The sequence below is a fragment of the Esox lucius genome, chromosome 7, assembly GCF_011004845.1.
Source record: "Esox lucius isolate fEsoLuc1 chromosome 7, fEsoLuc1.pri, whole genome shotgun sequence".
Taxonomy (NCBI): Eukaryota; Metazoa; Chordata; class Actinopteri; order Esociformes; family Esocidae; genus Esox; species Esox lucius.
Genome location: NC_047575.1, coordinates 2,662,377 through 2,806,555, shown reverse-complemented (window position 1 = coordinate 2,806,555; position 144,179 = coordinate 2,662,377). Strand labels below are relative to the sequence as shown.

The window sequence follows — 144,179 nt, the reverse complement described above, 5'->3', positions numbered from 1 at the left end:
AGAATTTACAAAACATGTCTCAAGAATACAACCAAGCGGTGATTGAAGAACCCAAGGCAGAGGACTGGCTGTGTGACACCTGGGATGACAACGCTGAAGCCTTCTACGGAACCCCTGACCCAGACAGCTCGATTCCACCGGCATACCCTACAAGAAACTACCACTGGATTGACCGGATTGGTGATCAGCTAGGTCCTCTTAATCTGTCATACATTTCAAATGCTAACAAGAGTTATCACAAAATGGACAAACACCTTGTACCAAAAGTTTTAAAGATCATCAAAGCAACAATGGGTATGATTCTGGAAAACGTTGTTGGGGCTATTCTACACAAAGCATGCATCGGATGTCAAGTGGACCACCCGAGCCAGACAAGACATTCATGTCTTGAACCGCCTGAGTATTTTTTTGAGGCCCATTATGATGACATTGTGGAGACAGTTTTAACACTGCGACTGAAACGTGTTGGTCAAGGCTTTGACCGCATCAGGTTTTCATGCACCGATGACTGATGTTCACGAGGTCGCTGAGAACTTTCTGCACGAGCTCAAGTTGGAGCCAAACATCACACAGAGACTGAGTGAGAACAGGGTTGAGTACATGGACAAATTTAATGAGGATGTTGTATGCGACGCAGCGGGGTCATGGTGTGATGAAAGCAAAGAGTCTGTTGTCTAAGGCCAGGGTAGCTTCAGTTCTCATGTTAACATGTATATAAACAAAAACAAAGACTATGAGAAATCTGAATGTTTGTGTAACTTTTCTGAATATCTTGGTTGTGTAATTTCGAAAACTCAAATAAAACGATGTTAAACATGTATTAATTCTCATTATTGCTCGAACACTCTGCGATGTCTGAACAGGTTGTGAAAAGTATTTACTACGACCCAGCAAACCCTGGTGCTTATGTGGGTAGAGAGGGTTTGAAAAGAGCATACTTGGAAAAAACCGGGGAGATCCTAAAAAATGGTGAGGCCGATGACTGGGTGCAGCCCAGGATGCATATACGGTACACAGGCCTGTAGCTTTACATTTTAAAAGAAATAGAGTTATTGTTCATGATATAATTTCACAATATCAGTTGGATTTGGTTGACATGAGTGCTTACAGTGTGGAAAACGATAACATGAAATTCATGTTAACATACTTAGATGTATTAAGCAAATACGCATGGATTCGCGTGCTGAGAAATAAAAGTGCTATCGAGGTAAAGCGAGCATTTGAAGACATATTAAAAGAAGGTTCTGTTTGTGATTTTTATGGACAGAATTTCTAGGCGCAGCCAGGGGCCGGAGGGTGTCAGGTTTGGGGACCACACAATTCCGTCTCTGCTCTTTGCGGATGATGTTGTCGTGTTGGCCCCTTCTAACCAGGACCTTCAGCATGCACTGGGACGGTTTGCAGCCGACTGTGAAGCGGTGGGGATGAAAATCAGTACCTCCAAATCCGAGGCCATGGTCCTCAGTCGGAAAAGGGTGGCTTGCCCACTTCAGGTTGGTGGAGAGTGCCTGCCTCAAGTGGAGGAGTTTAAGTATCTAGGGGTCTTGTTCACGAGTGAGGGAAGGATGGAACGGGAGATTGACAGACGGATCGGTGCAGCTTCTGCAGTAATGCAGTCGATGTATCGGTCTGTCGTGGTGAAGAAAGAGCTGAGCCGCAAGGCGAAGCTCTCAATTTACCAGTCAATCTACGTTCATACTCTCATCTATGGTCATGAGCTTTGGGTCATGACCGAAAGGACAAGATCCCGGAAACAGGCGGCCGAAATTAGCTTTCTCCGCAGGGTGGCCGGGCGTTCCCTTAGAGATAGGGTGAAAAGCTCGGTCACCCGGGAGGAGCTCAGAGTAGAGCCGCTGCTCCTCCACATCGAGAGGGGTCAGCTGAGGTGGCTTGGGCATCGGTTTCGGATGCCTCCGGAACACCTTCCTGGGAAGGTAGCTGTGAGATATAATACCGACCCTATCAGCAATATCAGACGCAGCCCCTCTGGAGTTCTTTATTGCTGGGAATGGCGAAGCCTACGTTGATCTAAACAATACTTTGTTGTACCTACGTGTAAAAGTCACTAAACCGGACGGAACTAACATTGATGCCGGAGCACGTGTTGGGGTTATCAACTATCCGATAGCCACCCTATTTTCACAAGTGGATGTCTACTTGGGTGATCGTTAAATTAGTCAGAGTAGCAACACATACCCCTACAGAGCCGTTATAGAGAGCATTCTGAATTATGGATGTGATACATTAAAGACACAGTTTTCAGCTGGTTTGTTTTACAAGGATGCCGAAGGTCACTTGGATGTTACGGACCCTGCAGGCGAGAACTATGGACTTACAAAAAGGGCTGCATATTCAGCGGATAGTACAACATTTGAAATGATCGGCCCTGTTCATAGCGATATCTTCTTTCAAGAGAAACTTATGTTAAACAGCGTTGATATAAAGGTTAGGATGGTACGCAGTAAAGATGACTTCTGCCTTATGGGGGTCGGGATGTGCGTTATCGTTTGCATATATTATCAGCGTCACTATTTGTCAAGTAAGTGTCTGTTTCGCCAGCCGTGAAACTTGGACATGCTCAAGCACTACTCTCAACCAATGCCAAGTACCCAATTGAAAGAGTGTGTATGAAGACATTTAGTTTACCGGTTGGGGGTCGTGTTTGTAACCAGGTAAACCTATTTTTAGGACCTCTACCAAAATGTATTGTAATCGGATTGGTGGACAATTACAGTTTTACCGGAAGTTACACAAAAAATCAATTTAATTTCAAACATTATAATTTGGAGTTTATGGCTATGTATGTAGATGGTCAGCAATTTCCTAGCAAACCATTCCAACCAAATTACACAACAGGGTCAGCAGTGCGTGAATTTTACCAATTGGCCTTAGCTTCTGGAAAACACCTAAAGGACCAAGCCTTGGCTATTGACAGGTCGCACTTCTTACACGGCTATGCTATGCCCTTTATGCATTCAACTGCGCACCCGACGAGGAGTGTGGTCAGCACCTATCCTTGATCAAGTCAGGGAATGTACGACTTGAGATGAGGTTAAGACAACCACTACCCCACACAATTAAATTTAGTTGTTTATTCAATCTTTGACTCCATTATCGAAGTGTCAAACCGGCGACAAGTCATGGTTGACTACTATTAGGAAAACGGTGTGGACATGAATACCGCAGATTTGACTAGTGTGGTGAACCAATTTTCATCTAGGACCCATTTTTATGGTGTGCTGGCAAACGACCAAATACCTAGAGGGCCAGTTCAAGATTTTGCATCAATGATGATTGTTAATACACACCCAAGCAATCAACCCGGGGAGCACGGGCTGGCTATTTACATAACGGACGATGGCATTGGAAGGTTTTATGACAGTTTTGGAAACCCCCCGGAGAAGGGAGCTCTGCAGCAGGAGTGGTTTAGAAAGGCGGTGTTAGAGGGACTTCTAGAGAAAATAAAAGAGGCAATGATGGCAAATCCTGTCTTGCCGGGGAGTGAATCACACGTATGGGAAAGACATGTAGTGCATCATTTACAGAGGGCTAAAGACGAGGAGTCAGAAAAAGATAAATAGATAGAGGAACTGAAAGAGAAACTGAGAAACTGGCAAAAGCGAGAGTGACTGAAGGGAGGAAGAGACACAGACAGATGGCAGCCCTAGGCTCGAGAGAACCTGACACACCCAATTCATACCCTGTTCCCACATGGGCACCCCAATCTCACGGTGGCCGGAGGGCATTCACCGCGCCCTATCGACCAGGGACTCCGAGGGGAGGTTACGGTAGGGGGAGGGGGCGGGGTAGAGGGGCTCCAGGAGTCCCATACGGAGCCTGTTTTACGTGTGGGGACCTGAACCACTGGTCCAGGGAGTGCCCACAGAATGCCGGAAGAGGCAGAGCATACCCAAACCAAGTGGCAGCTCCAGTCCCCAGCCCACACGCCGTCCCACCACCTAGTGCGCCTGGCCAGTACCCACTCTCTATGCTGTCCCTGAATGTAGACGGGAGGGACTTCTCCTTTCTGGTCGACACAGGTGCCACTTTTTCCACCATCACCGCCCCTCCCGCCAAAGGACTATTATTCTCAAAGACAGTGGAGGTTGTGGGGTTTGAAGGGGTGGGACAGACTTTGCCAGTGACGTTTCCTCTTAAAACGATACTGGGTAAACAGGCCCTCAGCCATCCGTATGTGGTGTCGGCAAACACACCAGTGAACTTATTGGGGAGAGACTTGTTGATAAAACCGGGGGCTAATATCTTGTGTTCTCCAGATGGACTAACTGTCACGTTACCAGACGGGACGTCGGCGGTGTGCGGACCTGAAACCACACGCAAAGGGCAGTACCTGGTACAACCGGTGAAGGGTGAAATAGCGGAGATATACTGGGGACTATTGATACCGGAAAAGCCGGACAAACAGGGCATTTTGTCACAGTACTTCAAGTGGAGGCCGTGGATCTCCCTCCTCGAGCCGTACTTTCCTCCGCCAGATCCCCCTCACATAACCCTATTTTAAGATCGGCAGGGTGACGAGGTGTATAGAGAGGGTTTGGGATGCAGTGTGTGGGGACATGTGGCAGATGGGTGTAAATTCATATATGTAGGCCCTGAAGGGGTTGCGGCAGATGTACAGTTGACAGACGAGCAGGAACAGTGCTACACGATGGCGGAGGAGTCCGTCCCGCATGTGTCACTGGCCCTGCATCCTAAACACCAAGCAAAAGACCTGGGGCCCATGGTTAAAAGGGTGGTCGAATGCAATGATTGGACAACCACTCAGGCGTCAAACGTATGGTACTCGCCCAGCTGTAAGACATATCGGTTAGAGGCACCAGGGACCGATTGTGTATATTTAGAAGCACTCACTAATTTGACCCCTGATCAAAAATGGTTCACCTGCATTGACCTGGCTAATGCTTTTTTCTGTCTCCCACTAGCAGAGGAACTCTGTGACATCTTTTCTTTCACACATAGGGGTCGACAATGGCGATACACGAGACTACCACAGGGGTTACTCAACCAGGTACTGAGAGAAGCACTGCAGGGATGCTGCCTGCTGACAGGGGTAACTTTGGTCCAGTACGTAGACGACCTGCTGTTGGCGGCCCCGACGGTGGCCGCCTGCATCCAAGCCACAATGACGGTCCTCACCAGACTGGCTGAGAAAGGGTTCAAGGTGTCGAAAGAAAAGCTACAGCTGGTAAGAACACAGGTCTCCTTTCTGGGCAGAGTAATCTCGCAGAAGGGAGCGGGGCTTTCACCGGCACACCGCACAACCATTCTCCACCATCCCAAACCTGCTACTGTCCAGGAAATGCTATCATTCCTGGGGCTCACGGGGTACAGCCGCAATTACATCCCAAACTACTCAGGGCTCACATGGTCACTTAGAGCGCTAGTTAAATAGAAGGGAATTCATGAACTTAAAGCCACACTCAATTGGACATAAAGCCGACCAGGCCTTCATTTTGCTGAAACAACAACTAGCCATCGCAGCTGATCTGGCCATTCCCGACTACACAAAACCCTTTTTTCTAGATGTTTCTGAAACAGTCATGGAACATCCTCATGTACATAAGCGTAGGATTTGACAAAACCGAAAAAAGTTACCCCACCTGTACATAGCACGCCGTGGGGGTGGCGAGACTCATTCAAAAATGCGCACACATAGTGATGGGACATCAACTTCAGATACTCACAACGCACAGTGTAGTGGCGTATGTAAATTCACAAATGTTCACTATGAATTCACTCAGGCAACAACACCTAAGCAAAATTCTCGGGGCTCCAAATTTGACTTTCACACACGAGGAGATAAATATGGCAGACCGAATGGGGACGGGACTGCCACATGAGTGCGCGCAAGAGGTAGTGAGGGAGAGTAAGACACGAACCGATCTGGAGGCAGAACCCCTCCCAGGGGCAGAGGACCTCTTCACTGATGGGTGCTGTTTCAGACACAAACAAGATGGGCTGAGGGCGGCCTTTGCGATGGTGAAACTAACACCAGAGGGTTTAGTCACAGTGAAAGCAGAGAGGCTCTAGGGCCTGCAGTCAGCTCAGAGAGCAGAAGTGAGAGCAGTGATAGAGGCACTCAGGCAGGCCAAGGGGAAGAGAGTTAACATTTACACAGATTCGGCATATGCAGTAGGCGCAGCGCACGTGGAGCTAGGACAGTGGTTAAAAGCTGGGTTTAGAACAGCAGGAGACAAACCGATTAAACACGAGGCGGAGATGAGAGAACTAGCCGAGGCCCTAGACCTGCCCGAAAAGGTAGCCATCATAAAATGCAAAGGACACGATAACTCAAATAGTGCAGTAGCTCAGGGAAATCAAGCGGCAGACACAGCAGCAAAACAGGCAGCAGGGTACACTTCACGAGTGATGGTGGTAAGAGCAGAAGAGGAAGTGTGGTGGGGACAAGGCCCTGAGAGAGACGAGCTAGTGAGACATCAAAAGGGGGCTTCCCCACAAGAGAAAACAATTTGGCGACAGAGAGGAGCAACAGAGATGCGAGGGCTCTGGAGAGGGCCAGACGGTAGAGTAATACCTCCACCAGCTATGCGAGGAGATAAATTTGCAGAAGCCCATGGGTTGGGCCATGTAGGGCCTGCTCAAATGTTAAGAAACTTGTGCCACTGGTATTTATGGTAGACATGGTACGCAACTACACTAGGACATGCACCATCTGCACTCACCACAATCCAAAAACGACAATTAAACTTGAGATGGGGGCGTTCCCCATGACGACGAGACCTGGACAAGAGATAGTGATAGACTACACGGACATGGGGGAAACGGTACGGGGGTGCCGTTACATGTTAGTGTGCGTGGACATGTTCACAGGGTGGCCAGAAGGGAGGACAGTCAGACAGTGATCAAGTGTTTAGTGAACCAGTACATTCCCAGACACGGCTTCCCAGAGAAAATCAGGTCAGACAACGGGACTCACTTTAAGAACCGTGATTTACAGAAGCTAGAGAGCTTATTGGACCTAAAACATGCGTTTGGCACAGTATACCACCCACAGTCTCAGGGAAGAGTAGAAAGGATGAACCAAAATTAAAAAAACAAGTTGGCTAAGATATGTGCACAGACCAAATTGAACTGGGTAGATGCACTGCCACTGGCACTCATGACTATTCGATGCTCGTTAAATCAGACCACTGGGTTTACCCCATACAAGCTGCTGACGGGGAGACAGTTTCCAGGAACAGCCGCAGGGCCTGCGGTCCCGGAAGGGGAGAAATGGCCCAAAGATCACAGAGTGTATTTTGATGAATTGCAAGCTCTCGTTTCAGAATTCACCAACAGAGTCGGAGAAAGGAAAAACCTGCACCCGTTGGACCAGAACCTGCCCCAGGCGGAGTGGGTGCTGCTGAAGGTCATCAAGCGAAAGTGGTCGGAGCCAAGGTGGACGGGTCCTCATCAGGTGGTGGAGAGAATGAGCCATGCGGTCCGCCTGAGGGACAAAGGAGAGACGTGGTACCATTGGAGCCAGTGTACACCAGCGCAGTCGCTGACGGACCTCATCCAAACCGGGAAGGAGGAGATTGCCCCAGTGTGGACGGAAGGAGGACCAAAACCAGCCGGAACGGTGCCAGGAGCGGACCCCAGGATACTGCGGGACTACGAGCAAGAGAAGGAGACAAAGGACGGCGCCAGGGGGATAGACTCTTAGGGGAAGGAACTGAAGAATACTGTAACAAAAGGGGGTATAGGACACAGTGTGGCTCCTACCACTCGTACCAAGGTGACAGGGTTACAGAGAAAGGTCCGGGGAGATGATAGTAGAATGAAATGGTATATGGACATTGGTGGAATAATGAAGTGTGTTGTATGTTGTTACAGGTTTCCCAGGTTGGCATCGGGTCTTCATTCCCCCAGCGAAGAGGTTCGCAACCCCACCTGAGGACACCTGCTTGAGGAAATTTGGACGCATTGAATTGGACTATGTCAAGGGGTCGCATACAAGCATTCTGGGACAGATAATCCGCTGGAGGAATGGATGATCTCGATGTTCGGCCAGTGGAAAGGTTTGATAATGTCTGTTCTTTTATCGCTTGCTACATTTTGTGCAATAATGGTGACTTGTGGGTGTTGTTGTATCCTATGCATAAGAGGGCTCGCCATGAGAGTGATCTCTACAGCCATTGAGAAGACTCCAGGACCACCACCAGGGATGCTGATGCCTCTACTGGAGCAGCATGACCCGGGAGAACTGGAGCTTGGCGAATAGGGGTGATCTCTGTGATGGCAATTTCTAAAATCCAAATAGTTCTATGAAAATGGTAGGTAAGACAGGAGAAATCAATTGCGCAATAAACGGTTTTAATCTTGCTTGCAAGGAGAAAGTATACAGGTTACAAAGTAACAGTGAATAGTTTCTGAATAAAAACATCATTTCGACAGTATTTATTACATAGGAAAAGGGGTGTGGTAAGATGCTGCCATCTGTCTCATGTCAATCAAACACCTTTCCCTTTGTTCTATCACACAAGTCAAATGCTATCTTCCCCCACCTTATCCTTCCTGCCATAATGTTTACTGTAGTGTTTACCCAAAGGGGCAAACTGACCTTACTCCCCCTGTTGTATATCTTCTCCTATCCTGTCCTAAAACCCATTGATCTGCATCTGGACAGACAATAGATGCCCCCTATGCAAATACCAGATCCCACACATTCCTCTACCTATCTTAACAGTGGGACTCAGTCCTTTACTCAGTGAGAATACATTGTATAAAGAAATTTCCACAACATCTCTCTGGGGAGAGATCAAAAGGGGGAATTGTGGATATATTGACTGTATAAGCTGTTAAACTGTTGTGAGCATTGAAGCAGAATATTAAATGTCTGTGGCATGCTGAAACTGAAAGTTGCAAGTAGAAGAACCGGAAATCTTATTTAGACTGTTGCTGGGGAGAGAGCCGATTTAGCTTGTGTGTCACAGGAAACAGGAAATAGATTGACAACGCAAACACATATTGGGGGAATTCAAGAAATAAAGCATAACGGTCAAAGATGACGCTTGTGCTGCACTTACACATATAAGGTATAGAACATAAATTGGACCAATGGCACACTGCTTGGCTAACTTAACGCCCCGACTTTTTAGGCGTGTTTGAGGTATAAATAATGCTGTTATGACTGTTCATGTTCAGACATTGTGAGGCGACACTCTGTCTCCAGAAGCTTCTGTAATAAACAGATGATACAGAATTGGTATTGACCTGTGTTACGTTCTCCCCTCGGGTGGTTCTCGTCTGAGGTGGAGACGTAGTTACCCGTGCTAGCGCGCAAGATGACAAGGTGTGGACCGCGCAGAGGTGTGGAGGTGCAACCAATTAAATAAGACACGACAGTCAGAAGTTAGGGGTATCCCCACCCTAGGGCAGGTTAGTTAATAAGTAAACAAACCCATAACATACCCATTTACAGGAACTACCATCCCACCAAAACACAATAGACACAATAGGGAAGGTAGGAGAAGGGAGTTAGGGAACGGGGTCCAATCAATGAAAACAATAAAAAGGTCCCTACGCTTCTACACCTCTAATCCTTCCTAACCCGGTCTAGTCCCTAACCAGCTTTCCTAGCTCGTAACAAAACACATGGGTGACTCCCGCCCAGCTAACCTAGGGTGATTAACAAAGGGTTATCTACGTGCAGGAGTAGACCCATGGGCAACACTATCTTTCCCTTCTCCAGGAACCAGGCAGGGTTGTAAATAAGAAAACGGGCTGGAACACAAAACAAAGCAAAATAGAACAGACATTTAAGAAATCACAATACCATCTACCCACAAATAGTTAAACAAGAAAAAGCCCTTCTCAAGCTCACAAGGCAAACACTACATATATACTATGGTCAATCAGGCCCACAATCATCTCCAGCTGCCAGGACCCCAGGCAAACCACGCCCCTGCTCATCAGCAGCAACTCCGCGCACCTGGGAATACCAGACAACTCACACACTGGGAACATCACTCACCCACATACACATCATTCACACAAGGAAGGCAGGAAGGAAAACATGGCACATGTAACACCTGACTCCTGGTGTGTTATTCTCCTTTCCATCAAACCAACTCGGGGAAGTGTTAGACTTCAACAAAAACCACATCAATGTTTACATAGTATTTTTCATACAACATTTATTCAAGGTAAAACATATACTTTGACAATGGATCACAAATGATAAACAAGCATGAAATAAAAACACATTAAAAAGGAAACCATTTTGTGGGGTCCGGGGTAGGGGGTTCAAAGAAAGCTTTGGTTGGTTGAAAACCAGTTGGTGGGTGTGTGGCTAAATCATCCATTATGTCACCAGACGTTTGTTCATACAAATACATTTTATGTCTTACAAGCGCATTTGGAATAGTTGTAAAAGGCATGTAAATGCCATGGCCTCTAAAAACACCCCCCACCCCAACGGTCTTCTATCATCAGCAATTTTATTGGTTGCTGTCACACTTTTAACAAGATCCAACAGGTGGGAGCTCCTGATTATCTCTCCTTTGAAAACGAATTCACCATTTGATTTCCATGAAGTCAAATCTTTAGACCGTTGCATTCTATTAAGAATATTTTCAACATTCTTTCTACGCCTCATAGGCACATTATCCAAAATGTCATCAACAAGGTCAACATTTCGGTCAACAGTTTGCTTAGTCTCAGTCACGTTTAATACATCAGACCCAGCCTCAGACCCGGGAAGACTTAAAGTCAGTGTGTTTGTATCAAGCTCCCCCTGGCGCACAACAGTCAAAAATCTTTGTAAAATGGCAGAGTATCTTTTAGCTTTCTTATGTAAATCCATATCAGGCTTCAACAGTATATTGCGAATCGATGAGTCCAAATCATTTTCAAAAGACTGACTTACATCGGTGCTAGTCGTTTTGGATTCTCGCAGTTTTTCTAACTGATGTGGTGGCACCAGAAACATTTTCTGAATATGATCCATGTTGTTTAACAGTGTCTCGATGCAATTAAACTGGTTAGGAAGGGAACGGCAACGCTTAGTAACGGCAGTAGAAAACCTCCAGATTGGTTGATGGTTTTTCTTTTCCTTGCGACTGATGTGTTCTTTCTAGACGTATATAATTTTGTCTTTTTGTATCTTTACTTTTCGTAGCTGTGATTCTGTTAAGGGTATATTTCTGCGCCTAGATTAAGCGCTATTTCACAGAGTGATAGAATGAGGTCGGTGGATGCTGATTCTAAAATAACTTTTCGTTGACTTGCCGGTGCCTTAAATATCATCTTCAAAAGTGGTACATTTCTACGGATGCGTTTAGACATGATCAAACTTTCTTAGGAACATACACGACAGGCCAATCCCCTGAAAATAGCCCTGTTCTCAAACGGTAGTCTTCTGGTGTTGTAGCTTTAAAATCAATAAGTAAATAACCAAAAGGCGGATGTGTTGCATCTTTAAAACTCTCCATGAAGAATCGAGAAGGTCCGGGGTATATCTGTCTGCCTAAAATGCCAATCTGCTGATTGTCGCGGGGGTTTTTAAACAAGATGAGGTAGTTTGTGTTCAAGTCAATAGTTCAACTAGATTTGCCTTTAACAAACATGTTTTGGACAAGGTAAATTGCACTCAGGTTACGGTGGTGTGAATATTGTGTGAAAACTCTCCATCTCCAAACTCTCTGATGCACTTTTCATTAAATTGTCAATAATTAAAAGGTTGTTTTTCTGAATAGGTAGCAGATTGTCATCACACAGTGATGTTGGTAGACCTTCTATAAAAGTAATCTCCCTCGCCTTCAACATTTCGTCATACAGCGGTTGCCAACATGAATAAACCCAGATGATATTTTGAATTTCTTTGGAGAAAACAACGTTAGCATTATCCAGCAACATCTTCAAAAATATGTTTTACTAGAGATACTGGGGCCACTAATGACACAGCTGACTGGGTTTTGTAGTCATGGGTCAAAACCGCTATCCAGCCTAGACTGTGGTTTAGTACCCGTAAGGCCTTGTGCTGTAATCAGGGAGCAGTACCCGCTTGTTGTACACAACTCTGAAACGCTTAGACACTACTCGGGTTTTCAACGTGAATGTTCTTTTATCTCTAGCAATTGTGTCTGCATTAGCAAGGACATGATCATCATAACCGCCCTCACCCCATACAAAGTTATCAACCAGTCGTGTCAGCGTCTCCAAATTAACAATGGTTGTGTTGTAGCTGTTGAGCGTAATGCCTTTTGCTTTGAGACAGGTCAGACCTTTAATGGTTTTGTAACCGTATGTCTTTGGCCCACCACTAACAAATTGAGCTATGCTGTCACCATCCGGTAACTCATCGGTCAAGTCACCCAAGAATGGCCCCAGTGGGGGCACCCAATCCCCAAGGCATGTGACAAAGATCACGGAATCAGTGTCTGTGTAGAGTACACCAAGGGTGAATACAACTCGAGTCTAGCATAAGCGGTTGTGAACGTGGCAATAAAAATGTTGCCGTTACGTGGTTTGATTGGTGTCTGTTTTGTGTAACGCTACTGTACCATCGCAACAGTTTCCGAGATGAACGAGAAATAACCAACATCTATTTCACTGGAAAAAAGGTAGTGGCTAAACTCCTCCGGATCTGTAATTAACATTGTGTTCAGAAGGTTAGTCCGCTCACCCATCTTACCCCAAAGACTATTCATTGCCAATTTAGCTAAAGATCACCTAGCACTGTTTACAACAATGTTTTCCTTGTCAAGCTGCACACCCTCCTTTTCATGATATTCACAGATATACTGGTCTTTAGCCTCATCGTCAACCACAGATGACGGGAAGCCGCTAGCTTCCTGCTTGTGCTTCAGGAATGTTCTCATATAATCTGCAAAAAGATCATCTGATGTCCTAGTGAAATCCCAGACTTTAAATATTTCCACAATGTGATAACCTTTCTCAACAGCCTTAACCAGCTCAATAGAAACCCAGGTACCAGTTAAAGATCTTTCTGAATCAGTATGTGAACAATCAGTTACCTGGTTTTTTAGACTCTGCACATAATCTACACAAGGGAAAGAACAGCTTACCGCCGACCGTGTGCGGTAAAATGGGGTGATAAAGGCCTTTCGATGGACACACTGTAGCCTTAGCAATACCAAAGTAGGTGTCTAGTGGTTTGAAATCTCGAAAGATTATGTCTGGATGCTCAATCGGATAAGTCTTTGTCTTGTTGCAGAATGGGTAAAGACTACAGACATCGTTATACTGAATAGTCTCCCCTTCTCGAGCCGTAAACTTCAGATGAATCGCATTAGTACGACCGCCAAAAAGAGCATCCCGAGGGTCAAGGCGCTCTGGAGCATCAAAGTCTTCAAGAAAGCTTTGACATCTGCGGATGTGTTTTTAAGCTGATTCCACTCACACCCCCATATGTATTGAACATGTACGTTGTGTTGTTCCTTCAAAGCCTCTAGCTTTGTCAACCATTACTGGTGCATCAACCCGTACTGAATCTTTGTCACTGGATTGATGCTTGTTGAACAATGACACTTTGGGTGACCGTGCCAGAAACAACAGAAATTCATAGACCTTGCTCAACCCATCGCGTTCTGCATATCCATCATCGCAGAATGTCTTCTGACAACGTTTGTAGTTGTCTGAGGGGACCAATGCAATAGTGTCCTTGGTGAGGAATCTGTTGCAAAAGACTTTCATGCAAGCCGAAGCAATCGTAATTGACCGGAATGGGTCAACACCACCACACTCCAGGAACTTGAGTCTGTAGCGCATACAACCCTCTCTCAGGATGACCACATCATTCACGCAGTAAGCCTTTATTTCATCCTGCATGACAAAGGGGTCTGCGGAAACAGTTGCATACCATTGCAAAAACTCATCTTTTTCTTTAGCCATCATGGTATTCACGCCATAGTAATGCGGTTCCGGATGGGGGCCAGCATAGTTCTCATTCTCCTTGATGTTAAACTTGTAAGGAAAGTAGCCTTTTTTCAAATCCTTAAAACCCATAGCACGTGGCAAGGCCGACAGCTTCATAGGTAGGAAGCAATGACTATCAATGTATCTCTGATTGAATGTGCTGTCTGTAAAAATCATGAGCTTGCTACCATTAGCAATAAGTGTTGTGCCAATACCATTGTTAGCAAGGTATTGCATCAAGATGTAACCATCGAAACCTTTAGAGTTGTGTGCTATAAATGTGTAGTCATATTTCGGTTGCCTAAATCTTTGGAAAAAAGCAGCGACACAACCATCTCCGGCTGAACACCACGTCTCGTTATCAAAGCCAATCGCGCACACAAAATGTGCAGTGTGTACACCATTCAACGGATTGGCAATTGTCTCGAAATCATATAATATGTAGCGCTCACTGGGGTCCTCGGGCTTGGGTTTTATAAAACACTGATGATTAATTTCAACCGTTAGATCCACATTACAATTGGGGCACATGTTAATCATGCACCTGTGTGCTTTATAGTTGGTAATACCAACATTGTAATAACGGCCGCAATCGACACAATATTTCTTTTGGTCAAACCTTCTAACCCAACGATCCACACTTTTGTGGTGCTTCAGGCGTTCAAGCTGGCTATAACAAAAATATGAATAACATATCCGTTTACAGTCAGGGCACTGCTTTGTGTTACGGGGTTGGGTATGACAATCTTCATGAAGACAGACACTACAGCTATGTTTACAACCATGCTTACCATGTGTGTTGAAACCGGTATAGCACCAGTCACAGACATAAGACACACCCAGAAAACCCTTCAGATTCATTATGCCATAGAAGTGGTTATCATGTAAGTACATAAAGACGGTTCTAGGGTGGGTGTCCTCATTGTTTTGAAACTTGGTAAAGTGACCATCCCGTGTTCGGTGAAAGACAACAATTTTACACCCTGTCATTTCTTCAAACCTAACAATATCTGTGAATGCCACACAATCATCTAAAGCTAAACCAGAGCCCGTATGTAACTCACGACCACTAACCAGGGCCTCAGGATATGTGTACTGCGGGTTCAACATACCCATCAAACAAACAGAAAAACATGTAGAATCATTATTCACAGCCACATGTAAATGCCTTCTTTTTTTACTGATAATTTGCTCTATCAACAGTGTTTGAGCTTTACGTCGTGGGGCACCACCCTCACGGTTTTTGACAATGTGTACCACCAGTTCTAGTGATACATCAATCATAATCTCGGCATTACTCTGCATAACACTTTCAAGTAAATTACCAAACGTGTGTTCATTATATTCATCCGCTCTCATGGTCACATGTACAGGGTCTATCAGAGATTCACCAATCAACTCAATCTGCAGACGATCACCAGGCCTGTGTACAAAGTCTGAAGCTCTAACAATCTAAGTATCCAAGCCTGCCATAATACTTGCGTACAATGTGCCAAAATCACCAACTTCACCATTATTTTGTAAATGTATCAACTGTCGTAATTCAACATTGTCAAACGCATTATGTTGTATAACTCTAACATCACCATCACTGCATTGAGTTTGCATCAGAGAGCTTGAAGGAGAGTCAACTAGATCGTGTGAAAAATGGGGGCTACTAAGCTCAGTTAACAAGCCTTGTATCTGAGGATTATTGTGCGCATCCCTGTGTAACAAAGTAATGGTTGGTTCATTTGTATTTTGGGGTGTGATCGATTGATTATGTGTAGAGGTTGTTGGCTGTTCCGTGTCTGGTCTGTTGTTAGCATTATCTTTCGCCATTTCTCTAGCTTAACGTGTAAACAACAATGCAATAGTCAGGTTAAAATATTCTAACTCAAACATAGATTTACATACAGCGCAGTTTTTGATGGGTTGACGGTATTACCTTCAGCTTTCAAGCCTGAAAAAAAACAATGAAACAAAAATCCCCTCATGTTGTGCAGCCACATGGTAGGGTGTCCGTACTCTGTATCATCACCGGGCTGTCCTCAATCTGTTGTACCAAGGTTCAAGAATGTTGTACCAAGGTTCAGCTGTATGCATAGTCAATTGTTAATAACACTAGAACAACCCTAAACATTTCTGTAAATATTACACAAAAACACAGATGCTGTTCACTTGGTCTAAATGCAAATAGGATTAACAAGCGTATACAGGTAATTAAAGCTGATTAACCAAAATTTGAAGGCCCAAAAATGTGTTTACCAAACACGGTGGGTGTTTAATTCCGCTCAACCTAAACAGGCAATATGAAAGACAGCTAAAAAAATCATGGATTGCGCAATCGTAAAATTTATTTACACATTCTTAAAAAGTTCATCTTGTTTGTTAACGTTTGTAATTGCAGCACAATTCAAATAAATTAATTTAAAAAAAATAACTTGTACTTACAACAGAAACAATATACTCCGCGCTTGAAACAACAGCTGACTTCTGTGGATGCTGCGGGTTTAATTACTGTCTTGACATCGCAGCCGGGGCGCCTCCAGCAAGTCACGCCTCTTAACTATGTCATTGGTTACATGTCATCGTTCTTCACGTTAGATTCAAATTGTGTTAGAACTATACAGGATAAAACGTAACTATTTAGTTCTGATTATTGTTGCTGTTTGACAACCAAATATATTGATACATCCTGTCTGGTAGAACCACCATTCTCGTTAGTTTTCGCGGCTCAGCCGTGACATCACGTCATATAATTTTATATATTAACGATAAACTAATCTGCTTACATATAAACGCTGGCGATTGTCACCATATCGCCATTAATCTGTTCAACATTTAACAAACACAAGACCGTAATACAGCAATCAAAAATCTGATTTCAAGAGTTGGTCATTACGAGAATGCAGATACTACAGTATTTTTTTTTAACCAACGTTGCCTATTATTAAAAATGTCTACCAATGTGTGGAAAACAATCTCGCGTTGACCCCCGTTGTACAATTTCAAAAGACGCCTTTACGAATGTTTTAATTACCTGAAATAACATATCCTGACATGTCAACGATTTGGTCATGCAAATTTATACGCTACCTGGTGGGTAACATTGTAATGTTTTGCCGTATAATGCAACTTAAAAGTTAATGCTTACTTAAAACAACCATTTTTATTACAAAACTCAGCATTGCTCATACATACACATGTGCCTAAATCCATGTTTTTATTTATAACAATATTTTAAAACCCAAACCGACACAATCACCCTTTGCGTAATGTGTGGTTGGCCCTGGCCATAACTATTCCTTCAAAATAATAGCATTACTCATGCAATGTTGGTTTGCTGTAATGCTGTGTTGGACTTCAAACCGTGAAACACGGGATGATTTTTGACCTGCATATATTACAGTTTATAATAGTGGTTATTAAGGGGCCATTACTTCTGGGCAGATATCATCTTAAGGCCCATCTCCTGTTAAAATGATAAATGGACTGAAACTCTCCAAAATCGTAAGTCCCTACACCCCTTCTTTATATCTTACACAAAAAGCATGTCTCTCACGTGTAACTCTGTGCTTGTGGAAAAACACCATGTTACACGAACATTGTAAAACATGGAACCCTGGCACCCTTTTGTTGTACACCAAACAACTTACCGCTGACACAACACTTATTTATTGTCTGGGGATTTAACATTCCAGAACCCTAAGCCCCATTTGTTAATTAACATTCCGGAACCCTAAGGCCCATTTGTTAATCATCAAACATAACCCACCTGTTATAACACTAGTCTGTTTTGCTCATCACACGTTGTAAAACATCAAACACGGACACATCAATGTAATCATAAATCACAAAGTCACCGGACATGCGTCCCGCCCGTACACACGTCATACAGGAAGTCCCACCCTAACATAAATCACCATTCTGACACATTATACCCTACGTTAACTACTCTTATGGTATGTGGAAAGATGAGACAGATAAGAGATTTAGGCAGTGTAGTGCTGGGTTTACTGACATTTGTGTTCTACCTCTTCCTTCTCAAGTTGTTCCTGACTGTCCCTCTGACCGACTCCCACCCTTCCGTGGTGTTCTGCCTCAAGCAGCTGCAGCCTTCCCAGCAGCACTGCCAGCTGTGTCGGTGGCTGCGGACCTGATCCCCGCATCAGCAGCCAGCCTCGATGGCTCTACATTGATTGCTATGAGACCTTGGAGCGCTGTATCGTCCCATCCAGCTCAGAGACGCAACCCCAGTAGAGAACACTTCCTCACAGTCGCTGTAGCCGACTCTGCTTGTGACCATGATCTCCATCGACCCATTTTCTGTGGCCCAGACCCTGTTGTAATGGATAAGCCACTTCGCCCCACTTCGGATGTATTGAGGAAGCCTACGTGGCTCAAGAAAAATAAACACCGAAACGGGGAATGGAGGGGTTGCGACAGCAACGTTTGTGGAAGACTGCCAGCCCAGGGTAGAGGGGGAGGCTATGCTCAGCGCCGCCGTTATGATAACGCCTGCCTCTGCTGTGGTTCCTCTGGACATTGGGTTTGTGACTGTCCTGTGGAGGACACAAGGGAGGTTGGCCAAAATAATTCCGGTGGCAGAAATGACCCTATGAGAACACACAGGAATGCTAACCGCCCGGGGGAGGGGAGACTGAAGAAGATGGAAAAGTTTAATTACGTGGATCCACGGGAACAAGCATCACGACAAAAATAATACAAGTATAGAGACCAACACAGAGTAAGTCATGACAGATTGTTCTGATTGTGCATTTCAAGTTTCAAGCTTATATTCTCTTCCAACGGTACAGATGAAGGAATTAGCATTTGCAGAATGTATATACAAGGAATAGTAGCCACTATGAGGTAGTCTAAGAATACAAGGTTGCACTCAGATAGCTCCAGGAGTCAAAGAAAATCATAGAATGTCAGTTGCTCAGACAACCCGGTCAAAGACTGAGATATAACAATCTGGACAGTTACTATATGGGGACTTAAGTTAACTATGCTCTTCCAAATAAGGAATAGAGCTCTGTTCACCTGTAGGATGTAATAATAACCCCCTGCTGTTCAAGAGCTTCCTCCTAGAGAACAGTTTCTTATGGCGGTTTTATGGCACAGGCAGAGGCCTGTTTCTGTTACTGCTAAAAGGAGCCAAGGCCTTGCTCAGCTGACATCACTGCCTGAACACAAAACACTGGCTTTATAAGTTGGAGACAGAGAGAGACATCATGAGTTGCTGACAGGGAGAAACATTAGCAGATATATAATTACTCGTTCTCCCTTCTGTCATTCATAAAATTCAACTTTTACTAAAGATAATAATTTATCACTGTTGTTTTATCTTCCTTTTGCAGTGATTGTAATAAACATATACACTGAGTAAATCCAATGAAGGAAGTCTAGATTGTCATCTATACATATTCTGTTACCCTGCAGTTGGCATAAAAATTTGATGTTATAAAAAATTACATTTTCACAAATCTTTAGTTGTTGTTGACTAATGTCAGTTAAAATGATATACGTTTCCCATTCAAGTTTTCCCCTTCTTCAATGAACCCAGTGTGTGTGTGTGTGTGTTTCAGCTTCTAGCAGGTGTTGTGAGTGCAGTTATTTATGATAATATCTGATAAGGCCCTCTGAGTTGGTGGGTCTTCTGATTCTCGTCCTTCCTTGAGCTGGCATGTCGTTGAGATCCTTAAAGTCTGTCCTCATAGGCTGGTAGTGTTGATCTGGTCGGCATTGGCTGGCCTGGATCTAGGTGTCCTTTCCTTGAGATGTAGATCTGTCATGTCATCCATTCAGGCCAACTGCACTGGCCTGTAGTCAGTCAGTGGTTGCTTCCTTTGCAGGAACCTAGATCAGTTATCTTTTCCCCTGTTTCTTGGTCAGCAGGTCTTGGTTGGGGCCAACCAACGGAATCCTTCCATTTCCTCCAGTAGATGTTTCTTTCAGGCACTCAATGTAACTTTACACCTCCCATCCCAATGCTAGCTTTAATATTAATTTAGCCAATATATTTTAGTTATACGTTTTGACCTCCCGCTCCATTTTGATCTAGTATAACACAACGTCTATACCAATGCATGTCAAAGTCTAAATTCAAGTGTGAAGTTACTCCCTAGTCCTCTCCCTTTACCTGGCACATTGTCCTTTTGTTGTCCTCGTCTGTATCGACCCAAAGGCCTCTCTCCCTTGATCATGAGGCTGTAGAAACTTTTACAGAAACACAGTCTCATCTTCTTCTGTAGCGAGCCTCTCTGTGCCCCAAGTCTGTTGCTGTTGGGCACAAGGCTCAAGGTTAAATTCCAAATTGTGTTGTTCTGTCTCACCATTGATTGGGGATGTGTTCCAGACTTAACAAAGAGGTCAGGCCTTTTGCCTTTTCCCCAGCAAAATGTCCATTATGCCATGAATCTGGTTCTGGAATTCAGTAGGTGCCAAAGGGAAAGTTTGCCGGAGGATTCACTTCACATGGTTGTTCCCAATTCGTCTCCATGCATTCAGCTAGAGGTCTGCCACACAGTCCTTAAAGGAGAAAAGAGAAGAAAAAACATTGCATCAGTTTACCTACAGTGTTCTCCTGGTCCCTAATTTAAAGGCTACTGCAATACTAAAAATGACACTCAGCCAATAATGAAATGGTAGGTTTGAATGTCAGAAATAAATACCTGAGTTGTGTTATCACAATTCTGAAAAAAATTATACATTTAGAAAAATAGAAAATGTGAAAACACAAAAATTAGTTTTGTAGTGTCATTAGCAAAGATTTTTAAAACCTCTCTCTTTATTGTTTATGGATACATTAGGGTAATGTTGCCAAAATGGATGAATTAGTATAACCATGGTCAAATTAATACATAGCTATTTTTGTTTCTCTAATGGCAGATCTTTTGGTGACATATCGGTAGTTTTTTTTCTATTCCACAGAAAAATGTACTGGCCGAAATACCAAAAATACCAAAATTTGCTACAAGAATAATAATAATGAACAAATAGCAAATAAACAAATGTAGTAGGGTTTTGCCGGTGATTTGCTAAGATCCCAATAAAAAATACAAACATAAAAAATTTAATTAAGAAATGAAAGTCCAACTCCCCTCTGCTCTCTGATATCTCTATGTCCTGACGACTGGCTCCTGGCTGGGGCAGTGGAGGATGTTGGAGTCTCTGCTGTGTTGCATGGTCCTCTCCATTCATCCAACCTTCCTACTCGTTACATGTGAAAACTGCAGTTCTTTTAAGTCTTATTGATGTTACTGCTTCCCTCTTGTTATGTTGTCAGCCATTCTGGTGTCCAACATTAGATGTGTGTCCACTACTGTATGTGCTGCACTTCTCTATGACCCCAAAGTCAAGTGTCCCTGTTCCTATGAGTCAGTCCAGATGGTTACCTCTCCTTCATATTCAGCTCCTGGCTGATGTCAGTGGCCCAGCCTTGGACACTCTGTTGTATGTGGCATACAACCTCTCCTTGGCTGTGGTGAATCTGGAATCATCAGTGTCCAATACTCTTACTCTGAACCCAAGGCAGTCTCTCATAGGTCTGGGCTTGGTTTGGCCCTGGAATGATCTGGACCAAATAAAAAAATGATCTATAACTCTGCACTCAAAACTCAAACTCAGGACTTCCGGTTTGAGGTAGTAGGTCGCAAACGGGGATCACTCAGTTCAAATCCTGGTAAAATCCTAGTCATATCCGTCTGATGTTACACAATTAGTTGTGCAAACCTATAACATGAAGAAAGCCACTAAAAAGCAAAATCAACTGGCGGACCAACAAATTACGAAAGTATTTCAAGATGACGCAGCTAAGCTAGCTGAACCAGCGGATCCTGATGCTAGCACTAGCCACGCCCCGCTAACACTTTGTGATATGGAGAGGCTGCTGACTTCTATGGAGGAATGCATAGTAGCCAAACTCTCTGCTCAACTGTCTGCTGACCGAGAGTTTATTGATCAACACCATGCAACCATTCAACACCTGGAAACCTCGCTCAATGACATGCAGACAAGGCTTGAAAGACTTGATGCTAAACTTGCAGCTCTTTCCACCGATAATGAAGCACTGAAACTTAAAGTGTAGGATCTGGAAAACCGATCCAGGTGTAATAACATCCGCATAATAGGTCTGCCTGAAAAAGTCGAGGGATCACAGCCCACCGCATTCATCGACACACTGCTGAGGGAGACCATTGGAACCGAGGCTTTTCCTACCACTACAATCGCCGACAGGGCTCATCGGACAGTCATGGCTAAGAAGAGTCCATCCGACCCGAGACCATGTCCATTCCTCGTACGGATTCATCATTCTCAGACCAGGGAACGCATTCTAAAATTGGCAAGAGACGCAAGCTCTCTGTCCTTTCGCGGATCGGAGATGCCGAAGTTTCTAGGAAGAGAGCTCCATTTGTTCCAGTTAAGTCTGGAACAAATGGAACAAAAAACGCTGGGCTCCCCTACAGGATGCTATTCCCTGCCAAGCTCCAGGTCACCGACAAGAACGGGCAGAGGCAGATTTTCCTCTCACCCGACGAGGCCTGCGTCTTTTAGTTGGACAGTATTCCCTTTTTCTTTTTTAAACTTGTTCTGTATGGAGATTTGGATCTCTAATGGGCTGATGGGCCAATATTATGTTCAGTTGTGCTCTTTGGGCTAGCCTGCCCAAAACGCCACATTTGTTTATGGTGTTGTTGTGCACGAACTATGTTTTTTATTAAGAAATGCTGTGCCATATCAACAGAGTGTAAAGTTTAAGTAACGTGAGCATGTGTTATTTGTGCTGTTTGCTGGAAAGGAGAATTCACCAGTCACCCTGCATATTTTTTCTTTTCTTTTTTCTTCTCCCCACCCTACCCCTTGTCATCATCTCACTTTACATTGGCCTCTCATGGCTGCCTATATGTTCACATGTCAGACAACTCATTTCAAGTGATAGGTAATGACAGCTCAAGTTAACCCCAGTCAGACTAGCTCTATCCAATGCGTCTCTCTTAATGCTAAGGGCCTGAATAACACAGTGAAAAGACAGAAAATATTGTCTTATCTTCAACAGTTACAGGCAGATATTGCTTTTATACAGGAAACTCATCTAAAAAACTATTCTGTCAATTATCTTAAACGAAGCTGGGTGGGACAGCTGTTTCACGGTTTAATGCTAAAGCCAGGGGGATCCTTATACACAAAAATTTTGCATTTCAGGCAGATGAGGTGATCGCTGATAGTAATGGGAGATTTATTATTGTAACTGGGCAGTTATTCTCCCTCCCTGTCATTCTTGTCAATATCTATGCCCCAAATTTTGATGATCACATTTTCTTTAAGAGACTATTTTCTTCTATACCTGACCATAATACATTCAACCAGATAATAGGAGGTGACTTTAATTGCGTACTCAACACTACATTGGATAGATCCTCCAATACATCCCAGTCTCTTCATAAATCTGCCAAAATGGTCAATGAATTCTGTACACAGACTGGTCTTTCAGACATCTGGGGGTTTAAATATCCTACCAAAAAAGGCTTCTCTTTTTTCTCCAGGGTCCATCATACTTACACCTGTATCGATTATTTTCTTTTAGATAAAATATTATTGGGAAATATAGAGTCATGTCAATATCACACTATTTCTGTCTCAGACCATAGTGCACTCTCCTTCCAAATGGCATTACTTAATTGTTTCAAACCTTCACGCCATTGGAGATTTAATCCACTCCTACTATCTGATGAGGAATCTCATCCCAGATTCAGTATTTTTTAGAAATGTCGCCCCAGAGATTTCCCATTCAATCTTATGGGAGACTCTTAAAGCTTTTCTCAGAGGACAAATAATTGGATATTCCTCCTGAATGAAAAAAATAAGAATGGCCAAACTTGGCAACATCTCTCAGGCTTTGGCTAGTATGGATGAACATTACTCGTCATTCCCATCTCCATCTCTTTATAAAGAAAGACTACGCTTACAAGCGGAATATGACTCACTCACCACAGACAAGGCTACATATCTACTCACAAGGGCCCGATACAATACTTATGAATCAGGTGACAAGGCCGGCAAACTTTTAGGCCAACAAGCCCGTCAAACTGCCTCTTCTTCTTCTTCACGAATTTGTGACTGATCACCTGGAGATTAATAGCACCTTTAACCTTACATAGTTGACATCCGCGGATCCGCGGACAGTGCTCATTTGCATAAATATTTATAAAAATAGAATCGCCATAATCGTCCGATTTCAATGGTATATTATTTGTAGCCACTTTCGTGAAGCGTTCCGTGTATAATTTGGGTTGTCTGTGTATTGTTTGGGTTGCTATGGGAACTTTTCACCAGGCAACGACATTGACCATGCATCTTAGAAAGGCTAATGTGTAGACAAGAATAGGGATTACAAGGGTGTACATCACTATATATGATGTTTTGAACCATAATACATAGTTTGTATTATAAATATGATATAAAAAAAATATTTTGTCAACATAGTATGGGGGTGTTCTTGAGTTTTTGGGAAGAAGTTGGTAATTTTTCTGAGTTTATAAATTATATAAATCCAAACGTAACTAGCGATCTAGACGCGTTCTGCGTCATTACATGCAAAAAGAAGCAATATAAAATAAATTATTTTCATTTTATTGTGTTTTATTTCTAGATAGAAGAATCAAATTTTTTGGGGGTGCCTATATTTTTTACCTTCTATTATTTAATTATTTAATTATTTTCAATTTAGTGTAATTTGATAGTAAAGGCATGAAAGTATGAGGAAATTGACACAATTCTTTATAATGCTTTCAAAAAAAAAATCTTTATGCTGAATGGCAGAAATGTTTTCCGAAAAATATTATTTTTGCCTTTCCAATAGATTAGTTTTTAAAATGGTGACCCAAAAGTCTGTTTTTATGTGTTTTTATTGAAGCCAAGGGGGTTGTGATTACCAGGATACATCATAATAGGTTGTATCTGTTACAGAAATGAATCTAGGACCCAAAATGTCCAAGTAGTGAAATCCGGCCGAAATCCCCACCGACTACTTAAGGTTAAACGATATTACAGTGACCTCTATACCTCTGAATGTGATGAAAACTTTCCCCAAATAAGCAGCTTCTTTAACAACCTTGCATTTCCCTCGATCCAATCTGAATACAGTTCTTCATTTGGAGGAGATATTTCTTCTGCTGAGATCTTAGATGCTATTAAATCCCTAAAAAGCAATAAAATGCCCGGACCAGATGGCTTCACCTCTGACTTTTATAAAAAAATTGCACCTGAACTTTCTCCACTGCTTCAAGCCATGTTCAATTAATCATTGTCATCTAGACGGCTTCCACCAACTCTACGCCAAGCTGCCATAACACTAATTCCAAAAAGGGTAAAGAACCCCTCCAATGTGCTTCATATCGTCCCATCTCCTTATTAAATGGTGATTATAAGATTCTGTCTAAAATTTTAGCTGGCCGATTGGAGAGGGTCTTACCTCGGATAATATCTACTGATCAAACTGGTTCCATTTTAAACAGACATTCTAGCTCGAACTTAAGAAGACTCCTGAACATTTTGTATTCCCCTTCAGCATCTGTTCCTGAAATGGTGATCTCACTCGATGCTGAAAAAGCATTTGACTGAGTTGAGTGGCGCTATCTTTTCTCTGTGCTGAAACAATTCGGATTTGACAATGCGTTTATATCTTGGGTTCAACTCCTGTATGCTCAACCCCTGGCTGCGGTGGTTACCAATGGACAGCAGTCCGAATACTTTTCCCTTGGTAGAGGTACCCGTCAGGGCTGTCCCCTATCCCCTCTCCTCTTCGCTATAGCCATAGAGACACTAGCCATCGCCCTGAGACAATCTGCAGAGTTTTCAGGCATAGTGCGAGGTGGGCTTACGCATAAATTATCTCTTTATGCTGATTACTTACTCCTGTATACATCTAACCCTATGACCTCTGTTCCACATATTGTTAATATTTTAAATCAGTTTGGGAAACTATCTGGTTACAAAATTAATCTCCAGAAAAGTGAGATGTTTCCCCTCAATCAGGCTGCAACCCAAATTCCCCCAACTACTTTTCCATTCAAAATAGTTAAAAAAGGATTTAAATATCTTGGGGTGGAGATCACGCCCACCTTTTCATCACTGTTTGTTAAAAACTTTGGTGCTCTTTTTGATAAATATAAACAAGATATGATGAGATGGTCGAATCTACCACTATCCGTAATTGGTCGCGTTAACCTCATTAAAATGATTGTATTACCAAAATGTCTTTATTTTTTCCAAAACATTCCCATTTTAATAAGGAAATGTTTTTCAAAACCTTGGACCAGAGCATAACATCATTCATTTGGAATGGTAAATCACACAGGATCAAAAGGCAGTCTCTTGAGAGACCCAAAGGACTTGCGGGCTTTGCACTACACAACTTTATTTATTATTACTGGGCTTGTAATATTCAGAAAATGTTGTTTTGGACAGAAAAATACCAACCTGATAGGAGTGAGCCCTGGGTACACCTGGAGTGCACAAGCAGCCCAGTTCACCTATGTTCTGTGCTGTGTGCCCCTTTTCCTCCTGCTCCACTAAGCAGAATTTGGTCACAATTTAAAAGACATTTTAATTTAACAACAATGTCAACACATTCTCCTATCGTGTACAATTATAATTTCCCACCCTCTACCCTGGACGCAGCCTTTGGGATATGGCTGGCGCAAAGCATTACATTGTTGAAGTCAACACTTCCCCGAGTTGGTTTGTTGGAAAGGAGAATAAAACACCAGGAGTCAGGTCAATTACCGTACCGCATATTCTGTTTATTACAAAAGCTTTTGGAGACAAGTGTCGCCGCATAATATCTAAGGATCAACAGTCAAAACATCAATTTATACTTCAACTACGCCCCAAAAGATAGAGGCGTTAAGTTAGCAAATCCAGTGTGCAATTGGCCCAATCCCAGTTCTATTCCTTATAAGGATAACTTCAAGTATCCCCTTGCCCCCCTTGTGGTTTCTGTGTTGTCTGTCCGACTATGTGTGTGTGTCTCTAACCTGTGTCCTGTTTCTCAAAGGACAGACATACTAAATCTTTCTCTCCCCGGCAACCGCTTGAACAGGGTTTCCTGTTCTCCTACTTGCACCTTCAGTTTTAGCTCATATTACAACAATTAATATTTTGCTTCATTGCTTACAGCAGTTCACTAACTTATACAATCAATACATCTACAACATCTATTTCCAATCTCTTTATTGAGGGTAGCTTTGGGTCATTTGCACAACTATCTGAGAAATTCGATCTGCCAAAGTCTCATTTCTTTAGATATCTCCAAGTACATTTTGTACAAAAAAACGTTGCCTCCTTCCCATACTTTCCAACAGATAATACAATTGACAATTTCCTCTCTTTATCTCCGCATCGGAAAGGCTTAATTTAAACTCTTTATAATGATATCTGCAACATTTCTCCCCTTTCACTGCATGGAATAAGACAGCTCTTGGAGGATGACTTTGGGGAAGCAATGAGAGAGGATCAATGGGAGGCTGCACTTGGCCTAGTACACACCTCCTCTCCTTGTGCCAGACACAGCCTAATTCAACTTAAAATCCTTCTTAGAGTACACTGGACCAGGGCTAAACTGGCCAAGATTTTCCCTAGTGGTGATCCTGCTTGTCCCCGTTGGAAAGGTCAGCCAGCTGACCACATACATATGTTCTGGTCTTGCCCCCATCTCAAGACATTTTGGGCTGACATATTTTAGCCCTACTCCAAAATGTTTGGTATAGACATCCCTCCAAACCCAATATGTGCCATGTTTGGCTAAATCACTTAAAGGCAGGGCTTATGCTGTTATAGCATTCACCTCTTTGCTCGCTAGACGCCAGATATTACTCCTGTGGAAGGAACAAACACCACCCACATTCAGTAGATGGATGAGAGACATTGTGTATTTCCTGAAACTGGAGAAAATTAGATATACACTGAAAGGCTCCATACAGAGCTTTGAAAGGACTTGGACCCCCTTCATGACATACTTTAAGAGCTTACAAAGACCCATACAGGAAACTGACTAGATGATGACCCCCCCATCCCCTCTTCTCCCCTTTTCTCACCACTGTGATTTTGCATTTATTTATTTCTTGGGTACTTTAATATTATTATTATTTTTTAACTGTGTTTATGCTTATAGGTATTTACTTTATAGTAACATGCTTTACTATACATATTAATGTGCCTATTTCTTAGGACAGACTGTAGGGTTTGGACTGGATGGGGTTGGGATTGGGATGGACGGATTGGATGAGGGTGGGGTGGGTGTTTTGATTATTGCTGTTCTACACTTTTGTACGGCCAAGATCTGAACTGCTTTTTGTTCAGAATTGTCTTTTTACTGGCAAAAATCAATAAAATGTGTTAAACAAAACAAAAAAACTCAAACTCACAATTCAGTACATCAAACCTTGTGTAATCGATTTATATTAAGATGCGGAAGTAGCTGTTGGCATTTGTGTGAGGTACCCCTTCATTGGACAAGATGTATCAGTGATTCAGGACTCCTACATTGTGAGAAACAAAGATGGAATCTCGCGCAACACAAAGTTAGAATCCCAACTACAGCAGAGAGTTGTGTATTAGCTAACTCCATTAAACCCCAATCTTGTTTCAGTTGTTTCTTAATCAATTAAATGTATTCCTCTCCCCAAATGTTTTATTTTTTTTTAAATTTTTTAACTTTGAGAGGAAAACCAAAAAAAAAAAATGTGAAATTGAAATGTAATTATCCCTTTGGTCATTTAACTGTAGATGTGTAATGTGAAATGTTATAAATGCAAAAAAGGCTAACTCCATTAAAACAAATTATAATCATGATTCAAACATGTGACTTCTATAAGATAGACTCCTAACCAAATAAACAACAACACTTTCTGAACTAGACTGGGTCATTTAGGAACAAAATAAAAGACAAAACAACAGTCTTCTGAGTAGCTCGCCAATTAAAATATTAGAAACTGCTAAATGAGTCACCTTATCATGCTTTATACATTATCCTATCACCCAAACAGATACCACAAAAGTGTTTCAGTTTATCATAGACCTGTAACTCCTACTCCACCTCATTCTTCTATATATTAGTTAACAAAGTTCTTCTCCCCCATTTTTTACCCACATACTGACCAATCAAACTTAAGTCATGTGGACACCCCTCTCTCGACAGTAAAGGGAGAAATACATTGTTACTACAACTCCAAGATCTAATTATGCTTTATGCCATGTCCCCAAATAATCGAACTTAAAAGCATTTGTGAGGACGTTGTGTTTAACATTGGGTCTAGAATTTGTAAACACATACAGAAAACCCTTCCTAATTAGTTTAAACCTATGTTTGTAATGCAGCATTTGAAATCATAGAATATGTCAAAAAACATTCAGCTCACTGTCAATATAGCCTACCATAACCATTTTTATTTATTCATTCATTATTCTTATAGAGAACATAGAGAATATTTAGCCTAAATTGGGAACAACTGTTTTACCAATGTCATCATGAATGTAGCACATATTTTCTTTCTCTATTTCTATCATTGATGTCATTAACTTGTAAATCACCTAACATCCAGACATACAGAACAAATAGCACAAATAAGCAGTTTTGCAGTTAGTTGTTAGTTTTGTTAAGCAGGCAGTTTGCAACATTTGGACATAAAACAAACACATAACATTTAAATGTACAAACACAAACGTACACAAAACACACACCAGCCAATATTTAACATTGGCCAGTTGATTCTAACTTAAACCAAGTCTTAGTCGTGTTTCATAATTTAGATGAGCTCATAATTTAGACATTGCCAGTCCTGCAATTTTGTGTACACAGAGTTTTCCAATTGGAATGGGAAATAGTTCTCTATTTCCTTCAGACTAAAATCTTTAATTATAACTGTCACACATTCAGGTATTAGCACATAGCAAAATATTAGCAAGTTAAAACTATTGACAATTTTGTGGCTTATGCCTTTATTTGAAAATATTGTATAGTACCAGATTGGGAATGACCCATAACCAATGCAGCTCGATAAATAAACATAACCCAGTCCTATTTTGTCTACACCTCTACAGGGAATGGAAATGCATTGTATAGATATATTCAGTTCATTTGTATTGCCTATATTAATACATAGTTTTGGTGAGTGCCTAGTGCTTGGCACAGATCTTCCTTTAGTTAATTTTTGAAATGTGTCCCTTGATCAGATATGAAACATTTCTAGTACACCAAACCTTGGCATGACCTCTCACATTAAACATTTCTTTGCATCATTGTTTCGTGTTGGAAAATCTTCTACCCAACATGGAAATATGTCTATCATTACCAAGAAATAGCATTTGTCTCCAGCCCTCTGTCATTTCAATAAAACCTATTTCTAAATGTATAAATGGACCATGTGTTGGGGGTGTTTTACCTTGTTTTACAGGGACCCTACAGTGCTTTTTGAAAAAGTCTGCCTATATTAGCTATAATTCCCCCTTTTTCCATGTGGCACACTTTATGAGCCACTTGGAAAGACTGGGCAGAAGTGAGACTGGTGCAACAGGTTTACAGGACAGGTGTCTAAAGATCCCGTCGGGTACCAGCTGCACAGCCGGCTGTCACCCAGGTTTGTTTGTCAGCCTTGGCGACAGAGGTCTGCAGGTGATGGATATGGTCAACAGTGTAACGTGGACACAGATTGGCATGTTTATTAGCAGGATGCGTTACAGCAGCAGTAAGAGGCATCATAATTGTCAAATACTTTTCTTGTCAATAATACTCAAAAGAAATGATACATTTCAAATACTATCACTCATTAAAAAGATCTAGATCTTTAAAATAAAGTAGTGGAAAATAACTGTCCAAATAACCACAAATAAAATAAATGTGTCCACAAGAGAATCTCATATTTGGCACATCATTTGCTATGGCAGTATCAGTGCTTGAAATGTCTTAAAAAATTTTCAATTTACTCCAAAACAATCTTTGGTATCTGCCTGTTGATATGTTTTCTAACAAAACACAAGAACAGTGGTGTATTTGCAATGGTTTCACACATGGATTTCCCCATGACAGTTAATTCTTCACCAATACACACACAATCCTAAGCCTCACTGTATTGAGCGCACACACATTTTTCTCACTCACTCATTCAAACACCCATTCAATGCCGGCCATTCATACTTCTGTTAATAGTGTAGAGATTTTAGCCTCCTCACCTAATTTTCTTGTGTATCCTCAAAATAGGGTTTCTTGGATAATCTTATTTGAATAATTTACCCTTACCCTTCCTTTTAGGACCAGCCTTGGCTTGGCACATAGGGATTCGTCAACCACTGCTATTGCAACCCACAAAGGGGAGTAATGTGACCCAAAACAGTTTGCATTACAAACCTTATCGCCTGCAAGGGGACTCTAACCACCTCAGCAGTAGTTGATAACCTGTTTTTCCCCTCACGTATAAGTTCTAGGGAGTGTTGAATTAGTTATTCCCTCACATACAACAGATTTTGTGAACTTCGTATTGTCTATACTATTTTATGTTTAGGAGTTCTCTTAATCATCATGCTTTGTTATCAAATATTCAGTTACAGTCCAATTATTCTCTTTTTTTGTTCTTTAACTTCTTATCGAAGGATTTTCTATATTTTGTCTTTTAGTACATAACATTATGACAATGAAACAACTATAAAACATGTATCATCAATAATCAACTGTTATTTTATATGTAATAAATCGGACTTCGTCACTCCCGGCTCCGGTGCAGACAATTCAACTCTCAAAACAGACTGATATGAACTTACTGTGAATTTTGTCAAGTAGGTTTCGCTTACCTATTATGATGCACACAGTTCAGTCAGCTGGAGAGAGCTGAAAAGCAGACACCGTTGTCGTGAAGATATTGAAGTCCCAGCTGTGGTGCCAAATTGTGGAAGATGGAAAATGTTCGCAATTTATTAAAATAAAGACTTCTCAATAAGGAATAGAGCTCTGTTCACCTGTAGGATGTAATAATAACCCCCTGCTTTTCAAGAGCTTCCTCCTAGAGAACAGTTTCTTAAGGCGGTTTTATGGCACAGGGATAAAGGCCTGTTTCTGTTACTGCTAAAAGGAGCCAAGGCCCTACTCAACCGACATTCCATTCATCACTGCCACTGAACACAAAACACTGGCTTTATAAGTTGGAAACAGAGAGAAATACATCATGAGTTGCTGACAGGGAGAGACAAGTTGTTGAGTATACATAATATTTAAAGCATACAGAATACAAAGACCCTCTAACAGAAATTTGAAAACATTTATAATAAATTAATTTTCAAAAATACGGATCAGAGAACATATTTATACATATCTCTGAAATATTTAGAAGATACAGGAGTTATAGCTTTTCATAAAGTAGGATTTAGTAAACTAGGTGGTTGGTTTCAATATGTCAGGTTTGATGGATTTGTGGGAGTACGGTTTGTAGGAGTAATTCTTTTTTTGAGTATTTCAGTTTTGGCAACTGTAGTTAGGAAAAGGCCATTGTTGTTCCGTGTCCTGACAACACTTGCATGCAGTCATCCTATTGCGGGGCGATTCGTGCAGGAATATAAGCAGTTAAACTGTTGGATAGTGTAGAGATTGCTCCTGTATATAATGGGTTTCGGTTATTGAACTGTCAATATTTTGTTGTGGTCGACCTAGTAAATGTAATTTGCTATCCTGTGTTGTGCTGTTAGCTGGCACACGTGGGGATATCCATCTGATAAATTAGGATTCTATACAATAATAATGTTCTAAATCTAATCCGAGTGATAAATTTGAAATGTGTACAATGATGATTTCCTAATTTAGTAAAATATAGTCTCATGGTTTTCTTACAAAAGGTTAAAATATTGTGTTTTCTCCCTCCTTGTATGAAGTAGTAGAATGAAGAATCCACATAGTGATAGTCTTTAATGTTAAGAAAACACGCTGTGTCCCATGAGGACTGAATTTGTGTCCAATATAGTCACGGTGTGACTGCTTCGGATGGAAAAGGAGGAGCAGGAGAACGAGGCGATACTTACTAGTGGTTTCTTTTAATAAAAGAAAGAACAATTGGCGAAGCGCAACAATGCTCTTCTTGACAGCGAGACAATAACACACAAAGACAGGGGAAGCAGAGGGAACATATATACTGGGGGAAATGATGAGGATGAGAACCAGGTGCGCTAAACAAGACACAGGTGAAATGCATAATGAGATGGAAGGTGGTGTCAGAAGGCCGGTGACGTCGAACGCTGGAGCCTGTCTGCTGCAGGGGGAGGTGAAGCAGCAGAGGGCGCAGTTTTCACACACGGCCTGTGAAAGCAGGTAAAATAGCCAAAGCACGTTTATTCCTCACGATAAAATTATATGTCCTATTTTAAATGTTAAATTGAGTTTGGTTACATAATGGTTTTTCAATGTTTGTGATTTACAATGATAATCGAGATGATTGTATTTTAACGAACCACTGCCTGATACTCATTAAGGGAGTTTAAATTCTGAAATGGTAAACTGGAAAATGGTGACATGGGGGTGAACGATGGGACAGTATATATGGCCTTTCTTTATGGCCTACCATAAATGGGTCAAGCCATGGGCTCCAGGAAGGGGGGCAGACCCCTGGGATAAAACCAAACATTATTTCCCATCGAACCAGTGTAGCTTATTCCTAAGGGTTACATTTGTGTTCAGACTTGTGTTCAGTCTCACTTATGGTACTGTCACCAGCACGAGCATGTTCGGTTTGAGTTAATCAAACATTGAGTAACAGCTAAATATATTTTCCTCTCAATAGCTTTATAAATTGAAATTCCTGGTTTGGTGACCACCTGAAATAGTAGGTGGAGACCTTAAGTCAAACCCATTGTTGGTGATAGGATAATCTTAATATCAATTGAACCACAGACGTGGTCAAAATATGCATGACAGTTGTGATTTCGAAAATAAATAATAAAAGTTGGTGAAATTCCTTACATTTTAGGATGTTAATCAAGACATTATATTTGTGTTGTCACAAAGTATTTTGCACATTGCCTGTGAAAATGCAACTTTTGGAACTGTTTAGCTATATACAGTGGGGAGAACAAGTATTTGATACACTGCCGATTTTGAAGGTTTTCCCACTTACAAAGCATGTAGAAGTCTGTAATTTGTTATTCCAAAAAAGTTGGGACACTGTACAAATTGTGAGTAAAAAAGGAATGGAATAATTTACAAATCTCATAAACTTATATTTAATTCACAATAAAATATAGATAACATATTGAATGTTGAAAGTGAGACATTTTGTAATGTCATGCCAAATATTGGCTCATTTTGGATTTCATGAGAGCTACACATTCCAAAAAAGTTGGGACAGGTAGCAATAAGAGGCCGGAAAAGTTAAATGTACAGATAAGCAACAGCTGGAGGACCAATTTGCAACTTATTATGTCAATTGGCAACATGATTGGGTATAAAAAGAGCCTCTCAGAGTGGCAGTGTCTCTCAGAAGTCAAGATGGGCAGAGGATCACCAATTCCCCCAATGCTGCGGTGAAAAATAATGGAGTAATATCAGAAAGGAGTTTCTCAGAGAAAAATTGCAAAGAGTTTGAAGTTATCATCATCTACAGTGCATAATATCATCCAAAGATTCAGAGAATCTGGAACAATCTGTGTGCGTAAGGGTCAAGGCCGGAAAATAATACTGGATGCCTGTGATCTTCGGGCCCTCAGACGGCACTGCATCACATGCAGGAATTCTACTGTAATGGAAATCACAACATGGGCTCAGGAATACTTCCAGAAAACATTGTCGGTGAACACAATCCACCATGCCATTCGCCGTTGCCGGTTAAAACTCTGTAGGTCAAAAAATAAGTCGTATCTAAACAGGATCCAGAAGTACAGGCGTTATCTCTGGGCCAAGGATCATTTAAAATGTGGCAAAGTGGAAAAGTGTTCTGTGGTCAGACGAATCAAAATTTGAAGTTCATTTTGGAAAACTGGGATGCCATGTCATCCGGAATAGGACAAGGACAACCCAAGTTGTTATCAGTGCTCAGTTCAGAAACCTGCATCTCTGATGGTTTGGGGTTGCATGAGTGCGGGTGGCATGGGCAGCCTACACATCTGGAAAGGCACCATCAATGCTGACAGTTATATTCAAGTTCTAGAACAACATATGCTCCCATCCAGACGTTGTCTCTTTCAGGGAAGACCTTGCATTTTCCAACATGACAATGCCGGACCACATACTGCATAAATTCCAATGTCATGGCTGCATAGAAGAAGGATCCGGGTACTGAAATGGCCAGCCTGCAGTCCAGATCTTTTACCCATAGAAAACATTTGGCGCATCATAAAGAGGAAGGTGCGACAAAGAAGAATGTTATAAAAAGAAGAGGGGATGCCACACAGTGGTGACCATGGCCTTGTCCCAACTTTTTTGAGATGTGTTGATGCCATGAAATTTAAAATCAACTTATTTTTCCCTTAAAGTGATACATTTTCTCAGTTTAAACATTTGATATGTCTTCTATGTTGTATTCTGAATAAAATATAAAAATTTGAAACTTCAACATCATTGCATTCTGTTTTTATTCACAATTGTACAGTGTCACAACTTTTTTGGAATCGGGTTCCAAAAAAGTGACCATGTTGTTTTTGATTTTGTTGTTGGATGTTGTGTTTTAAACATTTTCAATTTAGTTTTTGCTGTAAATTCTGTTTGTGACTCGTTCAAAAATACTCCATGTATAAACGAGGAAGAGGAGGAGTTACCTAGCCCGGTGCCCCCGTCTGGAGCCAGGCCTAGAGGGAGGGCTTGCCGGCAAGCGCCTGGTGGCCGGGTTTGCCACAGAGCCCGGACGGGCATAGCCTAAAAAAAGCAACGTGCCACCCCCCTCTCCATCCTATGGGCCCACCACTCATGGGAGGAACCGCTGGGGTCGGGTGCGCTGCCATATGGGTGGCAGTGAAGGCCAGGGGCCTCAACGGACCAGACCCGGGCGGCAGGGGCTGGCTCTGGGGACGTGGAACGTGGAACGTCACCTCTCTGTGGGGACTTTATTCTTCTCTGGAGTTGCCCAGGGTGTGAGGCACCGGGCGGGGGTTGGGATACTCACAAGCCCCCTGCTGAGTGCCGCTATATTGGAGTTTACCCCAGTGGATGAGAGGGTCGCCTCCCTACCCCTACGGGTTGTGGGGGGGGAATCTCTGACTGTTGTTTGTGCATATGCCCCGAACAGCAGTTCAGAGTATTTGGCCTTCTTGGAGACCTGTATGGGTCTCCAGTAGGGGACTCCATAATTCTGCTGGGGGAGTTCAACGCACACGTGGGCAATGATGGAGACACCTGGAGAGGCGTGATAGGGAGGAACGGCCTCTCTGATCTGAACTCGAGTGGTCGTTTGTTGTTAGAGTTCTGTGCTAGTCATGGATTATCTATAACGAACACCATGTTCTAACATAAGGATGCTCATAAGTGTACATGGTACCAGAGCACCCTAGGCTGATGGTCGATGATTGATTTTGTGATCGTGTCATTGGATCTGAGACCGCATATTTTGGACACTCAGGTAAAGAGAGGGGTGGAGCTGTCAACCGATCACCATCTGGTGGTGAGTTGGGTCAGGGGGTGTGGGAAGACTCTGGACAGACCGGGAAAACCCAAAAGGGTAGTGCGGGTGAACTGGGAACGTCTGGAGGAGGCCCCTGTCCAAAAGATCTTCAACTCATACCTCCGGCAAAGCTTTTCTGGCATCCCTGTGGAGGTTGGGGGCATTGAACCTGAGTGGTCGATGTTCAAAACATCCATTGCCGAAGCTGCGGCGGGGAGCTGTGGTCTAAAGGTCTTAGGTGCATCAAGGGGCGGTAACCCTCGAACACCCTGGTGGACACCGGTGGTCAGGGAAGCCGTCCGACTGAAGAAGGAGGCCTTCCGGGATTTGTTATCCCGGAGGACTCCGGAGACGTTTGCAGTGTACCAACAGACCAGAAGGGCTGCGACCTCTGCTGTGAAAGAGGCAAAACAGCGGGTGTGGGAGGAGTTTGGGGAAGCCATGGAGAAGGACTTTCGGTCGGCACCAAGGTATTTCTGGAAAACCGTCCACCACCTCAGGAGGGGAAAACAGGGAACTATCCAAGCTGTGTACAGTAAGGATGGGACACTGTTGACCTCAACTGAGGAGGTAATTGGGCGATGGAAAGAACACTTTGAGGAACTCCTAAATCCCACTAACACACCCTCTTTAGTGGAGGCAGTGCTGGATGCTGATTGGGAAGCATCGTCGATCTCCATGGCAGAAGTCACTGAGGTAGTCAAACAACTCCACAGTGGCAAAGCTCTGGGGATTGACGAGATCCGTCCAGAAATGTTGAAATTTTTGGGTGTGGAGGGGATGTATTGGATGACATGCTTCATCAACATTGCGTGGAAGTCAGGGGAAAGTGCCTAAGGAGTGGCGGACCAGGGTGGTGGTTCCCCTGTTCAAAAAGCTAATTACAGGGGTATCACACTTCTCAGCCTCCCTGGGAAAGTCTACTCAAAAGTACTGGAACGGAGGGTTCGGCAGATAGTCGAAACTCAGATTGAAGAGGAACAATGCGGATGTGGATCTGGAGAAGGCGTATGACCGGGTCCCCCGGGAGATACTGTGGGAGGTGCTGCAGGAGTATGGGGTGAGGAGGTCCCTTCTGAGGGCTATCCAATCCCTGTACATCCAAAGTGAGAGCTGTGTTCGGGTTCTCTGTAGTAAGTTGGACTCGTTCCAGGTGGGGGTTGGCCTCCGCCAGGGCTGCGCTTTGTCACCAATCCTGTTTGTAACTTTTATGGACAGGATATCGAGGCGTAGTCGGGGTGGGGAGGGGTTGCAGTTCGGTGTCCTGGGGATCTCATTGCTGCTTTTTGCGGATGAATTGGTCCTGATGGAATCAACGGTCTGTGACCTTCAGCACTCACTGGACCGGTTGATGAGGATTAGCACCTCTAAATCTGAGGCCATGGTTCTCAGCATGAATGTAGTGCCTCCTCTGGGTAGGGAATGAGGCGTTACCCCAAGTAAAGGAGTTAAAGTATCTCAGGGTTTTGTTCGCGAGTGAGGGGACAATGGAGCGGGAGATTGGCCGGAGAATCGGAGCAGCAGGGGCGGCATTGCATTCGCTTTACCGCACCGTTGTGACGAACAGAGAGCTGAGCCGGAAGGCAAAGCTCTCGATATACCGGTCAATATTCCTTCCTACCCTCATCTATGGTCATGAAGGCTGGGTCATGACCGAAAGAACAAGATTGCGAGTACAAGCGGCTGAAATGGGTTTTCTCAAAAAGGTGGCTGGCTTCCCCCTTAGCGATAGGGTGAGAAGCTCAGCCGTCCGTAAGGAACTCGGAGTAGAGCCACTGCTCCTTTGCGTCGAAAGGAGCCAGTTGAAGTGGTTTGGGCATCTGGTAAGGATGCCCCCAGGACGTGTTCCAGGCACGTCCAGCTGGGAGGAGACCTCGGGGTAGGCCCAGGACCAGGTGGAGAGATTATATTTCGACACTGGCCTGGGAATGCCTCGGGATCCCCCAGTCAGAGCTGGCAAATGTGGCTCGGGAAAGGGAAGTTTGGGGTCCCCTGCTGGAGCTGCTGCCCCAGCGACCCGATATGGATAAGCAGATGAAGATGAGATGAGACTCTTTATTGAATAGATACTAGATTCATCCCTACTATCGATTTTCTTTTTTCATGTCCATCCTGTGTTCTGCTTTCATTCATGGTGTCATTTTCCGATGACTTTGTGACGTGAAAGCAGTGGGGACCATATGATATGATTAATTATGATGGAAAAGAGCTGAACTGAGAGTTTAAAGTGAATCAAATTGGTACTTAAAGAGTTACATGAAGAATTGTGTTTTTGCATAGTTATAACAGAAAATTGGGATCTGTTATGGTCCTCAGTGTTTATTCACAGTATTTGTCTAATTTGTTTTTGGGGGAAATTGTTTGATGTAAAGTCTAACATGGTTATGGTTGAGTAGAATACATTTTACCATTTTGATTTGGTTTAGCAAAGAACTAATTTGTTGGGATGAATAGTGACTATGAGAATGTGACTGTTCAGTTTGTTTGTTTGATATTTCAATAGGTAATCATGTTAATCTCATGCATTATGAAATAAGTTTGTAAAAAGGTGCAGGGAGCACATTGTTGTTCTTCCATACATGGGTACTAAGTTTTGCTATATTTTAATTGAAACTGAGAAAAAAAATTTGCATCAAATTTTTTGCCTCACAATTGTAAAGATACAGACCCCAAAAGCCCACTCCTGGAGTGCACTACTTACTCATACAAACACCAGTGTGGGGGTTGTGTAAATTGGTTTTTAGACCCATTTGAATTCTTAAAAAATAAACTGATTTACTGGTGACATTATCAAAAATCATATTCTAATTCGGCTACACTAAATACTTTGCGTTCATTATTCTGGTTTTGACTGGTTACGACCATCAGTTAGCCCTCAAACATCAAATAGGTTGAAAGCCAAATTGACATCTAGTACAGACGGGAGTTGAAAAGAACAAAACAATTTTTTATTTCTCTGTATAAAAATATAGCATGTTTATAGATCAAGATTGGGTAACTCACTTCAAATAAGGACCCTCGCACCCTTTCACGACACGGTCTGGGGAGAAAGGAAATGGGGGGGGGGGGTCATGATTTATGATTGGATTACAGAGTGTCTTTGATGTGCTAGTATAAATAGGAAGAGGCTAGGAGAAATTCACACTGGGTTTCATCTTGCAGAGAAATTTGTTGATGGTGTGAAATGTTTTGATTTGCAATAAGTTACTTAATCATTTGTGTTAAACAAAAGTGAATTGGGCAATTCCAGCGTTATGGACGTGACATTTGCAGTCAAAACATAAAATATAAATTCTCAGAAAATGCATTTAATACCAATATATTTAAATGTCTATTTATATGTCCATGCTCCCTTAATAAAGGAGTACAGACATTCGAAAAATATCAATCTACACATGCGTTTTATATTTAATATGAGGGAAATACACATGCGTTATGGACGTGACACAAAAAAGACGCAAGTTTGTGGGAGACAATATACTTTGTTGAAATTCTGTGAATTAAAATGCACAAGCCAAAATAAATAATACCAGCCGAATGGATGAGTGTCGGCTCTCTATAGAACATACATTATTTATTTTATTTTAGTTTAAAAAAATCCATTTATGAGGAAAAACGGACGTTACGGATGTGACTTCTTTCCGTTATGGACGTGACCGTTCCGAAATCATCACTTGGCTGACGCTGGAAAACTTGAACAGAGACCTTTTTGTGTGTCTCTTTTTATTTGAAACAACAAACATCTGAGACATCAGTAAGGTAAGTCTGCACAATTAATCAAATTTAAACTGAAATCACTGTGTTATAGATTAGTTCACGCATATATCTCATGCTGCTAAACTGTAACCGGCATGTGAGCATGTTCAAAACTCAATTCGGGCATGATATTGCTTGCTTGATAATGTGTTTTTATCATCAAGGTGTTTACTTTAGACCCCGAAAGATATGGAATTGATAATGCTAAGATACATAATCATTATATATGCAGTTTATCATATCGATATTCTCCGGAGTTAAGAGCACCGGTTTCCCCTCAGTCCCATCAGTGAATTAAAACGCTGTCTGATTGTAACAGTGTGTTGGCCTGTGTCTATATAGAACAAACAGTCTGGAGAGCGTTTTTTTTTTTGCATGCAAAAAAGCAAACATGTCACAATGATCGCAATATTATGTTTTGTGTCAAACTAATCGCAATGTTTATACCCGTTTTGCGTTGTTGAATGCGCGATCGTGCTTTAAAATAGCCACATTATTGCAAAATTAGCCAATGCATTGAAATAATAATTGAAATGTTATTGTCTTAAGTCAAAATCACAATGATTACTTCATTTCATTAGGCCTGATGGGTTTTTGCCTTGTTTATATTGGTTTGGATGTCAGGAGGATCAAGACGATCTGTGTGAAAGAGACGCCCAAAATACTTACCAATTACTGCAAATAAAGTAGAGATTTTGCCCAGAAATCGCAGATCTACAATCACCACAGAAATAACTGCCTTTGACCACAGAGGGCGTGCGCTGGAAAGAAAGTGAGTCATCACAGAAGGCGCGTCTCATATTTCTCTCTCTCTCTCACACACGCGCACGCACACTCCATGGTACTAGTATTAATTGATTTCTAAAAAGTTCTGATGTACAGTAATAGAGATCAATTTAATATATGTGTGGGGTTTTTTTAACAGTAAAATGATGAAAGACCAAGGTGAAATTGAAATAAGTTTGACTTCTTTCCACTCCATTTCAAGCAATAGATCGATTTATATTGTAAAGTTGATGAATTTATCTTTGCGTATTGATTTAATCAGAATGCTTCTTGATTGCCTTTGTTATGTGTCATTATATTGCTTGAAATAAATATTTGTTAATTAAACAAATATGCGCTGGTCAAATCATGCATGATTTAATGTGAAGCATCCGTAACGGTCACGTCCGTAACGCATAATTAGGTTGTTTAGAGCAATTAAGGGAGATGATTTGTCAATCATAACTAGAATGGACATATTTTGGCTTTGTACATAAAGTTTCAAATTAATTGTAATAATAATGATTATACAATCTAAACGTATTCTTTAAATCGTTACGGACGTGACACAGCACTTAAGCGTCGTGACTTCCTAAATATAGCCTTTATAAATTTAAAGGGAAATGCAGTTATAACAAAGTGAGTGTATTTATATCTCAGTCATGCCCCCATCTTTCTGCAAAATCCTTACTATCAACATAAAGTATAATTTAAGGAGTCTTTGATCCCTCTTTTTAAAGCATGAAATAGGTTTGTATAAAAAAAGCAATTTTAGTATCTGTGCACACCTTATCTGAGGTGAATAAACAGAAATTTCCTTAAAATTTACATGACAGCACATCAATACAATAAAATACAGATCCAAATGGACAACTTAGAAAGGCTTTTGATTTTTTTATGATAACTTAAATTTTTCACAGCAAGGTTGACATTTGCGTGGAATTGCCCAATTTTATTGTAGTTCCAAGACAGGTATACACGTTTGTTAAGTGTTTGGTAGGAATGTGTTCTAATGCAATAACAAGAAGCAACCGACTAAAGTAATGGACATATTTCTGACAGAGCTTAGACACTCAGTTCTGCTTAAAGGACATGGCCACTGCAAGAGGATTGTACTCCCTGGGGTGCAGCGAGTCTCCTGTAATGCCGGTTCCTGAAACCTGGACAAATTGTGGTCCTGAGGATTCTGCCACGAGATATACTGGGATTCGAAAGACTAACTGCACGACATCATGCCATGCACTACAGGAGGGGTTCTGTGTTTTAAAATTAGGCATGGTGAATTTAATTCACAGAGGGCATAAGCAAGTTTTTGGTGCTAGTAACCGTCACCTCCGATCCAGCCTGCAGTCATAAAGCCCTCTGGTCATCTGCCCAAAACTGGTCATCTTGGCATTCACAAAGGAGAGCACACAGACTCTCCTGTCCTGGCTGATAAAGCAGCTAGAATGGAGACAACTAGAGCTCTGTCATCTTAACCTGCATTTGAACTACATCTGACTGTTACGGTCTGTTACATCGGCCTGCAAAGAAATGGTAAATAACTGACTGTCTGACATTTGGAGGAGCAGAACATTTGTGATGACTTTGGAAGTACATCTTATTGGAACCACGAGAGGGCTTTTCAGTGAATCAAACAATTGGCACCTGAGGGCCTTGTACCAGTAACAAATTTAAAGATGTATTCAGTGATTGGTGTTTACACATCCACGTGTCAATGCAACTTACCCCACACTGTCAGTATATATGTGCCACTTGAAATTACTTCCTTTGACCAGTGTTTTTATCATAAAACGTTTTGCTGTACTATGTTATAGTCCTGTGTTATGAAAACGTGTGTTCTTGAAGTTACAATGCAGGTAATGGTCCAGAAGCATGTAAATGAGGATCCGGTTATTTTCAGACTTGTTCCATTCTCTAATTATTAGGGTGATGATATCAACAAGATCATATTGTCAAAGAGTACTGTTTTGTTGTAGTCTAGATCCTAATGAGTAAATTAAGGATTGATACCGAGCGTTGCTTCGGTATCAAGAGGACGGACTGTTATGGAAATGCTTGAACTAATGTACATTTTAGAAATTTCTACTTTTCTATTACCTGGTATGTAACTCTGGTTTTTGTTTGTGACATCTCTGAATAATGTCAGCGGATACTTAGGTACTCTGACCATCTGTTCATCTGCCTAAACCAATCAGGGTATCTGTATGGGCTGAAATATGTGCCACCAGAAACTGAATTTGAATCATTTATATTTGAATTTGAATTGCTAAACTTGAATATTTGCATTGAAAAACTGAATTTGAATCACATAATTTGAAATTGTATTGTTTAATTTGAATAATTGCATTGAAAAACTGAATCTGAATTGTATAATTTGAAATTGAATTTATTCATTTGGATCCGAAGTCCAATAAAATGTGATCCTCACTGAAAATTAAACTCTCTATATATCTTCACATTCACTTCTCACAATTCAGATTCAGTTCTCAAATTAAATTTCAAGTTACTGAGACAGACATCCGGGTAGTTGGAGGATGAAGGAAGAGCAATCGAGCGCAGATCGATAGATAGCGTTCATTGGCGCACAGGACTCCTCTTGGGCCAATCAGCACCTACGTTTTGGAGCATAGTACATGAAACAAGGAAGAAGCTCTTGCCGTGCCAGTGGCCGGCCTTGACCCAGAACGCCCAGTCTGGCGTGACCACCATGGATTCGGCTGGGACAAATACGGTAATTACAATTTCACATATCTACGATCTAACGATCTTTTGTTTAAATGTTGTTAATGATATATCTGTTTTTATAGAAACAGGGGAAATTAAATCTTTCTCTCGACGTTGCAAACACAGTAGCTATTATCCCATGTTTTTATGGTAGCCTACTAGCTCTGGTAACATCTTTGCCTGGTGTTTATTATTTCTAAGCGTTTGCCTCTTCCTCCGGTGAAAATGTTGCTGCAAACGTAGCTAGTGCTAGCCGCCGCCAAGTAGACTGGTCATGTCTTCAGCATGATTATTTCCGATAACTACTCCATGTGATTGTCATTGACACCGTCAGGGTACTGCTTACTGAGAGGGAGGGAGAGTACGTAGTAAGCATGTCTGTGTCGCTGTGTTTGGCAGGTGTTAGGATAATGTAAGGCCATAAACTTACGGGCAATTACACCATAGCACTAGCCCTACTCATTTGAATTGAATGCATAGCTAATTCCGGTTGACTTGAACACAGAAATAGCACATTTACTCTTTGAAAGAAAGCTGGCTGTTCTCCGTATTTGCAGGGAAAATAAAAAGGGATGGTTTTTAAAACTAGCAATCCAGTAGTGCTTTCATTATTTTGTTGAGAGCATTATCTAGCTAGCGCTACATTAAATATGGGCTAGTAGCTATAAAACCGTGCTTGCCACTATATAATAACATCATACTTGGTCAACTTAGTGTAAAAACAGTCATGTTTACATTAAATGTAATAGTGCATATGGTATTGTGGTCTATAAATATAGTGCCTGTTGTATTAATGTTGTTTTGTATTGATATAGCTAGCCATTTACTTGAATAACTTTTTGCAATACATTTTCTTTAGAATATGGAAAACATCCCACTTTGTAATTTTTTATTTGGCAATTAAGTTTCCATGTAGATTTCATTATCATTGTAAGTACTTATGTACCTCTGTGCTGTTACAGGTAAACCAAATATTTAACATGATTGTTTGCTTTCTGTCTCTGAAAAGGTGAACATCCAGAGGCGGGTGACACAGTAGACTATCCAGGTCACCTGTCCCCCAGCACGTTTCTCCAGTGGCTCACAGGACAGGGCCACATTCCTGTCTTACCAGAAGAAAACTTCGGTCTTTGTGCAGTTCAATCACACCTGTGACATCCTGTATGGTTCACATACAGTTTGCCACCCAACAGTCGCTGCATGTAGTAATACAATCCTCCTGCCTGGTAAGCATATGCAAACTTCTGAGTTCAAACAAGTAATGACTGAGGCCTTCCATCTAGGGCAGGCATTTCATCAGGTTTAAGTGAAATGTTGCAGTTTCAAATATGCATATACAGGTGCTGGTCATAAAATTAGATTATCATCAAAAAGTTCATTTATTTCAGTAATTCCATTCAAAAAGTGAAACTTGCATAATGTATGCATTCATTCCACACAGACTATATTTCAAGTGTTTATTTATTTTAATTTTGATGATTATAACCGACAACTAATGAAAATCCCAAATTCAGTATCTCTGAAAATTAGAAGACCAATACAAAAAAAGGATTTTTAGAAATGTTGGCCAACTGAAAAGTATGAGCATGTACAGCATGGGGCTCCTTTTGCCTGAATTACTGCAGCAATGCGGCATGGCGTCGATCAGTCTGTGGCACTGCTCAGGTGTTATGAGAGCCCAGGTTGCTCTGATAGTGGCTTTCAGCTCTTCTGCATTGTTGGGTCTGGCGTATCGCATCTTTCTCTTCACAATACCCCATAGATTTTTTATAGGGTTAAGGTCAGGCGAGTTTGCTGGCCAATTAAGAACAGGGATACCATGGTCCTTAAACCAGGTACTGGTAACTTTGGCACTGTGTGCAGGTGCCAAGTCCTGTTGGAAAATGAAATCTGCATCTCCATAAAGTTGGTCAGCAGCAGGAAGCATGAGGTGCACTAAAACTTCCTAGTAGATGGCTGTGTTGACCTTGGACCTCAGAAAACACAGTGGACCAACACCAGCAGATGACATGGCACCCCAAACCATCACTGACTGTGGAAACTTTACACTGGACTTCAAGCAATGTGGATTCTGTGCCTCTCCTCTCTTCCTCCAGACTCTGGGACCTTGATTTCCAAAGGAAATGCAAAATTTACTTTCATCAGAGAACATAACTCAGCAGCAGTCCAGTCATTTTTGTCTTTAGCCCAGGCGAGACGCTTCTGACGCTGTGTCTTGTTAAAAAGTGGCTTGACACAAGGAATGCGACAGCTGAAACCCATGTCTTGCATACGTCTGTGCGTGGTGGTTCTTGAAGCACTGACTCCAGCTGCAGTCCACTCTTTGTGAGTCTCCCCCACATTTTTGAATGGGTTTTGTTTCACAATCCTCTCCAGGGTGCGGTTATCCCTATTGCTTGTACACTTTTCTTCTATCACATCTTTTCCTTCCCTTCGCCTCTCTATTAATGTGCTTGGACACAGCTCTGTGAACAGCCAGCCTCTTTAGCAATGACCTTTTGTGTCTTGCCCTCTTTGTGCAAGGTGTCAATGGTTGTCTTTTGGACAGCTGTCAAGTCAGCAGTCTTCCCCATGATAGTCTAGTTCTGTAGGCTACACAGCGAGACCATCTAAAGGCCTTTGCAGGTGTTTCGAGTTAATTAGCTGATTAGTGTGTGGCACCAGGTGTCTTCAATATTGAACCTTTACACAATATTCAAATTTTCTGAGATACTGAATTTGGGGTTTTCATAAGTTGTCAGTTATAATCATCAAAATTAAAAGAAATAAACACTTGAAATAGATCAGTCTGTGTGGAATGAATGTAAACATACAAGTTTCACTTTTGGAATGGAATTACTGAAATAAATCCAATTTTTGATTGTATTCTAATTTTATGACCAGCACCTGTACATTCAGACTCAAATAGTAATAGATAAGATATTTGTGCAGTCCTTTATTTCATTTTTTGTCAAATCCAGTTCGTATATGTTAACCCAATTCACTGTTCATGGGTGCATTAAATGACCCAGTGTGCATTAAATGACCCAGTGTGCATTAAATGACCCAGTGTGCATTAAATGACCCAGTGTGCATGGCTAATTGATTTGATATTTTAGAAAGTATAAATCATTGTTAGCCACATTGAATGTTACACTTCAAAAAGCATTTCCATATGTGCATCGCACCATTACAATGTTTGTCAGAGAAGATGTCCTTCACTACGTTCTTTCCCGCTTCCCTGTGGTTGTGTCAGCGAGACAGAAGTCCGATTTCAAAAAATTGCTGTGAATGGAAGGTGGACTATAAGGTGCCTGGATACATGGGGTCCTAGACTGGACTTAAGCAATCATGAATTATTAAAAGCCTTTAGTCCTCTGATTGGCACAGGCATGACTGTCAATGATGGTGAAGTAGGTACAATGCATGTGCAAGTGTGGTCAAATAAATGTATTTTCCAAAACTATTTGAATGAGAAAGGGGATCAATGGCAACGCGTAGAGATTCAATGTCCTCTGTCTTCAATGGACATTCCATTTCTGGCATGGTAACACCTGTGTTGGCAGAGTTATGAGAGAGTCCTGAGCTCTCCCAATCAAAATCCTCAATTTGGATTCCCTAAAACCAACAGAAGATAGTATTAATGTATTGTTAACATATATCATCTAGTAATGCAACCCATTTCATCAGCTGGAGCTATTCTTTTCGGATGTCACTGAGAATCACTGACATACTATGTATTAGATGACATTATTTCATACATTAATAGTAGGGTATTAATATCTATTGTGGAACTAATAATATTCCAAATAGGAGATGTGAGCTACAGAGAGGTAGCTGGTAACATAATCTAGAAGTGGTGAAGGTTGAAAGTAGTAGGTTTTCATTGCCAAGAAATTTAATTGTCATAAACAGATTCAATCATCACTGATTGCTATGGATTTCATGTCAAGTTAATATCAAATGTGATGGATGAGGAACCACCAAAATTAAGGAATAGTAGCAAACCAATTATATTTGTTATGTGACTACAAGCCAACTAGTTATGAATGTAACAATATTGCCAGATATGTTTCCTATACCATGTTAACAGTAAAAACTAATTTGTAACTGGTTGGATCATGCCCATAATCACTATAACGTTAAGTTTCACCTTGCTAAACATTGTGCAGATCACAGCATAAGTTGGTCAAAAATTAATCTCCAAAAGAACAGCTGGGTTGTTTTAAGTCACAGGTGGGACTGGCAAGTTAGCTAGCACGATACCTTCTATTTCTAGATCTTACTAAGTTTACCGGTACTTGTTTGAGCTAACGACATGATCACTCTCACTAGATATAAAGAAATCATTGACTTTCACTCAGTGCTATTCACTGACAGTGTAAAAAAAAAAAAAGGGGGTTGTTATTGTACGCACAGCTGTTTGTAGACTAGCTACAGTGCTCCTAGCTGCGTTGCTAAAATAATAGCAGAAACAATGCTAACGTGCTAGTCATAAATATAGAACAATGGTGCTAGCTAGTTGTCCAATGTAATTGTAAACATGATTTGTGTATGCTCGCGGACTAAACGAAACGTTTCTATAAAACAGCTATAACATTAACGACAGTTAAACAAAAGATCGTTAGATCGTAGATATGTGAAATTGTAATTACCGAATTTGTCCCAGCCGAATCCATGGTGGTCACGCATGACTGGGCGTTCTGGGTCAAGGCCGGCCACTGGCAAGGCAAGAGCTTCTTCCTTGTTTAATGTACTATGCTCCAAAACGTAGGTGCTGATTGGCCCAAGAGGAGTCCTGTGCGCCAATGAACGCTATCTATCGATCTGCGCTCGATTGCTCTTCCTTCATCCTCCAACTACCGGATGTCTGTCTCAGTAACTTGAAATTTAATTTGAGAACTGAATCTGAATTGTGAGAAGTGAATGTGAAGATATATAGAGAGTTTAATTTTCAGTGAGGATCACATTTTATTGGACTTTGGATCCAAATGAATAAATTCAATTTCAAATTATACAATTCAGATTCAGTTTTTCAATGCTATTATTCAAATTAAACAATACAATTTCAAATTATGTGATTCAAATTCAGTTTTTCAATGCAATTATTCAAGTTTAGCAATTCAAATTCAAATATAAATGATTCAAATTCAGTTTCTGGTGGCACATATTTCAGCCCATATATCTGTCCTTTGTTCTTCAGGAATGTTAGTTGTGCTGTAACTATGGGAAAGGAAGAATGGGGTGTTGAGGTAAATATAAACCTCCTCTCATGGGGGTAGATGTAGGTCAACGAGATTTAGGACAGGATAGAGGAAGACACAACACGGGGCAGGAAGGATAAGAAACAAATGGTGTCATTAGGGAATGAATACGTCGTTTCTTATCACACCCCTTTTAACTGTAATAAACATTGACTGTTCATTTATTTTCCTCAGAGATTTCTCACAGATTTCTCAATATTTGGTGGAATAACCCTGATTTTTTATCACAGCTTTCACGCATCTTAGCATGCTCTCCACCAGTCTTTCACATTGTTGGGTGACTTTATGCCACTCCTGGCACAACAATTCAAGTACCTCAGCTTTTTTTGTTGGCTTGTGACCATCCATCTTTCTCATGATCAAATTCCATAGGTTTTCAGTGGGGTTGGAGATTGGGCTGGCCATGACTGGGTCTTGATCTGGTGGTCCTCCAGCCACACTTCTATTGACCTGGCTGTGTAGCATTGAGCATTGTTCTGCTGGAAAAACCAATTCTCAGAGTTGGGGAACATTGTCAAAGCAGAAGGAAGCAGGTGTTCTTCCAGGATAACATTGTACTTGGCTTAATTCATGCATCCTTCACAAAGTCTAGCTTTGCATGACTTCAGCCCTGCCCCTAGGAGTCTGTTTTCGAACTGTGCTCGCAGTGCACTTCACCCCAGCTGCTGTTTGCCATTCTTTTTGTAGATCACTTGATGTCATCCTACGTTTGTTGAGTGACAATCGAAAGAGTTGATGGCATATCGATCAGTGGAAAGTAATTTTCGCCCTCTGCCAGTCTGTAGCTTTGTTGTCCCCAATGTCTGTTGCTTGACTGTGACGGTGAGGTGACAGACAGCTCCGTCAACTCCCGCTCTTCCCGTATTCCCGTTGTACATGGACTCACCCCGGACTTCTTCATTTGTCTTGTCTTGTATGTGTTTAAATGTTTCTCCTCTGCTTCCCTCACTTGTCGGTCATTGTTGCTCGTCTACGTTTATTACATCAGTGGTTCATATCGTTTTGCTGCATAGCCAGCCCTTTTGTTTTGTATAATGTGTTTTGGTGCTCAGTGTTTATTTAAAAAAAAAATACGACATCGACTGCCACTCTGCCTGTGCCTGGTTCCTTTCCTCTCCACCACTATGCCGTCCGTGACAGAATGACCGACGAAAGAGGAACCCGCAGGCAAATAACAAAAACCCGCCATGGCCGTGGGAGAAGCCGGAGATGCCAGCAAGATCCCCACCCTGGGTCCGGGGCCCCGGAGGAGACGACAATGGAGGCGGGGTCACCAACCTGCCGTGAGTTAGCACGGGGGGGGGGGGGGCTATGGGGGCAGGCAGAGGCCTCCAAGGCACGGCAGACACCCCCGGAGGGGTGGGATGACGAGCCCTTGCTGCCGCCTACATGGTGGGTGACGGAGGTGCCCCAGGTATGCCTGGTGCCGGCTCCAAGGCGTTGGGCAACGCCTCAAGCGGGGCCTTAAAAGGCCCTCCTGGACGTCGGAAGGTGCGAGGACTGGCCCGGTTTCTACGACCCACCGTATCAGTTCTCACCGGGGACTTGGGGAATACAATCTACCCAGATCCCCAAGGCACCAGTGGCGTCCATCACAGAGACAAAGCAGCCAGCTCCACGTCCAGTGCCAGCGCCAAGGAGCCGCAGCCAGCGCCCCCTGCTGCCCAGGAGCCGCAGCTAGCGCCCCCCGCTGCCCAGGAGTCGCTGCCGCCAGTGCCTTCCACTGCCCAGTGGTCGCCGCCGCCAGCACCTCCCGCTGCACAGTGGTCGACGCCATCAGCTCCGCCTGCTGCCCTGTTTTCGCTGCCGCCAACCGAGCCCACCGAGGACTGCCCGCCGCCTCCCGAGCCCGCCAAAGACTGGGCACCGCCTCCTCCCGCAGCGCTCTCTCCTTTCCCAGCCTCGGCGGCACCCTCTCCAGTCCCAGCCGCTCCGCAATATTGAAAATTGTAAATATATGTATGACATATATGGTGTACTGGTTAATACACCACAAGCTAATAGTTTCAGCTCCCAGAAAAAGACTTCTCAAGCAATTACCTGGGTAATGGTGTGTTAAGGAGTGGCAATTAGCATGGTGAGCAAAGCTTGGAAATCACTGTTCATAATGTCACTGGTAGATGATTTAGGTGGTGGCTTCACATTTTTAATATGGTGAATCCATTACAGGTTATTCAAGATAATCCGTCCTGTTGCTTCTTGATCTTAGTGCTGCTTTTGACACTATTGATCACTCCCTTCTCCTAGAGAGACTGGAAACCCATATTGGGCTACGTGGACATGTTCTAGCCTGGTTTAAATCTTATTTATCTGTTCCTTAAGGCTCGGTTCTGGGCCCATTATTGTTCTCACTATATATGCTCCCTCTGGGCGATGTAATCCGAAATCACAACGTAAACTTTCACTGTTATGCTGATGACACACAGTTATATATTTCAATGAAGCATGGAGAAGCCCCTAAATTAGCTACTTTGGAAGCATGCGTTTCAGATATTAGGAAGTGGATGACAGAATGTCTTGCTCTTAAACTCAAGGAAAACAGAAATGCTCATTTTAGGACCCAAGAAACAAAGAGCGTTGTTAGCAGATTTCACTGTGAACCTCGACGGCTGCATGGTCGTATCCCAAAAAACTGTAAAAATCCTTTGTTACCCTTGACCCTGACCTCTCCTTTGAAGAACATATAAAATATGTCTCAAGAGTTGCTTATTTTCATCTTCGAAACATTGCAAAAATTTGAAACTTTCTATCAAAAACTGATGCAGAAAGATTAATCCATGCTTTCGTTACTTCTAGACTAGATTATCTTTTCTCTGGTTATCCAGACAAATTAATAAATAAACTTCAATTAGTGCTGCACATGGCTGCTAGAATCCTAACTAGAATTTTTTTTTTAAACGCATTACTCCTGTACTAGGGTCCTTACACTGGCTGCCTGTTAGGGTTAGGGCTGATTTTAAGGTTATACTCTTAACTTATAAATCAATACAGGGACTTGCTCCTACTTACCTTGCTGAAATGATCCAGCCATACATACCTACATGTAACCTACGATCGCAAGATGTAGGCCTTTTAATTGTACCTAGAATTGTACCTAGAATCAGGTGTCCCTGGTTGATGCCTGGCAATGTGGGTGGATTGATTTCCTGCCTGTTGGGCCCTGTCCGGGCCCTCTCCCGGGTAGGGCCACAGTGTCGCTGGACCACCCCGTCTCAGTTCCAAGGTGTTACGCTGCTATATTATTGTGCTGGGGGATATGAGAAATGCACTTTCTAACTTTTCTCAGTCTCCTCCAGTTTTAAATTTTAGGAGGAGATGAGGTCCTGGTCCACACCTGCAGAGTACCTGGTTTGAGGGGCCCGTTGCTGTCCCTGTCCTTGTCCACCTGGTCATACTTTAGAAATTAGTCCAATTGGACTCTTAATATCTCACCCGGCACAGCCAGAAGAGGACTGGTCACTCCTCTGAGCCTGGGTCCTCTCTAGGTTTCTTCCTAGAATTCGGCTTTCTTAGGGAGTTTTTCCTAGCCACTGAAATCCAAAACTACTGTTGTTTGCTCCTTGGGGTTTAAGGCCGGGTGTCTCTGTAAAGCACTTTGTGACAACTGCTGTTGTAAAAAGGGCTTTATAAATAAATTTGAATTTATTTGAACTTATTGTGTATCTTATTCTATTTCTGAGTAGGTTTATGCTTGGGTCCACATTTTGGGTTAGTTAACATATATCAGAAAAGCCTAGAGAAGATACTGAATATCGCAGCCATTAAACTTCTCAGAATTAGAACCACCTTTAATTTGTACATTTACGACCATTATTTAGTAATTTTACATGGTGTAATGGTGCTGCCAGACAATATAAGAAAAATGACACACAAAAACATGGCAATATATGCAATTACATACTGACTCTAAAGTCCTGTTTTTTTATTATTTGTATCTGTCACAATTTCCATGTGACTAGATTGCTTTAGAATTAATTAATTAACACATCATGCGTATATAATTCCCTAATAATTTAGAATTCAAAATTGGCGACAAGAACTGTTGTGTTCGACCCTTGAGAAAGAGGTAACTTAAAAGAGGAGGGGCACTGTTTTACATAATATTTTCTGCAACGTTTCAGTTTTAATGTTCATGTATGGCCAGATGAGCAAAAAGAGGGTTGTGGACTGGAATTGAGGGATGTGTGTGTCTCTGCAGCAACTTGACCAGACCCTTATCTGTTTCGACTGTCCAGAGGTATTTTCAGTCTGCATTAGATAGCCTTCAGCACCAGTCAAACGATTAGACACACCCATTAACTTGAATGTTAATATTTAAAACCTTTGTAAAACTTTTTTTAATGTGCCAGACCTATGAACCTTTATATATGAGTTATGAATATTTATATATTTATACATACAGCCATTTATAAATTATTTTACAATGTTTAAAACTGTTAAATGTATTCCTTATTTTATAGTATCAGCTAAAAGAATAACAAAAAAATCACTTAGATTTTATATGGTGAACCTATGAACTTGCATAAATGAGAAGATATTCAACTTCTGACAAGGTCAGTAAATGGATAAAGGTTAGAAAGACCAAAATATTCCAGTGTTGATTCCTCGTTATTTGTTTCACCAACCCATGGTATTATGGACACACCAGAGCATTCATATTACATGGACAATCATAGTGTGATGGTGCGTGTATAATGAATGCATAAAAGTGAAGCAAAAAGGCAAAAGAAACAAAACGAGCAATAGCAATGCAATAGTATTTCTACATATGAGATCAAATATAGATCAAATTATCATTAATGCACACCACAATGTACCTCACAAACATATCCCGGAACACCTCATCCTAGGAATGCCTGGAATACCGCAGGCGCATTGGCTAGCACGTACGGCATTACCAAGTATTCATAGTGGCCAAACACCATACCACTTGTCTCCCTTGCGCATATGCACAAGGTTGTACGTGCTCCGGAGGTCCAGCTTTGTGAAGAGGCGTGCACCCCTCAGCTGCTCTATAGCCGTTTGTACGAGGGGCATCAAGGTACCAGTATTTAGTAGTGATGGTGTTGAGTCTCCTGTAGTGGATACACAGCCTTAGGTCCCTGTCCTTCTTTTTAACAAAGAAAAAGCTGGCTGAAGCAGGAAAGGTGGAATGGCGGATATGTCCCTGCTCCAGCGTCTCCTTGATGTAGGTCTCCAAAGCCAGAAGTGGTGATTAGGGAGACACCTAGCCTTTTTGTTGGAAAACACCCCGCTAAGATCTGTGTACTCCGGCAGGATGTTTGTTTCTAGGGTGCCCTCAGGGATCTCCATGGATGTGGCTCCACACATCACCATCAGGCAGGTCTTCTGACATCCTGTCGACCATTCAAGGATCTTCTGTTTGTTCCAGGCGATGTTGGGGTTGTACTGATCAATCAATCGATCAATCAATCAAAGTTTATTCACAAATACCAAAAGCAATATAATAATACAGTCGTTGCAACAAAATCACATCGGTATAATGAATGGGTCCCCCAAAGAAGCTAGAGAAGCTTATGGGTGGGGGCCCGTAATTTTACAAAAGAAAGGTGGTACAATAAAGATAAATGGTCACCATCAGTTACCAGGCGATGATGACAAAGCTCACAAGAAAAAACGCACAAAAACATACAGTACATACACATACATTCATGCTCATTACATCACAGTAGTCCATGAGAAAGCAGTTATATATTAAATATAAGTTGATAAATAATATTTTTTTAGTTGTTTTTTAAAATTGGAGATAGAGGGCAGCACCTTAAGGTCATCATCAATCCCGTTTCAAATCTGAGGCCCCCTACATACAACACTCATACTAGTGCGCAAATATCGGCAATATTTACCAAATATTAGTGATTTAGTTCTCGTTTGGTATGTGTGCTGGGGGCTATAGATAGGAATGAGACTATTTAATCTAGAGTTCAGATTATTTACAATTTGGAAGATAAGATGTATTTAGCTCAACTACTGTATTTATCTCTGACCAGGAAATAGTTTTTTCTTGGTCGATTTAAATAATATGTAGTTTGTTTTGCTAGTATTTAATGACAGTTTATTGCATTTAAACCCAGTGTCAACTTTGATTAATTCTAAGTTAACTATATTTTGAAGAATAATTGGGTTACTATGTGATGTAAACAAATTAGTATCGTCCGCAAAGATGATTTTATGACATATTTTAGATGAATTTACAAAATCATTTATATATAAGATAAATAAGAGTGGCCCCAAGATAGAGCCCTGGGGGACCCCAACGGTTATAAGCTTACAAGAAGAGTTACAATCATTGACATAGACATACTGTTTTCTCTCAACTTCTGAACCATTCTAGTGCTAAACCTCTGATACCATAATGATGCAATTTGTGCAGTAAGATATCAAAATCAATGGTATCAAATGCTTTTGATAGGTCCAAGAAAATGCCAACACCACATTTCCCCTCTTCAATACAGTCATTAATTTGTTCGATTAGGTCAAGTATCGCCATACATGTTGTGCTCTTTTTTCTGAAGCCGTATTGAGATGGAACAAGAATATCAAATTTGTCAAGATAGCCACTTAGTCTACTGTATACTACCTTCTCAAGTACTTTAGAGAAAGTGGGTAGAATTGATATTGGCCGGTAATTGTTCATATCGTTTTGGTCGCCCGATTTATAGATTGGAATTATCTTAGCGATTTTTGTCATTTTAGGTACATTACCAGTAGATAAAGAGAGGTTAATACAATAAGCCAGTGGCTCTACAATGATGTTCGCAATGGCCTTCATAATCTTACTAGATATTCCATCTACACCAGTAGTGTTTGAGCTCTTTAGGTCAAAAATGATCTTAAGGAGTTCAATACTGTCTGTTGGTCTCATGAAAAATTACTGAATGTAATTTCCAGAGAGGAAATGCTTAAAGTTGACACTCTTCGGTTGACTTGTATTTTTAGACAAATTTACACCAATTGAGGTAAAATTATTATTAAAACTCAGTGCCAGATCATCTTTAGCATCAACCAGATCAGGTAAAATAGTATTTTTATATCTCCTATTGAGAACTTCATTTAACACATTCCATGACCTCCTACTGTCCCCTTGTGAAGCTTTTAAGAGTTCTGTGTAATGATTTCTTTTAGTCTTTCTTATGATCTGTGTTAATTTATTTTTATAGGAAATATATTTATCTTTATTTAAACTAGAAGGATTTTTCATGTACAATTTATAAAGCCTACTTTTACATTTAATAGATTTCAAAATTCCGTTTGTAATCCAAGGGTTCTGGAGAGTAGTGCTACATTTGACAGTATTCTCAGGGATTGTATCCTTAATGGAATCTTGAATGATCTTTATCAGACTGTCATATGCAGCATCAGGAGTCCTGCTGTCATAGACAGAGGCCCACGACTTGACCTGTAGGTTAGCAGTTAAATGCTGTAAGGATCTCTCATTAATGATTTTAGTTTTAATTTTAGTAAGTGGAGGAGAGACTAATTTACCAGAACCAAAAAAAATTACAATGGTAATTACAATGATCTGTGATGTCAGACTGCACTATCCCAGTCATTAGCTTAATATTTTGAATATTAGTAATAATATTGTCAATAATAGTCTTCGATGTAGATGTAACTCTAGTAAATCGATTTATAGTGGGGAAAAAAGAGGAGGAATGCAATGTGTTCATGAAGTCATGTTTTGCCCCATCTTCATTAGAAATATCAATGTTATAATCCCCAAGAAGTATACAATATTTTTTTTGATTAATCAGTTTATGTAGTAGATCTTCCAGTTTAGAGAAAAATGTGTTAAGAGCAGAGTCAGGTGGACGATAAAGTACACCGACGATAAATGTTTTATCATGATTGTTAATCTCAATGAATAAAGATTCACAATAATCATCCTCTAAGAAAAAATCTATTTTATTTTACCTTGAGAGTACTCTTAACATAAAGGCAAACCCCTCCACCTATTCTATTTGGTCTGTTCTTAATATGTAGATTGTATCCATCCAGATTAAGTAAATCTGCATTTGAGAATTCATTGAGCCAGGTTTCACTACACGCAATAACATCAAAATGACAACTTGAGTCAGATAGTAGGGAAACTAAATCAGAATGATGTTTGTTTAGGCTTCTGATATTTAAATGTAACAGTGAATAATTATATATATCATTAAATGGTTTTAGGTCACCGGGGTCAAAAACATTACAAATAGTATTTCCACCCATATCAATGGAAAACTGAGAATCTCCAACGATATTAGAATCATCAAAACTCATAATATAACCAGTACAGATTGATCATGGAGTTTTCTGGGATACAACGCACACGCATACACAACACCCACCCACCCACACGCGCACACGCACACACGCACACACGCACACACAATCCAGTACCATTGTGTAAAAACATTTGTACTACGCCACGGTCGTCCATGCCAACTCGCAAAAGGAACAAAATTAAGAAATAAAATGGTCTCATATGAATGAAAAGGAAAAAGTCTCTCACCTCTCCGTCTAAAATAAGGGGAGTAACGTTAAGCTATTGGAAATATTAAGTCATTATAGAAAAAGTCTCGGCCATGATCCGCAATAGTAGGGGCATACTAATCACCACTGACCGCTGTCAATAGAGAATGGCATACAACTCTACTCAGTTAACCGTGGCCTGCCACCCTCGTCGTATGGATTTAATTAAACTATAGTCTAGGTGTTCCGCAAAGGCAAGGAGACAATGAAGGCTTCAGCCTCAGCTACCGAGGGAAAGTGTTTCCTACCTCCGACTCCATCTTGATGTAAAGCCTGGCCGGGTAGAGCAAGGCCGGCTTAAATCCTCGCTCGTACAGCTCCGACATGACCATCTTAAACTCTTTCCGCTGCTCCACAACCTCTGGAGCATAATCCTCAAATACAAGAATGGAATGGTCCATGAATTTCAGCCTACCCCTCATGGACCGTGCGTAGCGGATGATCTTGTCCTTAACCTAAGGAGTCGAATGATGACCGGTCTTGGTCGCTGGTTGAGTGGAGGTTTGGGAGCCAGGGTTCTGTGAGCTAATTCACACTCCACAGGCGAATCAAGAACTTCTCCAAATACCTCATCAAGCATCTTGGCGAAGAAAGCTGTCGGTTGTGGCCCCTCCACGGATTCAGGCATACCGATAATGCTGATGTTGTTGCGCCGACTGCGTGATTCGAAATCGATGATTTTTGTTGCTAGTTTAGCCTGGTCTGTCTGGATCTTGATGATAGCTTCCTTGGCAGCCTTCAGACAAAGCTCTCATGCATCACCTTCACTCTCAAGAATTTCAAGTTTTTCAGTCACAATAGTTATGACTCTATTCAATTTGGTCTCAAGAGCAGAAAAAGTTTGTTTGAAGTCCTCGGACATGGCGGTTCGATGAGACTCAAGCAGGTGGGTGAGGGACGTCATGGTGACCGCCTCGGCGTTTGAGTTGGTTTGCACGGCTTTAGCTTTTGGCATTGTCACAGCAGCTCAGCAGCAGTCCAGTAAATTAAATCCACCACTTAAATGATTTTTAGGAGAGAGTTAGGTTTAAAGTTTTAAACACAAACAAACATTTGCAAGGGCACGAGATGTCGCATGCGCCACTTATTACCACATCACGTAGACATCACGTCAGGCAATTCTATGCGGTTGGAGACCCAGGAAGACGGGGTGTATGGACGACGTCATAACCAGCAATTCCAGTCTCTATCGATGGCAGCTGTTGATGGTAAGGGTGAGAGGGCGAGTCACATGGGTAATCGAGCCGGACCCCATAGGACAGCCATCCAAAGCCTGAATGGGCATCGCGGACCTCAAACGCCACAATGGCAGCCGGAGTGCGGTGACTAGGGACTGGTCTATGAAGCTCCCCGTGGCCCCGGAATCAATCAGTGCTGTAGAGGGGTGAGAGGGAAAACCACCAGACAGCACAATCGGACAACAGAAAGGGGTGTTAATGTTACATAAGCATAAGGCACCTACAGAATTACACCATGAATCTGGAAAACACCCTCAGTTCACCAGACCCGCTACCCCACGGCGCCGTTGCCCATTCGAGGGTGTGCCCAATGAGAAAGGAGATTATCTTACCTTCTCATAGTCATAGACTGGCTGGAATACAATTCGCATTGGAGAATGACACCGCAACAACCCTCCGGATTGCCGTCATACTTTTCTGGCCAGCGTCTCCGGAGTTCCGTCTCATGGGCAAGACTCCACACAGTCGACTGGGGGAGGTGTCGCCCCTCCGGCAGGCTCAACAGGGCTCTCCCCACCCGACCGTGCTGCCAGGTGGGACATCATCTCGTCGAAAGCTAACCCCACAATCTGTCCCTCCATGATGTGGATTCTATCCTCTAGCTCCGGCACCTGTCCAAGGGGACCGGACTGTCCATCATGGCCGCCCTGGCCCATCCCGGGCCTGCGGTGAGGAGGAAAAAAGAAAGGAAAAAAGGGAAAGGAACCAAAACGAGCGATAGTGATGTCTTTCTTTATATGAGATCAAAGGGTTTCACTAACACGGTTAATGCACAGACAAATAATAATCTGTGAGGTGCGTGTGTGAACAACAGAATATAAACACAACTAAACAGTGTTTGGAAACAGGTGTGTCCTCGGGATGCGCTGCTGCCATCACTCCACCTTGCCAGTGGTTATTAGGAAGAGGAGCCACTGTGCCACGTGTAGCAGACGTTACACATGGAGTTGTATGTTGAATGAAATTGTGATTAGGAGGTGGCCTGCAGTACTGGAACGGAGTGTGTTGGTTGATATGGATGAAGAAGGTTGGAGAGGTAGGCAGGGGTGATATTGTTTAGGGCTTTATATGTCAATAGGAGGATTTTGTAGTTAATGCGTTGGGAGATAAGAAGCTAGTGTAACTCATAGAAGATGAGGGGTGATGTGCTGCTGGGACTTTGTGTGTGTGAGTAGTCTGTCCGCAGAGTTTTCAACCATTTGGAGTGTATGGAGGGATGTAGATTTAATGCCGGTGAGTAGGGAGTTGCAGGAGTCAAGAGGGGAGGTTATGAATGCATGTATCAGGTTTCAGCAGCAGGACCAGAGAGGGAAGGTCTGAGTTTGGCAATATTGCAGAGATGGAAGAATTAAGATTTTATAGTCTGTTAAATGTGCAGATCAAAGTGTAGAGTCCAGAATGACGCCAAAGTTACGGGCATGGGGGGGTGGACAAACAACAGTGTCATCAATGCTGAGAGTGAAATTGCCAGTTTTGGTGAGGGTGGATTTGGTTCCAATGTGTATGTGTTCTGTTTTGTCATTGTGATTCATTACACATAAATTGAAACCTTTCAAGTCTTTTTTTGTTTCAATCTTGATGATTATGACTTATATTACGGCATGGCGGCAATCAGCCTGTGGCACTGCTGATTTGTTATGGAAGCCCAGATTGCTTTGATAATGGCCTTCATCTCGTCTGGTTGTTGGTCTGGTGTATCTAATTTTCCTCTTATTTGAGTTGCCTGGTCAATCAAACACAGTTATACCGTGGGCAGCAAACCAGTTACCAGTCGTTTTGGCAGTGTGGGCAGGTCCTGCTGGAAAAGGAGATCAGCATATCCATAAAGTTTGTCAGCACATGGAAGCATAAAGTGCTCTAAAAACTTTCTGGTATACGGCTGCATTGACTCTGGACTTGATAAAACAAAGTGGACCAACATCAGAAGATGACATGACACCCCAATTCCATGGTTTTTCCTGGCACAGAATGTGTCTTTGGGGGTTGACTACGCACAACACTAAGCATGATCAGCAAATGTATTTATAAATGCATTTTTTTCTTCAATTCTTATCATTTTGGTGCAGGTGATTTTCCTTTGGCGCACACTAAAACCTCTCTGAGGAGGCACCAAATATTCATCTATTCAGGTAAAACCCTGAATGCATCACTGAATGTGGAAACTTCACACTGGTTTTCAATTAGCTTGGATTCTGTGCCTCCACTCTTCCTTCAGACTCTGGGACCTTGATTTCCAAATGAAATGCAAAATGTACTTTCATCTGAAGGGAGGACTTTGGACCTTCTTTTTCTCTTTGGCCCAGGTAAGAAGCTTCTGAAGTTGTCTCTAGTATAGGAGTGGCTTGACACTAGGAATGTGACACTTGTAGCCCATTTCCTGACATGTCTATGCGTGATGGCTCTTGATGCACTGACTCCAGCATCAGTCCACTCCTTGTGAAGCTCCCCCAAGTTCTTGAATCGCCTTTGCTTGACAATACTCTCAAGGCTGCGATCTTACCTATTGCTTGTGCACCTTTTCCTACCACACCTTTCTGTTCCAATCAACTTTCCATGAATATGCTTTGATACAGCATTCTGCAAACAGCCAGCCTTTTCAGCAATGATCTTCTGTGGCTTACCTTCCTCGTGGAGGGTGTCAATGAGTGTCTTCTGGACAACTGTCAATTCAGCCTTCTTTCCCATGATTGTGTGGTTGTGTGTACTGAACCAGACTGAGAGATTGAAGGCTCAGGGAGTTAATTAGCTGATAAGAGCTCTTCTCAGGTCAAAATGTATATATTGTAAAAAAAATTATTGTAGTATTTTGAGATAATGGATTTTTGATTTCCATGAGCTATAAGCCGTAATCATCATGATTGAAACAAAAAAGGCTTGAAATGTTTCACTTTCACTTATGTGCAATGAATCTAGGTGTCAGGTGTCACGTTTTGATTTGATTAACAGAATTTAAAAAAACTTTTCCATGATATTCAAATTTTTGGAGATACACCTGCATAATTACTTGTATAAATAAAGTGTTGGGTAGTATAAAGGAAACCTAATCTGAACTCCATTGTCAGGTCCTGGCTGGGAGCCTCTAGGCATCTCTATGCGCCTGGGGGCCACAGTGAGGACCTGACAGCTCCATGTTGTTGTCTCTAATGGGAGAGCCTATAGTTGTTCTGCTTGCCTTTTGGTTTGTCAGCCTTTGTTTGGAGTTAGCTTTTAGTTTGCTGCCCTTCAGTTCACGGTTTAACTCTCTTTTTGTTGTTTTTGTTTGTGGAAAACCATTAAAAGGATGATATATAACTCTGCGTCTCGTGCCCTGTTTCTCAACTGGGACACATATGGAACTGATCCGTAAAATGCATATATCTAACTATAGGCATATACCTCTTGATAGTGGTTCCAACCCGTTATACTAGATTGCCAAACATTTTGGAGAGCACTGTATATAATCCATCTGAAATTATGGTGAAAAAGGACCATCCCCTATGGTTCTCCGTATCTATATATTGACCCCCGACCCTGCTTCCAGGACAATAAAGGGACCTTTCTATTGACCCTGTAGCCTCCTCTGAATGACGCTGACTCTCCACTCCTCCTCCCCCTCCCGCTCCTGTTGTTACTCAGCCATGGATTGTATAACAGGCAACCTCCGTATTCATGGGCTGTATGGTGTGCACTTAGCTGATTACAGCGCAACCAGGAAAATAGTTCCCTAAAAAATTTAATCCACGTAGCAGCTCCAGTCTTCCAAGTAAAACCATGGCATCGGTAAAGCTAGAGGTCTCAGGTAAGCCATAATTTCCTATCCGTGTTTGTCACCTGCACACTGTATGGTCATAAAGCAGCCATATGCCCTAGAATACATGACTGCAGTTGCCTGGGCTAGCTGTGTTGCAAAGGGTGCTTTCCCATAGGCTGTGGTTTATTACATATTATAGCTGCAGATTTCTGTTCATTCAAATATCGGCCTAATGATTTTGTTTCCTTGCCAACACCTAAGCTGCAAGTGTTTCAAAGTCTAAATGTTTACTGCACGTTATACTGTAGCTGCCGGTTCCTGTTGGTTAATACAGCAGGATAATGTTATTATTACCTCTGCTTAATGTGCATGTGGCTTCTTGTTTTGTTTAACCTTTTGGCTTACTATACCTGCTAAAAACCGTTGGCCAATAGAAATCGAATGTACTGTAACAACAGCCTGTTTGACTGGTTATAATTATTCCTGCTGACGTTTTTAAATATTGACTTAGTATGCTTACACTTATTTGACCTGAACTTAAATCTTCACCAGACGTGATGGTTTCTCTGTTTATTCAATAGTTATCAAAAATAAATCTTATGACAGGGTCCACTAGAGATTTAACTGGCTCTGCCTCTTACACTGAACAAAATTATAAATGCAACACTTTTGTTTTTACCCCCATTTATCATGAGCTGAAATCAAAGATCTAAGACTTTCACTATGTACACAAAAGGCCTATTTCTCTCAAATATTGTTCACAAATCTGTCTAAATCTGTGTTAGTGAGCACTTCTCCTTTGCCGAGATAATCCATCCACCTGACAGGTGTGGCATATCAAGATGCTGATTAGACAGCATGATTAGATCTTAGATCTTTGAGTTCAGCTTATGATAAATGGGGGCAAAAACAAGTCTTGTGTTTATAATTTTGTTCAGTGTACATTATACTTAACACTTGTACATTTTCTGCCCTCTATTTTCTTCTGTTGCACGTTTAGAATTTCCATATGTAATGCATTTGAATGAATTGCACATCTATACATTCCACTTGCACATACATATACTGAATACTTTTTGTGCCTTCTTCTGTACTTCTGGTTAGACGCAAACTGCATTTCATTGTACTGTACTTCAATGACAATAAAAATGAAGTAGCCTGAAGTCGCTTCCAATAAGCGGACATGGCAACACTGGTGCTAGTGCATTATGGACATATGGTGTATTTGGAAAGTATTCAGACCCCTTCACTTTTCCTACATTGTGTTATGTTACTGCTTAATTCTAAAATGAATTACATTAATTGTATTCCTCATCAAGCTACACACATCAACCCAAAATGACCAAGCAAAAACATTTTGCAAATATTAATAAATAAAAAAACTGAAATATCTCATTTACATAAGTATTCAGAATTTTTGCTATGGTACTTGAAATTGAGCTCACGTGCATCCTGTTTCCATTGATCTTCCTTGAGATACTTCTACAACTGGATTTGAGTCCACCTGTGGTAAATGGAATGAACATGATTTGGAAATGCATTCACCTGTCTTCATAAGATCTCACAGTTAACCCATTTAATCCCATCGGTCACAATGGTGACTGTAATGATTTTTTTTCAATTATAAGACTCTAAAAATCTTACTGAATGATGTATCAATTTCCAGCAAATATTGAAATAATAAAGGGTCTCAATGAAACCGTGTGACACATGTTTAGTGTAAATTGTAACATGACCAGAACAGTTTTCTTCCCAGTTAGACCATAAGAAAAGGTGTACCTAGGTATACATATAATTATACATACATACAGTGGGGAAAACAAGTATTTGATAGACTGCCGATTTTGCAGGTTTTCCTACTTACAAAGCATGTAGAGGTCTGTAATTTTTATCATAGGTACACTTCAACTGTGAGTGACGGAATCTAAAACAAAAATCCAGAAAATCACATTGTATGTTTTTTAAATAATGAATTTGCATTTTATTGCATGACATAAGTATTTGATCACCTACCAACCAGTAAGAGATCCGACTCTTACAGACCTGTTAGTTTTTATTTAAGAAGCACCCCTGTTCCCCACTCATTACCTGTATTAACTGCACCTGTTTGATCTCATTACCTGTATAAAAGACACCAGTCTACACACTCAATCAAACAGACTCCAACCTCTCCACAATGGCCATTGACCGTTAGTTCAAAATGACGGTCAAACTCCCTCGGTCTGGGGCTCCATGCAAGATCTCACCTCGTGGGGCATCAATGATTATGAGGAAGGTGAGGGATCAGCCCAGAACTACACGGCAGGACCTGGTCAATGACTTGAAGAGAGCTGGGACCACAGTCTCAAAGAAAACCATTAGTAACACATTATGCCGTCATGGATTAAAATCCTGCAGCGCACGCAAGGTCCCCCTGCTCAAGCCAGCGCATGTCCAGGCCCGTCTGAAGTTTGCCAATGAGCATCTGGATGATCCAGAGGAGGAATGGGAGAAGGTCATGTGGTCTGATGAGACAAAAATAGAGCTTTTTGGTCTAAACTCCACTCGCCATGTTTGGAGGAAGAAGGATGACTGCAACCCTAAGAACAACCATCCCAACAATGAAGCATGGAGTTGGAAACATCATTCTTTGGGGTCGCATTTCAGCAAAGCGGACAGGACGACTGCACCGTATTGGGGGGAGGATGGATGGGGCCATGTATCATGAGATCTTGGCCAACAACCAAGATGGGTCGTGGCTGGGTCTTCCAGCATGACAACGACCCGAAACACACAGCCAGTGCAACTAAGGAGTGGCTTCGTAAGAAGCATCTCAAGGTCCTGGAGTGGCCTAGCCAGTCTCCAGACCTGAACCCAATAGAAATTCTTTGGAGGGAGCTGAAAGTCCGTATTGCCCAGCGACAGCCCCGAAACCTGAAGGATCTGGAGAAGGTCTGTATGTAGGAGTGGGTCAAAATTCCTGCTGCAGTGTGTGCAAACCTGGTCAAGAACTACAAGAAACGTATGTGATCTCTGTAATTGCAAACAAAGGTTTATGTACCAAATATTAAGTTATGCTTTTCTGATGTATCAAATACTTGTGTCATGCAATAAAATGCATATTAATTACTTAAAAATCATACAATGTGATTTTATGGATTTTTGTTTTAGATTCTGTCACTCACAGTTGAAGAATACCTATGATAAAAATTACAGACTTCTACATGCTTTGTAAGTGGGAAAACCTGCAAAATCAGCAGTGTATCAAATACTTGGTCTCCCCACTGTAGTTCTTGTTTAGCCTAACTTTCTACTCTGTTCTTTCTTTTAGTTTAACTTGAGTCAAGTTCTGGATATGTTGGATCTAGGTGACTGTCCAGAGAACGCATGCAACACTGCAGTTTTCCCTCAAAACGAAAAAGATGCTGTCTTCAATGATTGTGATAGCAATGGGTCAGATATGGACTAAAAAGGGGAGACAGGCCATTTGCCAGGCAGGCTGTTGAATGCATCCCTCCCCCATCCACCACTCCCCCTTCCCCACCCACCTCCACTGTTCATAATGAGCCATGGGCCTCTACATGCCATAGTGAAGCCAAGGGCAAAGCTGCAGGTGGTCAAAAATAAAGAGAGTGTTCAAACAATCAAAGAGGCCTGCCACCGCTTGATTCCAAAACTCATAGTATATAGCCCAAATGCTGAAGAATGTGTAAAACATTTCCTACTAATGTATCTACCCACCCTAAGATAGATCACCACTGAAATGTCCAACATCTACTCCACCCTGACCAAGGACAAGCAACTGTATGGTTGCTCCTTACTTTCAGTGGAATTCTACTCACATCTGGGTAACATCTCTGGTCACTTGACAGTAATGTACACAAGTAAGAAATTTCAGATGCAATATGGAGAAATCACTTTGATGAAATAATAGCCTCAGTTCATGTGGTTGAAAACACAGAGATCACTAATGACCCATTTTTGCCGGACCGCGTAATCAGAGCCGGCCTAGAAGAGTGAATGTCTCTTCTTGACTGACTGACTGAGTGACCAACCAACCGACCGTGTTAAATAGCGTAGTGGTTAGAGAAGCGGACCTACAAGCTACAGATTCCACGATCGAATCTCCTCACAGTCAGAACAAAGTATGCATTTAGATTTGTTCCGGATAGACAGAAACTTTGCTGGCTATAACCTTCAGTATCTGCATTATAGTAAGCCTAAAATAAAACTGTTTATGGTTATATTGCAACTGTTTCTGAATATATTTTTGGAGTACGCATCCGTGCATGCTTTTTGGGTCAGGACAGACAAAGACTTAGCTGGCTACTACATTCAGTAGCTACCTAAATAGTAAGCCTGTCCGGATAGACAAAAACTAAGCTGGCTATAACATTCAGTAGCTACCTTATAGTAAGCCTACACAAAAACTGTTTATGGTTATATAGTATTGTGACTATTTGGCAGATGTATACCTTGGTGGTGTGGTGGTTAAACACACAGCCTTTCACTTGGGTTATCTGTGTTTGAGTCTCGGGAGGGCAACAACAATCAATGCTTTTTGGTGCGGCACGGCTGAACTAGGCTTGCCTGGTTTCTTGTTTAAGGTTAGGTTTCTTCTCCAAGCTCAATCAGTCATATGAAGTCATCCCATTTCAGGAATGGCTGTCAGTGGATGACAGGATGATCCAGTATGGCCGACATGGATGTAAGCAATTCATGAGGTAAATCCATACCTTTTTGTTTACAGGCTATGGAGCTTTGCCTCATCCAGTGGTTACATCTTATAAATGGAGCCATATGGTGGATCCCACACTCTCTTCCCTGAGACTGGTTTGGGTCAGTGACCCAGTGTTGTTTTCCGTCTTGCAGAGCAAGACTTCACAAAGTTACTCTCTCTCTGGAGAGGCCTGAAAATGTCTGTAGAGAGACGTTCTGGATTTAGTTTGTTAATTCATTGGTATTGTGTGCAGAGCTGAGGAAAATCTTAATGTAGTTAATTTTAGCATAAGGCTGTAATGTAAACATAATGTTAATAAAGTGAACGTGCCTGAATACTTTTTGACTGCTTTGTGTGTACGGTAGGCAAATACAGCTCTGGAAAAAATGTAGACCACTGCACCTTTTTCTTTCGTTTCCAAAAAAGTTGAAAAGGAAAGTTTTGAGTGAGGAACAGAAGCGTTCAATTTGCTGTGGTCTCAATTTTTTCCAGAGCTTTTTTAACCCTTCTGTTCCTCAAACGAAAGAAAAAGGTGCAGTGGTCTCTTAGTTTTTTCCGGAGCTGTAGATGTTCTTGGATTCAAGTGATGGCAAAATCATAGGACATCAAAGACTAGATCTGTTCAGAGGACATTAAACCAATTGTTTCTTAAAAATAAGTAGTATCTCTGATACTGTATATTTCCTGATTTGACTTCATAAGACATTTATACCATATTCTAGCTGTAGAAGTTAAATTTAATTGAGGGAGTGGTATTCATTATGGTGTGATGTCATGAGTCATGAGATATAGAGGAGATCTACAGGAGGTAAGGCTTTAATTTGGTTAATTGATTGCTTCTGTGGAACAACATCCGAAACCCGTCTTACACTGAATGAACACTTTGACATATCGTAAGTCCATATTCACAAAGTTTTTTTTAAATGCATATAACTTCATGGTTTTTATTAGCATGGTCAACAATATAACAACAGCAGGTCACTGAAGGTATCGGTTTGCTCCAGAGATCAACAGCAATGTGCAGCCTAAATGTTACCAATGCAAGAGACAGCAAATTAAATAGGCAATAAAGCATCCATTATATCATATTCTTTTGAATTCCAGTATTCTATCATGTTCTCCTCTGCTCTTTTCCATTGTATTCTGTGTGTGCAGATGAGGCAAACACAACGTCCAGTCAGTACATGCCAAATGAGCCAAGTAGGCGTCAACAACAAGATCAAAAGGGTCTAGAGTGTATCACCCCTCTGGTGAATTCTGTGGAGGAGACCCCGGAGTCCATTGCCACTGAGGTGTCTGGGACCATCCCTACATGGATCCGTGGCAACCTCCTCCGCAATGGCCCAGGGAAGTTTGAGTTCGGAAACCAGCAGTGAGTTGAGATTTCAACTTATTATTATCAACTGTATATTACCAGGAGAATAAGACTGATAAAGAAAGCTATTTTTTGGGATGTAGTCAAAGAAATACATCAACACCTATCCTATTTGGAATTTTGCAAGAATAAAATTAAAAAGGTTAGCTTGTCCCCAGATTAGTTTATGTTTTTTGATTAACTACTGTAGAGCAATGCAAAGAACATGTCTAGACTATACAACAATACATTATTCATTACCAGGCTACAAGGGTGCATGAATCAACCTTCCCTTCTTGAGGACTAATCTAATTTGTATTTCCTCTGTCCTGTCCGGTCACAATCATCCCCAAATCCTAGCTCTGTCCCTAACCCTAACCTTTCCCCCCTCACTTTTATTGGTCAGCTACAACCACTGGTTTGATGGGATGGCCATGCTGCACCAGTTTAAGATTGTGGATGGCAAGGTTACCTACAGGAGTTGCTTCCTACGGAGTGATGCTTACAAGAAGAACAGCGAGAGGGACCGCATCATGGTGTCAGAGTTCGGCACAGTGGCCATGCCCGACCCCTGCAAGAACTTCTTTCTGCGGTTCCTCTCTCGCTTTGAAATGATCGGTGAGCTGCCCACCCCTCCTCCTCACCCGAGACATATTACTTATTACTCTTACCATAAATAGCTCCATCACCCACACATTTACACTGTAAGCATTGGATTACAGGACAAATATGGTGGAGGAGACTTCCAGCAATATAATGTTGGCTTGTGAATGCCTTTGCTTTGTCAGAATGGAAATGTGTGTGGTTAGAATAACAGATTCGTTGGTCATGGCTCTAGTTTGGTTTCTGCCCATCCTTTCTCTATAACAGTGAGTAACATGACAAAAAGAAGGAATTTTTTTCAGATCACTTTTCAGAACTATTTACAGTGCAAGTGACCCTAATCCCACAAAGAGATTCTGAATGAGCGATGTCTCTTTTTAAACTGGGAAACCCCAGCTGGTCCGCTGTCCTGGGGGACTGGGCAGTGGCCTTGCGGCTTGGCTAGAGTTTGTTACATGAGCTTGTAATACTCTTTGCAAAGAACCAATTTGTGCAGACAACACCACTGAAGGAAATATGACTCCAGGACAAGAACCATGCATCTTGGAAAGCTAAATGTCTTTAAATGTAATTATTTTAATTTTAACTAAAAAAATACAACACAAGGACAACACAGTTGTCCCCTTATTGTTACAAGCTGCTCCTTTCTGTGGTTGCAATCAACTCCACCCACCCAAGACACTAGTGTGCAAGGCCCTGATCCCTAACCAAAGGGGAAGAGCCAAGCCCCACAGAGCCCAAAAATTCCATGTAAATACATTAGAAACGGCAAACATAATAATAAAAATTAACAAATGTATAATTCTATCATTCCTGATGTTTTTTTATAAAAGCTTTTGTTCTCAAGTGCCCACAGATTAGCCCATCTTTCCCAAAACAGAGAGGGAAACATTTCTTTGATCCCCTGCTGATTTTGTATGTTTGCCCACTGACAAAGAAGTGATCAGTCTATAATTTTAATGGTAGGTTTATTTGAACAGTGAGAGACAGAATAACAACAAAGAAATCTTGTAAAACTAATGTAATTTTTTTACAAGGTTTACAAAGGTTTAATGGGTGAAATAAGTATCTGATCCCCTCTCAAACAGAAAGATTTCTGGCTCCCAGGTGTCTTTTAAACTGGTAACAAACTGAGATTAGGGAGTGCTCCTAATCTCAGCTTGTTACCTGTATAAAAGACACCTGGCCACAGAAGCAATCAATTAATCAGATTCCAAACTCTCCACCATGGCTACAACCAAAGAGCTGTCCAATGATGTCAGGGACAAGATTGTAGACCTATACAAGTCTGGAATGGGCTATAAGACCATCGCCAAGCAGCTTGGTGAGAAGGTTGGTGTGATTGGTATGATTATTCGCAAATGGAAGAAACACAAAATAACTGTCAATCTCCCTTGGTCTGGGGCTCCATGCAAATTCTCACCTTGTGGAGTTGCAATGATCATGAGAACAGTGAGGAATAAGCCCAGAACTACACGGGAGGATCTTGTCAATTATGTCAAGGCAGCTGGGACCATAGTCACCAAGAAAACAATTGGTAATACGCTACGCCGTGAAGGACTGAAATCCTGCAGCGCCCCCAAGGTCCCCCAGCTCAAGAAAGCACATGTACAGGCCCGTCTGAAGTTTGCCAATGAACATCTGAATGATTCAGAGGAGAGCTGGGTGAAAGTGTTGATACCAAAATTGAGCTCTTTGGCATCCACTTGCCGTGTTTGGAGGAGGAGGAATGCTGCCTATGACCCCAAGAACACCATCCCCACCATCAAACATGGAGGTGGAAAGATTATGCTTTGGGGGGGGGGTTTCTGCTAAGGGGACAAAACAGCATTGAAACCTTAATGACTTATGAAAAGATATGCAAAGAGGAGTGGGACAAAATCCCTCGTCCCTACGTCTGACCTCTGTGATTGCCAACAAGGGTTTTGTTGTACTAAGTCATGTTTTGCAGAGGGGTTGAATACTTATTTCAGTCATTAAAATGCAAATGCGTTTTTCTGGATTTTTTTGTTATTCTGTCTCTCACTGTTCAAAAAAACCTACCATTAAAATTATAGATTTATAATTTCTTTGTCAGTGGGCAAACATACAACATCAGCAGGGGATCAAATAATTTCTCCCCTCACTGTACATTACCAGTATAGTACTTACTTTTGATAAGTCTTTCAATATGACGTGATGACGTCCTGGGGGCATCCTTACCAGATGCCCAAACTACCTCAACTGGCTCCTTTCGATGCAAAGGAGCAGCAGCTCTACTCCGAGTTCCTCATGGATGGCTGAGCTTCTCACCCTATCCCTAAGGGAGAAGCGAGCCACCCTTCTGAGAAAACCCATTTCGGCCGCTTGTACTCGCGATCATGACCCAGCCTTCATGACCATAGGTGAGGGTAGGAACAAAAATGTACCGGTATATAAAGAGCTTTGCCTTCCGGCTCAGCTCTCTTTTCATCACAACGGTGCGGTAAAGCGAATGCAATACCGCCCCCGCTGCTCCGATTCTCCGGCCAATCTCCCGATCCATTGTCCCCTCACTTGCGAACAAGACCCCGAGATACTTGGGGTAACGCCTCATTCCCTGCCCGGAGGAGGCTCTCCATCGGTTTCCTGCTGAGAACCATGGCCTCAGATTTAGAGGTGCTAATCCTCATCCCAACAGCTTCGCACTCGGCTGTGAACCGGTCCAGTGAGTGCTGAAGGCACTGATGCCATCAGGACCACATCATCCGCAAAAAGCAGCAATGAGATCCCCAGCCCACCGAACTGCAACCCCTCCCCACCCCGACTATGCCTCGATATCCTGTCCATAAAAGTTACAAACAGGATTGGTGACAAAGCGCAGCCCTGGCGGAGGCCAACCCCCACCTGGAACGAGTCTGACTTACAACCGAAAACCCGAACACAGCTCTCACTTTGGACGTACAGGGATTGGACAGCCCTCAGAAGGGACCTCCTCACCCCATACTCCTGCAGCACCTCCCACAGTATCTCCCGGGGGTCATACGCCTTCTCCAGATCCACAAAAGACATGTAGACTGGATGGGCATATTCCCAGGCCCCCTCCAGGATCTTTGAAAGAGTAAAGAGCTGGTCGGTTGTTCTGCGACCAGGACGGAATCCGCATTGTTCCTCTTCAATCTGAGGTTCGACTATCTGCCGAACCTTCCTTTCCAGTACCTTTGAGTAGACTTTCCCAGGGAGGCTGAGAAGTGTGATACCCCTGTAATTGGCACACACCCTCTGGTCCCCATTATTGAACAGGGGAACCACCACCCTGGTCCGCCACTCCTTAGGCACTTTCCCCGACTCCCACGCAATGTTGAAGAGGCGTGTCATCCAAGACATCCCCTCCACACCCAAAGCTTTCAACATTTCTGGACGGATCTCATCAATCCCCGGAGCTTTGCCACTGTGGAGTTGTTTGACTACCTCAGTGACTTCTGCCAGACTTCTGGAGATTGACGATGCTTCCCCATCAGCCTACAGCTCTGCCTCCACTAAAGAGGGCGTGTTAGTGGGATTTAGGAGTTCTTCAGTGTTCCTTCCATCGCCTAATTACCTCCTCAGTTGAAGTCAACAGTATCCCATCCTTAGTGTACACAGCTTGGATAGTTCCCCATTTTCCCCTCCTGAGGTGGCGGACGGTTTTCCAGAAACACCTTGGTAACGACCGAAAGTCCATCTCCATGGCTTCCCCAAACTCCTCCCACACCCGCTGTTTTGCCTCTTTCACAGCAGAGTTCGCAGCCCTTCGGGTCTGTCGGTACACTGCAACCGTCTCCGGAGTCCTCCGGGATAACATATCCTGGAAGGCCTCCTTCTTCAGTCGGACGGCTTCCCTGACCACCGGTGTCCACCAGGGTTTTTGAGGGTTACCGCCCCTTGATGCACCTAAGACCTTTAGACCACTGCTCCTTGCCGCAGCTTCGGCAATGGAGGCTTTGAACATCGACCACTCAGGTTCAATGCCCCCAACCTCCACAGGGATGCCAGAAAAGCTCTGCCGGAGGTGTGAGTTGAAGATCTTTCAGACGGGGGCCTCCTCCAGACGTTCCAGACTTGCAGTTAGACCTCTTTACCTTAAATGAAACAGATAAATTTTCTAGTTTATACTACTACTACTTAGGCCATTTAATTGGCAAACAAACTAGTTCCTTCCCTAACTGCCTCTTCCATTTTTGTTGCATTTCCACAATGAGCTTAATATAGTTTTGAACTGGACAGAACTATCCATATACACTGGACAAAATTATAAACGCAACAGTTTTGTTTTTGCCCCCATTTATCATGAGCTGAACTCAAAGATCTAAGACTTTCTCGATGTACACAAAAGGCCTATTTCTCTCAAATACTGCTCACACATCTGTCTAAATCTGTGTTAGTGAGCACTTCTCCTTTGCCAAGATAATCCATCCACCTCAAATGTGTGGCATATCAAGATGCTGATTAGACAGCATGATTATTGCATAGGTGTGCCTTAGGCTGGCCACAAAAAAAGGCCACTCTAAAATGTGCAGTTCCATCACACAGCACAATGCCACAGATGTTGCAAGTTTTGAGGGAGCGTGCAATTATCATGCTGACTGCAGGAATGTCCACCAGAGCTGGATTTAAATATACAGTTAGGTCTGGTCATATTTTGACACTGACACAAGTTTTGTTATTTTGGTTGTTTACCAAAACATATTCAAGTTGGAGTTAAATAATGAATATGGGCTTAAAGTGCAATGTCTCAGCTTTAATTTGAGGGTATTCATATCCAAATTGGAGAAAGAGTTTAAGAATTACAGCTCTTTAATATTTAGCCCCCTCTTTTTCAAGTGACGAAAAGTAATTTGACAGTTGACACAGAAGTTGTTTCATGGACAGGTGTGGGCTATTCCTTCGTTATTTCCTCATCAATTAAGCAGGTAAAGGGTCTGGAGTTGATTCCAGATGTGGCATTCGCATCTGGAAGCTGTTGCGGTGATCCCACAACATGCGGTCAAAGGAGCTCTCAATGCAAGTGAAACAGGCCATCAGAGACATAGCAGGAACATTAGGAGTGGCCAAATCAACAGTTTGGTACATTCTGAGAAAAAAAGGAATGCACTGGTGAGCTCTGCAACACAAAAAGGCCTGGACGTCCATAGAAGACAACAGTGGTGGATCATCTTAGGATCATTTCCATGGTAAAGATGGAAAGGAGGTAGGCATATCATTATACAAGTCTACCATAAAGAGAAGACTTCATGACATAAAATACAGAGGGTTCATCACAAGGTGCAAACCATTCATAAGCCTCAAGAATAGATAGGCTGAATTAGATTTTGCCAAAAAAAACATCTAAAAAAGCCTGCCCAGTTCTGGAAAAGCATTTTTTGAACAGATGAAACTAAGATCAACCTGTACCAGAATGATGGGAAGAAAAAAGTATGGAGAACGCCAAACTGATCCAAAGTATACCACATCATCTGTAAAACACGATGGATGCAGTGTGATGGCATGGACATGCATGGCCTCCAATGGCACTGGGTCACTAGTGTTTATTGATATGACAGAAGACAGAAGCAGCCAGTAAATTCTGAAGTGTATAGGGATATATTGTCTTCTCAGATTCAGCCAAATTCAGCACAGCTGATTGGATGGAGCTTCACTTTACAGATTGACAATGACCCAAAACATACTGCAAAAGCAACCGAGGAGTTATTCAAGTGAACAAGTTTGACTGTCCGAGATTAATACCAAATAGGTAACTTGCTTTCTGGCTAGTTAATACTATCGTTTACTGTGTTGTTTACGCTTGTCCTCCCCAAAATAATGCGTGGATTGAAACAATTGTGAACAAAACTGACTGGTAAACACAGGAAGTACCCATTTATTTAAAATTAGAAAAATATAACAAACATTTTAACTTTATTTTGAGGAATCCAAAATTGTCATGTTCTTTGAGGTGGACAACACCACTTGACTTTGTTTGGAGTGCTTTAGAGTAGTTTTCTGCTTGCAATGCAGCTTTGCGATAGAGGTACGAATTAAGATAAATAATCGATTGTTTGAAAAAATTACTCTGTATTGTTTGTTGAGTGTATTTTGAGAAAAATATGAATTGTGGACTAACTATCCCTTTAAGCGTGATATTTTGTGTTCTGTTCAGACTTCTCGACTTTCTTATGAGAGGAAGATCACCTTTGGGCTGAGTCTTCCTATGTGATGGAGAAGCACTCTCAGCAGCATTCTTAATAGGCCATCGAAACATCTCCATTATGGTGCTGCACTTAGCAGCATCTGCTTCAAGAAACCGTTGTAATTTTTCTCTTTCTCTACACCACATTTCCTCTTCCTCTCCATTTTAATAACAAATGTTAAGAAAAGCAGCAAATATTATAATTTTTTTTGCTATTGACCAATCCAGTTCACTTTTATTTTTGATACATTAAATTATGCAGGGGTTACTTCTTCTCCCCCTTCAATTTTGAAATATTGGGTTGGTCCATGTGAGTGGCCGCTGTCTAGACCTTTGTGCACCAGAGAGTGAGAATTTGAAGTCAGGCTGAGTGGCCCACAAATATTAAGAATAATCAGTCAAGTGGAGCAACACGAAGCAGCACGTGTATACCTGGATTCTCAATTCATATTCTCAGTCATAACTGTTTCCTTTGTGTGGACCTATACCATCAAATTAAATTAAAGAACTAGAAACAGCAACACGGTTAGCATGCCTCATTGCTGACCATTGATCACTTTCAGCAATACTAGAGATGAGAAAGTATGCCTGATCAAAAAGTAATTCTACAGTTGTTCTTTTTTCTTTCCATAGAGGCGACGGACAACGCCAGCGTCAGTTTTGTCAAATACAAGGGTGACTACTATGTCAGCACAGAAACAAACTTCATGCACAAGGTGGATCCAGAGAGCCTGGAAACAATGAATAAGGTACCAAAGTGAACATAGTGGAAGAAAGATAGTAAGAAATTGTTCCTATTATACACTGATTCCTTAATGGTTTGTTTCAGGGGTGCAGTGTTAATTGTAGGCCTGACTACGGTATGTGATTGATGAACCGTAGTAACAGGAGAACTCTGATCTGATCTGTGACATTGAGCGATGAAAATGTATAGTGGATTTAGCCTCTCAGGCACATGTGCTTCTTCCATAGGTGGACTGGACCAAGTTTGTTGCTGTAAATATGGCCACTGCCCACCCCCATACTGATCCAGATGGTACAGCATTCAACATGGGCAACTCCTATGGCACCAAAGGTCTGTTTAGATGCATGCTAGGCCCTCTTGGGGATATCATCAAGCTTACTTTAAAGAAGGAACTTTACCAGTTCTACAGGGATAGTTCACCATATTTTTTTTACACATGGCCTTATTTCCACTCTGTGCTTGCTAATGTTACTGCACTACTAAAATACATTTTCTATTTATTTTTTCCCACTGTACCATTAATCTATATTTGGTTATTTTTGTCAATGATCTAAGCATCCACATTCAAGATTATAATTAAATTGTAGTAGAATATTGAGAAAAAAGGCTGGTCCTATTTGTACATTTCTTAAAATACATTTAGTTCATAATGTAGTGTAATGAGAAATGTCTGTTGAGGAAGAGTGGAAGTGTATTCGACGAAGAGGTGCGTCTGGCCCCACCAAGTCTCCAACACACCCTTGGTAATGTTAATCAGGGGTTCTGCATGACATTTGCTTCTCTAAAGATCCGTAACACCAGGTGAGGGCCATCAGCCAAATTGCCACAAGCTGTGAGGCGTGTTGTCCGGCATATTGTAACCAGTCTTTTTTGTTGCATTGGCGCTGTAAAGACTTCTGTCTGGCAACTCGACCATGCAGATCATTTTTGTTCAAGTATTGTCATATTGTGCTCCTTGAAACAACCACACAGTCAGTTTCCAGAGCATCCTGTATTTTTCCTGAGGTTACCTGTGGGTATTTCTTTGTATCCTGAACAATTCTTCTGGCAGTTTTGGCTGAAATCTTTCTTGGTCGACCTGACCTTGGCTTGGTATCCCCAAAATGTCCACTTCTTAATAAGTGACTGAACAGTACTGAGTGGCATTTGAAGGGCTTTGGATATCGTTTTACATCCTTTTCCATCTTAATAAAGTTCCATTACCTTGTTACGCAGGTCTTTTGACAGTTCTTTTCTGCTCACTATGGCTCAGTATTTAGCCTGCTCAGTGCATCCACATGATCGCTAAAACTATTTGCACAGACACTGATTGCAATTTAAAAAGGCACAGGTGTGGGAAATCCACCTTTAATTGCCATTTTCACCATTAGGGTGATTTCTGTTATCATTATGATATAAAAAAGAGCCAGACAACAATTTGAAAATAAACGGCTTCATATGATCACTATCCTTAAATAAAATAGTTTTTTTTTTTTTTACATGAGCTGTCATTTTATCTAAATCCATAGTAAAATTTCACAATTTCTGCCAGGTTATGCAGACTTATGAGCCCAACTGTAAATGTTTGATATTGTGGACATTTATCTGTACTGTTTGGATTTCCCCTTTTCCCCATAAAGGGCTGAATAGTCTGATATGCTTTATTGTATTGTACGGCTTACGGATCAAACTTCACAAGAACATTCTAGAAATTGTCCTTGTTGCATGTCTGACAACAACTGCCAGCAATGCTCCATTCATTCCAAAATGTTGCATTGATTAAGTGGGACAGTTCCTGCCCTTTGTGTTCATTGTGTTTGCCAAGGTAAAGTAATGCTAACGTGTTTTAGATATGTCAGATTTTAGCACTAATAGCCATGTCTCTAAAGGGTTATTTGAGTTTGTCATCATTAACGAGAACTCCCAACACGTTGTGTTGTGGTCAAATTTAGGAGTCTATTGTTAACAGAAGCTCTTAGCTCACATTCGTGCTATAGTGTGTCTTATGGTCTACTTAGAAGAATTTTAGACTAGTTGGGATGACATTGAATCGGGATGGTATGTAACTATGTTTTGTATTGTACATTTATTACTTGATTGGAATAAATTGTATTACTTTGGAAAATAGATTACTATGGCGCTCATATAATTGCACACATATACATCAAAGTGACCCAACTTGACATCCCTGAGTTCAGGGTCTCTGAACAGTCTGGGTGGTCCCAAAGACACATGCCATTTTGGGCATCCCTGAGTTCTGAGTCTAGTTTGGTTCCAGGGACACATGCTATTCTGGACACCCCTGAGTTCTGGGTCTAGGTTGGTCCTAGTGTAGAATCTGAGCATTCACAATTACAATATGAATGTACGTTTCATTGGAAGTGCATGTGCCTAGATAATGAGAACAACAGAAACCTCTCTGTTTAGATTATCTCTCTGTAGGTTGTGCTCTAATGACCAAAGGAATGTTTACGATGGCCATTTGGCATGGGGGTTACTATCTTGGAAACCTGATCTTTGCTAGGTAGACACACCCTTCAATTTATATATCAGCTTGTAACCAACATTACAGTGAGAAGAGATTGACTGAGATGAGATTGAGGTTGTGTAAGGAAGACCTCATGAACAAGACTTTCTAATGCTGCAATAAATAATATAATTTCTCTCGCCCTTGACAAAAGGGTATGCTAATTATTACAACCACTATACGAAACGGACGATTTCTAACACTAGGGACACATGCCATTGTAGGTATCTCTGACTTCTGGATCTAGGTGGACCCGGGAACACATGCCATTGTAGGCATCCCTGAGTTCTGTGTTTCTGACCAGTCTGGGTGGACCGCAGAAACGCATGTCATTTTAATGTTGTGCCGAAAGGAGTAGCTAAACTTTACTGAGGACTTCCAACAAATTGTCATCTATGATAACATAAATCACATTGTATGATTTTTAAGTAATTAATTTGCATTTTATTGCATGACATAAGTATTTGATACATCAGAAAAGCAGAACTTAATATTTGGTACAGAAACCTTTATTTGCAATTACAGAGATCATACATTTCCTGTAGTTTTTGACCAGGTTAGCACACACTGCAGCAGGGATTTTGGCCCACGCCTCCATACAGATCTTCTCCAGATCCTTCAGGTTTCAGGGCTGTCGCTGGGCAATACAGACTTTCAGCTCCCTCCAAAGATGTTCTATTGGGTTCAGGTCTGGAGAATGGCTAGGCCACTCCAGGACCTTGAGATGCTTCTTACGGAGCCACTCCTTAGTTGCCCTGGCTGTGTGTTTTGGGTCGTTGTCATGCTGGAAGACCCAGCCACGACCCATCTTCAATGCTCTTACTGAGGGAAGGTTGTTGGCCAAGATCTCACGATACATGGCCCCATCCATCCTCCCCTCTATACGGTGCAGTCGTCCTGTCCCCTTTGCAGAAAAGCATCCCCAAAGAATGATGTTTCCACCTACATGCTTCACGGTTGGGTTGGTGTTCTTGCGGTTGTACTCCTCCTTCTTCTTCCTCCAAACATGGCGAGTGGAGTTTAGACCAAAAAGCTCTATTTTTGTCTCATCGGACCACATGACCTTCTCCCATTCCTCCTCTGGATCATCCAGATGGTCATTGGCAAACTTCAGATGGGCCTGTACATGCGCTGGCTTGAGCAGGGGGACCTTGCGTGCGCTGCAGGATTTTAATCCATGATGGCGTAGTGTGTTACTAATGGTTTTCTTTGAGACTGTGGTCCCAGCTCTCTTCAGGTCATTGACCAGGTCCTGCCGTGTAGTTCTGGGCTGATCCCTCACCTTCCTCATGATCATTGATGCCCCACGTGGTGAGATATTGCATAGAGCCCCAGACCAAGGGAGATTGACCATCATCTTGAACTTGTTCCACTTTCTAATAATTGCGCCAACAGTTGTTGCCTTCTCACCAAGCTACTTGCCTATTGTTCTGTAGCCCAGCCCAGCCTACAATTGTATCCCTGATGTCCTTACACAGCTCTCTGGTCTTGGCCATTGTGGAGAGGTTGGAGTCTGTTTGACTAAGTGTGTGGACAGGTGTCTTTTATACAGGTAACAAGTTCAAACAGGTGCAATTAATACAGGTAACTGAGCGGAGAAGAGGAGGGCTTCTTAAAGAAAAACTAACAGGTCTGTGAAAGCCAGAATTCTTACTGGTTGGTAGGTGATCAAATACTTATGTCATGCAATAAAATGTTAATTAATTATTTAAAAATCATACAATGTAATTTTCTGGATTTTTGTTTTAGATTCCGTCTCTCATAAATATTATAGACCTCTACATGCTTTGTAAGTAGGAAAACCTGCAAAATCTGCACTCATTTCAAACCACTCTTTTTAACCCCTCATTACAATAATAGGCATGTGATATCCAATAAGATAATCAAAAGAAACAAAGTCCAATAAAAAAGTATATGTAGAAATCCATCATTTATCTGATAGACACAAAATGTTTTAGGTATTTCATTGGTCTATATGGTTTGGATATATTACGCAACATAAATTCCTACAGAAGCTTCTGAAGTCCTTTTTCTAGGCTTTTTATGTTTACTAGTATTTGATTTTCTAAATTATATATTAAGATTTAATGGATATGTATTAAATGTTGATTTTAACTTTGTACATGAAATTATAGTATAGTCAAAAATGTTACAAGGGAATATGTGCAAAGATATTGTTCAGAATGTTTTGGACCATTTTCTAACATTTTTAATTTCATACACATTGTCATATTCAATTGTAGGGGTGCAGAAAGAGATAATAAGGCCAAAAGTAAAACAAGAAACCAGGCAAGCTTAGTTCAGCCAGCCGGCCGTTGTTGACCTCCCAAGATTGAAACCTGGATCACCAACGTGAAAGGCTGTCTTTAACCACTACACCACCAAGCTATACCTCTGTTAAGCATTGGCATAGCCTCTTAACATTATACAATCACACATTATCATTACGTCAAGTTTGAATATTTCTTTAGACACCATTAACCATTGTATTAAACTGAGTAACATTTCTCATTAAGTTTTCCTCCACCACAAATAGCATGTATGAACTGTATGGCTTTTGCCACTGGCCATTTTAACAGCTTATTAGCTACAGATATAGCCGCAATGGAACAGTAAACAGTTTAATTTTAGGTTTATAACGTATCTACTGAAGGTTTTAGCCAGCACCATTTTTGACTATCCTGAACAAATCCTCTTTTGCCACTAGCCATTCGTGAATGACATTGATACAGTATCTATCAATATAGGTGACTATAGTGATGGCCATTCAAGGCTTCATTACCATTCTTCTAGCAGCAGGATATTATGCTAGCCGTGCTAACTCAGATTTTGTTTTTCAAAATAAAAGCCATCATTGAAATGTCTAAGGTAATATAGTTAACAATCTAGTCTGTACATTTTATGTTTAATGTATGTTCCAATGGTATTCTTGTCTGTTCTTTTTAACAGACTATATTGTCTTATACATTTCAATGATGGCTTTTATATTGATAAAGAAAAGTTGAGTGCGGCCAGCATAATATCCTGCTGCTAAAATAACGCTAATGAAGCCTCAAATGGCAATCACTAGGTGATGATAACTGACTTTTACACCAAGTGAAAAGACGATAGTGTCATGGAATCCACCAGAAATAATAATGTCTAACAGTAAACAGTTTTAGTTGAGGCTTACTATAACATAGCAACTGTCAAGTGAAAAGACGAGAGAATCGTGGAAACCCCAACTCTTTTACTGCCCAAGGGGTTTTGATAAAGCCTATATTATTACCCTCAAAGGCATGCACTATGCGTATCTTTGAAAATCCACTAGAAACAGTCGCAATATTATCGTAAACAGTTTAATTTTAGGCTTACTATAACGTAGCTACTGAATGTTGTATGTAGCCAGCAAACTGTTTGTCTAGCCTGACCCAAAAAGCATGCACAGATGCGTACTACAAAAATCCCCAAGAAATAGTTGCAATACTGTATAACCGTAAACAGTTTCTGTTTAGGCTTACTAAAAGGTAGCTACTGAATGTAGTAGCCAGCTAGGTTTTTGTCCATCCGGAACAAATCTAAATGCATACCTTGTTTTGACTGTGAGGATATTCGACCACGGTACCTGTAGCTTGCAGGTCTGCTTCTATAACCACTACGCTATTTAACAAGCTCTATTGTTGTTCGCTTGCTTGCTCACTCACTCCCTAAGAGATATTTACTCTTCTAGGCCGGCTCCGCTTACGCAGTCCGGCAAATATATGAACTTAACATTTAAGTTGACAATGAAAGATGTCCTATAAAAAATAAAAACATTTTCTTAATACTGTAAAAACCTGCTGGTTTGACAAAGTACACAAAGTAATTTAGTGTAGATGAAAATCAGGTACTGTAATGTTAAGGCAAATCAAGTTGCCATTTACTTCATTTACTTAATCAATAAATGTGTTTGCTATTAGTCCTGATCAGTAACAGTTTTACAAGTTTATTCATAATTAGTCAGACTCAGATATTTCCAAAGGGACATGAAGCATGTGATACAATTATTTTATTGTAGTTATTTGCAGCATTTGTTTAGATTGAAATATCTTTTTTGTATACAAGTTATGTAGAAATAAACTTCATAAGCTAAGATTTCATATATACACCATTGTTGTTATACAGTTTTATTATAGAATGTGTACTAATTTTTCCCCTGTTATATTAGGTGCCTTGTATAACATCATCAAAGTACCCTCTACAAAGAACAACCCTGATGAAACCCTGGAGGGGGCTAAAGTGCTCTGCTCTATAATCCCTGCAGACAAGTCCAGACCCTCCTATTATCACAGCTTCGGTAAACCAAAAAAAAAAATACAAGTTACGATATATTAAAATAATTATATAAATTACATGTCAGGCATTTATTAGACACTTCCATTCCATCCCATTCAAGAATAAATAGAGTAATGTATCCTTCTCAGGGGCAAGACTACAGATTTTGTATTCTTTTTTTGCCTTGCTAGAGTAATCTGATGACCCATAACCCGGATACATTTTTTTTTACTGACCAGTCGATTTACTCTTTCTCATAGCCATGACGGAAAACTATGTGGTGTTCATAGAGCAGCCTATCAAGATGGACTTACTGAAGATCATCACATCTAAGCTGAGGGGAAAGGCGATCAGCCAGGGGGTGTACTGGGACCCCAAACTGGACACAGTCTTCCACCTGGTTGACAAACACACGGGCAAGGTGAGCAGGCATGTAGTGGATAGGACAGGACTTTTTAAAAGCCACAAACGTTTTATTTTGTGAATAAGCTACTCCTATGCCCTGATTTGTATTTGTTGTCCCCCACCGATGAAATTGGAAGGGGGACAAAAAACTTGCTTGCGACACTAAGCGTCTTGTAGCCCTGTGGTCAGCACAACTCTTGAAGATATGAATACGTAAACACATGAAACCTATTGTAATCAATCTTTAGGCTAGTACTAGAGGTGAAACAGCAAAAGCTGGGGACAATCTGTTAACTGATACCTTTTTTAATTTTAAACTTATTTCCTGAATAGGAAGTACAGCAGTGCTTTTCTGTGTTATCTAGCCATCATTGTGATCCATCATTAACATCTGTAGCAATCCTGTTCACTGAGTTAATCTAGTGATACCACAAGTAACTAAGCTACCTACTAAAAATGTAGAATGACTAGTAAATTCAGTTTTTTATTTAATCTTCTCATTTACTCCAGACGAGCTCAACAAAGTTCCACACCAAGCCTTTGTCAGTGTTCCACCAGATCAATGCCTTTGAGGAAGACGGCTTTGTGATGCTGGATATGTGTTGCGCTGACAATGGTGACGCCATCAAAAACTATTTGATCCAGAACCTTCGCAAGTCAGGAGAGGCTCTGGATCAGGTCAGCATAGCTATAAACACACACAAACAAACCAGATGTTGTCACAGTGAGTAATGAGTTGGAGTCGGGCACAGAATTGCGATGAACACAATAGGTTTCTTTCTAATGAAACAACACACTTGGAGGAGACTCAACTTCTGATAAAGAAAGGGCTGTTATAGCTCAGCATAGACAAACAAAAGGGACACTATAGCTACAGCTATACGGCTGGTCTGAAGTCTAAACGGATATCGTAGTATCACACATAACGTAACTTTCGTAATACAGCACAAAGACATTGGGAAACAGAGGGATCATTAATACATGTAATATAAAGGGAATGAGAACCAGGTGTGAGTAATGAAACAGGACAGTCCGGGGTGCATTGAAGATAGATGGGAAACAGTGGTAACTAAAAGGCCGGTAAGATACCGCTGGATCAGTGACATGCCAGAGGAAAGATCATGTGATGGCAATTCCATTGAATAGAACTCTTTAGGAAGTAGGTACAGAGAAAATTCTCTTGGCACATTTATCAGTTTATTTCTTTCAATTTATCAGTTTATTTCTTTACAGAATAAACCGTGAGACATCTCTAAAGTAACACAGGACAATCATCAGTAAAAAGGGGTGTGGTAAGATACTGCACAGCTGTCCTATGTCAACAACACATGTTCCCTTTGTTCCATCTACGTATGCCTAGGTTTTACCCAAAAGGGCAGGTGGTCCCCCCACCTTAGCCAAGGGAACTAAGGACACTGTAGGCAACCTCTTCAAATCAGAATGGCCACATACCATCAGGACAAAGCACAGATACACTAATGGTTTAAACAGATCAACAGATTGATGGAGGACCCAATGATCTACTGATACCATTCAGTGATGACCATGAACAAATGAACAGAGACCAGATCCCCTTTCCAACATTCCTTTTCCTATCTAAACATGGGGACTCAGTATTTTCTCATGTACTCAATACTTTATCCAGTAACTCCTTTATACATTTATAGAATTAAGAATACATCAGTTCAAGTAATTCCATGACAATCAGCACCAGAGAGAGACGTGACAAACGTTTAAATCCCACAATAAAAAGGCACACATTGCCACACACACAATCTCAAAGCAAACCTAGCTAGCGGTGTCTTCCACAGGTGTACAACACCACGTCCAGAGCATTCCCCCGTCGCTTCGTTCTGCCCCTAAACGTGAACGACGACACACCTACTGGCGTTAACCTCAACACCCGTCCAGCGAGCTCCGCCACATCTGTCAAAACGGCCAAAGATGAGGTATGCTGTGATGTGCAGGGGCTGGTGTTGTGTTGTTGTGACAACACATACTTTAATAACAATATGCAACATCAGATTTGTGCTATATGGTAAACCACACTCCTTTGCACCTTTTGATTATATATACTCTTTCCAGTTTATGCTCCCATCATTCCAAGACCATAATTTGATCCGGCTATATGTAGACATCCAACTATAATGTTGCACTTACGAATCATAAAAGTAAATAGCTAATTAGTTGCGGATTAACTACCTTGAAAAGTGTCAGCTTTATTAAATCATTAAGTTGCTATACTTAACCTTTATTTAACTAGCTCAATCATTCATCAGGTGGTGTGTCATTTTGAAGATCTTCATGGAGATGACCTGTTTGAGTATGGAGGTCTAGAGTTCCCTCAAATTAACTACAGCAAGTTTAACACCCGGCCGTATCGCTACTTCTACGGCTGTGGCTTCCAGCACCTGGTGGGAGACTCACTCCTCAAGATGGACCTGAAGGAAAAGAAACTAAAGGTAAGTTTTGTGACAGTAGCATCCGGGGCAGTGCTTAGCATTCACTCCCATGGGTGCGAGGCAGTGCTTCGTTTGAGCCAGATCCAGCCAGAAACAGGACCCAGCACCTCTCAGATTTGAGTTAATTTGTTCCGGCACCTATTTTGCCAGTATTTCTTGCACATGATTTTTCTTTTTCCATCACTCTTTTGCATTCTGTACTGGAAAGATTCTCATATAACTGATCAGAGTTCAGTACATTTGCCTGTTCGTCCTCATTAATTTATTTTGCCCATTTATTAAAGCTGTAATTTACAGTAGAACCACAGTCCTGTAGTAATGATTAATCCTGCACCACTGATTCCAGACCGGTTGTACCTTAATTGCTGGTGCTGGCTTAGTAAACAGGCAAAGTGATCTAGAAACATTGGTGATTGACTTCTGAGAAGTCAAAGAAATGAAATGGCTGTTGTGGGAGGTTTTGGAAAACTAAGATAGAAGTTTTTTTCCCTTTACAAACATAATTATCCTGTGAGCCATTACATTCTGAGGTGTTCTGCTGTGGCCTACATTTATTTATTTTACTTGGTGTCATATTACTTTGTGCATTTGCCATAAATGTTCCCATTCATGGCCGATGGCATTCAAAACCACTGTGTACAACATATTACACATTCAGATTAAGTGGAGGTTTTAAAAAATTGTTATTCTCAGCCTCTTTAACTCTTTGTCCTGAGAATCTCACAGACACTTGACTTCACTACTTCATGTATTTACCAGTTCAGGTCTGTCCCTGGGGGGGTCTGCTTGATCCAAAGTTTTAACAATTTCCCCTAGCTCTCTATCATACACTATCTTTATCTTTCTCCCAAGGTGTGGTACAAGAAAGGTATGTTCCCCTCAGAGCCTGTGTTTGTTCCCTCGCCGGAAGCCGTGGATGAGGACGACGGTGTCATCCTGTCTGTGGTGGTCACGCCTACTGAGGTAAGCGTTCAAGGGTGTTTTGGAAGGTGAAACCACTCAAAAACCAGTGTCCAAACCCAGCTGCAGTTTGTCTTGTTGGCACATGTCTTTCAATTCCAGTAAATTTTTTGCAGATTACATTTTGAAACATTTGCTCAAATCCCTACCACGTTGCATAAAGTTGCCGTTTAAAAGCGCCAAGCCATTGAAACCTATTAGAAGTGACGTCAGGGGTCACTTTGACCCATGCGTGTTTTGAATGGGAGAGTGTTGTTGACACACAATGATCGGTAGATGGCGCATCTTGCGTGTATATCCAATGCAAATGACACAATTAGCGCCAGAAGAAGGACGTTTGACCAGAGTTACTTCAGTGCTTCTAAATTTCAATATTTTTAAACATAGTTTAGAATTGTTTTGCAATGCACCCTAATGTAGTCTAATTTCGCAAAATTATTATTAGAAAAACACATTTCAGCCGCTTATTTGTTGCATCAATTCTGATCAACAAAAGAAAAACACCAAAGCATGAGTAACATATTTTGGCGTATTTTGTCATTTCCAACAATATTTGATATAGATATATGTCCCATTGCATATAACATTGAAACACGTTTTGCTTAGTCACACGATCAAACACTGAATAGGCTACCCAGACAGCAGCTGACTCCAGTGCGGATCCGGCGTTGTTATGGCAAATCCTCATTGCAGTCACACTCACTTTGCACCTCCGCATCAGATCCCAAACGCATATATTTAGCGATGACTAGTTTGAAGGAGCTGTCCCTAATTAGGATAGGATACACCTGCTGCATGATCTATGGTCAAGTATTGCGTTTGTGCTGCCATTTTGAAGCGTGTTTACTGAATGCCAACAACAATATACACTAATTTAAAAAAATTCTCTGAGGGGGAATTTTTTTTCATAAAAACCTTACAATAACCTGGTTGCATAAATGTACATACCCTCTTATTACTGGGGATGTGGCTAAGTTCAGAATTAACCAATTACATTCAATCTCAAGTTAAATAGAAGTCATTACACACCTGCCATCATTTAAAGTGACTGTGATTAATCACAAATAAAGTTCAGCTCTTCTAGTAGGATTTTCCTGACATTTTCTTAGATGCATCTCAGATCAAAAGCCATGGTCCGCAGAGAGCTTCCAAAGCATCAGAGGGGTCTCATTGTTGAAAGATATCAGTCAGGAGAAGGGTACAAAATCATTTCCAAAGCATTAAATATACCATGAATCACAGTGAAGACAGTCATCATCAAGTGGAGAAAATATGGCACAACAGAGACATTCCCAAGAGCTGGATGTCCCTCCAAAATTTATGAAAAGGCGAGAAGAAAACTGGTCAGGGAGGCTTCTGTTATGGAACTTTTTGACTAAGGTGCATTTGAGAAATGTCTGTCTTTCAATTGGCTGATATGTAAATCTTTACTTTGATTGTGACACACATGTCTGTATAAAGTCAGAGGATTAACAGGTATTTGGGCCATGTCCCCCTGCCTAGAAGAAGGGTGTCAGTCTTTTGATCCTCAGGAATGTGGTCCTTGGGGGGATCTTTAGGTAAACACAACAGTAAACATTATGGCAGGAAGGATAAGGTGGGGGAGGACAGCATTTGACTTGTGTGAAAGAACAAAGGGAAGGTGTTTTATTGACAGGACAGATGGCAGCATCTTACCATCTTATCTTACCCCTTTTTCTATGTAATACATACTGATTGTGCATGTTTTGAGTCAGAGACTCCTTGGATGATTATGTATGTAAGCGTTTGACGCGTCTCTCTTATTTGCAAATAATAAATGAACTGTTACTTTGTGCCAAGAGTATTTCGTCTCTGTAGTTCCTTCTAAAAGAGTTCTGATTGATAAAATTACTGTCACACTTCTAAGAGGCTTACAGCAACTTTAAAGGAACTGCAGGAATTTCTGGCAAGTACTGGCTGTGTGCTCCATTCTCCCGTTTTCTTCATATGAATGGGCTATGGGGTAGGGTGGCAAGACGGAAGCCTTTTCTTGCAAAGAAAAACATCCAAGCCCGGCTGAGGTTTGCAAAAACAAACAGCAAGTTCCCGAAAAGCACATGGGGAAATGTGTTATGGTCTGATGAAACCAAGGTTGAACTTTCTGGCCATAATTCCAAAAGATATGTTTGGTGCAAAAACAACACTGCATATCACCCAAAGAACACCATACCCACAGTGATGCATGTTGGTGGCAGCATCATGCTTTGGGGCTGTTTTTCTTCAGCTGGAACCGGGGCCCTAGTCAGGGTGGAGGGAATTATGAACAGTTCCAAATACAGAGTTGTTATAAAAATTTATCCAGCATTTATATAATAATTGCAACAGCCCTAGATGTATACTATTATGCTCACCCCACAAAGATTGTGAAGGGTTCATTTTGCTGACTAATTTAAATAAAATAAAAAGTATAGCATAAACTCTGTATTAGACAATGTTCATCAATATAGCTTACGCCTTACAGTAAGGCTTGTAACTAAAAAATGTACATAACGCTGTTAAGACATTGTGTAAGGCGATGGGGAAAAGTATGCAACAATAATTTACTATTCAATAGGATATAATGGCCTATCAAATCCATGGACAGAAATTGACAATTTTGTCAATCAGCTGAATGGGTGGAGCTGTTAGGATTCAGGGGTGTGGTGTTGGGAGAGGCAATCAGATGCAGAGTTCACATGCTGCATAGCATTTCACGATATACACTGAACAAAATTATAAACGCAACACTTTTGTTTTTGCCCCCATTTATCATGAGCTGAACTCAAAGATCTAAGACTTTCTCTATGTACCCAAAATGCCTATTTCTCTCAAATCTGTCTAAATCTGTGTTAGTGAGCACTTCTCCTTTGCCAAGATACTCCATCCACCTCACAGTTGTGGCATACCAAGAAGCTGATTAGACAGCATGATTATTGCAAAGGTGTGCCTTAGGCTGGCCACAATAAAAGGCCATTCTAAAATCTGCAAGCAGCTATTTCCCATCTGCAATATTAGATTCTTTCCAAGTTTGATCCATGAACAAAATTAATGCAACTGGAAGTCAGGGGAGAGACATATTTATTCAGCATGAGTCTATGATGTTGACCTTCCATTTCTCATTTCTATCTCTTCCATAATTACAGAGGCAACACAATCTTTTATGCCAGGATACATAGGAGGTGGCCAGTGGTCATACCCAACCATTGCACATTCCAATACCCTCCAATAAGAAAGGTTTATCCTACAACAGACCCTTGTATGGTATGTTAACTTTACATAAACAATCAGTTGTACCTCGACAAGGACATCACCCCCTGGCTTTTCTAACTTTCAACCTAGTAAATATGCAACCCTCATCTCTCTCTCTCTGCCATCGTATTGTATGATAGCCACTTGCATTAGCACATAGCCTCCAATATCTGTATACAGTCTAAACTACTTATGTTGTCACTATTATTGTCTATGTTGATTTGTCATCATTATCTCTGTTGTTATTGGTATCATTATTCGTGTTAATCATCATGTCTACTCTGCCCTTTACCAACCCCATACCTATCTCTCCTTCACAAACTCAGATGATTTCTTTCTGCCAAATCAAACTTGACTGATTGCTCAGTTATAATTGCAGGATATTTCAACACAGACTTAGACCCATCAATAGACTGATCTGATAACTCTAGAAACAAACTAATCTGGCAATCCACTTCAACTATAAAACAGTTCATGAGTGAATATGGCCTTACAACACCCCAACACAGCTGGCACTTACAACACCCAAACAGCAAAGAATACTCCTTCTTCTCGCCAGTCCATCGTTCCTACTCCCACCTTGATTTCTTTTTTACAAGCAACTCCTTGATATTTAATATTATCCAGTCAACAATCCATCCGACTATCATCAGTGATCATGCTCCTGTCACAATTAAATGGACTAGGATGCACTCACTCAAAACAACCCCCAGATGGCGCTTTAACACCTCGTTCAAGATCCACAATTCGCCTTCTCTTCTTTGGGAAGCAGGAAAAGCCGTACTTCAAGGAATTATTATATCATTTTCAGTGCATAAAAAAATTAACTGAAAAAGAAAAGGAAACTTATTTGGAAAACACAATCAAACTTCTCGAAAACATCAACATGACCAATCCAACAGTCAAAATTCAGAATAAATTAGATAAATATCAGTCAGAACTCAATGAAATAATTTACAATTACAAAATTTACACCATGGGAATAAATCTGGGAAATACTCGGCAAATCAAATTAAAATAAATAAGGAAAAAAATACAATTGTACGGTTGCAGGACTCAGCAGGGACACTTTCCCACTCACTAATTGAAATAAATCAAATCTTCTATAATTTATACAACCAGCTCTGTTCATCAGAAAAAATCCAGACAATGAAGAGATTAATCACTTTCTCTACAACATCAACCTACCCAAAATTGACAAAGATCAAAAAAATTAATTAGAAATTCCATTACCTCAATATGAATTCCATGCTGCACTTAAATCAATGCCAAACAATAAAGCACCCAGACCAGATGGCTTCCCTTCTGAGTTCTATAAACACATCTGGTCAATTTTAGCTCCACTCTTGATCCGAATGGTAAATGAATCAAAATACAATTCTAGACTTCCGGCAACCTCTAACACAGCAACAATCTTGCTTCTACTCAAATCCAATAAGGATCCAACCCTATCATCAAGTTACAGACCAATTTCATTAATCAATGTATACGCCAAAATCACTGGCAAAGCTCTAGCAGTCAGATTAGAAAATATCATTCCATCTATAATTCATCCCGACCAAACAGGGTTTGTTAAAGGCAGGCTAGCCTCAAGTAATACACACAGATGTAATATTATGTATCATTCCACAACCCAAAAAACCAATACAGTCATTATTAGAGTAGACGCAGAGAAAGAATTTGACAGAATCAATTGGAAATTCCTGTTTTCCACATTGGAGCGGTTTGGCTTTGGGGACTCATTCATTAACTGGGTCAAACTATTATACACCTCACCGTTAGCCACTATCACTACCAATGGATAAACCTCACAAAGCTTCACTTTACACAGAGGGACTACACAAGGATGCCCACTCTCCCCTCTCCTATTCACTATTTTCATTGAACATTTAGCCACAGCCATACGCCAAAATACGCTCATCACAGGCATCAGGACGGTAAATATGCATCATAAAATCAGCCTTTATGTTGATGACATATTACTGTTCCTGCAAAACCCTCCAATTTCAATACAAGAGAGACAATAAAAGTCAGAAACTCAATTGCTAATATATCGGAATACTTGATCAATTGGGACAAATCAGCTGTTCTCCTGTTACAACACAAGAGTTGGGATGCAGCACCCATCACTCTACCTACACCCCTATGCACTAACCACATCAAAATAATTTCCCCCGGACCTGGGGGAAATTATTTACATTAAACTTCACCCCCCTTCTGAAATCAGTTCAGGAAGACCTCCAACGATAGACAAACCTACCACTTTCTATTATGGGCAGGATATCCACTATCAAAATGACAATATTACCCAAAGCAAACTACCTCCTCTCAATGACCCCAATACAACCAACCTCTTCTTGGTTTAAATCTTTAGACTCAGCAATCATTTTATTGGAAAAACAAGACCCTAAGAATAAAACTATCCACCCTTCCTATTGTGCTGTTTGGCCAATCATCTTCAATATGTGCACAGATGGGCTCACCCCAACCAATCCGATATCACCTGGCTGGACTTAGAACAAACTATCTGAAATAACATCCAGATTTCAGACCTGCCCTTCCTCACCAAAATAATTAAAAAACATCCCTGTTTCAAAACACCCAGGATTGGCTCAAGTCTGACAGCCTGGTGTAAATTCCTCAACATTACTAACACGAAGCCTTCACCCTTGAAACTCAACCCAATTTGGAATAAGCTGATTTCACTTGCAACAAGAGAACACTCAACTTCCATATCTGGAAAGACAAAGGCATTACACATTTGCAACACCTTTTTCTCAATGGCATATTCTTCACATTTGCGGACTTGGTCCAGAAATCTGGCTACACTTCCTACAATATCTACAGATTAAATAAGTAATCAAATCAACTATTAAAAAATCTATTATTAGATCACATTCCACTAGAAATATCAAATAGCCCATCTGATAATAACTTAAAGGACTCCCTCTCCAAATTCCTAAAATCATGAGCTCCTTTGGCCCTCTCAGCCTAAAGACACAGTCTTTGCGATTCCATCCCACCATTAACCTTATCAAACATGCCTCACCACTACCCAGCATACTACCTCACCTTTCATACAACACCAATACATAAAACAGCAATCTAGACAAATCAGTAGGATTGGGATTAGGGCCACCTCCCTCCTCCCTCCCTCCATCCATCCATCCATCTTCTTCCGCTTATCCGGGGCCGGGTCGCGGGGGCAGCAGTCTAAGCAGGGATGCCCAGACTTCCCTCTCCCCAGACACTTCCTCTAGCTCTTCCGGGGGGGGACCGAGGCGTTCCCAGGCCAGCCGGGAGACATAGTCCCTCCAGCGTGTCCTAGGTCTTCCCCGGGGCCTCCTCCCGGTGGGACGGGACCGGAACACCTTCCCAGGAAGGCGTTCCGGAGGCATCCGAAAAAGGCATCACTCGTGAACAAGACCCCTAGCTACTTAAACTCCTCCACTTGAGGCAGGCACTCTCCACCAACCTGAAGTGGGCAAGCCACCCTTTTCCGACTGAGGACCATGGCCTCGGATTTGGAGGTACTGATTTTCATCCCCACCGCTTCACACTCGGCTGTAAACCGTCCCAGTGCATGCTGAAGGTCCTGGTTAGAAGGGGCCAACACGACAACATCATCTGCAAAGAGCAGAGACGAAATTGTGTGGTCCCCAAACCTGACACCCTCCGGCCCCTGGTTGCGCCTAGAAATTCTGTCCATAAAAATTACGAACAGAACCGGTGACAAAGGGCAGCCCTGCCGGAGTCCAACATGCACTGGGAACAAGTCTGACTTACTGCCGGCAATGCGGACCAAGCTCCTGCTTCGGTTGTACAGGGACCTGACAGCCCTTAGCAAAGGACCCAGGACCCCATATTCTCCAAGCACCCTCCACAAGATGCCGCGAGGGACACAGTCGAATGCCTTCTCCAAATCCACAAAACACATGTGGACTGGTTGGGCAAACTCCCATGAACCCTCCAACACCCCGTAGAGGGTATAGAGCTGGTCCAGTGTTCCACGGCCCGGACGAAAACCACACTGTTCCTCCTGAATCCGAGGTTCTACTAACGGCCGTATTCTCCTCTCCAGAACCCTGGCATAGACTTTCCCGGGGAGGCTGAGAAGTGTGATCCCCCTATAGTTGGAACACACCCTCCGGTCCCCCTTCTTAAAAAGAGGGACCACCACCCCGGTCTGCCATCCCAGAGGCACTGTCCCCGACCGCCACGCGATGTTGCACAGGCGTGTCAACCAAGACAGCCCCACAACATCCAGAGACTTGAGGTACTCAGGGCGGATCTCATCCACGCCCGGTGCCTTGCCACCGAGGAGTTTCTTGACCACCTCTGTGACTTCAGCCTGGGTGATGGACGAGTCCACCTCTGAGCCCTCATCCTCTGCTTCCTCAATGGAAGACGTGTCAGCGGGATTGAAGAGATCCTCGAAGTACTCCTTCCACCGCCCGACGACATCCTCAGTTGAGGTCAACAGCTGCCCACCTCTACTGTAAACAGCGTTGGTAGGGCACTGTTTCCCTCTCCTGAGGCGCCGGATGGTTTGCCAGAATCTCTTCGAGGCCAGCCGATAGTCCTTCTCCATGGCCTCACCGAACTCCTCCCAGGCCCGAGTTTTTGCATCCACAACCACCCGGGCTGCAGCCCGCTTGGCCTGTCGGTACCCGTCAGCTGCCTCGGGAGTCCCACAAGCCAACCAGGCCTGATAGGACTCCTTCTTCAGCTTGACGGCATCCCTTACTTCCGGTGTCCACCACCGGGTTTCGGGGATTGCCGCCTCGACAGGCACCGGAGACCTTACGGCCACAGCTCCGAGCGGCCGCTTCGACAATGGCGGTGGAGAACATGGTCCACTCGGACTCAATATCTCCAACCTCCCTCGGGATCCAGTCGAAACTCTGCCGGGGGTGGGAGTTAAAGATCTCTCTGACAGGAGACTCGGCCAGACGTTCCCAGCAGACCCTTACAGTACGCTTGGGCCTGCCGAGTCTGTCCAGCTTCCTCCCCCGCCATCGGATCCAACTCACCACCAGGTGGTGATCAGTTGACAGCTCCGCCCCTCTCTTCACCCGAGTGTCCAAGACATACGGCCGCAGGTCAGATGAGACGACAACAAAGTCTATCATCGACCTGCGGCCTAGGGTGTCCTGGTGCCACGTGCACTGATGGACACCCTTATGCTTGAACATGGTGTTCGTTATGGACAAACTGTGACTAGCACAGAAGTCCAATAACTGAACACCACTCGGGTTCAGATCCGGGGGACCGTTCCTCCCAATCACGCCCCTCCAGGTGTCACTGTCGTTGCCCACGTGGGCGTTGAAGTCCCCCAGTAGAACAATAGAGTCCCCAGTCGGAGCACTTTCCAGCACCCCTCCCAGAGACTCCAAGAAGGTCGGGTACTCTGCACTGCCGTTCGGCCCGTAGGCACAAACAACAGTGAGAGACCTATCCCCGACCCGTAGGCGCAGGGAAACGACCCTCTCGTTCACCGGGGTAAACTCCAACACATGGCGGCAGAGCTGGGGAGCTATAAGCAAACCCACACCAGCCCGACGCCTCTCACCATGGGCAACTCCAGAGTAGTGAAGAGTCCATCCTCTCTCAAGGAGTATGGTTCCAGAGCCCAAGCTGTGCGTAGAGGTGATCCCGATTACCTCTAATCGGAACCTCTCAACCTCACGCACCAACTCCAACGCATCACGCACCTTCCCCGCCAGCGAGGTGACATTCCACGTCCCTAGAGCCAGTTTCCATGTCCAGAGATCGGGTTTCTAGGCCCCTGCCTTCGACTGCCGCCCGATCCTCTTCGCACCGGCCCCTTATGGTCCCTCCTGTGGGTGGTGAGCTGGGGGGGGGGGGGGTCGGGGTCTACCTTGGGGAAGGATGTACACCCGGAAGATGCAACCCTCCTGTCAAAACACCACCATGGCCCTCCTCCTCCCCTTTGACTCCCCAGGCCGGCTCCATTCTACACAACCCACCTTTTAATGCTCCTCACGCTAAATGTCTAACATTCACACTCCCATAAAAAAAAAAAACAACAACAACCAAATCAAATAGGAATAGGGCCAGGTGGGGCATTCTGTGGAGGGCCTGAAGATGCCCTATGCAGTCACGCCCCACCTCTTTTTGCATCACATATTAGAGGAGGCACAAAATTAAAATCCTTAGGAAGGGCGAGGGCGGTGCTTGAGGGGAGACCTGAATAAGTTCTCCCCTCGGCTCCACACCTCTTTTAAAGCACCTAGACATTACAAGGCACGCATATTACAGTGAAGGTGGGATGTGTAGATGGGCTGGTCCACCAGCTGGAAAACAACTGCAGTCTAGGATAGTTTTCTCTCTCCCTTCCTTTTGATGAGCCTCACCTAATCCAACATACTCAAAACTTCATACACACTCTCTCTCATATCTATAACACAGTACAACGACCCACAACATTTCATACTATAATTACAAAACACTCATCATACACACACGTACACACACGGACATGCCTATTCATGCACACATACGCACCTCCCTCACCCCCAGTATATCTGTCCCCTGTTGTGTTTAGTCAAATACTATCTTTATAGGTTTTATGTTTTTTGTGTTCATGAGCCCTGTTTATGTATTTCAAATAGTCTTTGTATACTGTATGTTATATGTATTGTTACACTCATTTGGGTTATATGAGGCTTGTGGGTTTTTGTATTTATGTATGACACCTAGGACAAAACCGAGACTTACGCCCTTTAACATAGCACTAAACATCAGGTCTATGAATGGACCTGTGCAGTATTGATCAAATAGATCTTAAGGGGGCGCTACAACAACACTGACAGCTTTGAGCATGTATGAATTTTAAAATACACACTCTAAGGACTTCTCTTCAGACACCACAGAACGGATTTGCACATCGTTTGCTGAGAAGGACCCTGGGACCAGTATCTTTAATTGAATTATTTTGATTTCTCAATCGATTTGACCACAATAATTGAATGAAATTAAATCACCTAAACACCACCTACTCTGATATCATTGAACGGATTGGCATGCTGTTTGCTTGTGAAGGTTCTTTGGACAATGACATTTAAACGTTTTGTATGAAAAATTTATATCTCAAACAATATGGCAGCATTCAGCCCCCAAAGTTTTGTGTTATTCTCTTTCTCTATTTTGGACTATTATTTTGAAGAAACTCTTATTTTGAGGGAAGAGCTGATGTAATGGGTGTGTGAATCTGCTAGAATGTTGAGTTGGAGTTGGTGGTTCTATCAGCAGTTACGGAGGGATATTTTTGAAGCTATGGGAGGAGCCATGGCAGTGCCTGTAGTCAATGCAGAATGGGTGGGGTGTCGGGAGCATGGCATCATTCAGTTAACTTTTTGTTTATATTGGACTATTATTTTGAAGGAACTCTTATTTTAGAAAGAGCCAATGTTAATTGTTTGTAAATCTCCTTGAACAGTAAGTTGGTCTTGGCAGTTGAAATTGCTGCTGCCATAAGCTAGATTCCAGTGCAAACCATCTTAAGGTTTAGGCTATGGATGATAAATGCCTGTGTAAATTCTAACCCTATTGAAATTATTATTCAAAAGAAGTCAATTTTATCATTTTATTTTCCTCTTGTAAAGAAGACCTTTATTTTAATATTCGTCAAGTTTTTTGTATAAAAAAACTCTAATATTTGAGGGTATTCTGGGTAATATGTTTGACTAAAGCATTTGTTTCTATTTAAAAAAAAGTTTATTGTTAAATGTTTCACAAATCATATATTATTGTACACATATATATGTTTTTAGCAGATATTTTTTCTAAATCACCTTGGTAAGACTTTACTTTTGCAGCCGGTCAGGTTTTTTTGCCATGTGACTTCCTGTCAATTAATAATCAATGACCTTGTTATGTCCAATCCCATCGACAGCTTAAATTGTTCGTTAGATCACACCTGCTCCCTTTTACAAGGTGGCGGTATTTCGGAAGATTATGACCTTCCAGGAGTACAAACCAAATATCTTACAACTATTTTGTATGCGTTATTGTAGCTAGCTAATTTACTAATTGAGCTACATGAACTTCGCTAGCTAGTTGATTATTGTTGTGCTGGAGAGCTACGCTATAGCAGCTAACAAAACTGTTTTAAGACCGTCTATAGATCACTCATCTAGTCACTCATCATCTAGATCACTCATCATATCACCGATATTAGGAGAGTTATCGACCAAATTCTTTAATATTAAAATATTCTGTCATACTGTAATGAAGTTCTACATGTTTCACTGTCATGGTAATTCCGCCTACATGACTTGGTGCACCATGTCTCAACAGAATATTCAGTTGTGTACAATTTAGAATTCAGGAGCTTTACAAAAATGTTTCACCCTCACAAAAGCAAAAGTATTTTACTAACTTAAATGTCAAAGTTACCTGGCTAGTCTTAAAATAATTTAACATTATCTTTGCAATTGTGTTTTCCTTTTTCAGTGTGTACATTTGCTAGGTGAATTCTGAGACACTAAGGGACATTTTTACAATACCTCATCCTTAAATAATTCTAAAATGCTTGTTTGGTATTAGAACATTTTCCATTATATTAAACCAGCTGAAAACTATTTGATTCATTTAAATTAAACTGTTGGCTGTGTTATTGAGTTGTCACAGTATGTAATGCACTGGCATGGGTTAAGGTAGGTATTAGGTTACAAATAGCAGTAAGGAATTAAATGAAGCTGAGGACGTGAGGCGTCTATTTCTGAAATTAGACATTCTGATGTACTTAATCTTGTTTAGTTGTACATTTGCTCCTTCCACATCTTTCATTCTTCAAAACATTGATTGACTGGCTGGTTTCTACAGTGAGCTATTTATTTTTGGCACTTTTTGTCCTAATATTGACAACACATACCAGTCTACTGCAGACTGTGGCAACACAAACACAAAGACCATATAAAGCTTAATTTATCAAAGAATAGCTTTTAGCTGTTTGATATAATTAAGTGATGTTCTAGTACCACATTAGCAATTTGGCATGATCACTCAAGGATAAGGTGTTGGAGTAATGGTTGTTGGAAATGAGGCCTGTGTAGATTTAATCAATGACTTAAATATATATTTTACATAATTAATGTCCCGACTATACTTTGATCAGTTGAATACCACGTTGGTGAATAAAAGTGAAAATGTCATTTCAAAACAGCAACATTTGTAAATTATTTCAAACTTTTAGCCCGCAGTGTATAACTTTTATTGTCCTGTTAGATTTCAGATCAATTCCATGGCTAAAATAAAGGTTTCCATAAAATGTATTTCAAATTGACTAACAATATTTGTTTTATAGATGCCACGCAAACCTGGATTTATGCTGAGTGTTTTGTGGAGCCTGTCCTTGTGTGTGTGATCAAGTGGCTCTATACTTTGAGTGAAATTTGTAATTAAGTTCTGTTTGATTCCCAATTGAGCCAAATATTGTGTCCTAGGGCAAGGTACTACCTCCTAATTTATTCCAGGAAAATGTACCTGTACTTATTGTAAGTTGCTCTGGATAAGATTGTCTACTAAATGACAAAAATTTATACTTGTGCATTATTTTTTATGAATGCATTTGATTTGTGTAAACACTGTATTTACAGTCTTCAAAGTGGAATAAAACAAAAATGGAAATTAATCATTTCACTATAAGATTTCTGTGTGTGTGACATTCATCTATCTTTTATTACCCTGACTTTTTGAAAGTTCACCACACCCATCCCTTTTGACTTAGTCTTGGAAATCAGTCCCTAGGTGTATCTCCTCACTATGAAAATGTTTGCCACTGAGACCCAAAAATCACCTTTATGGATTTTCAGCCATCTTAGTTATTTTGAAAAACACTACTCATATGGCAGCAAATGACCAATCTTGATGTAGTTTGACATTTGGTATCTATGTATGAAGATCTTCAAGGGTTGTTTAAACCAGACCAGTATGTAAAAAACTACATGGGGTCACCATTGGACAGGAAAAAACATCCAACATTGGGTTCATGTATGTACACGTGTGCAGTTTCTTTTACCCTACATACCATATTGCATAATTTTCATGCTAGCTCAATGCTAAAACCCACTAAATGCTGCTTGCAGCTTTAATTGAAGTTGTAAATGTAGAGACAATTGCTAAGTTACAGTAACATATACATTCCAAGGGTTTTCAAAGTTTCCTTTTGTCATTACTTGGTCCCCTTAATCGCTGCTTGCAGCAATATTTATGTTTATTCCTGTAAAATGTCCTAACTTCTCTACATTGGAGATATTGAAGGCAGGCAGACGTTCATTAACTTTAAAATGTTGAATGACTGAACATTATATAACGCTTTCATGCTGTAACACACACATGGTTATTTTGAGATACATTATACACTGATTAAAAAAAACTACATTTTATTCAATGTTTTTGTTTTCAAAATGTTCATAATTATATGCAATTTTTGTCAGTTAACAAATCTATGTAAAATTAAAGAACCAATACTTTTTGTTACTGTTAATTGTCATTAATTGTACCTACATTTAGAAAGTTTTTTTTACAGTATTAAACTTAAATTTAAGGTATATTTGAAATAAAATCAGAATACTTGTGTAAATATGATAAAATACATTATGTATATACGTTATGTTTATTTACAGCTACAGGGTTTTCATGTTATTTTACATTAGATATATGAATACATAGTCTATTTTTGTGATTTTATTGATATTGTCATGTATCTCGAACTGACGGGAGCAATCTGTTAAATAAACATGGAAAAGTTATTAATTGCCAGACCCCGTAAGCGGAGCCAGCTTAGAAGAGCAAATGTCTCTTACTGAGTGAGTGACTGACTGACTACCCCTTGCTAAATACAGTGGATATAAAAATTCTACACACCCCTGTGAAAATGCCAGGTTTTTGTGATGTAAAAGAATGAGACAGACAAATCATATCAGAACATTTTCCACTTATAATGTGAAAAGAAGAACCCTAACCCTAACTGTTCAATTAATTTAAATAAAATGATTGGTGGCGATCATCTTTGCCACATTGCCATGTATTTACAAAATGTAGTAATTGAAAACTAGAAAGAAATAACATTTTGTTTACGTGGTTGGGTGTAATAATTACAATTTAATAAATGTTTTTTTATTTAAATTAATTAGCAGAATGGAGTCTTTACGAACTGTGCCTACAACTAGTGCTGTCGCAATTATTACATAACTGCCTGATCGTAATTATTGGAGCCAGATCGAATATATTTTATAGACAACAATCTTTTTTTGATTCCACACGACCAAACACTCTAATGTCTTACTGTAAGACCGTTCAACATATCATATAGGGCAGTGGTTCCTAACTACGGTCCTGGAGGGTCAACTTGGCCTTAGGGTCGTTGTCGTGCTGGAAAGTCCAAGAGCGTCCTATGCGCAGCTTTTGTGTAGAAGAAAGCAAATAGTCTGCCAGTATTATTTGATAGCATGCCACAATCATCTTTCCATCAATTTTCGCAAGATTCCCTGTTCCTTTACAGCTCACACGCCCCCAAAACATCAGTGAGCCACCACCGTGCTTCACAGTGGGGATGGTATTCTGTTCACTATAAGCCTTGTTGACCCCTCTCTAAACATAGCGCTTATGTTTGTGACCATAAAGCTCCATTTTGGACTCGCCACTCCAAATTAGTGTACAAGAAGCTGTGAGGCATGTCAAGGTGTTGTCGGGCATATTGTAACATGGCTTTTTTCTGGCCACTCAACCACGTAGCTAATTTTTGTTCAAGTATCGTTGTACTGTGCTCCTTGAAAAAACCACACTGTCTTTTTCCAGAGAAGCATGTATTTCTCCAGAGGTTACCTGAGGTTTTTCTTTGTATCCCGAAAAAATGTTCTTGCAGTTTTGGCTGAAATCTTTCTTGGTCTACCGGACCTTGGCTTGGTTTCAAGAGATCCCTGTATTTTCCACTTCTTAAGTGATTGAACAGTACTGACTGGCATTTGCATGGCTTTTGATACCTTGTTATATGCTTGTCCATCTTCATAAAGTTCCTTTACTTTTAACAGTTCTTTTTTTCTCCCAATGGCTCAGTATCTTGCCTTCTTAGTGCATCCACGTGAAAGCGAACAAACTCATTGACTATACACAGACACTGATTGCAGTTTAAAAAGTGTGATGGCAATTTCTAAATTCAAACAGTTCTATGAAAATGGTAGGTAAGACAGGAGAAATCAATTGCACAATAACCGGTTTAATATACTTGCAAGGAGAGAGCACACAGGTTACAAAGTAACAGTGAATAGTCTCTAAATCATTGGGAAGTACATTCAATACTTATAGAGAAATGGGTGGGGGTAGGAACCTGCATGGTCTTACCATAAAACAACATATGTTCCTTATCCATCCTGCCCCCTGTTGTGTATCTTTCTCTAGCCTGTCCTAAAACCCATTGATCTGCATCTACCCCCATCCTGCTGGAGCTTTATGTTTACCTCAACACCTCATACTTCCTTTCCCACAGCACAACCAACATTCCTTTTCTCATCTAAACAGTGGGGGCTCAGTCGTTTAATCAGTAAGAATAAATTGTTAAAGAAATTTCCCTGACAAAAGCCACAGGTGTGGGAAATTCACTTTAATTGCCATTTTCACCTGTGTGTGTCTGTACCAAGGCCAAACATTCAAGGGGTATGTAAACTTTTGATCAGGGCTATTTGGGTAATTTCTGTTATCGTTGTGATTTAAAAAGGAGCCAAACAACTGTGATAGTAAATGGCTTCATATGATCACTATCCTTAAATATATATATTTTTTTGCATGATCAGTCATATTTTCAAGATCAATCACAATTACTGCCAGGGTAAGCAAACTGCATGCTGTTAATTAATTTATAATTTTTTTTGTCATATTTCCCACCAGACATTTGGCTGTTGATATTCTCATCTGCATGACAACTACACGTGATACCGCTTGCATTTGCCGGCTAACGTAAACCCTGATGGCACGCGTATGCACACAGAGACTAATCAATATTACCAAAACGTTGCACCATCCAGTGGCAAATAAGCCATTTTTATGCACCACCTGGCAGAAATTCAGGCAAAATGGCTTTAAAATAGTTTTTCTGTTTGTTAATTTTACATAACAAAATACTGGGGGATAAAGAATGCGTATCTAGGAGCATTGCTAAAAATAGCTTCCTGTAATTTTTTTAAGTGCTGCGCACATTTTTTTTTTAGGTACCTCTGGGTCAAATTGACCCCATCTGGCGCTTCTAGTGTTAACAACCATATACTGCACATTCAAACTTGGGAATTAAGTAATCAATAGCAATGACTGCTGAAACCCAGCATCGAACTAGGGACCTTTAGATCTTCAGTCTAACTGCCTGATCGTAATTATTGGAGCCAGATCGAATATAAAGGGTCCTTTAGAGATTGGCCACTTTGTGCCAAATTGGACAATTAGGACACATTATTAATTTTCAAGTTCATACCTACACAGAACATACAACAGTGCAAAGGTGATAAGTTGGTCTCCATTAAGTTGGTCAGCAGCAGGAAGCATGAAGTGCTCTAAAACTTGCTGGTAGACGGCTGCGTTGACCTTGGACCTCAAAACACAGTGGACCAACACCAGCAGATGACATGGCACCCCAAACCATCACTGACTGTGGAAACTTTACACTGGACTTCAAGCAACGTGGATTCTGTGCCTCTTATCTCTTCTTCCAGACTCTGGGACCTTGATTTCCAAAGGAAATGCAACATTTACTTTCATCAGAGAACATAACTCAGCAGCAGTCCAGTCCTTTTTGTCTTTAGCCCCAGCGAGACGCTTCTGACGCTGTGTCTTGTTCAAGAGTGGCTTGACACAAGGAATACGACAGCTGAAACCCATGTCTTGCATATGTCTGTGCGTGGTGGTTCTTGAAGCACTGACTCCAGCTGCAGTCCACTGTTTGTGAATCTCCCCCACATTTTTGAATGGGTTTTGTTTCATAATTATCTCCAGGGTGAGGTTATCCCTATTGCTTGTACACTTTTTTTCTACCACATCTTTTCCTTCCCTTCGCCTCTCTATTAATGTGCTTGGACACAGAGCTCTGTGAACAGCCAGCCTCTTTTGCGTCTTGACCTTTTGTGTCTTGCCCTCCTTGTGCAAGGTGTCAATGGTCGTCTTTTGGACAGCTGTCAAGTCAGCAGTCTTCCCAATGATTGTGTTGCCTACAGAACTAGACTGAGAGACCATTTAAAGGCCTTTGCAGGTGTTTTGGGTTAAATAGCTGATTAGAGTGTGGTTCCAGGTGTCTTCAATACTGAACCTTTTCACTATATTCAAATTTTCTGAGATACTGAATTTGGGGTTTTCATTAGTTGTCAGTTATTATCATCCAAATTAAAAGAAATAAACACTTGAAATATAAAAGTTTCACTTTTTGAATGGAATTACTGATACTGAACTTTTTGATGATATTCAAATTTTATGACCAGCACCTGTATGCCTCCTTACACACATAGATAGTGAGCAAACAGTTGGCAGTAGTAGAAAGGAAAAGAATAGAAGGGAATAGGAGAAAGAAGGGGGAGACTTATCCACTTCTGGGAAAGCTCAGAAATGGCCAGCCAGATGATGGCGTCACAGTGGGTGTCGAGCAAGAGGGACCTCCTGAATCACTGTTGGGATTCAGGGAGAAATATGAGGATGAATAGGCCATAAGAAACAGACACAATATGTCATAGCCAAATTTCATAGACAATTGGTTACATAAGGACATTATGAACTGAAATCTACTATAATAACGTGACCCAATTGGCAGTAAGATGCTCAGAAACTATATGACATACAATATATTAGCATATTAGGCTATGTCTTGGGTAATTTATCTTATTGTACTCACCAAGTTGCTTGACTCACAGTCCATAATTTCTTCCAAAAGTATGGCCAAATTGGTCTCCTATGTTGCTTTTCAACTTAGGAGTAGCCATTTAAACTTTAAATGCAGAGTATAGTTTCATGCGCAGCGACAGCTATGCGTCTTGTGCAATAGTCAAGTTTGGTTGAAGCAGTGTTGGTGTGTCCTGTGTGTGCATCTGACGGTGACTGTTCAACAATTGTCGTAAAGTGTGGCTCGTGTGCTCTCAACCTAGCTATTTTAAAATCCATTGGTTGTCATTTGAGGAAGATACATGCTCCCAAACACATCAAGCCTGTGCGTAATCGGTGCTAGACTACGTCTTTGACGTCGTGCCGAGCATGGAGGCCACGTAGAAGGATAAAAAATGTCTGGTTAAATGCTAGAGACTCTCTTTTTCAGAAATACCAATTATGTGTTAAAAACTAGTAAGGGTTTTGTATATCATGAATAGTTTTGCTCCGAGTTGGATTTCATTCTACAATGCTGTGAAGAACATAAATAGTTTTCGGCTATAAAAACTGATTTTATCATACAAAACGATGCACTGGGACCATCAAGATAAGAAATCGGAAGAAGACGGCTCATTCTAAGTACAAAATGTATCAGACACGAAACTAGCAGCCCTGGTGCCTTAGAAAAAAATTGTGTGCATGTTGACTATCCTCAAACACTTGCATAGGAGTTAGGCGCAGTAATAGCTACTCTAAATTGTATACTGCAGTTAGATTAACGAGATTCTAAGCTTTCTGCACATATAACACACTTTCTGCTCTTATATAACACTAATATATTTACAACATTTCGCCCACTTTTTGGCAAACAATTAAGGGTCCCGGCGGCGGTACATCCTACCATGCCCGTTCCATAACAGGTTTTGAGTGATCAATAGCAATGATTGCCGAAACCCGGCATCTAACCAGGGACCTTTAGAACTTCAGTCCCGTTAACGCTCTCCCAACTTTGGCATTTCGGCTGCAGTGGTTGTTTGGCTCTACTGATCTTCCAACTGAGCTATTTTGGTTTTGACTGTTTTTTTTTTTTATCTAACGCTCTAACCATCTCAGCTTATTTTGGCTGTGACTGCTTTTCACTATTTGGCGTTTGAGAGAGCAGAAACATCCACATTTTTACATTTTGAAAGCATCAGAACATAGCATTTACATTTGTCACACAAGTTTCACTTTTTCAAGGCCAATCCCTAAAGCCAATTATCCATATCGGCAACCACCTGATTCCTGACGATTTCAGCTGCCACTGTGCTGACACCTCCTCCCTCCCCCGTGTTGTCCCTGTCCTTGTCCATCTGGTCATGCTTCTGACCTGGTCTAAATTAAAATAAACTCTGAATTTAGCCCACATGCATTAATTAATTATTCCAATTGGACTCTTAATATTTCACCCGGCAACAGCCAGAAGAAGACTGGTAACCCCTCTGAGCCTGGGTCCTCTCTAGGTTTCTTTCAAAATTTCGGCCTTCTTAGGGAGTTTTTCCTAGCCAGTGAAATTCAACACTACTGTTGTTTACTCCTTTGGGTTTAAGGCCGGGTGTTTTTGTAAAAGCACTGTGTGACAACTGCTGTTCTAAAAAGGGCTTTATAAATACATTTGATTGATTTCTCCCAGTGTGAGTAGGGTGCTACTACATCAAAAGCAAAGGTTGCCGAAACCTGGGATCGGACAGGGACCTTTACATCTTCAGTCTAATGCTCTCCCAACTGAGATATTTCGCCAGTGCCTGCTGGTCACTTTTTGAGATTTCAGAGAGTCATCTTTTTTTCTGTTTGGGAAAACATCAGAACATATACTAAAGGGCTGTTTTGACTGCAGTTGTGGTTTTGCTCTAACGCTATCCTAACCAAGCAATTTCAGCTGTGTTTGTTTTTAAGTCTAACACTGTGCCATCTAAGATATTACAGCTGTGTCTGCTTTTCACTATTTGACATCTGAAAGAGCAGAAATGTCCAGATTTTTACATTTTGAAAGAATCAGTGTTGACAAAATGAAAAACATCTTACAAATGGTTCACTTGAGCGAGTCCACATCCTTAGACCTATTGTCTGAGTTTACATGGCTTTAACAACCAGATACCGCACAATAAAAGCAGGGCATTAAGTCATCAACAGCAATGACCGCTGAAACCCAGGAATGAACCAGTGACCTATATATCGTCAGTCGAACACTCTCTCAAAACAACTATATAGGTTTAAACATACTAAAATTAAAAAACAAATGAGTTTCATTAAATGATCTGAGCCTATAACTTTCCGCCGAGCATGTCAAACACGCTTCTGCACGCATGGGCTTGAAATGGACATAATAAGCGTGGTATTTGTTGATACGTGTCTAACATTGGCTTAAATCCCTTATTCAGATTGGAAACATGTTGTGCAAGAATGTTTCCCATAAAAACAATTGCAATCAGGCAGTTATGTAGTCATTGCAAGAGCCCTATAAAATGTAGCCTATTGTGTTCCCCCCGCAACGGGGGTGAAGAGTTCAGCTAACTAATTTAAATAAAAACGAGTGCTGTCAAAGTTAATGCGTTATTGCATGCAAAGCTGTTTTTGAATTGCAAAAAAGTTGAAAAGTTAGATTCTAAGTTAGGAACAGAAGGGTTCAAATTAAGAGACCACTGCAAATTGAACACTTCTGATCCTCACTCAAAACTTTCCTTTTCAAACTTTTTGGATATTTTTGGATATTTTAAGAATACTCACTTTCACTCACTAAATTGGGACAAGTGAGAGCTGTGTTCAGAACAATGTATTGTAGAGTTTGACAGATTTGAGACCTACAGAGAGACATTTGAATTGACAAGACCAGTCAAGAGATTCTACCTTTTGGCTTTCCATAGTTGCTATGGCAATGTTGTCTTGGAAGTAGGATGAAGCACTGTCCAAATAGTTTCTTTACACTTGCTTGCAACTTAGCAGAAAAGTTTCTGTTATTTTAAATGAGCCAGTTCCAGTGGCAGCCATAGATGCCGATGCCATAACACCCATCACCATTTTTCAGAGAGGTGGAATGCTTGTTCCTGTTTTTTCTCTGTAATTAAATGTAAGTGCCTTTATTTTGGAGGCCAAAAATCCCTTGTTTTCCATACCCCTTATCTTGAATTTTGATAAAGTGTTATAAGGGGTTGATAAAGGGGTTAATGTTTTAATGTTCATAGTTAACCAGTTTGTATTGTTGATGTAGAATGATATAGAATGTTCTGTCTTTGCAGGATAAAAGTACATTCCTCTTGGTTCTGGATGCAAGGACGTGGGAGGAGCTGGGCAGAGCCGAGGTGCCGGTCAACATTCCCTACGGCTTCCATGGGGCTTTCAACTCCACTGCCTAATACAGATTTAGATTTGATTCGATTAAACTTTATTCTCATTCAACAGTACAAGTACAGTATAACGTAATGCTGTTAGCTTCTACCCAAAATAAAAAATTGAAAAGGGCAGAAAATGTACTAGTATTTCCAAGTACTAAGTATAAGTAAATTACAAGTCAAACGTTTAATTAAAGCATTTTCTTACTGCGTTAAGATCAGGTAGATTGTGTCAACATACGTCAATGTGTGATTGCCCTATTCCAAACACAGGGGGGAGCTAGAACGATGAAAATGCTATTAGTTCTCGAAAATCAGCGCACACAATGTTCACCTAAAATTATAGATTATAACAAATTTAAAAGCGAAATGTTTCTAGTTGCAACTTCATCACTGATATAATTATGAAATGTTTTAAGAAATATACCAATAGCCTACAAATAAATTGACTATTTGTTTAAACATTTCAATTATCTTAAGTAATAAAATACAAAGCAGCCATTTTTAATAGCTTCCAATCCAGATGACATATACCTCTAAGACCACTTGCATTTTTTTCACTGACCTTCCTTGTCAAGGGTACACCCCTTAGATTTTCCATTTTCAAATTCGGAAAATATATCTTTCTTTTTTAATAGCTCACAATTCATATGAGTTAGAGATCTATAAACAACTGTGGTGATTTTCATCACCTCTATTCTGAAAGGTACACCTCTTCTTTTTTCAAAATTCATTATCTCGATTTCATTTTTAAATGATGTGCATTATTACAACTATATTAACTATTTCACATTAACTATTTTTAATAGCTTCCAATCCAGATGACTAGGCAGGACCTTGAGAAGCTTCTTACGGAGCCACTCCTTAGTTGCCCTGGCTGTGTGTTTTGGGTCGTTGTCATGCTGGAAGACCCAGCCACGACCCATCTTCAATGCTCTTACTGAGGGAGGAGGTTGTTGACCAAGATCTTGCGATACATGGCCCCATCCATCCTCCCCTCTATACGGTGCAGTCATCCTGTCCCCTCTGCAGAAAAGCATCCCCAAAGAATGATGCTTCCACCTCAATGCTTCACGATGTTCTTGGGGTTGTACTCATCCTTCTTTCTCCAAACACAGCGAGTGGAGTTTAGACCAAAAAGCTCTATTTTTGTCTCATCAAACCACGTGGCCTTCTCCCATTCCTCCTCTGGATCATCCAGATGGTCACTGGCAAACTTCAGACGGGCCTGGACATGCGCTGGTTTGAGCAGGGGGACTTTGCGTGCACTGCAGGATTTTAATTCATGACGGTGTAGTGTGTTACTAACGGTTTTCTTTGAGACTGTGGTCCCAGCTCTCTTCTGTTCATTGACCAGGTCCTGCCGTGTAGTTCTGGGCTGATCCCTCACCTTCCTCATGATCATTGAGGCCCCACGAGGTGAGATCTTGCATGGAGCCCCAGACTGAGGGAGATTGACCAACATACTGAACTTCCATTTTCTAATAATTGCGCCAACAGATGTTGCCTTCTTACCAAGCTGCTTGCCTATTGTCCTGTAGCAAATCTTAGCCTTTTGCAGGTCTACAATTTTATCCCTGATGTCCTTACGCAGCTCTCTGGTCTTGGCCATTGTGGAGAGGTTGGAGTCTGTTTGATTGTGTGGACAGGTGTCTTTTATGCAGGTAACAAGTTCAAACAGGTGCAGTTAATACAGGTAATGAGTGGAGAACAAATTACAGACCTCTACATGCTTTGTAAGTAGGAAAACCTGCAAAATTGGCAGTGTATCAAATACTTGTTCTCCCCACAGTAGGTATACAGGTGCTGGTCATAGAATTAGAATATCATAAAAAAATGTATTTATTTCAGTAATTCCATTCAAAAAGTGAAACTTGTATCATGTATACATTCATTCCACACAGACTGATATATTTCAAGTATTTATTTCTTTTAATTTTGATGATTATAACTGACAACTAATGAAAACCCCAAATTCAGTATCTCAGAAAAGAAAAGTATTTGAATATTGTGAAAAGGTTTGTTGAATCTGAGCATTAACAATTACAATATGAATGTACGTTTCATTGGAAGTGAATGTGCCTAGATAATGAGAACAACAGAAACCTCTCTGTTTAGATTATCTCTCAGTAGGTAGCGCTCTAATGACAGGAATGTTTACGATGGCCATATGGCATGGGGGTTGACTTCTAAAAAGTTAGAAACGCCCTTAATGTATAGGCTAGCTGGTAACCAACATTACAGTGAGAAGAGATTGACTGAGATGAGATTGAGGTTGTGTAAGGAAGACCAGGTCCGTAACCTCATGAACAAGACTTTCTAATGCTGCAATAAATAATATACTTTCTCTCTCCCTTGACAAACGGGTATGCTAATTATTACAACCACTATACGAAACGGCCGATTTCTAACAGGTTCAATATTGAAGACACATGGTGCCACACTCTAATCAGATAATTAACCCAAAACACCTGCAAAGGCCTTTAAATGGTCTCTCAGTCTAGTTCTGTAGGCAACATAATCATGGGGAAGACTGCTGACTTGACAGCTGTCCAAAAGACGACCATTGACACCTTGCACAAGGAGGGCAAGACACAAAAGGTCATAGCTAAAGAGGCTGGCTGTTCACAGAGCTCTGTGTCCAAGCACATTAATAGAGAGGTGAAGGGAAGGAAAAGATGTGGTAGAAAAAAGTGTACAAGCAATAGGGATAACCGCACCCTGGAGAGGATTGTGAAACAAAACCCATTCAAAAATGTGGGGGAGATTCACAAACAGTGGACTGCAGCTGGAGTCAGTGCTTCAAGAACCACCACGCACAGACATATGCAAGACATGGGTTTCAGCTGTCGCATTCCTTGTGTCAAGCCACTCTTGAACAAGACACAGCGTCAGAAGCGTCTCGCTGGGGCTAAAGACAAAAAGGACTGGACTGCTGCTGAGTTACGTTCTCTGATGAAAGTACATTTTGCATTTCCTTTGGAAATCAAGGTCCCAGAGTCTGGAAGAAGAGAGGAGAGGCACAGAATCCACATTGCTTGAAGTCCAGTGTAAAGTTTCCACAGTCAGTGATGGTTTGGGGTGCCATGTCATGTCATCGGCTGGTGTTGGTCCACTGTGTTTTCTGAGGTCCAAGGTCAACACAGCTGTCTACCAGGACGTTTTAGAGCACTTCATTCTTCCTGCTGCTGACCCACTTTATGGAAATGCAGATTTCATTTTCCAACAGGACTTGGCACCTGCACACAGTGCCAAAGCTACCAGTACCTGGTTTAAGGACCATGGTATCCCTGTTCTTAATTGGCCAGCAAACTCGCCTGACCTTAACCCTCTAGAAAATCTACGGGGTATTGTGAAGAGGAAGAAGCGATATGCTAGACCCAACAATGCAGAAGAGCTGAAGGCCACTATCAGTGCAACCTGGGCTCTCATAACACCTGAGCGTTGCCACAGACTGATCGACTCCATGCCACGCCGCATTGCTGCAGTAATTCAGGCAAAAGGAGCCCCAAATAAGCATTGAGTGCTGTACATGCTCATACTTTTCATGTTCATACTTTTCAGTTGGCCAACATTTCTAAAAATAATTTTTTTGTATAGGTCTTAAGTAATATTCTAATTTTCTGAGATACTAAATTTGGGACTTTCATTAGTTGTCAGTTATAATCCTCACAATTAATATAAAGAAACACTGGAAATGTATCAGTATGTGTGTAATGAATGAATATAATATACAAGTTTAACTTTTTGAATGGAATTACTGAAATAAATCAACTTTTTGATGATATTCTAATTTTATGACCAGCACCTGTATATACATACTGCAGTCAAAATATCTTGGAATTAAACACAGACCAAATAGTGGAGGTGAATATTGACATCAGAACAGTTCCCAATTTCTCCTCTTCACATTGATGGGGTAATTTCTTACAGCTAAAATTAGACAAAGTTCCTAGGGTCCTTTATCTCCCATAATCTCAAGTGAGTGGACAAAATTGCAAGAGTTGTAGCATCTGAAAACAAAGTTGGATAGTGAGCTATTAAAAACGTAAAAGTCAATTCCGACTTGACTCTGTACATCAATCACAGAGTCCATTCTCATTTTCCTACATAAACATCTGGATTGGGTCTATGTCTGCCAACTGTAGAGGTAAACTGAAACACATTGTAGTATCCACAGTAAGGGTCCTCAGATTCCACCTTCTGTCCATCAAGGCCTCTGCATAAATCTTAGGCTAGAAATTGGACAATAAATATAATTACTGAACATTCCCACCCTTGTCACCCACTTTTACTGTAAGGCAGTACAGTTTGTAACTGGACAAATATCAGAATCAACAAATAGTAAGCAATATGCTAATAAGAATGATGTTCTGAATTTCAAATAATATTATTATTTTCTTTTACATTTTTAAAATGTTACCCCCTTTTCCTCCCAACCATGTGCCACCACTACAACAGTCCCTGCGGAGTCAGGAGAGTCGTAGATCAACAAAGGCAATCTGATCAGCCGGTTTGCTTCTTTATACCACCTCCCTTAACCATAAAGTCAATGTGAGCCAACACATTGGAGGAAACGCTTGCTTAAATGACCTTATAAGAATGGCCAGGTCAGAGGAACCCGCCCCACCAGAGATGTTGCTGGAACGCAGTGGCACAAGGAAATCCCCTATGCCGACTACCTCTCCCAAGGTGACACCAGCCCAATATGCACCACCCTACAGTACCAGACACCCCGGCCACAATCAACAGTGGCATGAACCCACGGCCACAGTGGAGTTTCACATTTACAGTATCTCGCAAAAGTGAGTACACCCCTCACAATATTTGATATCTTTCATGTGACAACACTGAAGAAATGACACTTTGCTACAATGTAAATTAGTGAATGTACAGCTTGTATGACTAAATTTGCTGTCCCCTCAAAATAACACAACACACAGCCATTAATGTCTAAACTGCTGGCAACAATAGAGTACACCCCTAAGTGAAAATGTGACAATGAAATATAAACAAAAGGTGCAACAGGAAAATAATTTGTGAGGAATGTTAACATAATTGTGTTTTATTAATTCCATCAATACACTGCAATAACCACTGGAGCAAAATAATAATTCCAAGTAGGTCCACCGAGTAAGAGGCACTGTGATCAAAGGTTTTTGGTTTTTCCCATAAATTGGTTCCCAGATCAGATCAAAACAACCAGTTGAGGGAAGAAACTAACCAATTAGTGACCTAATTAATCAATCAAGTACAAGGTCAGAGTGAAAACCTGCAGACAATCGGCCCTCCGTTGAACCGGTTTGACACCTTTGCACTAAAAAAATTAAAAAATGTAGGCACATAATTTCTTTTAAACCATTCAAAAATTTGAAATAGAAATGAAAAGGTGTACCTGTGAGAGTAGAGGGAAAATAACACACCGCAATTGTTTGTAGATGTCTAGCTCATATGGATATTGAGCTATTAAAAAAGGATTGTGTAGAAGGATACATTCTGATAAAAACACTGAAACTTAAAATGCCAAAACTTAGGGGCATACTCTATATAAAGAAGGTCAGTAAAGAAATGCATCTGGAATGGAAGCTATTAAAAATAGTTAATGTGAATTAGGTAATAGAGTTTTAAATGAAATACAGATAATACATTTGGAAAAAAAACGAGGGGTACCTTTCAGAAGAGAGGTAATGGAACACAACACACTTGTTCCTTACCAGATGCCCAAACCACCTCAACTGGCTCCTTTCGACGCAAAGGAGCAGTGGCTCTACTCCGAGTTCCTCACGGACGGCTGAGCTTCTCATCCTATCGCAGCCTTCATGACCATAGGTGAGAGTAGGACCGGTATATTGAGAGCTTTGCCTCCTGGCTCAGCTCTCTTTTCGTCACAATGGTGCGGTAAAGCAAATGCAATACCGCCCCTGCTGCTCCGATTCTCCGGCCAAACTCCCGCTCCATTGTCCCCTCATTCGCGAACAAGACCCCGAGATACTTGAACTCCTTTACTTGGGGTAACGCCTCATTCCCTACCCAGAGGAGGTACTACATTCCTGCTGAGAACCATGGCCTCAGATTTAGAGGTGCTAATCCTCATCCCAACAGCTTCGCACTCGGCTGCGAACCGGTCCAGTGAGTGCTGAAGGTCACAGACCGATGATGCCATCAGGACCACATCATCCGCAAAAAGCAGCGATGAGATCCCCAGCCCACCGAACTGCAACCGCTCCCCACCCCGACTACGCCTCGATATCCTGTCCATAAAAGTTACAAACAGGATTGGTGACAAAGCGCAGCCCTGGCGGAGGCCAACCCCCACCTGGAACGAGTCTGACTTACTACCGAGAACCCAAACACAGCTCTCACTTTGGACGTACAAGGTTTGGATAGCCCTCAGAAGGGACCTCCTCACCCCATACTCCCGCAGCACCTCCCCCAGTATCTCCCGGGGGACCCGGTCATACGTCTTCTCCAAATCCACAAAAGACATGTAGACAGGATGGGCATATTCCCAGGCCCTCTCCAGGATCCTTGCAAGAGTAAAGAGCTGGTCGGTTGTTCCGCGACCAGAAAAGAATCCACATTGTTCCTCTTCAATCTGATGTTCGACTATCTGCCGAACCCTCCTTTCCAGTAACTTTGAGTAGACTTTCCCAGGGAGGCTGAGAAGTGTGATACCTCTGTAATTGGCACACACCCTCTGGTCCCCCTTTTTGAACAGGTACAAATCCCTGTAAATTCACCAAAATCTAAAATGGCAAAATTAAGGGGCATACTCTTGTCAAGGAAGGTATTGGGACAAAGAAGGTCAGTGATCAAAACAAATTGATTTAGAGCTATAATGTCTCTTTGATAATATCCTAATCTGTATAATGATTTAGCTTTTTTGTGTTTATATTTTTCTAGTATAAACAAATAATAACACCTTTCTTAATTAGAAATGTGGAGGAAAAAAACTGAAGTAGGCATAAGAAACACATTTTTTAAATAATGATTTCTGCCGTATGCCCTTTTAAGACGGTCCCTTAGCCTTATCCACGTAATATCTCTCCATTGAAACTAAGGTAAAATTGTTTTTTGAAAACAGAACAAAACAGACCAACCAAAGTGTGTAACTTGCTCTCTACCTTCACCTGATTCTATATGTATATATCGCTGTCGTCTTTGTAGGACGTTTTTGGGGAGCGCTATTAACATGCAAACTCTGAATATCGAACATAAAATCAAATTTACCCCGCTAAATCCATGAAAGATTTGCGGGTACTAATCCATGAATGTATTGTGGTCCTAGCCTCTGGTCAAGGGTATCATTTTCATTTTGTTTAACTAATAATTAATTACTGTGATACCTTTGATGAATTACATAGGAAGCTGGATCATCTTCATGGTTCTATAAAATAATTAGCAACATTTCTTATTCAGCCAGATTATATGTTTCATATTTCGTTTATCTCCTAAAAAAAATGAATTTCATGAATAAGATTGCAATACTAAGTTTAGAGGTAAAAATGATTTGTCATGCTGCATGTGATCAACTTCAACATTACACTTCATTCTCTTTGTTAAGTTAATTCACAGGGAGCATCATCCTTTATCTGGGGTCTCGCCCATTAATAGTGATTTGCTTCCACCTCTGGCCACCTGGCTGTCGCAATTATTACATTGCCTGATCAAAATAATTTGAGCCACATCTCAATAAAAATGATCTTTTTGCACAATGTTTTGATTTCAAAATCATGTTTCCAATCTGAATAACGGATTTTATATTTATTGTACACCTGAATTAATTAATACATGTGGTTAAAACTTTTTCTCATGAAAATAATAGCCTACATAGAAGGATTATTTCTAAGAACACAGGCAATACTATTTTCATTTGTTTATTAGCCCCTACAAATGTACTAAATGAAAATTACACTTAAATTATTCAAAATAATTCCATTACAATTTAGTTTTCATTTCTATCTCATTTTGATGATGTACAAGGTCAAATAAGAGACACTGTCGACCAGTTTTCTACGATCAAAGGATATCGGCATGAATAGCCTTACAAAGTCCTAAAGCACAATCTCTTAAAAAACACAAAAAACTTGATAAATAAATAAAGGAAAAGATTTATAGTAGCCTGCACTGTCATGGTGCCACCCGTGATCAAGCCAGCCGCCTGGCTCCACTATTAAGCACACCTGTTCCTGATCACATCACCCAGGACTTCATCATTATTCACACAAAATCCTCATTACTAGGCCTACATCTAAGGAAAACTTTAGCTGTAGCAGGCATTACCGAGGCAATTAAAAAAATAATCTAGTGATGGTGCAGCTGAGGCTAGCAAACTAAGTTCAGTAAATGATCTGAGCCAATAGTATAACTTTCCGCAGAGCCTGTCAAAGTTTAATTTTTTTTTGCATGCGTGGGCTAGACATCCTATTGAAACCGTCATAATTTTCGTGGTAGCCTATTATTTGAGACGTTTCAAACATTGACCTAAAAATCCCATAGTCAGATTGGAAGCATGACTTTGGTTTCAAATATTTAGCAAAATGGTTTGTCTATAAACCTTATTGCGATCTGGCTCAAATTATTTAGATATGGCAATTTATTAAAACATTTGTTGGAACACATAATTTGTGTTTTATTGCTGTTTAAGTGTAGGCTATTATACAGTATGGCTATTTAAAACATATGTCCGGTAGCTCATCTGTATGGCTGGAATTCTGGTATTGAAACACCATATTGGCCGTTTTGATCAGACAAATAAGAGACTGCACTTGTCTATTAAATAATAATGATGCAAAATTAAGCTACATTGCGGCATTGCAAAACTATTCTAAACTTGATTTAAACATAAAGAAATGTAGTTTAACATTTTATTTATTTGTCAATGCAATTGATTTGGAACATACCATTTTAAACACCCTCCTTGGATGACTTTTCCTAAATAGGTGTAGCATAGGTCTGTACAATTTTTCAGTTGTCAGAATTTTATACTCACAAACTGAAAACTATTTAGAGACTAATTACCATTTGTTTTACATTATATTCCTACATAACTGATTAGGCATGTGAGAGTACAAGTATTGTAACAGGCACTTTGTCTCACCCATCTCTCTCTTTGGGGTAATGTTGAGTAATTAACAGTAATTTTGTCGACTTTAGGCAAATAAATAAAGTACATTAAATAAACGAATTACATGTTCTGTTTAAACGCCATTTTATTAGAAACTTTAGAAAAAAATCTATCAATATTAATGAATATTTAACGTGTAGCCAGCCTATTGCCTGTTAAACAAACTAAACGTCCTTCATGTAAACACGCTATTTTGAACACTTGAATTATATTTTCGATTGGGCTTATTGCACTTTATCAAAGAAATCTGGTGGGAAAATTAATTTCTTTTTTTCTTATTTTAATATGTTTCTATTGATCAAAACAGATGCATTATTCATTAAATATTTGTGCAGAAAAGTGGCATCAATGACGCAATAAGTAATGTACTTGGTAAAAGTCGGTAATTAGCCTACATAAATGTTAACTTAATCATTTTAATCAACAGCTACACTCACCTAAAGGATTATTAGGAACACCTGTTAAATTTCTCATTAATGCAATTATCTAATCAACCAATCACATGGCAGTTGCTTCAATGCATTTAAGGGTGTGGTCCTGGTCAAGACAATCTCCTGAACTCCAAACTGAATGTCAGAATGGGAAAGAAAGGTGATTTAAGCAATTTTGAGCGTGGCATGGTTGTTGGTGCCAGACGGGCCGGTCTGAGTATTTCACGATCTGCTCAGTTACTGGGATTTTCACGCACCATTTCTAGGGTTTACAAAGAATGGTGTCAAAAGGGAAAAACATCCCGTATGCGGCAGTAAATCTGTACTTTGATTGGGACACACATGTCTGTATAATATCAGAGGATTATTAGGTATTTCTGCCTAGAAGAAGGATGTATTCTTTGTCGTCCTATACATGTATGAATGAGTTACTAGTTAAAGATACCGAGAGGGGTCTGGTGTTTGAATAGGAGACATCCTTGACCGGCACGTGTGGATTAGAGGGGTACTCGTAAATCTGTATAACCCTTTAGTGTCTCTGTTGACTATCCAGACATTGTGTCTCCTCAGGAGTTGAGAAGGATAAGGTGGGGGGACAGCCCGCCCTTTGGGTAAACTCTTGTGACAAGACCGATTGCAGCATCTTACCACACCCCTTTTTCTATGTAATAAATACGGATTGTTCATGTATGGAGTTAGAGACACCTCAGACGATTATGTGTGTGTAAGCGGTTGACGTGTCTCTCATAATAGTCTCTGTGCATAATAGTTAATAAAACGGCTATAATGTACAAAGATAATTTTGTCTCTGTGTCCCTTACTCCGAGTGTCGATACATTGGAATTTCCATCACAACACCCAGGAATTTGAAGCAGGACACATGCTGATGAGAAATGGGGTGTGATCGCAGCCTTTAGATTTCCTGTACAGTAATCAACAATGAGCTCCTTGGCTTTCTTTGCGTTGAGGGCCCGATTGTTGTCAGCGCACCATGCTGCCAGTTGCTTGACCTCCTCTCTGTAGGCTGACTCGTCATTGTCACTGATCAGGCCTACCAATGTGGTGTCGTCTGCAAACTTGACATTGGTTTCTGGCTAATCGACTGCCCCACCACCCCTCCTTCTTAGTCCCATGGATACGCAATACTTTTATTCAGGGTTCACTGGGATTAACAGTCATACAATGCAGGCGCAAACATTTTTTTTTTAAATCATTGTATAGAAAGTTCAAGTATTCTAATAGCAAGAGTTATTCAGAGTTGATGCAGCATTGGCTGGTCATCCCACAATCTGTCCACCAGTCATTCTTAACATTCTTGTGTTGGATGGAGGTATTGACAATGCAAATGTACACATCATGAATCTTTCACATTCAATTTTCGATTAATCTTTTAGTCCATTCTACTAGTGAATAGAGGTTATCTATGGCAATCAGTCTGGAAAGAGTTGACCATCAGATAACATTCAGTGTAGATTATGCAAAAATCTACTTTTTCGAGGCTCAACCCTTGAAGGTCCTGTCAGATATAGTAATTGTGGTGTTATAATTTAGTGGCTTGTGTGAGGAAGCATGATAATTCACCAGAAGTACACATGGAAACTGAGGCCTGCACATTATACCATTATCAACTGAATAAAGATTTAGTGCAGATTAAAATCTGCTAGTGTATCAGTCTATCATGCTATACAGTGAATATAAAAGGCTACACACCCCTGTTAAAATGCCAGGTTTTTGTGATGTAAAATAATAAGACAAAAATAAATCATGTCAGGACTTTTTCCACTTTTAATGTGACCTATAATTTGAAAGATTCAATTGAAAAACAAACTGAAATCTTCAAGGGGGATAAACAAAAACCTTACAATAACGTGGTTGCATAAATGTGCACACCCTCTTATAACTGGGGATGTGGCTGTGTTCAGAATGAACCAATCACATTCAAACGCAAGTTAAATAGAAGTCATTACACACCTGCCATCATTCAAAGTGACTCTGATTAATCACAAATAAAGTTCAGCTGTTCTAGTAGGATTTTCTTGACATTTTCTTAGTTGCATCTCAGAGCAAAAGTCATGGTCCCCAGAGAGCTTCCAAAGCATCAGAGGGATCTCATTGTTGAAAGATATCAGTCAGGAGAAGGGTACCAAATAAATTCCAAAGCATTAGATATACCATGGAACACAGTGAACACAGTCATCATCAAGTGGAGAAAATATGGCACAACAGAGACATTACAAAGAACTGGACGTCACTCCAAAATTGATGAAAAGACAAGAAGAAAACTGGTCAGGGAGGCTTCCAAGAGGCCCGTTTGACACATACAATCACACCAGTGTGATTAGAACGTCTTGTTTAGAACGCACCATTAGCATGCCTAGCTACAAGTAACTTAACAATGGCTGGTCAAACCGCGCTGTTATTTACTCACATTTAGCTCAAACAGTGTTTATAACTTTATTTCCTGATTGTAATTGTTTCAGGACCACACTATGATATTAACCAGGTAGAAAGCATTCAAATTGGGACAAGAAGTGTTACTTACATACCAACAGACAGCCAACACTAATACACCAAAACAAATTATATTAGCGATAGTAGTTGGTGTAGGGTATAATTTGTCAGAATGGTGATTTATGGCCCTGGGGGGCGGGACTTCCAAATTGATGTGACCGGTGGGCGGGACATCCCGTTTGTAGGGTGGGACTTCCGTTATGACGTATGTTAGGGTGGGACTTCTTGTATGACATATGTTAGGGTGGGACTTCCTGTATGACGTGTGTTAGGGCAGGATTTCAGGAGTGACGTATGCATATCCGGTGATTTATGATTACATTGATGTGTCAGTGTTTGATGTTTTACAACGCCTGATGAGCAAACCAGACTAGTGTTATAACAGGTGGGTTATGTTTGATGATTAACAAATGGGGCTTAGGGTTCCGGAATGTTAATTAACAAATGGGGCTTAGGGTTCCGGAATGTTAAATTCACAGTGTTGTATCAGCGGTAAGTTGTTTGGTGTTAAACAAAAGGGTGCCAGGGTTCCAATGCCATGTGGTACAGATGTAAACTTCCATGTTTTACAATGTGGTTGTAACATGGTGTTTTTCCAGAAGCACAGAGTTACACGTGCGATACATGTTTTTTCTGTAAGATATAAAGAAGGGGGTGGGTAGGGACTTACAATTTTGGATACTTTCAGCCCAACTTTCATTTTAACAAGAGATGGGCTTCAAGGTGATATCTGCCCTGTAGTAATGGTCCCTAAATAACCACTAATACAAATTGTAGTATATGCAGGTTAGAAATCATCCCGTGTCTCACGGTTTGTAGTCCAACACAGCATTACAGCAAACTAACATCGCATGAGCAATGCTATTATTTTGAAGGAGTATCCATGGCCCGGGCCAACCACACATTACGCAAAGGTGGATTGTGTCACGGTTTGGGTTTTAAAATATTGTTATAAATAAAAACAAGTGTATGTATGAGCAATGGTGAGTTTTGTAATAAAAATGGTTGTTTAAGTCAGCATTAACTTCTAAGTTGCATTATAGGGCAAAACGTTACAAAGCTACCAGCAAGGTAGCATGTTTAAAAAAAATACTATAATATTTGTGTTAGTATGGGCTTATGCTGTCACTTCCGGATGAAGATATGCTGCATTCTCTTAATGACCAACTCGTAAAATCTGATTTTGTATTGCTGTATTATGGTCCTGTGTTTGTTAAATGTTGAACTGATTAATGGCGATATGGTGACAAGAGCAAGCGTTTATATGTAAGCAGATGAGTTTATCGTTAATATATACAATTATATGACGTGATGTCACGGCTGAGCCGCGAAAATTAACGAGAACGGCTGTTCTACCAGACAGGATGTATCAATATATTTGGTTGCCAAACGGCTACAATAATCAGAACTAAATAGTTACGTTTTATCCTGAATCTGTATCATTGCAGCATGTATAGTTCTAACACAATTTGAATCTAACGTGAAGAACGATGACATGTAACCAATGACAAAGTTAAGAGGCGTGACTTGCTGGAGGCGCCCCGGCTGCGATGTGAAGACAGTAATTAAACCCGCAGCATCCACAGAAGTCAGCTGTTGTTTCAAGCGCGGAGTATATCGTTTCTGTTGTAAGTACAAGATATTTTATTTGAAGTAATTTATTTGAATTGTGATGCAAATACAAATGAGACATTAACTTTTTAAGAATGTGTAAATCAATTTTACGATTGCACAATCCATTCATTTTTAGATGTCTTTCATATTGCCTGTTTAAATCTCCGGTTTAGGTTGAGCGGAATTAAACACAAACCGTGTTTGGTAAACACATTTTTGGACCTCCAAATCTTGGTAAGTAGACTTTTGACATTATTGTTAATCAGCTTTAATTACCTGTATAATGCTAACAACAGACCAGACACGGAACAGCCAACAACCTCTACACATAATCAATCGACCACACCCCAAAATACAAATGAACCAACCATTACTTTGTTACACAGGGATGCGCACAATAATCCTCAGATACAAGGCTTGTTAACCGAGCTTAGTAGCCCCCATTTTTCGCACAATCTAGTTTTTTCACACTCCTTCGAGCTCTCTGATGCAAACTCAGTGCAGTGATGGCGATGTTAGAGTTATACAACATAATGTGTTTCACAATGTTGAATTACGACAGTTGATACATTTACAAAATACTGGTGAAGTTGGTGATTTTGGCACATTCTACGCAAGTATTATGCCAGGCTTGGATACTTTGATTGTTAGAGCTTCAGACTTTGTACACGGGCCTGGTGATTGTCTGCAGATTGAGTTGATTGGTGAATCTCTGATAGACCCCGTACATGTGACCATGAGAGCGGATGAATATAATGAACGCACGTTTGGTAATTTAATTGAAAGTGTTATGCAGAGTAATGCCGAGATTATGATTGATGAATCACTAGAACTGGTGGTACAAATTGTCAAAAACTGTGAGGGTGGTGCCCCGCGACGTAAAGCTCAAACATTGTTGATAGATCAGATTATCAATAAAAAAAGAAGACATTTATATGTGGCTATGAATAATGATTCTACGTGTTTTTCTGTTTGTTTGATGGGTATGTTGAACCCGCAGTACACATATCCTGAGGCCCTGGTTAGTGGTCGTGAGTTAAATAAGGGCGCTGGTTTAGCACAGATATTGTTCTGTTTGAAGAAATTGTTGTCTTTCACCGAACACGGGATGGTCACTTTACCAAGTTTCAAAACAGCGAGGAAACCCACCCTAGAACTGTCTTTATGTACTTACACGATAACCATTTCTATGGCATCATGAATCTGAAGGGTTTTCTGGGTGTGTCTTATGTCTGTGACTGGTGCTATACCGGTTTCAACACACATGGTGATCATGGATGTAAACATAGCTGTAGTGTCTGTCTTCATGAAGATTGTCATACCCAACCCCGTAACACAAAGCAGTGCCCTGACTGTAAACGGATATGTTATTCAGATTTTTGTTATAGCCAGCATAAACGTTTGAAGCACCACAAAAGTGTGGATCGTTGGGTTAGCAGGGTGACCAGAAGAAATACTGTGTCGACTGCGGCCGTTATTAAAATGTTAGTATTACCAACTATAAAGTGCACAGGTGCATGGCTAACATATGTCACAATTGTAACATGGATCTGGCGGTTGAAATGAATCATCAGTGTTTTATAAAACCCTCCAAGCCAGAGGACCCCAGTGAACGCTACATATTTTATGATTTTGAGACTATTGCCAATCTGGTGAATGGTGTACACACTGCACATTTTGTGAGTGCAATAAGCTTTGATAACGAGACGTGGTGTTCAGCCGGAGATGGTTGTGCCGCTGCTTTTTTTCAAAAGTTTAGAAAACCGAAATATAATGACTACACATTTATAGCACACAACTCTAAAGGTTTTGATGGTTACATCTTGATGCAGTACCTTGCTAACAATGGTATTGGCACGACACTTATTGCTAATGGTAGCAAGCTCATGATTTTTACAGACAGCACATTCAATCAGAGATACATTGATAGTCATTGCTTTCTACCTATGAAGCTGTCGGCCTTGCCACGTGCTATGGGTTTTAAGCATTCGAAAAAAGGCTACTTTCCTTACAAGTTGAACATCAAGGAGAATGAGAACTATGTTGGCCCCCATCCGGAACCGCATTACTATGGTGTGAATACCATGATGGCTAAAGAAAAAGATGAGTTTTTGCAATGGTATGCAACTGTTTCCGCAGACCCCTTTGTCATGCAGGTTGAAATAAAGGCTTACTGCGTGAATGATGTGGTCATCTTAAAAGAGGGTTGTATGCGCTACAGACTCGAGTTCCTGGAGTGTGGTGGTGTTGACCCATTCCGGTCAATTACAATTGCTTCGGCTTGCATGAAAGTCTTTTGCAACAGATTCCTCACCAAGGACACCATTGCATTGGTCCCCTCAGACAACTACAACCGTTGTCAGAAGACATTCTCAAACAGCTCAATCCAGTGGCTTGAATATGTGGCCTCCGATGAGAATATATCAATACAGCACTCCCTGAACAGGGGTGAAGTGAAAATCGGTGCCTACTACGTTGATGGATATGCTGAACGGGATGGTTTTAGCACGTCTATGAATTTCTATGTTGTTTCTGGCACGGTCACCAAAAGTGTCATTGTTCAACAAGCATCAATCCAATGACAAAGATTCAGTATGGGTTGATACACCAGCAATGGTTGACAAAGCTAGAGGCTTTGAAAGAACAACACAACGTACATGTTCAATACATATGGGAGTGTGAGTGGAACCAGCTTAAAAACACATCCGCAGATGTCAAAGCTTTCTTGAAGACCTTTGGTGCTCCAGAGCGCCTTGACCCTCGGGATGCTCTTTTTGGCGGTCGTACTAATGCGATTCATCTGAAGTTTACGGCTTGAGAAGGGGAGACTATTCAGTATAACGATGTCTGTAGTCTTTACCCATTCTGCAACAAGACAAAGACTTATCCGATTGGGCATCCAGACATAATCTTTCGAGATTTCAAACCACTAGACACCTACTTTGGTATTGTTAAGGCTACAGTGTGTCCACCGAAAGGCATTTATCACCCCGTTTTACCACACAGGGTTGGCGGTAAGCTGTTCTTTCCATTGTGTAGATTATGTGCAGAGTCTGAAAACCAACTGATTGTTCACATACTGATCCAGAAAGATCTTTAACCGGTACCTGGGTTTCTATTGAGCTGGTTAAGGCTGTTGAGAAAGGTTATCGCATTGTGGAAATATTTGAAGTCTGGGATTTCACCAGGACATCAGATGATCTTTTTGCAGATTACATGAGAACATTCCTGAAGCACAAGCAGGAAGCTAGTGGCTTCCCACCATCTGTGGTTGACGATGAGGCTAAAGACCAGTATATCCGTGAATATCATGAAAACGAGGGTGTGCAGCTTGACAAGGAAAACATTGTTGTAAACAGTGCAAGGCGATCTTTAGCTAAATTGGCAATGAATAGTCTTTGGGGTAAGATGGGTGAGCGGACTAACCTTATGAACACAATGTTAATTACAGATCCGGAGGAGTTTAGCCACTACCTTTTTTCCAGTGAAATAGCTGTTGGTTATTTCTCATGCATCTCAGACACTGTTGCGATGGTACAGTGGCGTTACACAAAACAGACACCAATCAAACCACGTAACTGCCGCATTCACAACCGCTTTTGCTAGACTCAAGTTGTATTCACTCTTGGAGACGTTGGATAGACATGTACTCTACACAGACACTGATTCCGTGATCTTTGTCACACGCCATGGGGATTGGGTGCCCCCACTGGGCCCGTTCTTGGGTGACTTGACCGATGAGGTACCGGATGGTGACAGCATAGCTCAATTTGTTAGTGGTGGGCCAAAGACATACGGTTACAAAACCGTTAAAGGTCTGACCTGTCTCAAAGCAAAAGGCATTACGCTCAACAGCCACAACACAACCATTGTTAATTTGGAGACGCTGACACGACTGGTTGATAACTTTGTACGGGGTGAGGGCGGTGATGATGATCATGTCCTTGCTAATGCAGACACAATTGCTAGAGAAAAAATTCACGTTGAAAAACCGAGTAGTGTCTAAGCATTTCAGAGTTGTGTACAACAAGCGTGTACTGCTCCCTGATTACAGCACAAGGCCTTATGGGTACTAAGCCACAGTCTAGGATGGATAGCGGTTTTGACCTGCGACTACAACACCCATTCAGCTGTGTCATTAGTGGCCCCAGTAACTCTGGTAAAACATATTTTGTGAAGATGTTGTTGGATAATGCTGAGGTTGTATTTTCCAAAGAAATTCAAAATATCGTCTGGGTTTATTCATGTTAGCAACCGCTGTATGACGAAATGTTGAAGGTGAGGGAGATACATTTTATAGAAGGTCTACCAACATCGCTGTGTGATGACAATCTGCTACCGATTCAGGAAAAACAACCTTTTAATTATTGACAATTTAATGAAAAGTGCATCAGAGAGTTTGGAGATGGAGAGAGTTTTCACACAATATTCACACCACCGTAACCTGAGTGCAATTTACCTTGTCCAAACCATGTTTGTTAAAGGCAAATCTAGTAGAACTATTAGCTTGAACACAAACTACCTCATCTTGTTTAAAAACCCCCGTGACAATCAGCAGATTGGTATTTTAGGCAGACAGATATACCCCGGTCTTTCTCGATTCTTCATGGAGAGTTTTAAAGATGCAACACATCCGCCTTTTGGTTATTTACTTGTTTACTTTAAAGCTATAACACCAGAAGACTAACGTCTGAGAACAGGGTTATTTTCAGGGGATTGGCCTGTCATGTACGTTCCTAAGAAAGTTTGATCATGTCTAAACGCATTCGTAGAAATTTACCACTTTTGAAGATGATATTTAAGGCACCGGCATGTCAACGAAAAGTTATTTTAGAATCAGCATCCACCGACCTCATTCTATCACTCTGTGAAATAGCGCTTAATCTAAGGGGTGGAATTATACACTTAACAAAATCGCAGCTCCGAAAAGTAAAGAGACAAAAAGTCAAAACTATATACATGTCTAGAAAGAACACTTCAGTCGCAAGGAAAAGAAAAACCATCAACCAATCTGGAGGTTTTCTACTGCCGTTACTAAGCGTTGCAGTTCCATTCTTAACCAGTCTAATTGCATAGAGACGGGGTTAAACAACATGGAGCATGCTCAGAAAATTTTTCTGGTGCCACAACATCAGTTAGAAAAACTGCGAGAATCCAAAACGACTAGCACCGATGTAAGACAGTCTGTTGAAAATGATTTGGACTCATCGATTCGCAATATACTGTTGAAGCCTGACATGGATGTACATGAGAAAGCTAAAACATACTCTGCCATTTTACAAAGATTTTTGGCTGTTGTGCGACAGGGGGAGCTTGATACAAACACAATGACTTTAAGTCTACCCGGGTCTGAGACAGGGTCTGATGTAGTAAACATGAATGAGAATAAGCAAACTGTTGACCTTGTTGATGAAATTTTGGATAATGTGCCTGCGAGGCGTAGAAAGAATGTTGAATATATTCTTAATAGAATGCACAGGTCTAAAGATTTGACTTCATGGAATTCAAATGGTGAATTTGTTTTCAAAGGAGAGATAATCAAGGGCTCGCACCTATTGGATCTTGTTAAAAGTGTGACAGCAACCAATAAAATTGCTGACGATAGAAGACCGTTGGGGTGGGGGGTGTTTTTAGAGTAACCTCATACCACGGACCCCACAAAATGGCTTCCATTTTAATGTGTTTTTATTTTATGCTTTTTTAATCATTTGTGATACATTGTATGTTTATTTTATCTTGAATAAATGTTGTATGAAAAATACTATGTAAACATTGATGTGGTTTTACAAATGTTTTTATTTTTGAATAATAAAGTTGACATACACGTGATTGGCTTTTCTATTTCTTCAACAACCATGGCACAAATTAAACGTTTCACAAGATTGAGCATGTTGTATGCAATTAAACATTTGCTTATCACACTTACTCTGGTACATCTTAGCTACAAACTTTGAGACTAGGGCATAATTTTCTCGTAAATCATCAACATAAAAATCTTTATAACTCAGACCTTTTGTCATTAGAAAGAGAAAGAACACACAATGCCGTCCACACGTGGTTGAAACCAGGTCCTGTACTTGTTTTGAACTGTATTCCACATTCTCACAGGTTTTCAGAAAGGCATTGATTGACTTGGGAAAATATGTAAAATCCGGGGGGTTTCCAAAACTGTCATAAAACCTTCCAATGCCATCATCCGTTATGTAAATAGCCAGCCAGTGCTCCCCAGGGTGATTGCTTGGGTGTGTATTAACAATCATCATTGATGCAACATCTTGGACAGGCACCATAGGTAGTTGGTCACTTGCCAGCACACCATAGAAATGGGTCCTAGATGAAAATTGGTTCACCACACTGGTCAACTCTGCGGTATTCATTTCCACACAGTTTTCCTAATAGTAGTCAACCATGACTTGTCGCCGGTTTGACACTTCGATAATGGAGTCAAAGATTGAATAAACAACTAAATTAATTGTGTGGGGTAGTGGTTGTCTGAACCTCATCTTAAGTCGTACATTCCCTGACTTGATAGGTGCTGACCACATTCCTCGTCTGGCGCGCAGTTGAATGCATAAAGGGCATAGCCGTGTAAGAAGTCCGACCTGTCAATAGCCAACGCTTGGTCCTTTAGGTGTTTTCCTGAAGCTAAGGCCAATTGGTAAAATTCACGCACTGCTGACCCTGTTGTGTAATTTGGTTGGAATGGTTTGCTAGGAAATTGCTGACCATCTATATACATAGCCATAATCTCCAAATTATAATGTTTGAAATTAAATGGATTTTTTGTGTAACTTCCGGTAAAACTGTCATTGTCCACCAATCTGATTACAATACATTTTGGTAGAGGTCCTAAAAATAGGTTTTCCTGGTTGCAAACACAACCCCCAGCCGGTAAACTGTCTTCATACACACTCTTTCAATTGGGTACTTGGCATTGGTTGAGAGTAGTGCTTGAGCGTGTCCAAGTTTCACGGCTGGCGAAACAGACACTTTCTTGACAAATAGTGACGCTGATAATATATGCAAACGATAACGCACATCCCCGGCCCCCATAAGGCATAACTCATCTTTACCGCGCACCATCCTAACCTTTATGTCAACGCCGTTTAACATAAGTTTATCTTGAAAGAAGATATCGCTATGAACAGGGCCAATCATTTCAAATGTTGTGCTATCCGCTGAATAGGCTGCCATTTTCATAAGTCCATCGTTCTCGCCTGCAGGGTCCGTAACATCCATGTGACCTGCGGCATCCTTGTAAGACAACCCAGCTGAAAACTGTGTCTTTAATGTATCACAGCCATAATTCAGAATGCTCTCTATAACGGCTCTGTAGGGGTATGTGTTGCTACTTTGGCTAATTAAACGATCACCCAAGGAGACATCCGCTTGTGAAAATAGGGTGGCTATCAGATAGTTGATAACCCCAACACGTGCTCCGGCATCAATATTAGTTCCTTCCGGTTTAGTGACTTTTACACGTAGGTACAACAAAGTATTGTTTAGATCAACGTAGTCTTCGCCATTCCCGGCAATAAAGAACGCCAGAGGGGCTGCGTCTGATATTGCTGATAGGGTCGGTATTTCAATGTATGTATTTTTCTCAATAGATGTCTGTGTGAAGGGGACTGTGAATAAATCCAACTCTGTCTTCATACATTCGCCAGACATACGGTGTAGGAGTGCCATCTTTCTAAAATGTATTCTTAATTTGCCGTGTTCCCTTTGAGTGTCCTCCTTGGCTCTTGTTTTTGTCTCATTCTTGTGTTTTTTACTCTTGGGTAGGCTCCGCCTACCAGGTGGTGTCTTTCTAACACCTCGAGACATAACCATCAATCCAGAACCATCCTGCTGTTTTGTTTGTCGTGACATAACACTGTTGACAACATCGCCAACTATATTCCTAGCCGCACTCTTCAGATGTGGTTTTGCTATGGAGAACCCGCGCTTCCACAAAGGCATTGCCATCTGGAAAAGCCCTCGGAAAAGGCCCCCTAGACCGGCCCCATACATTGCTGAGCTACCATGATACCCCTGTAAACCGTTACCGGCCTGTGTTGTGTAGTATTCAACATTCCTTTGAGGATCATCATGAAAGCTTCTGCAGCTGCATCTTTAATTCTAAAAGATTGTTTGATGGGTCTGAAGTATAATTTTGCAATCACCTTCCCCACTACAAATGAAACCAGCTGGTTTTGATCAGATTTTACTTCAATACAGATCTCATCAAATTGACTCTTACTAAGAGGTACGTAGTGTGGCTCTGGCTACAATAAAAACACATAAACACAGACTTCTGGGTCACTATTTATAAAACTCATCTGTTTGAAAGGCAAATTTTGTTTTTCGGAAAACATTTCTGCCATTCAGCATCAAGATTTTTTTTTGAAAGCATTATGAACTTTTGTGTCAATGGTATTTCCTCATACTTTATGCCTTTACTATCGAATTACACTGTAATTGGGTTGAAAATAATGGAATAATTAAATAATAGAAGGTAAAAAATATAGGCACCCCCAAAACATTTTTTGGTTTTTCTACCTAGAAATAAAACACAATAAAATGAGAAAAAAATTAGAAATTATCTTATCTCACTTTTTTTTTTGTGTAATTACGCAGAACGGCCAGCAGTGGCACTAGATCGCTAGTTACGTTTGGACTTATATATTTTATAAACTCAGAAAAATTACCAACTTCTTCCCAAAAACTCAAGAACACCCCCATACTATGTGGACTAAATATTTATTTTTATATCATATTTAAAATACAAATGATGTATTATGGTTCAAAACATATATAGTGATGTACACCCTTGTAATCCAAATTCTTGTCTACACATTAGCCTTTCTAAGATGCATGGTCAATGTCATTGCCTGGTGAAAAGTTCCCATAGCAACCTAAACAATACACAGACAACCCAAATTATACACGGACAACCCAAATTATACACGGAACGCTTCACGAAAGTGGCTACAAATAATATACCATTGGAATCGGACGATTATGGCGATTCTATTTTTCTGAATATTTATGCAAATGAGCACTGTCCGCGGAACCGCGGATGTCGACTTTGTATGTTAATATGCTGCTGTAATATCCGGTGTTGAGTTCATATTTCCAAGTTTTGTCGTTATTCAAGTCATGTAGTTCAAATGCGTTTTCACCCCATGTAAAAGTCTTCCACGTATGCGGGTATTGGAACTCTATCAAAGATACTTCCCAATCGCCTTTCAAATCTATACCTTTGGCAAATTTAGTGGTATAGCACGAACTCGTGTTGCTTGGATAGACATGTCTCGATGAGTTACTGGGCAACGTTATGTAGAAGCCACCGTCACCCATGCTGATCGCAGTCAATGTAAATGACGTGATCCTGTAAATCCTGGAGTTTTATCCAGTTCCTAGGTCAACCACTTGTTCCGATGGTATCCAGCTGTTGAATTTCTCAGGCCAACCAAGCCACACATTTTCCTCCCTTTCTGTACTTTCTCATTGAAAACTGCTTCCACTTTAAAAGTTTTATCCTTAGCCACGATTATTTTCAGCAATTCCTGTTCATAAAAGGTCCCAACTATCACATCACCATTGTCATCTTTTATTCTATATACAGGAGGTACCCGAGGAATGCATTCTGTTATTGTAAAATATTCATCTGTGTACCCTTTTTCATAGCCTTTTGTAAACGCACCTCTCAGCTTTGAGAGTCTCACAGTATCCCCAACCTGGAACTTGTAGCTTTGATTACCATTTCTCGTTAATGTTGTGCCATACAGGTTCTTGAGAACTAATCTAACATTTTCCTCACAAACGTCAGCAGGCTTCATCTTAATAGACCGATGGTAGCTATGGTTGTACCCATAAACTAAATCTTGAATAACCTCAACATAGCGTTGAGTGTTTGCAGCTGTCAGATACCTCCACATTCGTGATTTAATTGTTTTATTAAACCTCTCAATGATACTCGCTTTGACATCATTTCCTGTAGCAAAATGTTTTATGTTGTCCTTCTTCATCAACATTTCAAAATGGGAATTAAAAAACTCCTTCCCATTGTCCGTTTGGACTTTTTGCGGTGTTCTTCTTTCTTTTAATATGTCTTCAAATGCTCGCTTTACCTCTATAGCGCTTTTATTTCTCAGCACGCGAATCCATGCGTATTTGCTTAATACATCTATGCATGTTAAAATAAATTTCATGTTATCGTTTTCCACACTGTAAGCACTCATGTCAACCAAATCCAGCTGAAATTGCGAATTTATATCATGAACAATAACTCTATTTCTTTTAAAATGTATAGCTACAGGCCTGTGTAGCGTGTATGTATTCTGGGCGAGCAGCCAGTCATCGGCCTCACCTTTTTTGAGGATCTCCCCGGTTTTTTCCAAGTATGCTCTTTTCAAACCCTCTCTACCCACATAAGCACCAGGGTTTGCTGGGTCATAGTAAATACTTTTCATAACCTGTTCAGACATCGTAGTGTTCAAGCAATAATGAGAATTAATGCATGTTTAACAGTGTTTTATTAGAGTTTTCGAAATTACACAACCAATATATTCAGAAAAGTTACACAAACATTCAGATTTCTCATAGTCTTTGTTCATATACATGTTAACATGAGAACTGAAGTTACCCTGTCCTTAGACTACAGACTCTTTGCTTTCGTCACACAATCACGCCGCTGCGTCGCATACAGCATCCTCATTAAATTTGTCCATGAATTTATCCCTGTTCTCACTCAGTCTCTGTGTGATGTTCGGCTCCAAATTGAGCTTGTGCAGAAAGTTCTCAGCGGCCTCGTGAACATCAGTCATCGGTGCGTGAACCAGATGCGTTCAAAATCTTGACCAACACATGTTTCAGTCGCGGTGTTAAAACGGTCGCCACAATGTCATCATAATGGGTCTCAAAAAAATACTCAGGCGGTTTGAGACATGAATGTCTTGTCTGGCTCGGGTGGTCCACTTGACATCCGATGCATGCTTTGTGTAGAATAGCCCCAACAACGTTTTCCAGAATCATACCCAATGTTGCTTTGATGATCTTTAAAATTTTTGGTGCAGGGTGTTTGTCCATTTTGTGATACCTCTTGTTAGCATTTGAAAGGTATGACAGGTGTTGTGGAAATTTCTTTAATAATGTATTCTAACTGATTAGACGACTGACCGACTGTTTAAATGAGAAAAGGAATGTTGGTTGTGCTGTGGGAAAGGAAGTATGAGGTGTTGAGGTAAACATGAAGCTCCAGCAGGATGGGGGTAGATGCAGATCAATGGGTTTTAGGACAGGATAGGAGAAGATACACAACAGGGGGCAGTAAGGTCAGTTGGCCCCTTTGGGTAAACACTACAGTAAACATTATGGCAGGAAGGATAAAGTGGGGGAAGATAGCATTTGACTTGTGTGATAGAACAAAGGGAATGTGTTTGATTGACATGAGACAGATGGCAGAATCTTACCACACCCCTTTTTCTATGTAAGAAATACTGTCGAAATGATGTTTTATTTAGAGACTATTCACTGTTACTTTGTAACCTGCGTACTCTCTCCTTGCAAATTTATTAAAACCGTTTATTGCGCAATTGATTTCTCCTGTCTTACCTACCATTTTCATAGAACTGTTTAGCACTTTAGAAATTGCCATCACACAGGTTAAGAGGACCTAGCTGATCGCCAACCCTGTCAATCCAGTGGTAGTTTCTTGTGGGGTATGCTGGTGGAATCGAGCTGTCGGGGTCAGGGGTTCCGTAGAAGGCTTCAGCGTTGTCCTCCCAGGCGTCACACAGCCAGTCCTCAGCCTTGGGTTCTTCAATCACCGCTTGGTTGTAATCTTGAGACATGTTTCGTAATTCTTCCGACTGCTTGATAGTCACAGGCGGTCTGTCGGTTTTTATGCTATGCTGAGGACGGTGTTAGCTTAAGGCGGGGCTTCAGGGTCTTAGGTCAGTCGATCCGTCCGCAGTCACAATCTAACCCGCTGACATTTTCCGGAAATAACTCCAATCTAACAGAGTCATACTCTTTCAGCCCCTCAACAACTTTAAACAGTACATCTACTGTATTGTGTGGGCCTTGTTTTGGCCCCAAATAAAACACTTTTTGAAAGGTGACCCATAAACTGGCATTAAAAACCATTTGATCAGTCACACCAGCCTTAAACACATGGCCTTCGGGTAATTCATAAAATGCCACCTCCGGTAGCTCTGGGTTGAAGATGTATCCCCCGATCCGACCATCGTCCAATTTCCACTCCTGTGTCAACATATCCTGGTGTAGTTGATGGATTCGGGTTAAACTCTGCATCGGTTCCTTCTGGGCTGGCATGTTGATTGCATCTCTGCGGTCCATTTGTAATTTCTTACCAAATCGCTGATCTGCGTTTAAGCTGTTAGCTTTCACCGGTGTTTCACCCAAAACATTGATCGCAGCACAATCCTCCATGTTTTGTAATGTCTAGGTACATTCGCTCAGGCAAGACTGAATGACCATCACCGATGTCTGCTTGATTTAAATACACAGAACACACCAATCACCCCATAAAACATGAATGGTTGACAAATGCCGGTTGCACCACTTGTCAGAAGATAAAACACCTGGGTTTTAGATTTGCCGAACACCATTTGTTGATCACCAATTATCTTACTGCAGACACAACACTTATTTATTGCCTGGGAATTTAACATTCCAGAACCCTAAACCCCATTTGTTAATCATCAAACATAACCCACCTGTTATAACACTAGTCTGGTTTGCTCATCAGGCGTTGTAAAACATCAAACACTGACACATCAATGTAATCATAAATCACAAAGTCACCGGACATGCATACGTCACTCCTGAAGTCCCACCCTAACACACGTCATACAGGAAGTCCCACCCTAACATACGTCATAACGGAAGTCCCACCCTACAAACTGGATGTCCCGCCCACCTGTCACATCAATATGGAAGTCCCGCCCCCCAGGCGATTACTATAGAGCATCTTAACATTTCCTGGAAGGGCTGACAACCGATCAAAAGCATTGTAAAAACCTTCTAGAAGTTACGTTACCCGTTGTATGCTTTTTATATAGTTTATTCATTGTCACTGAATTACTGGTCACGCTTTGTTAGCTAGCGGTTAGCTGACGTTTTCTAGCTAGCTATAATTTGAGTCAACGAGAGAAGCTTGCAATGCAATGTATGTAGTGTTCCTTACCTAGCAAGGTGACTATTCAAATGCTGGAGTGAGTTCAAATGCAGTAGTGAGTACTGAAGTCACGCGCAAAAAAACTCATGCTGGGGGGTCGGTAAGGAATATTTGAAATTCACACATGAAAAGGTTAAAGGAACTGCAGGAATTTCTGGCAAGTACTGGCTGTGTGCTATATGTGACAACAATCTCCCGTATTCTTCATATGAATGGGCTATGGGGTAGGGTGGTAAGACGGAAGCCTTTACTTACAAAGAAAGATATCCAAGCCCGGCTGAAGTTCGCAAAAACAAACATCAAGTCTCCCAAAAGCACGTGGGAAAATGTGTTATGGTCTGATTAAACCATAGTTGAACATAGTTGAACCCACAGTGAAGCATGGTGGTGGCAGCATCATGCTTTGGGGCTGTTTTTCTTGAGCTCGAACCAGGGCCTTTCTAAGTACAATTAGAAGGCCCGCATCTTGCGATCTTAGGTAACGTATAGGTATGTACATCTGGATCATTTCAGGGAGGTAAGTTGGAGCAAGTCCATGTATTGCTTTATAGGTTAACAATAAAACCTTAAAATCAGCCCTAGCCCTAACAGGCAGCCAATGTAAAGAGGGAGTTTTTGGGGAGTTAGGATTCTAGCAGCTGTGTTCAGCAATAACTGAAGTTTATTAATTTATCAGGGTAATCAGAGAGAGGAGCATGGGTTAGTTTTACATTACATGAAATTCAGACAGGAAACGACACATTTTTGTTTAACCATTGTTAGAGAAACTATAAACATTCAATGTGTTGCTGTTAGGTTCTGTTCCTTTGGAGTGTAGAATCTGAGCATTAACAATTACAATATGTATGTTTCATTGGAAGTGAATGTGCTTAGATAATGAGAACAACAGAAACATCTCGGTTTCGATTATCTCTCTGTAGGTTGCGCTCAGATAACCCCAGGAATTTTTACAGTGACCATCTTGCATGGGGGGGTAAACTTCTAGAAACATGATCTGTGCTAGGTATAAATGCCCTTAATGTATAGGCTAGCTGGCAACTGACATTACAGTGAGAAGATAATGGAACGTTCACCAAATGACATCTGTGCTGCAATTTTCCAATAAACTTGAGCGAACTTCTCCCTCGATTTGATGCGGGTTCTACATTATTTCACCACTATACGAAACCGCCGATTTCTAACAGGAGTGACTCGCTGCCATCACATGATGGTGCATACAATACTACTGATAACATTAACCCAGTAATATGATTATAGCAATACCATTGGCAATGAACAAGATACAGTACGCAGTACCAATCCCCCCGCAGAAGAAAGCAGAACCAAACAAGGGGAGGCTGGGGTGGTGGGTGGGTTTAGCAACTACAGGTGCTGGTCATAAAATTTGAATATCATCAAAAAGTTGATCCATCCATCCATCTTCTTCCGCTTATCCGGGGCCGGGTCACAGGGGCAGTAGTCTAAGCAGAGATGCCCAGACTTCCCTCTCCCTAGACACTTCCTCCAGCTCTTCCGGGGGGACACCGAGGCGTTCCCAGGCCAGCCGGGGGACATAGTCCCTCCAGCGTGTCCTAGGTCTTCCCCGGGGTCTCCTCCCGGTGGGACGGGCCTGGAACACCTTCCCGGGAAGGTGTCCAGGAGGCATCCGGAACAGATGCCCAAGCCACCTCAGCTGACCCTACTCTGAGCGGCCCTACTCTGAGCTCCTCCCGGGTGACCAAGCTTTTCACCCTATCTCTAAGGGATCGCCCAGCCACCCTGCGGAGTGGCCGCCTGTACCCGGGATCTTGACCTTTCGGTCATGACCCAAAGCTCATGACCATAGGTGAGAGTAGGAACGTAGATTGACCGGTAAATCTTTCTTCACCACGACAGGCCGATACATCGACCGCATTACTGCAGAAGCTGCACCGATCCGTCTGTCAATCTCCCGTTCCATCCTTCCCTCACTCGTGAACAAGACCCCTAGATACTTAAACTCCTCCACTTGAGGCAGGCATTTTCCACCAACCTGAAGTGGGCAAGCCACCCTTTTCCGACTGAGGACCATGGCCTCGGATTTGGAGGTACTGATTTTCATCCCCACCACTTCACACTCCGCTGCAAACTTTCCCAGCGCATGCTGAAGGTCCTGGTTTGAAGGGTTAGCTGAGACGAAATCGTGTGGTCCCCAAACCTGACACCCTCCGGCCCCTGGCTGCGCCTAGAAATTCTGTCCATAAAAATTACGAACAGAACCGGCGACAAAGGGCAGCCCTGCCGGAGTCCAACATGCACTGGGAACAAGTTTGACTTACTGCCGGCAATGCAGACCAAGCTCCTGCTTCGGGTCGTACAGGGATCTGACAGCCCTTAGCAAAGGACCCAGGACCCCATATTCCCGAAGCACCCTCCACAGGATGCCGTGAGGGACACAGTCGAATGCCTTCTCCAAATCCACAAAACACATGTGGCAGGGCGCTTCTATTTTAATGTGCGCAGCTTTTGTAGTCTTTACAGTAGTGGTTTAGTGGATGAGGAAATGCACAGACCAATTTTATGTGAGTTAAGCCATCCCACGTGATACCACTCAGCCAATGAAGTCTTTGCATTCCGGGCGGTAAACATTGGGACTCTACAGTTTAGATGTGAGTTAGAGGCAAGTTACACAGGAAAAGAAAGTCGGATTAAAAAGAAAACGATACATGTAGAAAACAAAGGGAGCGAAAACAGATGAATGAGACGGAGAAAGGGAGAGATACAGATGAGTGTGCCGGAGAAAGTTGAGGAAAATACAAGTGAGACTGAAAAAGGGAGAAATACAGATGAGCAAGACGGAGAAAGGGAGAGATACAGACGAGCGAGACGAAGAAAGGGAGAGATACAGACGAGTGTGCCGGAGAAAGGGAGCGAAAAAGACGAGTGAGACGGAGAAAGGGAGCGAAACAGACGAGTGAGACGGAGAAAGGGAGCGAAACAGACGAGTGAGACGGAGAAAGGGAGCAAAACAGACGAGTGAGAAAAATAGAGAAAAATAAGGAACAAATGTCACGCTCCAAAAAAAGAAAAGTGGACAGTGAAAACAGAGCATTTAATCCAGAATGGACAGACTCATTTCTGTTCATACTTCCCAATGGGAGCACTAAACCAGTGTGTCTCATATGTGTAGAAACCGTGGCACTTATTAAAAGTGCCAATGTGAAACGCCATTATAAGACAAAACATAAAGGTTTTGAACAAACATACCCACTCAAATCTGAATTGAGATCACAGAAAATAAGTAGTCTCAGAGCCCAATATGACCAGTCCACCAGGATCCTGAGCCACAAATTCACTGCCCAACAACGCGCTCTTGAGTTTTCCCTCAGACTTTCTTGGATTTTGGGTCAACACAAAAAGCCATTTACAGATGTGGGGGTTGTCAAAGAATGCATGAGTGCAGTAGCTGAAACACTACTTGAGGGAAAACAAAAAAATTTGCTTTGTGATAAAATAAAGCAAATTCCCATGTCAGCATCATCTGCCACAAAGAAAAGTGAAATGTTAACTCAGGATGTGCTAACCCAGCTAGATGAAGCCATGCATAAGGCACCATGTGTAGGCTTAGCTGTGGATGAGTCCACTGACATATGTGACAATGCTCAGCTGTTAGTGTATGCCAGGTTTTTCAACACAGACCAGAAAACATTCTGTGAAGACATGTTAGGTGTCACTCCCCTTCAGACCAGTACACGAGGAGAGGATATCTACCCGGCCATTAAGGAGATGTTAACAAAAAGAGGAATAGAGCCAAAACAGGTGGTTTCAATAACCACAAATGGAGCCCCTTCTATGATAGGGGATGTAAAAGGAGCTGTAGCAAGACTGAAAGGGGACAATCCTGAGCTTTTATCTTACCATTGCATCCTTCATCAATCTGTCCTCTGTGCCTCCCTGTCAGATGAGCATGCTGAAGTGTTGAATACAATGATGAAAATGATACATTTTCTCAGGGCATCCTCTTCCTACCAGCATCGCATGCTTAGGGAATTCCTCAGAGAAGTTGATGCCATTGCTGATGATCTTTTGCTGCACAACAATGTGAGATGGCTCAGCAAAGGCAGGGTGCTAGAGCGCTTTTGGTCCATCAGGAGGGAATTAGCATATTTTTTGGCAGAGCTAAGCAGTCAGAAGGCAACCCAGTTTTCTCTCTTTTTAGAAAATGAGAAATGGATGGATAATGTGGTCTTTTTGGTTGATATCACGTCACATCTGAATGAACTGAATTTGAGGCTACAGGGCAAGGACAATTCAGTTTGTGAACTGATGACAGCTGTTCGCTCCTTTCAGAGGAAACTTGACGTGTTCAAGGAAGACCTGCAGTGAGAATGTGTACACTTCCTAGCAGTGCAGGAACAGGTTCAGGGACAGAGAGACTTATCTTCTTTTGTTGATTTTATTGATAAGCTGATTGTAAACTTCAGCAACCGTTTTGACAGCTTCAGCTTTGGAGAGCAGCTCACCATGTTCATTCAGAAACCATTTCTGATCAGAGATGTCAGGGGGTTCTCAAAGGAAGTCACACAGCACTTTAAATGGGTAAAGGCTGGGTCTCTCCAGATGCAATTGGTTGATCTCCAAGCAGATGTGGCCCTAAAAGAGCAGTTTGTAAGAACAGACCCTTCCTCTTTCTGGCTCCAAATGGTCCCTGAGACTGCTTTCCCAGGTCTGAGGAAAGTAGCCCTATACATCTTGACCATGTTTGGCTCCACATACAACTGCGAGGCAGCTTTCTCCACAATGAACATTATAAAAACTAAATATCGTTCCAGGCTCACCAATGATCACCTTCACATGTGTATGAGAATGGCCCTGACTCCATTCAAGCCCAGATTTAAAATCCTGGCAAGACAGGATAAAGCTCAATTATCTCACTGAGCAAAAACATGGAGGAGTGGGATATGAGGGGAAGAAAGTGATACTGAAACTGTTCAATTGTTAAGATCTTTTAAAATTTATTATTTGTAAAATTGGTTGAGACTGCTGAGTCAAGACGTGAAACAGAAAAGGGGAAATTCTAACTTTTAATATTCACTTTTTTTTTTCTCTTATTTTGAAATGCAGCCCTAGTTTTATTTAGTTAATGAGAGAACATTATACATATCTACAGTCATACATATATGTTCAGATCTATGTTACATGATAACAAATATTGTCAAAAAGTTTTTGAATTGTACTGAATTAATTTGATTTGACAGTCAGTTATTGATTACATTCAAATGTTGATACAACTACAAGGCTACTTTAATATATATAACACTAAATTGTTAGACATTAAGATCTTCCGGACCTTTGCTTCAAAACATTTTCTCTAACTGGACATTTTTTAAATGTAGTAGAATACCCCTGGCCTAGGGTGTCCTGGTGCCACGTGCACTGATGGACACCCTTATGCTTGAACATGGTGTTCGTTATGGACAAACTGTGACTAGCACAGAAGTCCAATAACTGAACACCGCTCGGGTTCAGATCAGGGCACAAACAACAGTGAGAGACCTATCCCCGACCCGTAGGTGCAGGGAAATGATCCTCTCGTTCACCGGGGTAAACTCCAACACATGGTGGCAGAGCTGGGGAGCTATAAGCAAACCCACACCAGCCCACCGCCTCTCACCATGGACAACTCCAGAGTGGTGAAGAGTCCATCCTCTCTCAAGGAGTGTGGTTCCAGAGCCCAAGCCGTGCGTAGAGGTGATCCCGACTATCTCTAGTCGGAACCTCTCAACCTTAAGCACAATCTCAGGCTCCTTCCCCACCTGCGAGGTGACGTTCCACGTCCCTAGAGCTAGTTTCTGTTTCCAGGGATCGGGTTGCCGAGGCCCCCGCCTTCGACTGCCGCCCGATCCTCTACGCACCGACCCCTTATGGTCCCTCCTGCAGGTGGTGAGCCCATTTCAGTAATTCCATTCAAAGAGTTAAACTTGTATATTATGTTCATTCATTACACACAGTCTGATATACACTCACCTAAAGGATTATTAGGAACACCATACTAATACCGTGTTTGACCCCCTTTCGCCTTCAGAACTGCCTTAATTCTACGTGGCATTGATTCAACAACAGCATTCTTTAGAAATGTTGGCCCATATTGATAGGATAGCATCTTGCAGTTGATGGAGATTTGTGGGATGCACATCCAGGGCACAAAGCTCCCATTCCACCACAGCCCAAAGATGCTCTATTGGGTTGAGATCTGGTGACTGTGGGGGCCATTTCAGTACAGTGAACTCATTGTCATGTTCAAGAAACCAATTTGAAATGATTTGAGCTTTGTGACATGGTGCATTATCCTGCTGGAAGTAGCCATCAGAGGATGGGTACATGGTGGTCATAAAGGGATGGACATGGTCAGAAACAATGCTCAGGTAGGCCGTGGCATTTCAACAATGTCCAATTGGCACTAAGGGGCCTATTAATAAAAGGATGTTTCCCTAAACCTGGTACTTCGCGTGCTGCCCCGTGACAAGGACAGAAATGAATGGCCGGGTCTCAGGAGGATAATGAATAAACATGGAGACAATGGACATACTTGTTTTACACCTCTTGATAGTTTAAAACTGTCTAAGAAATTGCCATTCTTGGTAATTCTATGGGAATACTATATAACACCATTTAGACAGATACTAAAATTAAAATGGTTCAGACATTTTTACATAAAATCTAGTCATATTGTATCAAAGGCCTTTTCAAAAGCCGCTATGAAGGTCAGGTCAGGTATATTATTATTGTTCTATTATTTCCAGTAATTGACATATGTTATCACAAATGTATCATCTATGGATAAAACCTGCCAGACCAGGATGACTAATGTCTGGAACACATATTTTATTTTTAAGGGCAATGCATTTCGTTAGAATTCTTGCATCGCAACATTGAAGTATAAGTGGCCTCTACCTATAGTCTACCTTTTATAAGAATAATTATAAAACCTAATAAAGGTTAAGATACAACTCTGTTGGTATTCCATCAAACCCTGATGACTTACAGGTCTGAAATGACTCAATAGATGCAAGTTGTTCTACTTTTTATTAGACCTTTCCCAGATTTTTCTGTGCATTTGTTAATTTTACACTAATATCCCCCCCAAAAATTTTACTGTTCACATTCAGCGGATGAATCAGAGATTTAATGAGAACATTTCCACAAAATATTTTGTTTCTTCCTATAAAATCTCACTAGGAAAGCATTGGAGATTTTAAATTGATGGTATTGGAGGGACATTTTCTATAACACATTTTTATTGCATTCCTATGCTGAATATTTATACTTTTTATAGCATATGTGGGAACAAAACCCACACCTTGGGATTGCTGGCCTATTTTCTTACCAACGGAGTTGCCCAGTACCACAGAGTTGCCCAGTACCACAATCTCCAACCTCCATCTGATCTCCTACACTGAATAATGTAATCTGTACATTAAATAACCATGTGATTGCCTGCTTACTCATGTTTTCTTTACAAATGGTACATACGCTCACCTAAAGGATTATTAGGAACACCATACTAATACTGTGTTTGACCCCCTTTGGCCTTCAGAACTGCCTTAATTCTACGTTGCATTGATTCAACAAGGTGCTGAAAGCATTCTTTAGAAATGTTGGCCCATATTAATAGGATAGCATCTTGCAGTTGATGGAGATTTGTGGTTTGCACATCCAGGGCACGAAGCTCTATTGGGTTGAGATCTGGTGACTGTGGGGGCCATTTCAGTACAGTGAACTCACTCTCATGTTCAAGAAACCAATTTGAAATGATTCGAGTTTTGTGACATGGTGCATTATCCTGCTGGAAGTAGCCATCAGAGGATGGGTACATGGTGGTCATAAAGGGATGGACATGGTCAGAAACAATGCTCAGGTAGGCCGTGGCATTTCAACGATGCCCAATTGGCACTAAGGGGCCTAAAGTGTGCCAAGAAAACATCTCCCACACCATTACACCACCACCACCAGCCTGCACAGTGGTAACAAGGCATGATGGATCCATGTTCTCATTCTGTTTACGCCAAATTCTGACTCTACCATCTGAATGTCTCAACAGAAATCGAGACTCATCAGACCAGGCAACATTCTTCCAGTCTTCAACTGTCCAATTTTGGTGAGCTCGTGCAAATTGTAGCCTCTTTTTCCTATTTGTAGTGGAGATGAGTGGTACCCGGTGGGGTCCTCTGCTGTTGTAGCCCATCCGCCTCAAGGTTGTGCGTGTTGTGGCTTCACAAATGCTTTTCTGCATACCTTGGTTGTAACGAGTGGTTATTTCAGTCAAAGTTGCTCTTCTATCAGCTTGAATCAGTCTGCCCATTCTCCTCTGACCTCTAGCATCAACAAGGCATTTTCGCCCACAGGACTGCCGCATACTGGATGTTTTTCCCTTTTCACACCATTCTTTGTAAACCCTAGAAATGGTTGTGCGTGAAAATCCCAGTAACTGAGCAGATCGTGAAACCAACAACCATGCCATGCTCAAAATTGCTTAAATCACCTTTCTTTCCCATTCTGACATTCAGTTTGGAGTTCAGGAGATTGTCTTGACTAGGATCACACCCCTAAATGCATTGAAGCAACTGCCATGTGATTGGTTGATTAGATAATTGCATTAATGAGAAATTAAACAGGTGTTCCTAATAATCCTTTAGGTGAGTGTACATTGTTTGATGTAATTAAAAGAGTTTGCTAAATTTGTATCTAGAATTACAGAGTTTGAAAGTATAAGTATGCTAAACATAAATATAAACCTAATAAGATTTACCTTAAAATGACAAAGTAAATTGTTAGTATGGACATAAACCTTTGTATAATGTGCTGCATACAGTGGAGAGAACAACAAAATTGCCTGGGTTTCATGACATTGTGTAACTTATTACTAATGATCATTGGTGCACACTTCAGTAGTAAAATGTGCTTATTTAATGAACACAAAATGAAAAATGTTGCATTATTTGAAGTGATTTCTTTAAATGTTTTTGCTATTTTAGTTTGCTGTGTAAGACGATGTACAACATTCTTTTTTGTGGAGTTCCACCCCATAGGGGGGGCTTTGCTCTTGCTGCAATAAGGCAGCCAGCCTGAGAATTTGAATGTTTGCGCTCGGCGTCAGCCAATGTGAGTGCA

The 144,179-nt window shown here is 41.3% G+C and overlaps 1 protein-coding gene across 2 annotated transcripts; it reads left to right on the top strand.

The window, feature by feature from the left end:
- The first annotated feature begins 43,721 nt into the window (after positions 1 to 43,721).
- Positions 43,722 to 108,593, top strand: LOC105008707 (beta,beta-carotene 9',10'-oxygenase). 2 transcript variants are annotated; one of them, XM_034293519.1, is made up of 13 exons: positions 43,722 to 43,767; positions 44,770 to 44,986; positions 68,364 to 68,580; positions 68,969 to 69,180; positions 75,965 to 76,080; positions 76,304 to 76,406; positions 82,769 to 82,897; positions 83,136 to 83,296; positions 83,791 to 83,958; positions 85,092 to 85,229; positions 85,560 to 85,742; positions 86,595 to 86,705; positions 108,089 to 108,593. In XM_034293519.1, the coding sequence occupies exons 3-13, from the start codon at positions 68,393 to 68,395 to the stop codon at positions 108,203 to 108,205; spliced, it is 1,626 nt and encodes a 541-aa protein (XP_034149410.1). In that variant the 5' UTR covers positions 43,722 to 43,767; positions 44,770 to 44,986; positions 68,364 to 68,392; the 3' UTR covers positions 108,206 to 108,593. The 2 variants fall into 2 exon arrangements, with proteins under 2 accessions (XP_034149410.1, XP_012987396.2); XM_013131942.3 differs by lacking the exons at positions 43,722 to 43,767; positions 44,770 to 44,986 and adding an exon at positions 62,401 to 62,557.
- Positions 108,594 to 144,179: the final 35,586 nt, after the last annotated feature.

Bases quoted from the DNA above. Each gene is read 5' to 3' on its own strand.
- LOC105008707 (XM_013131942.3), top strand. From the start codon at position 62,530: ATGGCATCGGTAAAGCTAGAGGTCTCAG. The intron at 76,081-76,303 runs GTACCAAAGTGA...CTTCTTCCATAG, and splicing joins GCCTGGAAACAATGAATAAG to GTGGACTGGACCAAGTTTGT. The intron at 82,898-83,135 runs GTAAACCAAAAA...TCTTTCTCATAG, and splicing joins CTCCTATTATCACAGCTTCG to CCATGACGGAAAACTATGTG.